At 43.5% G+C, this 144,179-nt stretch overlaps 1 protein-coding gene across 1 annotated transcript; it reads left to right on the top strand.

Moving 5' to 3' along the window:
- Positions 1–36,957: 36,957 nt before the first annotated feature.
- EDNRA (endothelin receptor type A) lies at positions 36,958–116,122 on the top strand. Its single transcript, XM_056562837.1, has 8 exons — positions 36,958–37,110; positions 46,068–46,509; positions 83,196–83,323; positions 89,022–89,220; positions 96,666–96,818; positions 99,654–99,787; positions 102,442–102,550; positions 108,973–116,122. Exons 2-8 carry the CDS (start codon positions 46,126–46,128, stop codon positions 109,108–109,110), a joined length of 1,245 nt encoding a protein of 414 aa, XP_056418812.1. The 5' UTR covers positions 36,958–37,110; positions 46,068–46,125; the 3' UTR covers positions 109,111–116,122.
- Positions 116,123–144,179: the final 28,057 nt, after the last annotated feature.

Genomic DNA, 144,179 nt, shown 5'->3' with positions numbered 1-144,179 from the left:
GTGACAGAGTACAGAGTGCAATTTAGGGTTTAATCCCTTAATTTTTTTTGGGTGGTGCTGCACTGTTGGGTCCTGTTGCTGTTCAGAAATACGTGATTGTTCAGTGGACTGTAGTGCATTTGCACCATTTTGTACTTGTTAATCTGTCAAGTTTTTTCTGCTAATAGGCATATTACTGCCCTCATCAGTGCATTCCGCATACGTACATCATAGTATTGTACCATTTAGTACCTGTTAAGCTGTCAAGGTGCTCCATACCGTCAAAGTCCAAACAATAGTATCCACCGGCTGGTGTTTTACAAAAATACAGAGTTTTTTCTGCTAATAGGCCCTCATCAGTGCATACCGCATACGTACATCCAAGTATTGTACCATTTAGTACCTGTTAAGCTGTCAAGGTGCTCCATAGAGTCAAAGTCCAAACAATAGTATACACCGGCTGGTGTTACAAAAATACAGAGTTTTTTCTGCTAATAGGCATATTACTGCCCTCATCAGTGCATACCTTATACGTACATCATAGTATTGTACCATTTAGTACCTGTTAAGCTGTCAAGGTGCTCCATACCATCAAAGTCCAAACAATAGTATCCACAAGCTGGTGTTTTACAAAAATACAGAGTTTTTTCTGCTAATAGGCCCTCATCAGTGCATGCCGCATACGTACATCCAAGTATTGTACTATTTAGTACCTATTAAGCTGTCAAGGTGCTCCATACCGTCAAAGTCCAAACAATAGTATCCACCGGCTGGTGTATTACAAAAATACAGAGTTTTTTCTGCTAATAGTTAGGCATATTACTGCCCTCATCAGTGCATACCGCATAGGTACATCCAAGTATTGTACCATTTAGTAGCTGTCAAGGTTCTCCAAACCGTCAAAGTCCAAACAATAGTATCCACCAGCTGGTGTTTTACAAAAATACAGAGTTTTTTCTGCTAATAGTTAGGCATATTACTGCCCTAATCAGTGCATACCGCATAGGTACATCCAAGTATTGTACCATTTAGTACCTGTTAAGCTGTCAAGGTGCTCCATACCGTCAAAGTCCAAACAATAGTATCCACCGGCTGGTGTTTTACAAAAATACTGAGTTTTTTCTGCTAATAGGCATATTACTGCCCTCATCAGTGCATACCGCATATGTACATCCAAGTATTGTAACATTTAGTACCTGTTAAGCTGTCAAGGTGCTCCATACCTTCAAAGTCCAAACAATAGTATCCACCGGTTAGTGTTTTACAAAAATACAGAGTTTTTTCTGCGAATAGTTAGTTATATAGTTAGTTAGTTAATAGTGTTGCTCGCGAATATTCGCAATTCGAATATTATTCGCGAATATCGCATATTCGCGAATTCACGAATTTCGCGAATATAGAGCTATATATTCGTAATTACGAATATTCGTTTATTTATTGTTTTTTTTTTTCACAGTACACATCACAGTGATCACCCCTCTCTGCTTCCAGCTTGTGTGGTGTAAAGAAGGCTGTAATACTACTGTGTGAGACTGGCGCGCGAAAATTCGCATATGTGCTAATTTTGTATATGCTAATATTCACATATGCGAAAATAAAACGAGAATATAACGAATATGCGAATATATAACTATTAGTTAATAGTTTGTTATTACTGCCCTCATCAGTGCATACCGCATAGGTACATCCAAGTATTGTACCATCTAGTACCTGTTAATCTGTCAAGGGCCTACATACTGTTCAAGGACAGCCGTAAGTAATCACCTGCTGCTGTTCTAGACAAATACTGTTTAAAGAGTAGTGTAGCATATTGTAATACCCTCATAAACGCACTAAGTATGTCAGGCAGAGAAGTGCCAGGACGTGCACAGAGGAGTGGCAGAAGCCTAAATACTTCAGACAGAGTTGGCAGCAGACTTGGGGCGAGTGGCAGCAGGAGTCGCAGCGAGAGGCCTGAGCTCCCGTTATCAGCCAGCAGTCGTGTCTCCACCAGCAACCAATCTGCCGTCGTCGATTGGTTAACATGTTAATCCACATCATCACAAGTGACATCTGACACCCCCAGTCAACAGTCGGTGGGTTCCTCAGACACAACCCTCAGTTGGCATGGCCCGGGAGCAGTCCGTATCCTCCCATTGCCTTTGTCCTATGCTGTTCCCTCTCCTAAAGAAGTATCTTATGCTGTGGGTTCAGCTCCACTATTTACTGAGGACGATCCAATAGAGGACAGTCAGCAGCTACTGGACAGCTAAGAAGGGGAGGAGACATGCGCCGCTTGCTCCTCTAGGTGGCCAAGTAGTGATGCGTAGATTGATGTGGGAGGCGGTGTTGCAAGTGTTCAGGGTCCTGAAGCAGACACTGTTGGGGAACCTGTGGAGGACATCAATGACGTGCACACAACTGTTGATGATGATGAAGCCGATCGCAATTGGGAGCCGGGTGCAGTAGGGGCTTCATCATCATCAGGAGAAGAGAGTTGCAGGTTGCCCTTGAGGCAGCAAGGCGGTAGCACGGTTGGCAGTCAGCGTGGTGGCAGAAGTGGAAATTCAGGAGCCAAACGTGCCCGGGGGAGACCACCTGCTTCGCGGCAGCCTACCTTTCCGGGAAGTAGTGGAACAGGGGTTCCTTGAGACGGCGCCAGTAGCAGTCAATTAGTGCGGACTGCGGGTGGGAAAATCATCTACTCGGCGGTGTGGAAATTTTTCATAAGGCATGCGGAGGAGATTCACGTAGCCACATGCAAGATCTGTCGGCAGAAGGTGAAGTGTGGCCAGCGTCCCAATGTCGGCACCACGGCCCTGCGTCAACACATGCTTCGCCACCATAAAGCGGCCTGGGAGAACCGTGGCTCCGATGTAGTGGTCCAGCCTGCTGCATCACCCAGTGGCATGCCGCTCCCTCCTTCATCCAGCCAAGCCTCCACCACCTCAGCCGAAGGGAGCTGTGTGTCAAACCCTCCTTCTGTCGCTCCTGCTTCTCCTGCTTTTAGTCAGCCATTCTGCCAACAATCCACCGGCGAAGCCATGTCTAAGAGACAACAATATGCACCCACTCATCCAACGGCGCAGAAGTTGAATGTGCTCCTGTCCAAGTTGCTGGTGTTGCAGTCCCTCCCTTTTCAAGAGGTGGACTCTGCACTTTTCAGAGAATTGATGGCTTGTGCCGAGCCGAGGTGGAGAGTCCCAAGCCGTCATTTCTTTGCGAAGAAGGCAGTACCAGCCCTGCATAAGTTTGTACAAGAGAAGGTGGGCCAGTCCTTGAGCCTGTGTTCAAAAGTGCACGGCAGCGCCGACGTGTGGAGCTGTAACTACGGGCAGGGACAATACTTGTCTTTTACGGCTTACTGGGTAAATGTGGTTCCTGCACAGCCACAACAGCAACTTGGACAGGTTACACCGCTTCCTCCTCCACACTCTCGCTCCCAGGCAGTTGGTCCTGTTACAGTGTGCGACGCCGCCTCCTCATGCTCCACCGTGTCCTCGGCCTCCACTGCACGTCCAAATCTCGGTGGCCATTCATCGTACCATGTGTGTAGGGCACGGCGGTGTCAAGCTGTTCTTCACATGGTTTGTCTTGGCGAACGGAGTCACACAGGGGAGGAACTGCTAAAGTTCATTCGTAAAGAAATCCGAGTTTGGCTTACTCCACAAAATCTGGAAATGGGAACCATGGTGACAGACAACGGGAAGAACATCGTGTCCGCGCTGCGACAAGGAAGTGTGAACTCGTCTGTCCACCAAAAATGTGGAGAGACTGACGTTTGTCAAGATGAATCAGGGATGGATCAGCCAAGATTTCCAGCCACCAATGCCAGATGCCTCAGATAAATTGACTGTAGTAGATTGGTTATGAAAACTTCTTGAGTTATCAATTAGGGTTATGGAACCCTCTTTGGAACTGCGACTGCCTGCTCCTGACTCATCCTGTGTCTTTCAGGAACTACTTGCCTCACTGATGCTTCTGGCCTTGGGCCTTTAATTTTTGGATGTTTAGCAGTAGCTAAATACATGCTTAATGCAAATTTCAACATTCATCTTTAAATGTAAGGGGTTGGTTAGGAAACCCACTTGGGTACTGCGATTGCCTGCTCCTGGCTCATCCTGTGTCTTTCAGAAACTACTTGCCTCACTGTTGCTTCTGACCTTGGGCCTTTCATTTTTGGATGTTTAGCAGTAGCTAAATATATGCTTAATGCAAATGTCAACATTGATCTTTAAATGTAAGAGGTTGGTTATGAAACCCTCTTGGGTACTGCGAATGCCTGCTCCATACTCATTCTGTGTCTTTCAGGAACTACTTTGCCTCCCTGCCCTCAGGCCTTGGGCCTTCAATTTTTGGATGTTTAGCAGTAGCTAAATACATGCTTAATGCAAATTTCAACATTGACTTTTAAATGTAAGAGGTTGGTTATGAAACCCTCTTGGGTACTGCGAATGACTGCTCCTGACTCATTCTGTGTCTTTCAGGAAATAATTGCCTCCCTGATGCCTCAGGCCCAATCAGGGAGGCAATTATTTCCTGAAAGACACAGAATGAGTAAATTTTTGGAAGTTTAGCAGTATGAGTACGTCTTGGCGTTTTCCAGTCCCTGCCGCGTGCCGGTCAGAGATCGGAAGCGGATGCTTGCTGAAATGCTTCAGCAGGCATCCAGGGCAAACGCCGAGGGGGGCAATGTAGGCCCCCCATGTAGGCGATCATCGCAAATCGATCTGCAGCGATACCGGGCTGATCGGGTCTCTGGGACCCGACCGCCCGGTAATTTAGCATGATCCCAGTTGTCACAGACAGCCAGGACCATGCTGAAGTATAGGAGCGAGATGGTAAGCCTGCCACCTCCTCCTATCCCCTGCGATCCGTCGGTTAGCTAACCGACCAATCGCAGGGTGGGGGCGGTTACTTCCTCCCGCCCTGCCCGGCCCCTGGAAGTCCGGAGAGAACGGGAGGAAGACCGGAGGATGCGGCGGGGAACGGGGGAGTGCTGGGGCCCGGCCCCGATACTTATCTCGTCCCTGAAGACCCGGATCCTGGCGGCGGTGGCGACAGGTGAGTGGATCTTCGGCGGCGGCACGGGACATTTGCAGCAGTTCAGACCGCCGTAAAGCGATCTGGACTGCTCCATCTAGTCCCCTTACACTACAAATCCCAGCATGCCCAGACAGCCCTTGGCGTCTGGGCATGCTGGGAGTTGCAGTTTTGCAACATCTGGAGGTCCGCAGTTTTGGGACCACTGTGCCCTTCCAGATGTTGCAAAACTACACATCCTCAGCATGCCATTACTGTCCAGGCATACTGCGAGTTGTAGTTCTGTAACATCTGGCCCTTCAGATGTTGCAGAACTACAACTCCCAGCATGCCTGGACAGTTTTGGCATACTGGGAGTTGTAGTTTTGCAACATCTGGAAGGGCACAGATTGGGAACCACTGTATTAGTGGATGGGAAACATTGTCTGTTTCCTAACTCAGTGTTTCCCAACCCGTGTGCCTCCAGCTGTTGCAAAACTATAACTACCAGCATGCACTGATAGACTGTGCATGCTGGGAGTTGTAGTTTTGCAACAGCTGGCGGTACCCCCTGTGAATGTACAGGGTACATTCACATGGGCAGGGGGCTTACAGTGAGTATCAGGCTGCAAGTTTGCGATGCAGCAAATTTTGCGCGGCAGCTCAAACTGGCACCGGGAAACTTTCTGTAATCCCCCGCCCATGTGACTGTACCCTAAAAACACTACACTAACACAAAATAAAATCAAAAGTAAAAAACACTACATATACACATACCCCTACACAGCCCCCCTCCCCTCCCCAATAAAAATGAAAAAAGTCTGGTACGCCACTGTTTCCAAAATGGAGCCTCCAGCTGTTGCAAAACAAAAACTCCCAGTATTGCCGGACAGCCGTTGACTGTCCAACCATGCTGGGAGTTTTGCGACAGCTGGAGGCACCCTGTTTGGGAATCACTGGCGTAGAGTACCCCTATGTCCACCCCTATGCAAATCCCTAATTCAGGCCTCAAATGCGCATGGCGCTCTCACTTTGGAGCCCTGTCGTATTTCAAGGCAACAGTTTAGGGCCACATATGGGGTATCGCCGTACTCGGGAGAAATTGCCTAACAAATTTTGGGGGGCTTTTTCTCCTTCCACCCCTTATTAAAAGGTAAAGTGTGGGTCTACACCAGCATGTTAGTGTAAAACAATTAATTTTTTATACCAAAATGCTGGTGTTGCCCTATACTTTTCATTTTGACAAGAGGTAAACGGGAAAAAAGCCCCCCAAAATGTGTAATGCAATTTCTCCCGACAAACGAAAGAAAAAAAAAAACACATGTGACCCCATTTTGGAAACTACACCCCTCACGGAATGTAATGAGGGGTGCAGTGAGAATTTACACCCCACTGGTGTCTGACAGATCTTTGGAACAGTAGGCTGTGCAAATAAAAAATTTTGTACAGCCCACTGTTCCAAAGATCTGAAAGACACCAGTGGGGGGTAAATGCTCACTGTACCCCTTGTTACGTTCCTCAAGGGGTCTAGATTCCAAAATGGTATGCCATGTGGCGGTTATTTTGCTGTCCTGGCACCATAGGGGCTTCCTAAATGTGACTTGCCCCCCGAGCAAAAAGCCAAATATGACTCCTTCTCTTCTGAGCATTGTAGTTCGCCCGTAGTGCACTTCAGGTCAACTTATGGGGTACCTCCATACTCAGAAGAGATGGGGTTAAAAATTTCTGGGGGTGAACACTAGTTTCAAAAATGGTTTGCCATGTGTTTTTTTTTTGCTGTTCTGGCACCATAGGGGCTTCCTAAATGCAACATGCCCCCCAAAAACCATTTCAGAAAAACGTATTCTCCAAAATCCCCTTGTCGCTCCTTCCCTTCTGAGCCCTCTACTGCGCTCGCTGAACACTTTACATAGACATATGAGGTATGTGCTTACTCGAGAGAAATTGGGCTACAAATATAAGTATAAATTTTCTCCTTTTACCCCTGGTAAAAATTCAAAAATTGGGTCTACAAGAACATGCGAGTGTAAAAAATGAAGATTGGGAATTTTCTCCTTCCCTTTGCTGCTATTCCTGTCAAACACCTAAAGGGTTAAAACGCTGACTGAATGTAATTTTGAATACTTTGGGGGGTGCAGTTTTTATAATGGGGTCATTTGTGGGGTATTTCTAAGATGAAGACCCTTCAAATCCACTTCAAACCTGAACTGGTCCCTGAAAAATTGTGAGTTTGGAAATTTTGTGAAAAATTGGAAAATTGCTGCTGAACTTTGAAGCCCTCTGGTGTCTTCCAAAAGTAAAAACACGTCAATTTTATGATGCAAACATAAAGTAGACAAATTGTATATGTAAATTAAAAAAATTATTTGGAATATCCATTTTCCTTACAAGCAGAAAGCTTCAAAGTTAGAAAAATGCTAAATTTTCAAATTTTTCATCAAATTTGGGGGTTTTTCACCAACAAATGCAAGTTACCACAAAATTTTACCACTACGCTAAAGTAGAATATGTCACAAAAAAACAATCTCGGAATCAGAATGATAGCTAAAAGCATTCCAGAGTTATTAATGTTTAAAGTGACAGTGGTTAGATCTGCAAAAAATGGCCGGGTCCTAAGGTGTAAAATGGCTGGGTCCTTAAGGGGTTAAACAAAGGTACAAAAAACAAAAAATGGCCAGTCAGGGCTATGGAGACGTTGTGCCTACATCTTACGGCCACATGAGCCCTGTGGTTGCTTGGGAGATTAGGTCCTTTGTACCCACACGGCTTGGTTCGGGACACAAATTTTGACTTAAATTTCAAATAAAAAAATCACACATTTCAATGGTCTCCTCATGCTGCAGCCAACTCCAGGCTGCGTCATTCTGGTAATATATAGAGAGCACTCAATGTCCTAAATTTTCGTTAAAATTTTTCGTCAAAAATGTTTGTCTTTTTTATTAGGGATTGTGAAGCTTTGGTGCGTACTCATGCATCAGCCAACTCCAGCCTGTGTCATTCAGGCAATATATGGTTTACTGATGGCGCTGCTGGGCCTGGGTCTGGGAATTTCAAATTTTCTCATAGGTAGCACCCGCTATCCATAAGTCTTCTTCATAAATTTCTACAATTGTTGTGTTTTTTTTGAGGGAGTGTGAAGCCCTAGTGTGTACTCATGCATCAGCCAACTCCAGGGTGTGTCATTCATGCAACATATAGGTAACACCCGCTGTCCTAAATATTCTTAAAATTATTTTAAAAATAGTTGTTTTTTCTTTGGGATTCTGAAGCCCTGGTGTGTACTCAATGCTGCTTCCTGCTACACTCTGTCAGCCCGTTGGTCCTGCGACAGTGTGCTACTCCGCCTCCACATCCTCCTCTGTGTCTTAAGCCTCCACTGCCCGGACAAGTCTCAGTGGCCCTTCCATGTGTGCAGGTCACGGCAGTGTCACGCTGTTCTTCACATGGTTTGCCTTGGTGAGAAGTCTTGGAAACAATCTCACGGCCACATGAGCCCTGTCGGGGCTTGTTGGATTTGGTCCTTCGTACCCACACGCTGGGGTCTGGGACACGCAAAGGTTGTTTTAAATTTCAAATAAAAAAATGCTGTCGCTGCTGGGCCTGGGTCTGTTAATTTCAAATTTTCTCATGGGTAGCACCCGCTATCCAAAATCTTTTTCAAAGATTTATAAAATTGTGGTGTTTTTTTGGAGGGATTGTGAAGCCCTGGTGTGTACTCGTGCATCAGCCAACTCCAGGCTGTGTCATTCAGGCAATATATGGGTTACTGATGCCGCTGTGGGGCCTGGGTCTGGTAATTTCAAATTTTCTCATAGGTAGCACCCGCTATCCAAAATCTTCGGTTTACATTTCTTAATTCATCTTTTAATCTTAGGGATTGTGAAGGCCTAGTGCCTACTCATGCTGCTGGCAACTCCGGGCTGTGCCATTCATCCACTATATGGTCTCCTCATGCTGCCATCACCTCCATGCTGTGTCATTCAGCCACTATATGGTGTCCTCATGCTTCAGCCTCATCCAAGCTGTGTCATTCAGCCACTATATGGTGTCCTCATGCTGACAACATGTCCATGCTGCGTCATTCAGCCACTATATGGTGTCCTCATGCTGCCAACATGTCTATGCTGTGTCATTAAGCCACTATATGGTCTCCTCATACTGACAACACCTCCATGCTGTGTCATTCAGTCACTATATGGTGTCCTCATGCTCCACCTTCATCCAAGCTGTGTCATTCAGCCACTATATGGTGTCTTCATGCTGCCAACACCTCCACACTGTGCCATTCAGCCACTATATGGTGTCCTCATGCTGCCAACACCTCCATTCTGTGTCATTGAGCCACTATATGATGTCCTCAAGCTTCAGCCTCATCCAAACTGTGTCATTCAGCCACTATACGGTGTCCTCATGCTGCCAACACCTTCACACTGTGCCATTCAGCCACTATATGGTGTCCTCATGCTGCCAACACATCCATTCTGTGTCATTGAGCCACTATATGGTGTCCTCATGCTGCCAACACCTCAATGCTGTGCCATTTAGCCACTAAATGGTCTCCTCATGCTGCCAACACCTCCACGCTGTCATTCAGTCACTATATGGTCTCCTGACACTGATGCCACCACCAGGCTCTGTCATTGTGCTGCTGTGCGGCAGTGATTCTAAAAGCGATGCCGGTAATCTGCATGTTATTCTGAATAACAGTATTATTTCATTAACCCAGCACACTCCATATGCGTTTTAGAACACAGCAAAGTGTTCTATACCCCTATAGAGGCTGTATGTAGGCTAGAAATAGCCTTTTTTAATATAGATTCGCCGCAAAAAAATTCGGATCGAAACAAACTTTTCCGGAAAATTCGGCGAATCGGCCGAATCTAATTTTTGAAAAGTTTGCTCATCTCTACTTGTAAGCACGGGAGCAGAGGCAAACGCAAACATTAAATGGGAGTAGGCCTCTTCAGCCTCTTGAGGCCAAAATTTAGAATTAGATGCCTTCTTAGTGAGAGCCACCATAGGAGCAACCAAGGATGAAAAATGTGGGATAAACTAACGACAATAGTTAGCGAATCCCAGAAAGCATTGAATAGCACGTAGGCCCGAAGGACGAGGCCAATACAATACTGTAGACAACTTATCTCGATCCATCTTCAGGCCTTGATGAGAGACAATGTAGCCAAGAAACGGAAGACTAGATTTCTCGAAAAGGCTTTTTTCCAGTGTGGCATAGAGATGATTCTTCCGTAGTCGCTGAAGAACTAGACGAACATGAGTACGATGCTCCTCTAGTTTGGAAGAGAAGATCAGGATGTCATCTAGGTATACAACAACACAGGTGTAGAGAAGATTACGGAAGATGTCATTGACAAACTCTTGAAAACGCCTGGAGCATTGCAGAGACCAAAAGGCATTACAAGATACTCAAAATGTCTGTCAAGAGTATTAAAGGCCGTTTTCCATTCATCTCCCTTGCGGATACGAATGAGGTTATACGCAACTTGGAGAAGTCCAACTTGGGGAAGACCTTGGCACCAAGTAGATGGTCAAAAAGTTCTCAGATAAGTGGTAGAGGGTAACGGTTCTTGACCGTGATTTTGTTAAGTCCCCTGTAGTCAATGCATGGATGGAGTGAGCCATCCTTCTTCCCTACAAAGAAACCTGCTCCAGCAGGAGAAGAGGACTTATGGATAAAATCCTTTTGGAGATTCTCCAGGATATCCTCAGCCATGGCTTTGGTCTCAGGAACTGATAGAGGGAATATCCTCCCACGAGGAGGAGGGGTACCAGGTAGAAGATCAATAGGGCAGTCGTAAGGACGATGTGGAGGCAGAGACTCAGCATGTTTCTTGCAGAAAACATCAGAGAAATCTTGGTAAGGTGGCAGCAGGCCAGGTAAAGGAGGAAGACGAGAAACAACTTTACGCAGAACAGGTTGGAGGCAAAAATTTTGACAGGATTGTCCCCAGCGAATTATTTCTCCAGTTCTCCAATCCAGTTGTGGGGAATGGTGTTGCAGCCAAGGAAGACCAAGAAGAATCTCAGAAGTACAGTGTGGCAGAACATAGAATTCAATCTTTTCTTTATGCGATACTCCCACATGCATGACGAGAGATTCAGTACAGAAGTGAAGCTTACAGTCCAGATTTTGTCCATTAACAGAGGAGATAAACAAGGGCTTGGCAAGCCGAGTAAGGGGACTAAAACCGCATCAATAAAGTCACCTTCTGATCCAGAATCCAAAAATGCTGTAGCGCTGAAGGAAGACTTGGCTGAAGCAAAGACTTGTACAGGAATAGTTAAGCAAGGAGAGGTAGTATTCACACCCAGGGACGCCTCTCCCACGTACCCTAGGTGCGGGCGAACTGTAAAGTCCTTGAGAAAGTGCTCCGGGCTAGCACAATTCAAGCACAAATTCTCATTGCGTCGTCATGATCTCTCCTGTTGCTTTAGAGGAGAACGATCTCCTTGTATAACCTCTTCGGTAAAAGGCGCAGGAAACTGAAGAGGTGGACGTTGAAACACGGGTGTCAGGCGGGCAGGTTGCCTCTCTAAGCGCAATTCCTCCTGTCACTCAGCAAAACGCACATCAATGCGTGTGGCCAAGTGGATAAGTTCTGTCAAAGAAGATGGGGGATTACGTGCTGCAAGGACATCTTTAATCCTGCTTGACAGTCCTTTTTTGAATGTGGCACACAAGGCCTCATCATTCCAGGCAAGTTCAGAGGCTAGAATGCGGAATTGAACTGCGTAGTCACCAACGGTAGTATTCCCTTGACAGAGGTTCAGTAACGCCGTCTCTGCTGAAGAGGCGGGTTCCTCTAAGACACTGCGAAATTCTGCCAAGAAAGCTGACAAATTGGAGGATACTGGATCACCACGGTCCCAAAGGGGTGTAGCCCAGGCCAGGACTTTTCCGGACAGTAGACTAATGACAAAGGCCACCTTACTACGTTCTGTCGGAAACAGTTCAGACATGAGCTCCAAGTGCATGGAGCACTGTGTAACAAAGCCTCTGCACAACTTGGAATCCCCATCATACTTGGAAGGCAAAGGCAGGCGCAGCTGGGATCAAGAAGACACTGCAGAATCTGGAGGTGGGAGTGGGCTAGGATGTGTTCCTGCTGCTGTTGCAAGGCCAAAAGCTGCTGCATCATGGCTGAAAGTTGAGAACATTGCTGCGCCTGTCGGGCCAACTGCTGCGACTGATGTACCACAACAGAGGGAAGATCCGCGACTTCAGGCAGGGGTACCTAAGGGGGATCCATGGCCGGATCTTAGTGTAACACTCACGTTTCTGAAGACAGGAACCCCGGTGGATGTGGATCTGCTGGACCTGTGTGGCAGATGACTCGGACCGTACCAGGAAGCGGAGTCTAAGGTGCCGCTGGTTTTCACCAGAGCCCGCCGCAAAGCGGGATGGACTTGCTGCTGCAGGCGACACACAGGTTGCTACCCCTGGCACGGCTCGACCACACAGGCAGCTGAGGAGATGCGAGTAACAGAAGGGATAAGGCAGCTCGTAGTCTGGTTAGCAGAAGGTTAGGGCAGGCGGCACAGTAGCGTAGTCTAGACGTAGCAGTAGGTCAGTAGGCAGGTGGCAGAGGAGCAAGGTCGAGTCACAAAGCAAGAGATCAGATACACGGCAAGGCAATAACAGGAATGCTTTCTCTCAGGCTCAAGGCAACAAAGATTCAGCAGGAAACTGAGGAGGGTGGAGGAATTTATCAATGAGCCACAGGTGGATTACACTAATGAGCATACTGGCCCTTTAAATCTTAAAGCTCCGGCACACACGCGCGCCCTAGGGAATGGGGACACGTGCGCCGAAGCAGAGAAGAAGAGGCGGAGGCAGGAGAAACAGCCGGAGAGTGATGGATTGGGTCTACAGCAGGTAAAGGGACCATGCGCTCACGGCCAGAGTGTGCGGCCGGAGCGCATAGGGTATCAGTATCCAGAGGCTGGCCATGCACGTGTTGAACACTTGAGCTGAACTCCTTCTTCTCCTACTTCAGATTTGTAAGTTACTTCTATTAAAAAAAAACTTAACCCTTCCAGCACTTATCAGCTGCTGTATGCTCCAGAAGAATTTCTTTTCTTTTGGAATTTATTTTCTGTCTGACCACAGTGCTCTCCGCTAACACCTCTGTTCATTTGTCTATTGTAGGAGGAAATACCCATAGCAAAGCTCTGGGCAGTTCCTGACATGGCCAGAGGTGCCAGGAGAGAGCCCTGTGGTCAGACAGAAAGGAAATTCAAAAAGAAAAGAATTTCCTCTGTAGCATACAGCAGCTGATAAGTACTGGAAGGGTTAAGATTTTTAAATAGAAGTAATTTACAAATCTGTTTAACTTTCTGGCACCAGTTGATTTAAAAAAAATTTTTCCAGTGGAGTACCTCTTTAAGGAATTTTGAGTTCAAGGGTTATTCTATCCATTTACATATTTATAACATAAACACAGGTTATTTAGTAGGTGTATGTCCCACCCCTGGGAATTCTACCTTTCTTCGGAACTGGAATCCCCAAACTCCTGTCGTCCTGGCGGGGTGGCTGCTGGATACTAAATCCGAGTGAGGACTGAAAAAAGAGCTGTATTCTGTATTTTACCTGTTCTGTAACTCCCTCTAACTTCTAAGGTAGATACGGAAACAGCATAGCTCACAACAGAAAATAGCAAGCTCAGCTGGTCACCACTAGTCTAGTCTCCGCTTGAGTGCAATGACCAGTGGGACACCATGCTGGAAACAGATGTAGGTCTCAAAGTTGAGACATGTGACATTTATGTCATATTATGTGGATATACTAACAGTGTCCTAAAAGGGAAGAACCTTTAAATAGATAATACAATCTTCTGTAGGGATATTGGCCAATTGATCGTAACTTACTGTGACTGAACATTGTGGTACCATATGAATATACCTTTAATGGGGAGCCAGGTTTACATTACTCTTTGGAAAGGGCACTCTAGTCAGTACTGTAGGGGGCATTATGGTTGACATTATGGCCACTATGGTTGGTATTGATGGGGCATTTTGGCATGGTACTAATAAGGTAAAGTGATGCATTATTACTGGTACAGTATATGTCAGGGGCAATATTAGTTGGCATTCACTTAAGTATATTATTATGTAATTATTTTACCCATTTACAGTTGACATCCTAACCACAAAAGACATTGAACATGCATAAAGCCTATATGTCTAGTTGCTATTTCTTAAGTTGAAGGAGTAGTCCAGTCCTGAAAAACGTATCCCCTATCCTAAGGATAGGGGATAAGTTTCAGATCGCGGGTGGTCCGACCACTGGGGCCCCCGGCGATCTGTATGGGGCCCCAGCAGGTGGTCAACACGCCCCCTTCCCATGGACTTCTGGGGCCCCATACAGGAGATCGCAGGGGGCCACAGCGGTCGGACCCCCGTGATCTGAAACTAATGCTATATTCTTAGGATAGTGGATAAGTTTTTCAGGACTGGTCTACTCCTTTAACCCTTTTATACATAAAAGCCAGTCTATAAGAAATTGCATATTTTATACCTAACTACCTAACTGAAATATCATCTCTGCCTACATGATTGTTTGGACATTATTTTTAATATGTTCCAGAAAATGTTACATTATAATCTGTGCCATGGCATGACAGCCGTACATTTCACATACTTAGCACCTACAGTCAACTCATAGATTAAGGGATTCAGGCTCATTTATTCTCTTACCTTTATCAGTCTAGTGCAGTGAGATAAGCCTTTCGTTTGGTTGATAGCAAGAATCAAATTGTAAATTTGGCTCCAGTTCAAGCCTTTACATTGATAATATTTGCTATAAATAAAGCCACGGTGACAGATTAGCAAAGGCCTCCTCATTTTTTATATACATGGAACAAGTACTTTGTTATGGGACATCGTAGAGCAAACCTTTTTACTTGCAATGCGAGTGTGACAAATTGTTGCATTTTCTTTTAGCTTTTTAGTCTAGTTGTTGAATTTAATTCAAAGTACTAAGGGATTGTTAAGGTCTCAATACACACAATAAACTTTGACAGAACACACTGTCCATCTGAGTTGTATGAGGATGTCCCAACTTTCCCCTGATGTTAGATGTCATGGAAAAGAAGAGTCGGGCATGTTGGATTTCACCCAACCCTTTGCTCTCACTGGAGATAAGCAGTCCCCAGAGGAGGCTGACGGTAGCTTATTCCCCTATCCTAGTTGTAAACACATGTGCGTTTGCCTGAGAATGTATAGCCATCCTTAGAATATATTTAACAGTAGAAACAAGGCAGACTGTTGTTATTTGTCAGGGCAGCCACATTTGCTTAAATTATGACTCAAAGAGGGTGTGCTTTGCGGTGTTCGAGTGGCTGAAGTGCATGCAAAGTTTTCTTCCCATTGTCAGGATGTCTTGCAGATGGGGGGAACACTTCAGGAACCGCTTGACAACCAGATTGAACATGTGTGCCATGCAGGGCGCATGGCTCAGGCTTCCTTGAAGCAGCGCAGACAAGATGTTCTTCCCCTTGTCTGTCACCATGGTTCCCATTTCCAGTTTTCGTGGAGTAGCCATGATTCGATTTCTTGATAAATGACTTTCAGCAATTCCTCCACTGTGTGACTCCGTTTGCCAAGGCAAACCATGTGAAGAACAGCGTGACACTGCCGTGCCCTGCACACATGGGGTGCTGGAGGGGCATTTTTATTACAATTATTAATGAAAATGTATTAAAATTTAAATTAATTTATTAAAATTAATTCAAATTTTTATATTTTAAAATGTTTACGTAATCTGCCAGCAGCAAGCAGGAGCATAAGGAAACCCTATAGTGTCAGAATGACCAAGCCTGGAGGTGGCGGCAGCATGAGGAGACCATAGGGCCTCACAATTCCAAAGATTAAAAGATACATTTTCAAATTTAAATTGTGCTAGTGCTACCATAAAATTTTTTAGCTTATGTCTCAGCAGCATGATGAGACCATAGGGCTTCACAATTCCTAAGATTAATTCCTAAGACTTGATGAAAAACTGCCACACCGACGAGTAGCTGATTTTCTCCCCAACAGTCCGCAATGACTGACTTCTACTGCCGCCGACTCCAGAGATGCCTGTTCCACTACCTCCGGGGGCAGGTGGTATACCCCAGGCACGTTTGGCTCCAGACTTCCCACTGCTGCCACCATGCTGACTCCCAACCATGCTATCACCTTGCTTGCTCAATTGCTGCCTCACGGGCAATCTGCCCCTTCTGCACCTGACTCCCAAGTGCGATTGGCTTCATCATCATAGATTGTGTCAGCACATCACTGATGTCCTCCTCAGGTTCCTCAAGAGTGTGTGCACCCAACACCACCTACTACACCACTCTCCTCATCACTACTTGCCCGCCTAGCGAAGGAAGCGGGGGATGTCTCCTCCACTTCTTGGCTGGGCTGCTGACTGTCCTCTAGTAGATCGTCCTGACTAAATATTGGAGCTGAACCCACAGCATAGAATACTTCTAAGGGTTGGGAACAGCATAGGATAGAGGCAATTGCGCGACAGGCAATGCTCCCGGGCCATGCCAACTGATGGTTGTACCAGATGTCACTTGTGATGAAGTGGATGACCAAGTTAACCAGTCAATGACAGAAGATGGGTTGCTGGTCGAGACACGATTGCTAGCCGATACCAGGAACTCAGGCCTCTCGCTGCGACTCCTGCTGCTACTTGCCCCTAGTCTTCTAAGACCTCTGCCTGCGCCTGATAAAGTTAGGCTTCTGTCACTCCTCTGTGCACGTCCTGGCACTTCTCTGCCTGGCATACTTAGTGCATGTATGAAGGAAGTACAATACGCTTCAGTACGCTTAAACAGTATTTGTCTAGAACAGCAGCAGGTGTGTACTATTGGCTGGCCTTTCACAGCAATTAAGTCCCTTAAAACTTTAACAGGAACAAAATGGTACAACACTTAGATGTATGTATGGGGTATGCACTTATGAGGGGAGAACAATGCGCTCCAGTACGCTTAAAAAAGTATTTGTTTACAACACCAGCCGGTGTGTACTTTTGCCTGGCGATTCACAGTATCTAGGCCCTTGAGACTTTAACAGGAACAAAATACACTTAGATGTACGTATGTGGTATGCACTTGTGAGGGAAGGACAATGCGCTCCAGTATGCTTAAAAAAGTATTTGTGCACAACACCAGCCGGTGTGTACTTTTGCCTCGCCTTTCACAGTATCTAGGCCCATGAGACTTTAACAGGAACAAAATAGTAAAAATTTAGATGTTGGTATGTGGTATGCACTTATGAGGGGAGGACAATGCGCTTCAGTACTGTCACGTCTGGGCAGGGAAGGAGTGCACACTATTCTCGCCCACTCCCCCTGTTCCTGCCTACTTGCCTACCTGTCCTAAATAAGAGGTCCACAACCATGGCGACAGTCCCTTCCTAAATAAGTGAGGGACAGTCAAAAAGTAAAAACAATAAACTACAATATTGCAGACTCAGGTCAGGGTACAGTAGGCTACAGACAGACTAACAAAGCAAGACTAACACACTCACACAATAAGTCCAATGTCCACTATCCATGTCAAAAGCCAGTAGTTGTCAAAGGGTCAAAATGCCAGATAATACAGATACAGTAGAAAGCTAGCTAGAGTACAAACTGAGCTCTTTAGCAGGCACAGACTGGGAGGAGACTGCCAGCTTATATGGAGCCAGAACAGGTGCTCCAATCAAGGTCAGCTGACCAGTCCAGACCAGTCCAGACAGCCGGGCTCATCTGTATCCTCATCCTCCAAATCACACCATTTATTGGTGTCCTCACAGTCATCCTCTAGAATCTCACTACTTCCCTCTGACTGCAAGTCAACCGGAGTAGACTCCACCCTCTTATTACTCAAGGTGTCAAATGACGCCAGTTCAGCCAGAGACTGCTGCATATCAGGCTTTACAATACTCTTAGATGTTAAATCAGATTGTACATTAGATGGAAAAATGCCCCCCAGAAGAACTCTGCAAGGCATAGCTCTCTGAGAGGCATGACATACCTGTCTGCCCAAGTGGCCTCCACGATTGTGGATGCGGACGCTTGACACAGGAGGCGATGAAGTGTGTATTCTCCCCACAGTAAAAACAAAATCCGTTGACTTGACGAAATCTCCTGCACTGTTCTGGGGTTCGGATGGACCCTATCTGCATAGGTTCATCCTCAAGCACAGGTTGAAGAAGAGAGGCAGGAGAGGAGTCAGGAAAAGAAGAAGTATAGGAAGAAGAACATTCCCATTTGCGTTCTTGAAGACGTCTGTCCAAGCGCACTGCTAACATCATAGCTTGGTCAAGGGTATCAGGAGAGGGATATGTAACAAGCATGTCCTTTAGTGTATCTAATAATCCCAGTCTGAACTGACAAATTAACGCTGGGGTGTTCCACTTAGAGGCTATGCACCATTTTCTAAAGTCTGCATAGTATTCGTCCACAGGTCTGCGTCCCTGTCTTAACATGCGCAACTGGGACTCAGCATATACAGCTCTGTCAGGTTCTGAATACAAAAGTTCCAAACCAGCAAATAAAGAATCCACACAGGACAACTCAGGGGCATCAGGATTTAGGGAAAAAACCCACTCTTGAGGGCCTCTTGCAAAAGGGACATTATAATCCCCACTCTTTGGGCCTCAGAGTAGGGTCTTAAAGGGGTACTCCATCCCTAGACATCTTATCCCCTATCCAAAGGATAGGGGATAAGATATCTGATTGCGGGGGTCCCGCCGCTGGGGACCCCCGCAATATAGAATGCGGCACCCACCTGTTTCTGCTCTGGAAGTGCTGGAAGGTCTGGGTCCCGACCATGGGAACGGAAGTTCGTGACGTCATGACTCCGCCACCGTGTGACGTCCCGCCCCGCCCCCTCAATGCAAGTCTATGGGTGGAGTAGCCCTTTAAGCGAAAGTACAGTTTGCAACTTTCACAAAAAGTCTTGAACGCCTTCCGGTTACCGGAAAAACTATCCGGGAGGTTAACTTGTGGCTCCACAGGAGCTGAAACATAAACAGATGACACCTGGGTACGGGCAGACTCAAGCTCCAGGATTCTGGCCTGTAAGCCCTGGATAGCTGCTCCTGGTCTTGCAGCCTCTGAGTCAAGGTCTGGATTAAACCTGATTGAGACTGAGATGACTCGTGCTGCTGAAGTCTCTTAGCAAAGTCCTGAACCAGCTGAGAAAGACTCTACATTTGCTCCACCAGAGCAGACCTAGCTTCCATGACAGCAAATGCAGATAATTGGCCTGCTAAAATGTCACGTCTGAGCAGGGAAGGAGTGCACAATATTCTCGCCCACTCCCCCTGTCCCTGCCTACTTGCTTACCTGTCCTAAATAACAGGTACACAACCATGGAGACAGTACCTTCCTAAATAAGTGAAGGACAGTCAAAACAATAAACTACAATAATACAGACTCAGGTCAGGGTACAGTAGGATACACACAGACTAACAAAGCAAGACTAACACACTCACACAATAAGTCCAATGTCCACTATCTGTGTCAAAAGCCAGGAGGAGTTGTCAAAGTACAAAATCGCTAATACCAGAGAGAATAGTCAGACAGAGGAGTCAAAGGGTCAAAATGCCAGATAATACAGATACAGTAGAAAGCTAGCTTGAGTACAAACTGAGCTCTTTATCAGGCACAGACTGGGAGTAGAATGTTAGCTTACATGGAGCCAGAACAGGTGCTCCAATCAAGGTCAGCTGACCAGTCCAGACAGCTGGGCGTAACCCAGCAACAAAAAGCAACAAAGAACCTGTCAGGACCTTTTAACCCTATAGGTTATGACAAGTACGCTTAAAAAATTATTTGTGTACAACACCAGTGGGTGTGTACTTTTGCCTGGCCTTTCACAGTATCTAGGCCCTTGAGACTTTAACAAGAACTAAATAGTACACCACTTAGATGTACGTATGTAGAATTAACTTATGAGGGGAGGACAATGCGCTCCAGTACACTTAATAATGTTTTTGTGTACAACACCAGCAGTACACACCAGTGCTGCAGCACACAGTCGCTGTGTACTACACCCCAAATTGAATTTTCTCTCTCAATCTCACTCCCTTCCCTATCAGTGCTTTTAGGCAGGATTTGGGCTTGAGCTGAATCGCAGCTGTTCTGTGCAACACACAATGCTCTCTGTCCCTCTCTGTAATAGAATGCTGTAGTGACTGGGAGGTGAATCGCTGCTGTAAGAATGCTTTTCTGTGCAACACACACTGCTGTCTGTCCATCTCTCTGTGTAACAGAATGCTGATGTGATTAGGAGGTTAATCGCTGCTGGAAAAATGCTTTTCTGGCCAACACACAGCACTTTCTGTCCCTATCTATCTCTCTGCAATGAAAGGCTGAAGTGACTGGCCGCAATATGGCGATAGATTATAAAGGGCTGTGACATCACAGGGTGGATGGCTGCTGATAGGCTGCATGCTGCATGTGATTCAGGGTCATCCTGCCTACCCTTGTTCCCGCCTTCCAAGGATTCCTTGCCCCATGTCCTCACATGTGGAACTGCCATTTTAGATGCCCTGGAGCCTGGACCGCACTAAATGGAGTTTAATGAAGCGATTTGTGCAATTGAATCGTGGTGATATTTGTTTTCATTGCTAAACAAATTTTTCCTGAAATTCGTAACAAATTCGAATTTGTCAGATTCAATTCACTCATCCCTAATGACTGTATCTACTGTATACAGTAGGCAGACATCTAATTACCAACCTGGCTCCTGTCCTGGCCTAGTCCGGTGTAGACTTCATAATGCAAACAGACCCTTCCTGTCAGTGTCTTCCTAAAAATCATCTCAGGTGTTGAAAGCCTTTGGCTGTCTGGGAATGATAGGGGTGTAGTTTAGCAACAACTTAAGGCTTCCTCTTTGTAAAACATTGCATTATGGGTGCTCTCATTCAGGAGAGAGCACCACAAATGTAGTAACCTATTTTTCGTGTTTTTTTCTTCAAATTTCCGTTACATGTATGGGGTGGACTAGGTCGGATTCAGTGGACTACTTGGATGACCTGCTTTTTTTTCCCTTTCAATAAAATCATTAATGAAGGGAGTGTTTTTTGGAATAAAATATATTTTCCATTGTGTCATGTATTTCTTATTTAATTTTCCAGCATAGTGGTGAAAGCTCTCTTCTGTTACATTTCTCTCCATGCCCTCGTTAGACATAGTAACTTCTCCATATGCAACCTTCTGTTGCACAGACAAGTCCCCATGCCCCTCTCTCACAGACTGCTCTTCAGACCCCCACTCTCACACAGACTGCTCCCCATGCCCTTTTTGCTTTCCCCACTTAAAGGTAATCTGATAGTGGGGAAAGCATACATACAATCTTCCCTGAGCTCTCTGTAATAAGAGCCTCTCTGGGCCTGCCTCTCATCAATGATTGACAGCTCTAGTGTCCAGTCAGAAAATCAATAGAGCTGTCAATCATTAATGAGAGGCAGGACCAGGGAGGTTACCATTACAGGGAGCATGAGGAAAGATCCGCCTCTCCGACTCTCCACGGCTGGTGGTCATTAAAAAGCCACAAGTAGAGGTCCCAGTACTTCTTAAGAGCTGTCACACAACTGCTGATAGATTTCTGTTATCACCAGCCCTAGCCACATATAAACAACACAAAACAATACAATCAAGCATGGTAAAATTGGAACGGTTAGCAAAAAAGTAAATGAAAATCTAGTATGTGCCCAAATGAATCAGATCAGGAGGGGTATATCTGTTGTGATTCAGGGTATAATAATTGACTTAGATATAGCAGCCTAGCATCTACAAAGCATTTATAAAAAAAAAAAAAACATCTTTCGTGTAAAGAAAATATTTTGAGGAGTTCACTGTAATTCATATGAGCTTGTAAACATGTTTAATTGTCTTATGTAAAATTAATAAGGTTACAATATTGATCCCTCATCTAGCTAATGCATGTTAAGTGTACGCCTGGACTGCCCTTACTCTTGGCTGCTTTTACCTAATGTCATTCATTATAAGTGATTGTCATAAGAAGACATTCCCTTGTCAAGAACAAGGAATTCGTTTTTTATATGTTTGCTTCCAAATGTCCCCTATTGTTTCATAATTGTAACACTGAATGGTTACTGGAGCAAAATGTAAAATTAGACAATCCTGAATAAACGTATAACAAGGTGGTTACGTAAGTACAAAAAAATGCATCATCCATGTTAAAATATACCTACCATTTAATTACAGGTATTCTCCTGTGCTAGGGTTTTAGACCATGTCAATATCTACAATACTTGTCATAAAACATTGCATGGTGCACCTTTGACCACAAAAAAAATCTAATAAGTTAGTGATCAGATAGGCACGTTTTGTTCCTGTCTACTTGTGGGAAGCATCTAGATCATAGATGGCCATTCTTCATTGAAATTAATAGGAGTTATAGATACTGCTGTTTCCATAATTCACAGCCATTTCAATGGCTTGGGATCACTCAAATAATAGGACCTTTGCACATCCCTTTCATAAAACTTTTTCCACTCTTATTTCTTGTATATTAAAAAAAAGGTTAGATTTAGTCACAAAGAACAGAGAAAATATTCCCTAAGGATAAGGAGCAGAATATTAACCCTATGAGAGGATGGTAAGTTAAACAATGTTTACCAAATTTTACACCAAATAAGAGATAAAAGTGCACAGCAACAAAATTTTGCCAAAATATAAAAGGTATATCTTTATTTCATTATACAATAAAAACACATAAAAATTACATATACAAAAGGAAAAGACAGCACCAGATATACACACTTATAGGTAGGACGGCTCATCCCTTGGAACATGCACAGGAGATGGAGCAGATCAAATCAATATATAAATACAATATAGTAAACAAGATGACAAGTATAAAGTGCAGACATACATGCAGTACAGACGTTGGTATAGGTATGGTTTGGCACCCCTATATTATGTTAGGCTTCTTTCTTTTGGTCCCCGGTCTGGAATAGCATTGCATGTCTGCACTTTATACTTGTCATCTTGTTTACTATATTGTATTTATATATTGATTTGATCTGTTCCATCTCCTGTGCATGTTCCAAGGGATGAGCCTTCCTACCTATAAATGTGTATATTTGGTGTTGTCTTTTCCATTTGTATATGTAATTTGTATGTGTTTTTATTGTGTAATGAAATAAATATACCTTTTATATTTTGCAATAATTTTGTTGTGGGGTACTTTTTTCTCGTATTTGGTGTAAGATTATATTGATGCACCAGGTTTTCTATATCGGTGTATAATATTGTTTACCAAATACTGAGACAGAGGTGCAGAATGAGAATCAAAGCTTCATGAAATCTTCATCAATGTGTGTGTGTGGGGGGGGCACAATAGAGGACACAAGAACACAGATGCTTTTCATATCCTGTATACAAACATGAAGAAACAATCAAAACATCTAAGAAAGCTGTAATCCTTTAAAGAAGTTTAAAACTGTGTTAAACTGTTTTTATTTTATTTTGATCAAAGAAGTACTCCAGGTTTAAATTTTTTACTTTATTTTTTTTTTTTTTTTTTGCCCATATCATGCACACTCACCATCATTAGTTCTACAGCGCCATCTGTTTTGTTCCAGTACAGCTGCATCTATGTGTTTCATTATTGTAACTGGGTCATGTGATCACCAGCTTGACTGACAGAAAATCACAGTGTAAAATGTGTCAGAGAAAGGGGTCTGTCCTGGGTCAGCTGATTTTTTTTACAGACCCGTCCCCTATCCACCCGGCTCTGTTTGTATACTGATGCTGCTGCTATCTCTATGGAATCAGTATAAATTGTAGATATAACCCTCCCCTGAGGCTGTGTTTACATGTTGCAGTTTTGATGCTTTTTCTCTGCATTTTTTATGTGATTTGAAAAATGGCGCAATTTTTCTGTGATCGCACAATTGTGGTTAAAGGGCATTATCTTTGGCAAATGTAGTAAAAACACTTAAAAAATGCAGTACAAAATGGAACAGGTCAACAAAGCCTGAAGACTTCAAATCTTCATAAAGCATCTCAATTGTGAATATAGGTCAAATCCCTTTCATCTCCTATTCACGCCTATATTCACGCCTATCTTTCTGTAAAAACATACTTTCAATAAGTAAAGGTATCAAAACTGCACGTATTGCTAAGTAACTCCAATCCACTTAGGAGTCTCAACAGTTTAGGCTTCTGGAGTCTAGCCAGGTATTTCAATCACCAAATGCAGTGATGAGACTTGCCTCCCTCTTTCTGCAAAGCCAGAAGATTCATGGGAACATGTAGGCAGCATTAGGAAATAATTTCAGTGATGAAACTGCAATCAATATGACTGAAGACCCACGCATGCCACATCACTTAAAACAGGTAAGCATAAGGCATACAGGAGAACCTCTGGATTATTCTCTAATAAAAGCCTATGCTGCACAATATAAGCAAAAACAAACATAAAAATATGCTGGAATGCTTCTTTAAAGGCATAGGGATTTAAAGGCTATAATGTTGCAGCGATAAATGAGTGGTCTACTAAATTGCTTTAGACAACAACAATATAGTTATGCTTTAAATATATATGTTTATGAGTAGAGAAAACTCATGTTTGTAATTTCGTCGATATATTATCAGTCCAAGAAAAGTTTTTATATTACCTTGTAGCCTTCTTATAGTCTGGTTGACAATGTGTAGTTTTCATTAAATTGTAAAATGGGCTGGAACTTGATGGCAAAAAGAAATGTTGATGCTAGGATCAGGGGTGTGAGTAGAAGGTGAATATTAAGCTCAGAATCATCCCCTATGATCCTCCTGGTATTCACACTACATTTTGCAATAAAGTTTTGCAATTAAGAACAGACAGTCAACCAAATAATGATATATTGGGAATAGTGTGGTTTACCAAGAAAGTAAAAACACTACAGGATAGACAAAACTACAAAATTATTTAAAACAATATTTTTTTTTGACTGACCACAGGTGCTCTTTAACTTCTTAAAGGGGTACTCCGGTGGAATCCTTAAACAGATTTGTAAATTACTTCTCTTAAAAAATCTTAATCCTTCCAGTACTTATTAGCAGCTGTAGACTACAGAGGAAATTCTTTTCTTTTTGGATTTCTTTTCTGTCATGATCACAGTGCTCTCTGCTGACACCTTTGTCCATGTCAGGAACTGTCCAGAGGAGGAAAAAATCCCCATAGCAAACATGCTCTGGACATTTCCTGAAAGGGACAGAGGTGTCAGCAGAGAGCACTGTGGTTGTGACAGAAAATAAAATAAAAAGAAAAGAATTTCCTCTGTAGTATAAAGCCACTAATAAGTACTGGAAGGTCTAAGAATTTTTAAAAGAAGTAACTTACACATCTGATTAACGTTTGGCACCAGTTGATTTAAATAAAAATATTTCCACCGGAGTACCCCTTTAACCCCTTAACCTCTTAAGGACCCAGGGCGTATGGATACGCCCTCACACCCTGGGCCTTAAGGACCCAGGGCGTATCCATACGCCCTGGCGTTTTCAGGTCTCTGCCGCGCGCCGGGCAGAGATCGGAACTGGATGCCTGCTGAAATGCTTCAGCAGGCATCCAGGGCAAACGCCGAGGGGGGCCATGTAGGCCCCCCATGTCGTCGATCGCCGCAAATCGCAAGGGAAATTGCCCTTGCGATCTGCGGCGATACCGGGCTGATCGGGTCTCTGGGACCCGACCGCCCGGTAATTTCGCATGATCCCGGCTGTCACAGACAGCCAGGAAAATGCTAATGTATAGGAGCGAGGTGGCAAGCCTGCCACCTCCTCCTATACCCTGCGATCTGTCGGTTAGTTAACCGACCAATCGCAGGAGGGGGGGGCGGTTACTTCCTCCCGTCCTGCCCGGCCCCTGAAAGTCCGGAGAGGACGGGAGGAAGACCGGAGGACGCGGCGGGGGACGGGGGAGTGCTGGGGACCGGCCCCGGTACTTACCTCGTCCCTGAAGACCCGGATCCCGGTGAGGAAGATGGCGGCGGCGGCGACAGGTGAGTAGATCTTCAGCCGCGGTCGGGCCCTTTACAGCAATGCACGTCGCCGTAAAGCGACATGCATTGCTGTAATGGGACCTTGTAAACTACAACTCCCAGCATGCCCAGACAGCCCATGGCGTCTGGGCATGCTGGGAGTTGCAGTTTTGCAACATCTGGAGGTCCACAGTTTGGAGACCACTGTGCCCTTCCAGATGTTGCAAAACTACACATCCTCAGCATGCCCTTACTGTCCAGGCATACTGGGAGTTGTAGTTCTGTAACATCTGGCCCTTCAGATGTTGCAGAACTACAACTCCCAGCATGCCTGGACAGTTTTGGCATACTGGGAGTTGTAGTTTTGCAACATCTGGAAGGGCACAGATTGGGAACCACTGTATTAGTGGTCTGCAAACTGTAGTCCTCCAGATGTTGCAAAACTACAACTCCAAGCATGCTGGGAGTTGTAGTTCGGCAACATCTGGCTCTAAAGATGTTGCCGAACTACTACTCCCAGCATGCCTGAGAATGCTGGGAGTTGTGGTTTTGCAACAACTGGAGGCACACTGGTTGGGAAACATTGTCTGTTTCCTAACTCAGTGTTTCCCAACCCGTGTGCCTCCAGCTGTTGCAAAACTATAACTACCAGCATGCACTGATAGACTGTGCATGCTGGGATTTGTAGTTTTGCAACAGCTGAAGGTCCCCCCTGTGAATGTACAGGGTACATTCACATGGGCAGGGGCTTACAGTGAGTATCAGGCTGCAAGTTTGCGATGCAGCAAATTTTGCGCTGAAGCTCAAACTCGCTGTAACCCCCCGCCCGTGTTACTGTACCCTAAAAACACTACACTAACACAAAATAAAATAAAAAGTAAAAAACACTACATATACACATACCCCTACACAGCCCCCCTCCCCAATAAAAATGAAAAACGTCTGGTACGCCACTGTTTCCAAAATGGAGCCTCCAGCTGTTGCAAAACAACTCCCAGTATTGCCGGACAGCCATTGACTGTCCCGGCATGCTGGGAGTTTTGCAACAGCTGGAGGCACCCTGTTTGGGAATCACTGGCGTAGAATACCCCTATGTCCACCCCTATGCAAATCCCTAATTCAGGCCTCAAATGCGCATGGAGCTCTCTCACTTCGGAGCCCTGTCGTATTTCAAGGCAACAGTTTAGGGCCGCATATGGGGTATCTCCGTACTCGGGAGAAATTGCCTAACAAATTTTGGGGGGCTTTTTTTCTTTTCACCCCTTATGAAAATGTGAAGTTGGGGTCTACACCAGCATGTTAGTGTAAAAAAATACATTTTTTACACTAACATGCTGGTGTTGCCCTATACTTTTCATTTTCACAAGAGGTAAAAGGGAAAAAAGCCCCCCAAAATTTGTAATGCAATTTCTCCCGACTACGGCGATACCCCATATGTGGGCGTAAAGTGCTCTGGGGGCGCACAATAAGGCTCAGAAGGGAGAGTGCGCCATGTACATTTTTAGGTGATTTGCACAGGGGTGGCTGATTGTTACAGCGGTTTTGACAAACGCAAAAAAAAAACAACATGTGACCCCATTTCGGAAACTACACCCCTCACGGAATGTAATGAGGGGTGCAGTGAGAATTTACACCCCTCTGGTGTCTGACAGATCTTTGGAACAGTGGGCTGTGCAAATTAAAAATGTTGTACAGACCACTGTTCCAAAGTTCTGACAGACACCAGTGGGGGGTAAATGCTCACTGTACCCCTTGTTACGTTCCTCAAGGGGTCTAGTTTCCAAAATGGTATGCCATGTGGGGTTTATTTTGCTGTCCTGGCACCATAGGGGCTTCCTAAATGCGACATCCCCCCTGAGCAAAATTTTCTCTCAAAAAGCCAAATATGACTCCTTCTCTTCTGAGCATTGTAGTTCGCTCGTAGTGCACTTCAGGTCAACTTATGGGGTACCTCCATACTCAGAAGAGATGGGGTTTCAAATTTTGGGGGGTATTTTTTGCTATTAACCCTTGCAAAAATGTGAAATTTGGGGGGAAACACCCATTTTAATGAAATGTTTTTTTTTTTTTTTTTTACGTATGCAAAAGTCGTGTGGGGTATTAAGGCTCACTTTATTCCTTGTTAGGTTCCTCAAGGGGTCTAGTTTCCAAAATGGTATGCTATGTGGGTATTTTTTGCTGTCCTGGCACCATAGGGGCTTCCTATATGGGACATGCCCCCAAGCAAAATTTGCTCTCAAAAAGCCAAATATGACTCCTTCTCTTCTGAGCATTGTAGTTTGCCCGTAGTGCACTTCAGGTCAACTTATGGGGTACCTCAATACTCAGAAGAGATGGGGTTACAAATTCTGGGGGGTATTTTCTGCTATTAACCCTTGCAAAAATCTGAAATTTGGGGGGAAACACACATTTTAGTGAAATTTTATTTTATTTTTTTACATATCCAAAAGTCGTGAAACACATGTGGGGTATTAAGGCTCACTTAATTCCTTGTTACATTCCTCAAGGGGTCTTGTTTCCAAAATGGTATGTCATGTGTTTTTTTTTTTTGCTGTTCTGGCACCATAGGGGCTTCCTAAATGCAACATGCCCCCTAAAAACCATTTCAGAAAAACGTACTCTCCAAAATCCCCTTGTCACTCCTTCGGTTCTGAGCCCTCTACTGCGCCCACCGAACACTTTACATAGACATATGAGGTATGTGCTTACTCGAGAGAAATTGGGCTACAAATATAAGTATACATTTTCTCCTTTTACCCCTTGTAAAAATTCAAAAATTGGGTCTACAAGAACATGCAAGTGTAAAAAAATGAAGATTGTGAATTTTCTCCTTCACTTTCCTGCTATTCCTGTGAAACACCTAAAGGGTTAAAAGGCTGACCGAATATCATTTTGTATACTTTGGGGGGTGCAGTTTTTATAAGGGGGTCATTTTTGGGGTATTTCCAAGATGAAGACCCTTCAAATCCACTTCAAACCTGAACTGGTCCCTGAAAAATAGTGAGTTTGGAAATTTTGTGAAAAATTGGAAAATTGCTGCTGAACTTTGAAGCCCTCTGGAGTCTTCCAAAAGTAAAAACACGTAAATTTTATGATGCAAACATAAAGTAGACATATTGTATATGTGAAAAAAAAATTAAATATTTTGAATATCCATTTTCCTTACAAACAGAGAGCTTCAAAGTTAGAAAAATGCAAAATTTTCAAATTTTTCATAAAATTTTCAAATTTTTCACCAAGAAAGGATGCAAGTTACAATTTTTTTTAACCACTATGTTAAAGTAGCATATGTCACGAAAAAACAATCTCGGAATCAGAATGATAACTAAAAGTATTCCAGAGTTATTAATGTTTAAAGTGACAGTGGTCAGATGTTCAAAAAATGGCCGGGTCCTAAGGTGTAAAATGGCTGGGTCCTTAAGAGGTTAAGGACCAGGGGTTTTTCCGTTTTTGCACTTTAATTTTTTACACCTAGCCTTTAAAAAATCATAACTCTTTCAATTTTGCACCTAAAAATCCATATGATGGCTTATTGTTTGCACCACCAATTCAACTTTTTAATGACATCAGTCATTTTACCCAAATATCTACGGCGAAATGGAAAAAAAATCATTGTGAGACAAAATTGGAAAAAAAAACACAATTTTGTAAACTTTGGGGGCTTTTGTTTCTACGCTATACATTTTTTGGTAAAAATTAAGCATTCACTTTATTCTGTAGGTCCATATGATTGAAATGATACCTAACTTATATAGATTTGATTTTGTTGTACTTCTGAAAAAAATCATAACTACATGCAGGAAAATTTATATTGTCACGGATCGGCAGGCTGGAGGTGGATCCTCTGTGTCAGAGAGGGTTAGGCGTGGACCGTGTTGGTGGACCAGTTCTAAGTAGCTACTGGTTTTCACCAGAGCCCGCCGCAAAGCGGGATGGTCTTGCAGCGGCGGTAGCAACCAGGTCGTATCCACCGGCAACGGCTCAACCTCTCTGACTGCTGAGATAGGCATGGTACAAGGGATAAGGCAGGAGCAAGGTCGGACGTAGCAGAAGGTCAGGGCAGGCAGCAAGGATCGTAGTCAGGGGCAACGGCAGGAGGTCTGGAACACAGGCTAGGAACACACAAGGGAACGCTTTCACTAGGCACAAGGGCAACAAGATCCGGCAAGGGAGTGCAGGGGAAGTGAGGTATAAGTAGGGAGTGCACAGGTGGAAACTAAACAAGCTAATTGGGAAGATTGGGCCAGGCACCATCATTGGTGCACTGGCCCTTTAAATCTAGAGAGCTGGCGCGCGCGCGCCCTAGAGAGCGGAGCCGCGCGCGCCAGAGCATGACAGCCGGGGACCGGGACAGGTAAGTGACTTGGGACGCGATTCGCAAGCGGGCGCGTCCCGCTGTGCGAATCGCATCCCCGACGGCCATGACAGTGCAGCGCTCCCGGTCAGCGGGACCGACCGGGGCGCTGCAGGGAGAGAGACGCCGTGAGCGCTCCGGGGAGGAGCGGGGACCCGGAGCGCTCGGCGTAACAGTACCCCCCCCCCTTGGGTCTCCCCCTCATCTTGGAGCCTGAGAACCTGAGGATAAGACTTTTGTCCAGGATGTTGTCCTCAGGTTCCCAAGATCTCTCCTCTGAGCACTCGACTACAAAGGGTCCAAGATAACGTGGTCCGAGATAAAAACTGGGGACACGGAAGCCGAAATACTTGGCGGAGAGCCACACAAAAATAGGAGGAGCTCTTCTCTTTTTTCCGGCAAGCCTCTTCACCCGGGATGAGGCCAGCATGAAGAATTTCAGAGTCTTTCTCCAGATGGTGGCGAAGCCCCGGGAAACCACATCAACAGCGGGCACACAAGAAGGCGTGGGCGTGGGGAGGGAGGGAAGAGGGTCAAGCCCGGCACGGGGCAGAGTGTCAACAGGACGGGAGCCGTGAGGAGGAGACACAGCATAGTCCAGACAGGCCTTGGGGAGGCCAGGTAAAGGGGGAGACACAGAGGCTTGACTGACGGGACTGGGAGCAGACGTGAGGCACTTTCTGTAGCAAGAAGCACCCCAGCTCCCGATCTCCCCGGTGGTCCAGACAAGGGCAGAGGATGGGGGTTGGAGCCATGGCAGACCGAGGAGGACTTCAGAGGAGCATTTGGGCAAAACAAAAAGTTCCATGCTCAAGAGAAGGGGTTCTGTGCGGTAACGCACAGTGCAGTATAGAAGTAAATCTTCTTTCTTCTTGCGGCGAGTCCTCTCTTCAGGGGTCAGGCAGGATAGATCCACTTGCATAGCCTCCTCGGCGGGAGGCACAGGGGTGGATTGCAAAGGATACTGTGAGAGAGGTGCTCCGGGCGGTGTGGCACATGGCAGGGCCTTCCCAGGCAGGAGACCACGGCCGAGTCTAGAGTCCCCATCAAATTTGTCCGGCAGGGACAAGCAGGGGTTAGGAGCGGCCGGTCGCTGCGGAGGAGTTGCAGGAGCCGGCGGAGGAGATGGTTGTTGCAGTTGCAGCTGCTGTATCTGTGACTGAAGTTGTTGTGTCACGGTGGTCAAGTATGCCAGCTGGTGATTTCGTTGGGTGATCATTAAGGATTGCTGGGCAATCACCGTGGAAATGTCGGCAAGACTTGACAGCGGCACCTCAGCGGAATCCATGGCCGGATCTACTGTCACGGATCGGCAGGCTGGAGGTGGATCCTCTGTGTCAGAGAGGGTTAGGCGTGGACCGTGTTGGTGGACCAGTTCTAAGTAGCTACTGGTTTTCACCAGAGCCCGCCGCAAAGCGGGATGGTCTTGCAGCGGCGGTAGCAACCAGGTCGTATCCACCGGCAACGGCTCAACCTCTCTGACTGCTGAGATAGGCATGGTACAAGGGATAAGGCAGGAGCAAGGTCGGACGTAGCAGAAGGTCAGGGCAGGCAGCAAGGATCGTAGTCAGGGGCAACGGCAGGAGGTCTGGAACACAGGCTAGGAACACACAAGGGAACGCTTTCACTAGGCACAAGGGCAACAAGATCCGGCAAGGGAGTGCAGGGGAAGTGAGGTATAAGTAGGGAGTGCACAGGTGGAAACTAAACAAGCTAATTGGGAAGATTGGGCCAGGCACCATCATTGGTGCACTGGCCCTTTAAATCTAGAGAGCTGGCGCGCGCGCGCCCTAGAGAGCGGAGCCGCGCGCGCCAGAGCATGACAGCCGGGGACCGGGACAGGTAAGTGACTTGGGACGCGATTCGCAAGCGGGCGCGTCCCGCTGTGCGAATCGCATCCCCGACGGCCATGACAGTGCAGCGCTCCCGGTCAGCGGGACCGACCGGGGCGCTGCAGGGAGAGACGCCGTGAGCGCTCCGGGGAGGAGCGGGGACCCGGAGCGCTCGGCGTAACATATATGTTTAAAATCATCATCTTCTGACCCCTATAACTTTTTTATTTTTCTGCTTATGGGGCGGTATGAGGGCTAATTTTTTGCGCCGTGATCTGAAGTTTTTAACGGTACCATTTTTGTATTGATCGGACTTATTGATCTCTTTTTATTCATTTTTTCATGATATAACAAGTGACCAAAAATACGCTATTTTGGACTTTGGAATTTTTTTGCACGTACGCCATTGACCGTGCGGTTTAATTAATTATATATTTTTAAAATTCGACATATGTTTATTTTCGACATTTTTGTTTACACCTTTTTTTTCTTTAAATGGGAAAAGGGGGGTGATTCAAACTTTTATTAGGGGAGGGGTTAAATGATCTTTTTTCACTCTTTTTTTTGCAGTATTATAGCTCCCATAGGGTTTCTCATAAGAACCAACTGATCGATGATTCTGCCGCTTGACTGCTCATGCCTGGATCTCATGCACTGAGCAGTCATTCGGCGATCGGACAGCATGGAGGCAGGTAGGGATCCTCCGGCTGTCTTGTAAGCTGTTCAGGATGCCACAATTTTACCGTGGCTCTCCCGAACAACTCCCTGAGCTAACCGGCATGGTTTTACTTTCACTTTAGACACGGTGTTCAACTTTGAACGCCACGTCTAAAGGGTTAATAGCGCGTGGCACCGCGATCAGTGCTGCGCACTATTAGCCACGGGTCCTGGCCGTTGTTAGAGGCCGGGCCCGACCCGCTATGATGTGGCCCCGCGTTATAGAAAGGGAAAGGACTCAGGACGTACCGGTACATCCTTGGTCCCTAAGATGTTAAGGACGCAGGGCATACCTGTACGCCCTGTGCCTGCTTCCCTTCTATGACACGGGCTCAGGAGCTGAGCCTGCATCATAGAGGGGTGGTCCCGGCCGCTATGAGCCCTTTAAGCAGCCGGGACTGGTATCTAATGCCGGACATGTCGAACATGTCGAAAATAGAAAAAAAAATCATTCCTCGGTAGCTAAACCGCAGTGTCCCGATCAGTTGAGAGGACGGCGGGAGGGCCCTCACCTGCCTCCCGCTTTCTGATTGTTGACTCAATGCTCCAGTAAGCTCCAGCAGCCTGGAGAAATCCAAAGCATTGAACAGTGGCATAGACTTGAACAGTGTATGCAATCCAAGGATTGCATGTAATAGTCCTTATGGGTACTAAAAAATAGTGTAAAAAAAATTCCCTAATAAAAATTTTAATCACTCCCCTTTTCCCATTAAAAATAAATATATATGTAAACAAAAATAAACATAAAAGTATGTGGTATCAACACGTGCGTAAATGTCCAAATTATAAAAATATAACATTCATTAAATCGCACGGTCAATGGCGTATATATATGTAAAAAAAAAAAAATACCAAAGTACACAATTGCACATTTTTGGTCAATTTGTATACCCTAAAAAAATTATAAAAAGCAATCAAAAAGTCACATCAAAACAATAATGGTACCAATAAAAACTACAGAGATCACGTCGCAAAAAAATTTGTCCTCATACAGCCCCATATATGGAAAAATAAAAAGTTATAGGAGTCAGAAGAGGTCAATTTCAAGCATAAAGTTATAATTTTTTAACAGAAAAACTAAATTAAAATTTTTTTTTTAATCAAACCTATAGAAGTTGGGTATCATTTTAATTGTATGAATCTACAGAATAAAGGTCAGTTGTCATTCTTTACCAAAAAGTGCACTGGGTAGAAACGGAAGTGTTTTTTTTACAATTTTGTCCCCCAAATAATTTTTGTTTGGTTTTGCCTTAAATTTTGTGGTGAAATGACTTATGTCATTACAAAGTTAAATTGGTATCGCATAAAACATGCCCTCATATAGGTCTGTTGGTGGAAAACTGAAAGCATAAGACTGCATAAGGGTTTCCTCCTTACATTCTCCCAGCCCTTTGATAGGAAGCACATGCTAAGTGTTCACACTGGTGTGGTTCTCTGTGGTGGCCATTGTTTCTGTGATGCTTTGTCTGTGGGGTGGAGTGGCCCAAAGCCAGGGACTTGGTCGGGCAGCAGTGGGGCTGCCTGGCCACTGGGTTGTTCCCCCTCTGGGCTTGGTGTCTCGGAGGCAGTGGTCGCCACCGGGCGCTACGCCTGTGTTAGGTTAGGGACCCACTCTGACTAGGTGGCCTTGACGTGGCGAGTGGGCTTGTACCTTTTGATCAAAATGTATACTAACAACCTGTTAGTTTTTAAAATTATGCTGAGAAGCAAGTAGATCAAAATACAAATGGTGGATGTGCGGAGGAAAAAACGAAAGTGCAAAAATGGGAAAATCCTGAGTTCTTAAGGGGTTAAGGTGATAAATTGCAATAGACACTTGTGTATGAAGAATTTTTTTTGTAGACTGTTTTTCTTCCAAAAATATGCAGGCATATGGACAGTGTTGTATTATGGTATCAAAAACCCATTGAATGATTCCAACTATTAAACTATGCAAAAACAGGTCATGTCCACTTTAACCTGCAGTTATTTCACAGACCATAGTTGTTATTTGTTTTGGGTTTTTATTTTTATACAAAAAAAAAATATGATACACTCTGCCAACACGTGTTGGATTTTTCTGCTGTTGGACATCATAGACAGTTTTTTGACCAGGCTCAAAACCTCAATTTACTAGAGCATCCTCTGCTGGACGAGTCCATTTATTAATATGGTGAACATCTACATTTTAGTTCTGGGTCCTGTTCGGGAAAACATGATGAAATTTTAAAGGGGTACTAAGCCCCTAGACATCTTATCCCCTATCCAAAGGATAGGGGATAAGATGTCAGATCGCCGGGGTCCCGCCGCTAGGGACCCCCGCAATAGAGCAAACAGCACCCACCTGTAACTGCTTCTGGAAGCGTTGGAGGATCTCAGGCTAATTCCTCCCAACCACGGGAACGGAAGATCGTGACGTCACGCCCCGCCCCGCCCCCTCAATGCAAGTCTATGGGAGGGGGCGTGACAGCATACAGCTTGATCTGGTTTGTCAGTGGCAGTCACAGATGCCAAATGATGTGGGCTCACAAATTGTGCAGAGAGGGACCACAATGTAAAATATGTAATGGGCCCCGCAACTACCAGATGCAATTTATAATACTGGCATCTCCTTATGTATCAGGGGGTCTGTTGGGTCCCCCTAGACTGCAGTTACAGCATAAGAGTTCTGTTAACCTCCTGTGGCTAGGACTACTAGACCAGCACATGGTGCACAAATGGGAGCTACATGTAGCAGCTCTGGATAGGCTATAATGGACCCAGGTTAGCACCATTAAAAACAGTTTGACAAAGGCACTGGCAGTTGAAAATACTAATTATGTACATGTTGCATATTCTCTGATGTAAATAGGTTAACACATTGAAATACCCTTTGATGCCTCTTATTGCTTTGTAGACCATTAGGTGGGAGGTACTGGTTGTCTATGTTGAGTACAATGGACCTTTATGCAGGGCTCTAAACAGTCTTAGTCTATGAAGACCTTTTGTGGGTGAATGGCATAAATGAGTAGTGCTGCTCGCGAACATTCGCAATGCAAATTTTATTCGCGAATATCGCATATGCGCGAATTCACGAATATTCGCGAATATTGCAATATATATTTGTAATTACGAATATTCATTTTTTTTTTCCACAGTACACATCACAGTGATCATCCCTCTCTGCTTCCAGCTTGTGTGGTGTAAAGAAGGCTCTAATACTACTGTGTGAGACTGGCGTGCGAACTTTCGCATATTTTTGCTAATTTTTGTATATGCTAATTTTCGCATATGTAAATTTTCGCATATGCAAAAATAAAACGAGAATATTATGAATATGCGAATATTCGCGAATATATGACGAATATTCGGCCATATAATCGCGAATATTCGCAAATTCGAATATGGCCTATGCCGCTCAACACTATAAATGAGCAGGGCCCTACTATTACCTTGGATGAGAGCCAAACAAATGTTCCCAACAAAACATTACTAATGTTTTTGTTTGCTTTGCACTATTTTTTTTTATACAGTCCTTTTATTGTAGACGTAAAACATTCCACATATTATTAGCAAGCATTTTCTGCAAACCATATGCCAGATTTTAACAGTCAGTAAATCTCTGTTTCATCCAGGAAAGCTCGCAGCGACTGTGGTCTTCATAGATTTCTTCCCTGCAGAATCTACATCACCCTTTCATGTCAGGAAATGGACACTTTTTTTTAATGAAAATAGTCTGGAACAGTTGTTCGGTACCTACGTCGTTCTTATTTAAAGCCCACATCTGGATCAAGGTTCTTCTTGTACCTGTCTTACACTTAAACAAACACAGTTCAAACATATTTCTTCCAGCCTAAATCCTGCTTCTTATCCCCGTCCGGAATGAATCCAGTTCTCTATATGGGAGAAGGGAGAGGCTGTCAGGACTTGGGAGAATGCACTCTCTATAGCTGGAGAGAGGAAATGGTTAAGTAGCTCAGTCCTTCCTTTGCCCCCAAGGCAGAGTCTTTTTGATGTATGTGCTTGAGGTTGGCAGTGGATCAGCTTGCTCTGTGTTTTATGTTTCTCTGTTCTGCCTCTTTTGTCTTCAGCAGGAGGTGGAGATTATCCATCCCACCCAGCCAAGGTCTGTGACAGGATAGCACAGATGAAGTTGTGATCTCAGCCTGAAAGTTCATTGCTTGGAGGTGCAGTGGAGACGTTTAGTTGCTGCAGTTCTCAAGCTCACTCTTCCTGATGATCTGGGATCTCTGCACAGACCTCCATCAGCTGCTATACCTGGTAATGAGGGATTCTTCTATTCTTACTGGATATGATCCTTTTCTATCGCCTTTTATACCTCCCATATACAGTGCTGAAGAGGTTAATATTGAGCAATAACGCACTTTGGAATACGTTGTTGTCTGGGGTTTAATCTGATGAGGAAGTTGTTATTATTATGATCTATCTTTCATTATTTTCTTAAGTAAAAAGGAAGTAATCTCATAATTGCGGTCATTAAGTCATTCTCAGGAAAGTAGATGTGGTTTTGGAATTTGTCTGTTCTGAGGTGTGTGCAGAATAGGGAAGGGGGGGGGGCAAAAATGTACTGTACATTCTTTAGGCTCCGACTGTAAACCATTTACACTCTTTAGTAAGTTCTGTGAAGGAATTCTTCTGAATGAACCTGGACTCATCATTATGTATGTGTTTATAAAGGGATTTCGGTGTGATACTGTATTTATACAAAGCGTAAAAGTAACCATCAGTTATGCCCCCCAACCATTATGGGGACATTTATGAATTAAGATCAATAGTTGCCTAAAATGTTCTTTTGTAATGCTTCTATTGAAAAGTGTATGCAAATGATATTAACCGGTATTTTCCCATTGGAATCAATGAAAAAATGAATACCATATAAGATTTTATATTTCAATTGCCACACAGAAAACATTTGTCCCTATTTGTCAAAATTTATTTCAAAAAGATTGAAAAAAAGATTGAAAAAAAATAAATACATTTTTTTAAAAAACTAAACGTGCCCAACAGTTCCCTGGAATCTTGGAAATAGCTTTGTATCATTAGCATTTATGCCTTGTTTTTGAACTATTCTCTGTTTGTTTCCTTTCCACATTAAAAGTTCCAAAGCTATACAAAGTGGTATACAGCATTGTCTGCGGCTCACATGTCGGGTTCAGAGGCAGTAGATGAATCCAGATGCTTTATACCGCTGTTTAAGTCTTGCCTGAGGGATTTGGCACTGGCAGCCCGCTAGTTAAAATAGAGTATGTTTCTCCCTATTCTTTAGGTTTATTAGTATCTGTGACCATACAAAATGTGTTTGAGAAACCTGTTATCTATCATTGTGATATGCAGATGCAGCAGAGATTGGTTTGTCATGTACAGCACTGTCCAATCAATCATTTGCAATTAATATTGATCATAAATTTGTAATTTTACATGGGACTGCAGTATTTTCATTTATCTAAATCCCTATGTACTTAAAGTGATGCCATAAATAATGAAATAAAAACTTTAGATCCACATATCTGTATCTATTTACCCCATAATTGTAAGCGCTGCGGAATCTGTAGGCGCTATATAAATAAATAAATAAAAGTAAATAAATCTATAGTATAAAATGTACATATTTATTATGTGCCATATGATGTTTTGTACACTCTACATCAGTGGTCTCCAACCTGCGGACCTCCAGATGTTGCAAAACTACAGCTCCCAGCATGCCCGGACAGCCGTTGGCTGTCCGGGCATGCTGGGAGTTGTAGTTTTGCCACATCTGGAGGTCCGCAGGTTGGAGACCACTGCTCTACCTAGTCTTAAAAGCATATGTTTTATTATTTATTTATGATCAGTCATGTTAGAATTGTAGCTTTACAAACATATAGTACGGTGCATAGTATTAATATACTTTTATTCTATATTTCTTGTGATATTCTGTGCAAATACAGAGAGTGCTGAATAGTATCATTGAGATATAGAAAGAGCTTTATTCGCCATTCAGTTGTCATTACAAATCATACAATAAATTACAATCGCACAAAGCATGACAGTACAATATACAGCACAGGTTCCCTAAGCCATACACCATACCACATGCTACACAAGCATAACAGTACAATATACAGCACAGGTTCCCTAAGCCATACACCGTACCACATGCTACACAAGCATGACAGTACAATATACAGCACAGGTTCCCTAAGCCATACACCATACCACATGCTACACAAGCATGACAGTACAATATACAGCACAGGTTCCCTAAGCCATACACCGTACCACATGCTACACAAGCATGACAGTACAATATACAGCACAGGTTCCCTAAGCCATACACCATACCACATGCTACACAAGCATGACAGTACAATATACAGCACAGGTTCCCAAAGCCATACACCGTACCACTTGCTACACTAACACTCCACTCCATCTCTCGATATCGGAAAAACAAAGTCGAAAAACAACAACATATTACAGTCTGTGATCGGGGAGGGGGGTGGGAACAATAGGGGTGTGGGCAGATCACAAGGTCAAACTACTGGGTCAAGATATAGAATCAGTATCAAAGTGGCAGCCCATAACACAATAGGAGCTTTGTTAATAGTGTTTTTTGGGAGTGAGAGATTTCCTGGTAGTATAGTGTGTTAGTGAGAGAGAGAATGTGTACCTGATTGTACCACATTCCATTTGTGTTCCAGACATACTCATCCCGTGGGGAGCTGCTTTCTCATACAACTTTGCTCTGGAGTGCTGCATATAAATAGCCATGTGAATACGGCTTAACCCGAAATGAACGTGTTTCCCAGAGTCACAATCCAAATATTTAGTTTGTGTTTTATAATGCAGTCTTCAGGAGAGGGCAAAGGAGAGCAATAAAATAGCCTCAACGTGTTCCTTGTGGGATTGTGGATACTACAGTACCCTTGGTCTATCCTCTTGTGGGATTTGGTTTAGCTGTGACAAATTCATAGCACCAAACTGGCTATATGTACTGTAGAAATGTGTGATTTACAACTGGACTCCTTGTGGAATAGAAATATTTACATCAATCTAAATAGCTTTACGTATAAACAGTAGTTTGCTGAAACAGAAATATTGAAAAGAATTATTGAGTGGTAGCATTATGGTTCCCATAATTTTGTAACAAACTATTGCCACATGACACCCATAAAATAATACTGTTGTTCAGGAAAATGAATACTTAAGGTTTTCTAACCTATTATAGAGATCCGAAATGAAATATATAGTAATGATATATTACACAGTACAAATGATATATTTTCTCTAGTTGGGGTCACAATCTGAGTTAATCTGAAGTAGTGATGCTGACTTTTAGTGTTGGGCGCGAATATTCGCATTTTTTATTTTTATCGCAAATTTGCGAATATTGTGAATATTCGCTATATATTCGAAATTGCCAATATTCGTTTTTTCGCATATTCGCATATGCGTATATTCGCATATGTGAATATTCGCATATGCCTTCTTTCCACTTGTGGGCCAATTAGAATGATGCAAATTCACTTGTCAGTAAAGTTTCCCACCCCCTCACTGTTTTCTTCCTTGAATACGCGAATATGCAAATATTCACATATGCGAATATAACGAATACGCGAAATTCACGAATATAGGCTGAATATTCGTCTATATATTTGCGAAATATCGCGAATTCGAATATGGCCAATGCCGCTCATCACTACTGACTTTGTCACTCAGACCATCAGGGGTCCAGAAGAATAATGGCATCTGGTATAGTACTAGAATTTAGAAACACGTGTACCTGTATAGGGACATTATAAAAACTAGTTTCTGAAGTGGTACTGTAGGTACATAACAGGATCATATATTCACTGTAAGAACCTGACTAAGGCTGCATTCACACCTCGTTTTTACGTTATGGGTGCCGAATCCGGCTGGGGGAGGGGCAAACCGGGCTCTCACGTACCCCAGCCGGACCAGCACTGAAATCCATTTACTTTAATGAGCCGACCGGAGTCAAACGGTGACTCTGGTTGGCTCATTTTTGACCGTTTTGTGACCGGACCTAAAACCGTAGTATAGCCTCCATAGAGCGTTGTCTTCTAGATCTTGACTTGGGATGTTAATTGTAATGAGATGTATTTTATACAATGTCAATGCTTCCCGGGCTGACACTGCTTAAAACTATTTTGGAGTGCTAGATAATCCCTTTGAATAGCTTATATTATACACTGCATCCAGTACATTTCCTTACCCCCATAGTTCCAGAAGCAGTGAGGTAAGACCAAACAACAACAGGGAACATGTTTTACAAAGTAGAAGGTGTGTAGTTAAAATAAGAACAACTATGCAACAATGTTGTCACAGCCCCCGAGCTGATCCTTTCATCAGTTTGTGTAATGCTCATGAAATATGGCAGCGGTGATTTATTATACCCCCTAAATGGTGATCTTCTATGTATATTAATTGTTGTCCATAGGCAGCTCCTTGCTGTAAAACACGTATCCTTGCATAGAGTTCAGTGTCCGGTTGATGTACCTGATGTGCCCCATCATTATTGATCTCTAAGTGCTCCCTATCTGAGATATGCCTAATGCTAAGATAACACTTTAGAGATGAGTATATGCTACCATCATCTTTTCCCAAACTCAGATTTGTAATATGGAGATAGTGTGTGTGTGTGTATATATATATATATATGTGTCATTGTTAATTCGACAGTTTCAGGTAGTAATATTGCACTTCATAGCTATTTGTGGACAAATATGTCAGACATAAGTACCGTATTTTTTGCTGTATAAGACGCACTTTTTCTTCCCCAAAACTGGGCAGGGGGGAAAGTTGGTTTGTCTTATACGGCGAATACCTGCGGCCATCAACGGCTGGGACCCGCGGCTAATACAGGACATCACCGATCGCGATGATGCCCTGTATTAACCCTTCAGACGCAGCGATTAAAGCTGACCACCACGTCTGAAGCGAAAATAACACTAACCCGGCTGCTCAGTCGGGCTGTTCGGGACCGCCGCGGCGTCCCGAACAGCTTACAGGACACCGGGAGGAACCTTACCTGCCTCCTCTGTGTCTACTCCGTGCCGGGATCCCCTGCATGGCCAACACTCTCCTTCGACGTCATCACATCGTCGCGCACGCTGTCCCGTCATCCAATAGGAGCGGCGTGCATAGCGACATGATGACGACGACGGAGAGCGTGGATCCCGGGGAAGAAGACGTCTGGAGCATCTGGGACACCACGGGGACGCGGTGACAGAGATGGAGCGACATCCAGGGCAGCGGTGACGGGTCCTGAGCGGCGGTAACACGTGAGTATTACCTCCTATACCAGTGGTCTTCAACCTGCGGACCTCCAGATGTTGCAAAACTACAACTCCCAGCATGCTGGGAGTTGTAGTTTTGCAACATATGGAGGTTCGCAGGTTGAAGATCACTGTTGGGTTCAGAATCTTTTTTTTTCTCTAGATTTTGGACCTTTAAAATAGGGTGCGTCTTATATGCCGGTGCGTCCTATAGGGCGAAAAATACGGTAGTTGGAGAGGTTTGGATGCAATGGTCACAATGTCCAAAAATGCCAAATTCAGGCAAATCCATAAAAGTAGAAAGTAAAAGACCGCATCTCTGCCGGCAAAAAAACTAAAATCAAAACTAAAGTTGTTTTAGTGCATATTCATTGGTCATGATAATACTGGTAGGATGTTAAATAGCTGACCTTCACGCATTATATTTAAGCCTCCTGCATAGATCTAATTTTCACATTATTGGTGTTTATGGACGCTGTCACACCATTTTTACATTTTTTACCATATGTCCAATATAAGACAGGGATAATGGAGCCAAAGCAGAAGGCTTTCATATCATGGGCAACAATCAATCTGGAAGACACAGACCTTTCCCACAATCCACTCTGTGTTTGTAAGATTATTTAGAGAAAATGTTAGGTAGATGTTCCTTTAAGTCCTCATTACCTATAAGAATAACTGGCACAAGGTCTAAATAGTGAGCACAGAAAAGCTATCGCAGCAATAAACTGTAAACAGATGTCAGGGAAACCATATGTGATTGATTGCAGTTAATCCAGTAAAGTGGTTTGGAGCAGAACTAGGGCAAAGCAGGGTAAGTGCAGGAATGTTACATTTCTTAAATGTTTTTACTATTATTATAGTATAAATAGGATGTCTCAACCATGTGTCCTATTGGAACCTATAGATGTCATCAAGAGGGATTTCCACACTTAGGATCCCTCTGTGTCAGCCAGAGAAGATAGTAGATAGCAGTAAACATAGAGCAGTTCCCCTGGGCCTGGACATTGAAATGGACAGAATTTAAAGGGGTAGTCCAGTGGTGAAAAATGTATCCCATTATCCTAAGGATAGGGGATAAGTTTGAGATCGCGGGGGGTCCGACCGCTGGGGCCCCCTGCGATCTCTCTGTACAGGGCCCCGGCTCTCCGGCCAGATAGCGGGTGTCGACCCCCGCACGAAGCGGCGGCCAACACGCCCAGTCAATACATCTCAATGGCAGACCCGGAGATTGCCGAAGGCAGCGCTTCGGCTCTGCCTTAGAGTTGTATTGAGGGGGCGTGTCGGCCGCCGCTTCGTGCGGAGGTCGACACGCCCCCTTCCCGCGGGCTGTCGGGGCTCCATACAGGAGATCGCAGGGGGCCCCAGCAGTCGGACCCCCCGTGATCTGCAACTTATCCCCTATCCTTAAGATGGGGATAAGTTGTTCACCACTTAGTCACCACTGGACTACTCCTTTAATATACCATCACATAACATCGCATTAATGCAGTTATATACGGTGTATTTACGTAACTTTGTATAAAAGTTTACACAATTAACATTTTTGCATGGAGAGAGGTAGATAAATAAAGGCTGTGTAAGATTATGGAAACTTAGACTAGACAGTGTAAATAAAAATGCACCAGATGTATCTTGGGGCTCGAACTGTTTGAAAACATATACAAAATGTGGTATGCCAGTTTTTTAGTGCAAAATGTGTCAGATTTTTATTTCCCCAAATGAATCTGCAACTTTATAAGGCCTCATGCAATTGCACCTACCTACCCTTCATATTAAAGGGGTACTCCTGCCCTACGACATCTTATCCCCTATCCAAAGGATAGGGGATAAGATGTCTGACCGCTGGGGACCCCCGCAATCTTGCAATCGGCACCCACCTCTTTGAGCTGAACACGGCGCTGCCAGCTCACAAACTGCCGGGTGCAGCCGGGAGTTTCGTGACGTCACAACTCCGCCCCCATGTGATGTCACACCCTGCTCCCGCTATGCAAGTCTATGGGTGGGAGTGTGACTCCGCCCCCTGTGTGACATCATGCCCCGCCACCGCTATGCAGGTATATGGGTTGGGGCGTGACGACCGTCACGCCCCCTCCCATAGACTTGCACAGCGGGGGCAGAGCGTGACGTCACACAGGGGCGGATTCTTGATGTCACGATACTCCGGCCCGGAGGTCGGCACCTGACAGTTTGTGAGCTGGCAGCGCGGTGTGCAGCTCAAAGAGGTGGGTGCTGAATGCAAGATTGCGGGGGTCCCCAGCGGCGGGACCCCCGCGATCAGACATCTTATCCCCTATCCTTTGGATAGGGGATAAGATGTCTTAGGGCCGGAGTACCCCTTTAAGCATAGGTTGTCTTTACTATGTTCCCCTCTAGAAAGATTGCTGTATATTACATCATGCCAATGTAATACAATCTTTTTCTCAATAACTGTCATGTAGTCTTTATGAGAGAAATTCAATGTGCCTGTGATATCACAGCATAGGCCATGGGCACCATATTACAGATCCACACAACATGGACATGCAGGATGACAGGATTATATATTGTATAAAGGTGTCCATACACCATGGATCCCAAGGACAGCAGCCTGGTTAGATGGTTGAATTGATTACATACACTATATTGCATATTGGGATATGTTCCTCCAGACACAATCCAAGCTAGAGGGGCAACTATGGCATGTATTGGCATGCTTTATTCATGTAGGAAGAGTAAATAGATCGGTGGGAAATGTATGTCCCGTCTATGTACTAATGTATAAAATCATGCAACGCTCTCCCCTGATCTTTGCAGGTTCAGGCATTAGAGCGAATTCGTCATCACTGTCACGCTGCATGAACTACAAGTCATCGGGGCCTTCCTTGGTGATTTCTGCCGGCCTTGATTAATAGATTTCTCCCTTTACCTAAATAAGAAAAGATATGTCAGTCAAGGCTGGGGGGATGGGAAATATCTACCATGGACCACGCCAATTACTTGTGGTTTAGGCAGCATGAAAGCGGTGACAGGTTTCCTTTAAGACAGTGATGTCCAAACTGTGGCCCTCCAGATGTTGCAAAACAAAAACTCCCAGCATGCCTCCAGCATACCTAGACAGCCGCGTGCTGTCCGGGAATGTTGGGAGTTGTAGTTTTGCAACATCTGGAGGGCCACAGTTTGGACATCACTGCTGTAAGATAACAGGTTGTGCCAAAGAAACAATGTACTTATTAGAGGTTTACAGTAGCACATGTTTTATCAGAAGTCTTCAAAAAGTTAGATATAATTTTGCTTTTTTTATATGTATCATTTAAAGCATACCTGTCATATCACAGAAAAAAAATCTGCTTATGTATGTTACTTACTAGGTCATGCAGATTCTTTACATGTCTTTTTCTTGTGCCTAGCTTCTGTGTTTGGCTTACAAATCTTTCTGTTCTGCTGCTCACTCACATTTGGAAATCCACTGCTCAGGAAGGGGCGTGTCTGAGGCAAACACTGAGCCCACCCTCACTCATTATGCATTCACTTCTGCCCTGAGTCTGCTGTGCCTCTTTATCTAATCACTACAGGCTGCTCTGTCGCCCCCTCCTCTCTGCTTTCAGACAGGAGTCTAACAGGACAGGAGTGAGCATATACAGGATTATGTTCTGGATGGTATGGGGACCCCTGGTCTTTTTTATAAGCCATGATTTCTATAAAAAATGTGATCATTTTTTTAATGAAGAATATTAGAAAGGTTGACATTTTGCCAAGATATACAACATATAAAAAGTTCTTGGTTCTGGCATTGTCCATTAAGGTATTCTATAACAAGTTTTCAGTAAGGTTACCAAAACATAAATTATATGAAAAGGTTGAGGGTATAGAAAGTCTTGGTTTAGTAAAATATATTTGGGCTGCACTTTGGCTTGTAACCATGTAGTCTTCATAACATCACTTTGTTTACTGTTTCAGGAAAGCAGTGAGACGTTCCGAAAGTGATTCTCTGTGGGATTGTGGATAATAAAGCGACATGGGTTCTGTTATCCTAAGAGTTATTGTGTTGCTGGCTTTAACTGGACTTGGTATTAGTAAAAATGCAGGAAATTCCTTCCAGAATGAGACGGACAGCACTGCTGACTTCAGCATGAACAGGACCTTTCCTCCACGTCCACTGAGACCAAACAGTACCATGATCTGGTGCCCAGAGAGGACTAAAATCAGCCATGTCTTCAAGTACATAAACACTATATTATCTTGTGCTATTTTCATCATTGGGATGGTTGGGAATGCAACTCTTCTCAGAATAATCTACCAGAACAAGTGCATGAGGAATGGACCAAACGCTCTGATAGCCAGTCTGGCACTTGGGGACCTTATCTACATTGCCATTGACATTCCTATTGTTGTGTTTAAGGTAAGAAAGACATTTTTAATCTTCTCTGATGCATGGCTGACAGTGGGAGCCCCTTTGCTTGTTCATACAGAGTTGGGAATTTAACCAAGCAAGCCAACCCTGCGGTTCCATACTAAAGTATTCTTTAAAGGGGTACTCCAGTGGAAAACATTTTATTTTTTTATTTTTTCAAATCAACTGGTGCCAGAGAGTTAAACAGATTTGTAAATTACTTCTATTTAAAAATCTTAATCCTTCCAGTACTTATCACCTGCTGTATACTACAGGGGAAGCTCTTTTTTTCTTTTTGAATTTCTTTCCAGTCTGACCACAGTGCTCTCTGCTGACACCTCTGTCCATGTCAGGAACTATCCAGAGCAGGATAGGTTTGCTATGGAGATTTGCTCCCACCCTGGACAGTTCCTGACATGGACAGAGGTGTCAGCAGAGAGCACTGTGGTCAGACTGGAAAGAACAACTCAACTTCCTGTGGAACATAGAGCCACAGATAACTACAGGAAGGATTAAGATTTTTTTATAGAAGCAATTTACAAATCTGTTTAACTTTCTGGAACCAGTTGATTTAAAAAAAAAAATGTTTTCCACTGGAGTACCCCTTTAAGGGTATGTTCACATAATCCGCTGTGGATTTGAAGTTACAGATTTCATGAAGCAGATTTTATGTTTCAAATTTTATGCTTCGGATTTTAATGGAGTTGTCCAGTGGGAATAATGTTTCACCTATTGGCAGAGGCTTGCTATTAAAATAATAAAAAAAACCTTGTACATAACTCTACAGATTTTCAGTTTCAGTTCCGCAGGCCGATGTCTCTTCTCCCGCAGCTGCAGAGCGCAGCATCTGCAGTGACCTAGCTCCAGCGCTGCTCCCCCTATCACTGACTGAGGTAGGACACAGCTGTGGGCAGTGATTGGTGGAATGGCGCTGTGACGTCACATCTGCTGCACTGAGAAGAAGAGTTTCTGCCGAGATTTGGCAGACTGCGGATGAGGCGTCCTGACACCAGAGACCTAGAAGGTATCTATAAGCTGCTTTAATTTTAATAACAAGTCTCTGCTCATAGGTGACATTTTATTCCCACTGGACAACCCCTTTAAGTTGTGTTGCACACCAAAAAAAATCAGCGGCATGAAATCCACATCATAAAATCTGCAGGGGATTATGCACATGAGAATGTAACCTAAATAACAGTACCCTCAGAGATATTTTCTAGGAATGTCCAACGCAGAGACTGTTCTCATAGCTTCTGTTTCCAGGGATGAATTGTATGTCATATTAGCATGAAGATAACATAGAGATAACCTATCTAAACTGGAAGCCATTCCATCTAACCCGTCATACATGGGAGCATTACATTGCATCCATTCAAATAAATGGTTGTCTATGTCAGTGTTTCCCAACCAGGGTGCCTCCAGATGTTGCAAAACTACAACTCCCAGCATGCCTGGACAGCCTTTGGCTGTCCAGGCATGCTGGGAGTTGTAGTTTTGCAACGTCTGGAGGCACCCTGGTTGGGAAACACTGGTCTATATAATGCAGCTTACACTGCAGCTCTTCATTCTGGTTCATTGAGGGGTTCTGAAGAGATGCCCTCTATTAAAGGGGTACTCCGGTGAAAACCTTTTTTCTTTTAAATCAACTGGTGGCAGAAAGTTAAACATGTTTGTAAATTACTTCTATTAAAAAATCTTAATCCTTCCTGGACTTATTAGCTGCTGAATACTACAGAGGAAATTCTTTTCTTTTTGGAATGCTCTCTGATGACATCACGAGCACAGTCCTCTCTGCTGATGTTATTATAATAATAACAATAACTCGTTATTTATTTATTGTTGTCCTTAGTGGGATTTGAACCCAAGTCCCCAGCACTGCAAGGCAGCAGTGCTAACCACTGAGCCACCATGCTGCCCTTATCATACATCTGCCATGCATGGTTGCTAAAATGGACAGAGATGTCAGCAGAGAGCACTGTGCTCGTGATGTCATCAGTGTTGCAAAAAGAAAGGAATTTCCTCTGTAGCATTCAGCAGCTAATAAGTACTGGAAGGATTAAGATTTTTTAATAGAAGTAATTTACAAATATGTTTAACTTTCTGCCACCAGTTGATTTAAAAGAAAAAAGGTTTTCACCGGAGTACCCCTTTTAAATGTCCATATGCCTAATAGATCATGTTGTTGTCCTTTAGCTGTAATAGACCATACTTCAATGCTGAACTAAATTGCTGCTACATGTGAACACAGCCTAAATATTTACATATAGTCATAAAAGACCTCAATTGGGATTATGGGTCTAATAACTTTCACCTCGTGGCAACATTTCTCAAAAAATTCACTTTGAATAAGAAAACACATCAAAACTGCATGTAGTGCAGACTGACACCAACTCACTTATGAGTCTCAGCTGTTTAGGCTTCTGGTTGCTGGATTTTAGCCAATGATTATGTTGGTCTCATTAGGTGAAGTGAACCTCCAAAGTCAGAGAATTCATGGAATATGAGTCCAGCATGACACATTCATTTCCGCTCTGAATCTGAAACAAACCCATGCCTGCCACTTCAGCAAAAATAGGTAAACACAAGGCATACACAGGAATATTTACTTTATTCCCTTATAACAGCCTAGGATACACTCTGTAAAGGGAAAACAATCCCTGATTGTTTCTTCAAGCTTATGGCAGAACATTTCTTCATCTATTTTTCTCATCGTCTTCATACCGTCTTGCTGTTAAACGTCATGTGTGTCTTCCATGAGGGCAAAACGTAGTGCAGATATTATCTACTGTGGCTGTTAAAAGTAGACGATATCTGTGGATCTCAAAGAAATAAAAGTGCTGTATTTGTTTTGTCTCAGAAAGTGGCGAGATCTTTTAGATTGTCTAAAGAAGAGGTGAGGGGTCAGCCATCTGTGGATGGAACAACTTACACAGGAATGGAGGATTCCATTATTTAGTATGGACGCTGTTATTCCTCCGGAGCAGAGAAATGTGTTCAAAATGTCTCTCATCTGTAATAAAGGAAAGGCCTTATCCAAGGAAATCTTTGAGTTTCTGAACATTCCCTATATATATATATATATATATATATATATAATATATATATATATATATATATATATATATATATATATATATATATATATATAGGCCATGTAGTAGTGATATGGTCTCCTATGAGACATAAATTCATAGGTACACCTTTCAGTTTTAATTATAAGTAAACTTAGCACTGCAATACTAATAGAGGCTATAAGTGAAAGACATAGCTTAAAGGGGTTATCCAGGAAAAAACTTTATATATATCTCAACTGGCTCCAGAAAGTTAAACAGATTTGTAAATTACTTCTATTTAAAAAAATCTTAATCCTTTCAGTACTTATGAGCTGCTGAAGTTGAGTTGTTCTTTTCTGTCTAAGTGCTCTCTGATGACACGTGTCTCGGGAACAGCCCAGTTTAGAAGCAAATCCCCATAGCAAACCTCTTCTACTCTGTGCAGTTCCCGAGACAAGCAGAGATGTCAGCAGAGAGCACTGTTGCCAGACAGAAAACAACAACTCAACTTCAGTAGCTGATAATTAGTGAAAGGATTAAGATTTTTTAATAGAAGTAATTTACAAATCTGTTTAACTTTCTGGAGCCAGTTGATATAGATTATATATATATATATATATATATATATATATATATATATATATCAACTGGCTCCAGAAAGTTAAACAGATTTGTAAATTACTTCTATTTAAAAAAAATCTTAATCCTTTCAGTACTTATGAGCTGCTGAAGTTGAGTTGTTCTTTTCTGTCTAAGTGCTCTCTGTTGACACGTGTCTCGGGAACAGCCCAGTTTAGAAGCAAATCCCCATAGCAAACCTCTTCTACTCTGTGCAGTTCCCGAGACAAGCAGAGATGTCAGCAGAGAGCACTGTTGCCAGACAGAAAACAACAACTCAACTTCAGTAGCTGATAATTAGTGAAAGGATTAAGATTTTTTAATAGAAGTAATTTACAAATCTGTTTAACTTTCTGGAGCCAGTTGATATAGATATATATATATATATATATATATATATATATATATATATATATATATATATATATATATTATTATTATTTTTTTTTTTTTTTTTAAGTTTTTTCCTGGAATACCCCTTTAAAGGGGTATTCAGGCCATAGACATCATATCCCCTATCCAAAGGATAGGGGATAAGATGTCTTATTGCATGTGGCCCACCACTGGGACCCTCCTCGATCTCTGTGCAGCACCCGCATTCTATGCCGGACTGCTGCTCTCCATAGACATGAATGGAGGGGGGTGACGTGATGTCACGAGGGGGCGTGAAGTGACATGATGTCTCCAGTCTCGGAAACATATGAAGATGCAGAGATTGCGGGGGGGGGGGGGGTGTTGTCCCAGCAGCACCCCCCCCCCCCCCCAATTAGACATCTTATCCCCTATCCCTATTGGTTAGGCAAAAAGGGTGCATTCACACCACTTTTTGGAGGGGCAAACCGGGTGCTCCCGTACCCCAGCCGGATCAGCTCGTGACTCCATTTACTTTAATCACCTGACCGGAGTCAAACTGTAACTCTGGTCAGCTCAGTTTTGACCCGTATGCGGTTTCCTGACCGGACCTAAAACCGGTCGGGTCATTAAAGTAAATGGAGTCACGAGCTGATCTGGCCGGGGTACGGGAGTGCCTGGTTTGCCCCTCCCCCGCCGGATCCGGCACCCGTATGTACAAAACGTGGTGTGAATGCAGCCTATGATGTCTGTGGCCAGAATTCCCCCTAAAGGGTCTTTTCACATGTACAGTATTTTGCGCATGTTTGATGCGCAGGATTTCAAGCTGTGTTCAGTCAATCAGTTTACATTGGATTCTACAGCAGAAATTCCTGCGCATCAAATCTGCGCAGAATACTGTACGTGTGAATAGACTCTAAGTCTGGACTGGAGCACAGTGGAAGCAGCAGTGTGGCTGGATGTGTCATTTGTTTTGGTTGCAAGGTCTCATCTCTATTTCTGTAATCAGAATGTTTATAGCAATCACGATCTTGGCCATTCCAGCCTCACTTCACATCTGAGTGTACTACAAAACATCATGTCAGTATCAGAGGTCCCGGAGGTCACATCTGGATTGGGTTAACATTCACCCAACATATGGAGATCATTTTCACAGGGCATCAGCTGAAATATCAGATTTATTACAATCTCTCATCTTCACCGATGTTCTCTCTTTTATTTATTTTTTTTGTTATTTTAGCAGTGCATATTATATTTATGATCATTTCTGATAACCATCGTTGTGCCAATATTAAATTAATGGCTTGCCCCGGTGACTTCATGTGTTTCCATATGTTGACACAAGGGCTTTGAAAGGAAAGCGTTGTTTACTAAATATTTAAATATATATATATATATATATATATATATATATATATCCAGTTACAATCCAAAGATCCCAAACAGCATATGTTTACCACAACAAAAAGCAAGAATAATTAAAAAAAAAACTTACTTTATTAGACCATGAGGATGATTCAATGCAATGTTTTAGATAAAAGTTGCATGAGAGTATTACAAGGCAAATGAACAAAGATGACTGAATATTAAGAAGTCAATGGGGGAGATTTATCAAAGGATTTAGACTGGTTTTTCCTGTCTAAATTTGTCGCACAGAAAGTCGAAGTCTAAATATGTGCGACTTTTCTGCGACTTTTGCTTTAGAGGATTTTTAGAACATGATGCATTCTAGTCTATTTTAGACAGAAAAATACATTGGTGCTGAATTTATCAAAAGCGACTTTTCAGCGACAAGTCGCATCGGCTCAAAGTACGCCGAAATGTCAGACCATGCTGAAGCAGGTTTAAATACAGTCTAAAGCATAGATCACGAAGTCCGCTGCCAAAATTTATCAAGAGCCGTGCGACTTTTGATAAATTAGGCGCACAATAGACCAGCCTAACCCTCTGTAGTTTGGTCTATATTGATGCGGGACATAGACAACTATGATAAATCTCCCCCAATATATTTTGCAGTTCCATCATTTCTTTTGTAAGTTATCCATATCCAAGGCAATACAATCATGCAGTAGCGCCATGCCAAGTGAAACAATGCACTGCACTATCTGATCTAACTGGTGCCCCCACATAATTCTGCTTTATAATGCACACACTCTACTGTTTGCTTCATGTACAATGAGGGTTTCAGTCACAAATTGTTTCATGACTAATTCCCTAGAAAGATCTGTGCGATAAAATGAGGATTTCCCATAAGTTCCCAATGTTAATTTATAGCTGCAGGAATTGTTTTCATTAGTTTCCAGCTCTAGTCATTGACAAAGGGATCATTTAACTGAGGAAGTTCTATTGAACTTTCTACAAGTGGTAGGTCACATATCATTACTAGCAAGCTTGAAACCCATTGTAAAGGCATCTTGCGTACAATGCAAGACCTGTTTAATTTTCAGGAGGACGAAACTATTTTTTTACCCAGTTACCCAAGTTATCGAATGTTACCCTTGTTCCAGGAATTAAAAGTAAAGAGTTCACCGATGATGTAGATACAATGCGGGACATATAAAATGATAGAAAGAAGAAAACACTGGTGAAATGGTTTACCAAAGTGTTAAACATCAGTTTAAAGCGAGCAGTGAGAAACTGTAGGTTTCGATCATTTATTTCATCAGTAGTGTTGGCGCGAATATCGCATATTCACGAATTCGCAAATATTGCAAATATAGCGCTAAATATTCACAATTACGAAAATTCACATTTTTTTTCACAGTACACATCACAGTGATCATCCCGCCCTGTTTCCAGCTTGTGGTGTAAACAAGGCTCCAATACTAGTTGCCATGTCAGACAGGCGAGCTCCCGAAAATACGCATATGCGAATTTTCACGCATAATGATCCCTCCCTTCTTTTAGCTCTTTTATCACGCGATGCACATGTGAATTTTATGGCGCAAAGTAAAAAAAGGCCACGAATATTGCGAATATGCAAATTTTGCAAATATATGACGAATATTTGTCCATATATTTGCGAAATATCGCAAATTCGAATATGGCCTATGCCACTCAACACTATTCATCAGTGAGGTGACTACTTTGCTGGTGAAAATGGGGAATTGTTTGTTGTTAATATATGGGAAGGGTCCTTACTGCTGGGTATCAAGGATGGGACTTTTATTTATCATAAATGGCATTTTTACATAGCCCATATATTTAATTTTGAATGGGCAGTACTATCTAAATAAAGTACATAGGCATAGGGAAGGGTAGAATGTACAATAGAACATTATCTATTCTGTATGAAAGAAGTGGATAGACTAATTTTTCTTGGAAATTTTCATCTTGTAATTTAAGGTGTAATTTAAGGTTCCTGGCCCCAGGCACATTTAACCAAGAAGCCTACACATGTCTACATGTCCTCATGGTGCCTCTTTGACTACCAGCTTCTGATATACTGTAAAATAGCATGGTGTTATTTTGTGTAAGTGCCAAGCTTGCAAGGGTAAACTTTCAAATAACGTCTGTGGGCAGAGGGAGGTCAGACTTAGGCAATATTGATATAGTGTTTCTCTTTTGTCTTAAGCGTATTCACTAAGAAAGTTCCCAGATTTTTATTCACCCCTTCTAAATACTAGCCATTGCCTAGGCTATAAGGCTCCCTATGCCAGCTTGGCAGTCTCTGCAAGAAAACTCATTATCACCTCAGACCCACGTCAGAGGTTTTTTTACCCAGCCAACCAGCCCCCTTCTCTGAACGGACCAGTGGCAAGAGCCTACAACAACTGTCTACAGATGGGTACTTTTTATAATACTCCCTAGTTCCTGTTTCAATGAGGATCGGTAAGGCTTCAATCAGAACGCTGGCTCCACGAGGCATAGGATAAACTCAAAGATAGACCAAGTAAAATCCAATAGGTGGTTTATTCCCAGAATGCAACTCGTTTCACTGCAATTCCGCCTTAGGCGGAATTGCAGTGAAACTCATTGCATTCTGGGAATAAACCACCTATTGGATTTTACTTGGTCTATCCTTGAGTTTATCCTGCGCCTCGTGTAGCCATCGTCCTGATTGAAGCCTTACCGATCCTCATTGTTATTACAGCCGGAGGGCAGCAGATATCTCGATTTCTCTTATGTGTTTGCCATTGTTGTGTATGTTGTTACACAACTCGTTGGGGTGAACGGCTTTCATGCCTTCCCTTTATATTGTGTTTTATCTCTTTTTAATACACCATGAAGCTCTCTTACATTTACTTTCAGATAGTCATGTTTCAAGGCTGTTTTAGGGGTTAGCATTGACTTACATGATAACTACCCTCAATAGTCGGTACTTATGGGCCAGCATTCTGTGAAATATGGGTTACAAATGTTGCTGTATGGCTATACAAAGGCATACATTGGAGCATTCCATTGGAGGTATATATATATATATATCAGTGAAGAAAACTCTTGATGTAAATTACTTACACCTTGGATTTGATATGAACAGAAACAACTGTAGCATTTCATCAGTCCCGGTTCTTGCCTCTGGATTTAAAAAATATGTCCTCATTCCCTGATACCAAACAGAAATCTTGAATAGATTAGAATAGAGCATCTATGGAAGTTAAAGGGGTTATCCACCATAAGGTGATTTTAGTACGTACCTGGCAGACAGTAATGGACATGCTTAGGAAGGACCTGCGCTTGTCTTAGGGCTAAATGTTGTGAGATTACCTAACACTGTGGCTAGCTTTTTGTGAACTGGTATTTCCTGTTTGACTTTTTTTTTTCTTTTTTTTACTACAAATCCCACAATTCCATTTTCCTCCCTCCCACACATCAGTCACCCCACCCATTGAAACATAAATGAGCTGCATCCTTTCAAAAGACCTGTGGTTTTCAATCAGGGTGCCTACAGCTGTTACATTAGTTGCAGATTGATCTCTCTCCCACAAATAGGGTTGGGCGCAAAAATTCACATTTCAAATTTTTATCGTGAATATCACAAATTTGTGAATATTGCGAATATATTCGCTATACATTCGAAATTGCGAATATTAGCTTTTTTCCGCATATGTGAATATTCGCATGTGCGAATATTCACATATGTGAATATTTGCATATTCCTTCTTTTCACGTGTGGGCCAATTAAAATGATGCAAATACACTTGTCAGAGGTTATCAACAACATCCCTAGCAACCAATAGTAAGGTTGCCCACCCCCTCACTGTTTTCTTCCTCCAATACGTGAATATTCGCATAGCGGATATAAAGAATAAGCAAAATTTGCGAATGTAGGATGAATATTCGTCTATATATTCGCAAATTCGAATATGGGCAAAGGCCACTCATCACTACCCACCAAGTGATCCCTCGACACATTGAAGCAGACAGGCGCCCTGTCATCAGCTGACTAGTGATGTCAGGTCTTGGCTGCATTGCAACCTGGGTAAAATCGGAGACAACAGTCATTTTGTATGCTGGTAAAAATAAATATTGGGGTGAAAATCACATTGTGAGAAAACCGTCACACACAGGTACAGACACTATATTATGAACAACACTATCTTTACAGCCCCTGTAGCATAGTCAAATAAAAAAAAATCCTGGAATACCCCTTTAAGTAAACTGGACAACTACTATTGATATAAATGTTCTCTGGTAAGACGCTGATAGTAAAGGTTCCCACTGCTATCCCACTGTGGTCAGATATTAGTGCAGAGTGAAGTAGGTGACCACAAACCTCCTCCAGAAACAGAAACTTTTTGTAGTGTCTCTCCATTTTAGTTTATACTGGGGGTTCTGGAGTGAGAGCCCCACATCTATTGCATGTAAAACAACTTACAGAACATACAATGTGATTGCAAGGATAGGCAATATTTTTAACCCCACATGCATAAATGAAGCTGGAAAAACTGATGATGTAAGCAGCATTGTTACCCTACATGTCTTGCTTATATTTCTTTGAATGACTATGGTTAACTCCTTTTTTTTTTTTTTTTCTTTAAATGTTGCATGAATATAAGGAAACAAACATTCCAGTTTTGCAAATTTTAGAAACATGGTCTCTGGAAAATCTGAAACTGAGCAATAAACATCATTTTATGAGTTTCTTGTTTTTTATTTCCGGATTAAACAGAACATGAGAATATGTCAAAATGATCTCCACAACTGAAAAACTATTGTTTGGACTGATAGTGAGTGGATATAACTAACATTGTGCAAAAGATAAGACAACTTTACTGAAGTCACCATGCATTATAATTGTCTGTTAGATAGTTGACGTTCTAGAGTTTATCGTCATGACCTAAGTTCTCATGTTTGATCTGTAAAAGCTTCTTTTGTATCATTTATGACCATTAAAATGTTCACAGAACTGATAGACCAGGCCCATGACAAAGAGGTATTCTATCACTAAAGACACTTTGTTCTGACTATACTAGGCCCCAATGGCAGCACTTTTTTATTTGTATAAATCAGAATATGTCAAATTATTTAAGGATAGTCGACCAATAAAACATATACTAATGTAAAATAAACCAAAAAACACCACAAATAGACTATTTTGGTCTGTTAAAGCCAATGGGAAGAACACAGTATATGTCTGAATACTTTTTTGATGGTATCATAAAATGCAATGCAAATGGAGCCTTAAAGGGGTACTAGGTTGGAAAAAAAATTTTTTAAATCAACTGGTGCCAGAAAGTTAAACAGATTTGTAAATTACTGAAAATCTTAATCCTTCCAGTACTTATCAGCTGCTGTATGCTCCACAGGAAGTTCTTTTCTTTTTTAATTTCTTTTTTGTCTGACATCTCTGTCTGTGTCAGGAACTGTCCAGAGCAGGATAGTTTTGCTATGGGGATTTTCTCCTGCTCTGGACAGTTCTTGGCAAGGTTCTAAAAACAGGAGAGAAGGCGCTCCATAAGGTAATACCACCGGAGATGGGGGAGGGGAGAGTAAAAGCTAATTTTAAACTGCTCACCCTGGGTGGTTGTGTAGCCTCATACACAACAATGGAAATCGCTTGGATACAATGGTCCGTCTGCGGCCCTCCTGGTGTGGATTCCACAACGTATAGGTACAAGAAAAGCTTTATCTTGTACCTATGCCTGATGAATCTGCGCTTGTGCAGGGAAACGCGTTGCATCAAATAAATTGGATTTTACCTTCTTACCTGCTGTGTCCTGGGTCCGTTCAGCGCCGATGTACTCCTGCACCCTATACTGAAGCCTTTTCTAGTTCCTGGCAAGGACAGAGGTGTCAGCAGAGAGCACTGTGGTCAGACTGAAAAACTTTCAGAAAGAAATACAACTTCCTGTGGAGTATACAGCAGCTGCTAAGTACTGGAAGGATTAAGATTTTTATATAGAAGTAATTTACAAATCTGTTTAACTTTCTGGACCAGTTGATTTAAAAAAAAAATATTTTCCACCGAAGTACCCCTTTAAACTGACTTCTTTATTTGCAAAAGAGCAGTGAATAGTGCAACCTATTACGATGGCTCCAAGGGAAAGATGTAATTGCTACAAGTGTACAGGGCATACACTTAAAGATGGCCATTTACTCCCTTTGCTGAATTAGGATAACAATAACAGGCGCTTCTTTGGTTATGTTACGATATGTGTACTAGAAAGTGATGATGTACTCAGATAACCTAAAAGGTTAGCTTAATAAATCTGTGGTCACCTGTTATAGCCTGATGTAATGGTGCTTTTAGCTTCTTTCTTACCAGACCTTTACATATAGATATAGTAGACATAAACTTCCTCCCATTACCCAAAAAGTCACACTGGGTAATGGGCTTTCCACTACATTAATCATGCATAGGTAATGTTTGTGTCCATGGGAATAAAAATATTACACTTGGGGTAATAAGTAATGAGTTATTCATAAACCACCACATTGGTTATTAGTATAATGGATGGATAGTAGGTTTTTTTGATAGATAGATTCGGTGGCTAGAAATGATTAGCACTGGTGACTTTTAGTTCTGGAGGCTTGGGTTCAAATCCAACCAATGAACCATCTGCATGTTTTATATATCTTCCATGTTTGCATAAGTTTTACTTAGGATGGATTGTAAGCCCAAGTGGAGACAGGTCCAATGTCCAAGGTTTCTTTCCAGGGCTGCAGAATATGTTAGAATATTAAATAGATAGATAGATATGCGGTGTCCCACTGGGATCCCTGCAAGGCCTGTTGGTTAGGTGACGTTCTTTGTGCTTTATATTCTGTACTTGTCTACTTTTGTATTTAATATGTGTATAGTATTTTTTACATTTATATGATTTAAAATGCTTCCTGACTTTCAGTAAGGGGGTTATCTCACATGTTTTTCTGAGGTCAATATACTTCACATAAGCTGTACACTTAGTGTATGGAACATTCTAGAAGAGGATGGAGTAAGTTACAAGACAACTTCCTTTACTATGTGCGGAGAGACGATAACTGAGTCTAGAGCAACTTCTCTTAGTGAGAGGATGTGGTAACATCCAACCTAGCCAGTGGATGCTTTGGTGCAACACTACAGCACCAAGATGTTCCCTCATAGACATGGCTCCTAGGACAATTATATTGTACCTCAGGAAAGTACACTAAGTGAAAATGGCTAACAGGAATAGCATTACTAATGATAAATTACGGGTAAGCATGGCTGCCAGACGCAGTGGTCCGTAGTCCTCTATGGGCACAAGCTCACAGGGAACCAGGACCCATGAACAGAAGAATATAAACTATTACACTATTAACATTGTTAACGCATTGGAACAGTATATATATATATATATATATATATATATATATATATATATATATGTAGTTCTAAGGGATACGTTTCCTACTTGTGGAGACATCACTGCTGGTGTGTGGAGCTTCAAAGGCCATTAGCACTTCACTGGGCATTCTGGGAAGAGGGAATATGCAATTATATGATTAAGCAGCTCACTCACATTACCTTTTCAGGTACCATTCCCTAAACATCAGTTTTTCACTCCATTTACAGGGTTTTGGAAACTGATTGGAATGTAATGCTAGAATATGGGTCTCCTTTCCTTCTGAAGAGAATCAAGAATTCTGACTTGGCACCACTTGGTGGTGTCGCCCCACTTGGGGATGTCACCCTGTGCGGTCCGCCCTCCCCTAGCAATGCCACTGGAAATCACTACTATCATTTTCCTTTCCTTAAGGTCACCAGGGCTTCCACAGGCTGTAACATATTGGCTCTTTGCTCCCATGTTTTGAGGTACATATTGGTGAAGGTAGTCTAATCCTGCCCATGACACCTAATTGTAATAAAGCAGGGGTAGGGGGGCTGTTCCATCTTAGAAACATTTTGCAGACCTGACTGTGGAGTACAAATAAGAACGTGTTATTCATTATGTCTCATGAAGAGAGGCACATATGTTTGGCAGACATACAATTAACAAGTAATAGTTTATTATAAAACAACCTTAACACACAGCATTGTAAAATGGTTCCTTATCAGAAGAGGGTTATTTTATTGACAACTGGCTCCAGGAGAAACTTATGCCAGATCAGCACTAAATTTAAAGTTTACAGTTCTTGCAAGAAAACTGCCTGGGCAAGGTTTCCACACAGGTTATTTTTTTCTTTTGGAGAACTACCACTGCAGTTTTTCAGCCAAACTCAGAAGTAAATCCAGTAGAGATGAGAAGTATAAGTCCTTCCTTCAAATCTCCCATTTCTTTTGAATACACTTCTGACTTCGGCTCAGTAACTGCAGTGGCATTTTAAATAAAAAAAACACCAGAAAAAACTTGTGTGGAAACCTAGCATTTTGCAGATTCCTACCCCACTGGTGGTACTTGTGCCCAGAGGTCTCAGTACAATCAGTGCTGTATGAGAGGGGGACCATTCTCACATATTTGTCTGAGTTCCTGAGATTAGGACTCTCATGGAGATCTCCCTGTAGATTACTTGACTGGACCTCAACTATCTACTTTGTAGGACCTAGATCTATCAGATTTTTTTGCAATATCTTGTAGATATGCCATAAATGTCCCAGATGGGAATATCCCTTTAAAAATATCTTCTTCAGAAAATACTCTTCCTAGTTCAGTGCAGCCTCACATATATAAAAAAAAAAAAAAAGCTCCAAAGCCTCTGGCTTTGATTGTGGGGGGTCCGAACGCTGGGACCTCCGCGATCTCCTGCACGGGGCCACAGCACTTCCATGGCTCTCCTGTGCAGGAGGCGTGCTGGCTGCAGCATGACACCGGGGCCAACACGCCTCCTCCATGTAGTTCTATGGGAGAGGCGGGGAGGAAGCGTTCATGCCTACCCGCCTCTCCCATAGAACTGTATGGATGGGGGCGGGGAGGGGGCTTAACCGTCGACCTCTCTAGGGCGACGCTACGCTCATTAGTGCTTTAACTGAGCGCTAATGCCCTTTTGAGGAGATTGCGGGGGGTCCCAGCGGTCGGACCCCCGCGATCAAACACTTATGCCCCCTGTTGATAGGTGATAAGCGTAACAATGCTGCAGTTGTCCTTTCATTTTTAACACAAAGTTCTATTTTGAGATAAAGCTTAAAAAAGTTTTATAAGTATCTGGAAATGACATTATTAAGTGATATTGGCATATTACAGGCCAAAGCAGAGAGATGAGGAGTTGGAATTCATAGTTTACTGACGCATTTGACCGTACTACTAGGAATGGGAAAGGTCTTATTTACTCATTATTTATAAATAGAGCATTCATCCATGTGCGTCTTGTGTGAGTAGACTTTTTTCTAGGGAAAGTCTTGGTATGGTCGTTCATCTGGGCTGAGACTTCATGTATATGTATACTACAGTGCTTAAAATGTCTACTCTTCTCCATTCTTCTTTCATCATGTCAGTGGCCAAGGATATTATGACTTCAGATTTCCTTTTTGTCGCTATTAGCTCTGACATGACTTGCACGAAACCCAGAGAAGCAGTGGAAACATTTTAACTTAGGAATACAGCAGTCGGCTCTGTAAGGGTTTTCTGTACCACAGTTCATAGCGCAAACTTCTACTTTTCATCTGGCTGTATACAAATATTATCATTTTTCTGAGTGGTTTCAACATGTATAGCAGTGTGTGTATATATATATATATATATATATATATATATATATATATATATATATGTATGCTTTCATCCTGATTGTCATTGTTGACTAATCTTTTAGTATTTACTTAACAAACTGCTAGTCCCAGACATCAGCTCGGGGCACGCCAGAGTTTTGTGCAATAACAGGATCATGTAACACGTCAGTTTACAACAACAAGGATCATTCTAGTGTGATATCTATAGCCAACTGACAATACTGTATTAAGCACAAAAACTATTACCTTTTGAGCTGACGACATATTTGGCAGAACAGATTACCTCATGTCTAGTGCTAGGTAAGAAATAGTTGTGATATGTAGACAAGTGCTCTTGTCATAAATTCCTAAGTAGGATAGTCGCAAGAATTGAACTTTGACGAATCCCAGCCATTGCCTTTCAACAATGGCTTACAACATATTCTTAAAACAATATGATATTACCAGCTCTACACTGTATACTTTAGAGCAGAAGTAGACAACCTTTGGCACTGCAGATGTTCCATGATGTTCTCTCAGCCATAATGCGGCACAATTTGACCCAAACCCAAACTGTAAATGTATTAAGACTGGGTAGGAAAACTCATTCTGCGATACAGATGAAATGTGATAGTGTGAGTTAGAAACGTATACTAATGTGAATGATGTGAATCACATATTGTACAATATCAGGACACCGATAAAGGGAAACTGACAGATGGATCAACCCCACTAAGTTCACCGGGGAAGATTTATCATTGCTTCTAGAGCATTTTTTTTATCTATGTTTAGGCGCAGTTCCGGCGCAAGCAGCATCTTTAGCGACTTTTATGTGTCTTTTGATATAGACAGTTTCCCTCTTTTTTCCTACCAGTAGAACTTTATCTTTTTGACCATGCAGTGGTCACGTATTTATCATTTGCGACTTTAGTCAAAAGTCGCTATTTTGTGTGCAAAGGTACTTTTTTAGGCGCTACACCCCCTACCAGTAGGCGTGAGAATCACTTCTACCTTCCACAATTCAACCTTTAACCTCTTGTGGACGACAGCGTCCCACTCCCCTTCTATGAAATGTGCTCAGGAGCTGAGCTATCTGCCACCAGGACCATCTCTAATGCCAGACATCAATGATCACGGTGATGCCCAGCTTTAACCCCTTCTAAAATGCAAGTAAAAATGTCCCGCCAGCTCTGTGAAAGTAAGTAAAAACACCTAACCTGCCAAATTCAGGACCCAGGAAAGTGTCTACTTCTCTCCCTCACAAGTGTCTAGAAAAAGTGTATGTGGTGGAGCTTTTCCCACCACAGCAGAGCTGCGCAAAATTCATCATCCTGCTGCACCTTCTTGATACATAAGATGCACGCTAGTCACACCCACCACCCAAATAAACGTGGGAAAATAGCTCTACCGTAGACATTCTTTGATAAATCTGGGCCAATATACAGGTGGTTAGTGTGGGTGAACCTGAGTAAAATAATGTATTCTGTATCCTAGTTCGTTCACCTGTTCCTGAGATATAGCACAATCTTGCAATATGCAAAGTAATTCTTAACCTCAGGGGGCGGGTTTGAAGTCTATCTGCACCTCTGGTGTCAAGCCCTTGGCCCCGTTTGTACCTTCCCGCTTATCACAGAGAATAAGATGAATATTGATGAGTGGGCAGCGCGAATGGGTCCCAGGGGACAGCGTCAAAGGTGCAGATAGTCTTCTAACCTGCCTCCAGTTGAAGTGATTCATGTGCATATTGCAAGATTGTGCTATATCTCAGGAATGGCTGAACAGATTGGGGTACATAATACATAGTTTCACTCAGAGTCACTCACACTAGCTATATGAATATTCAGGTTAATGGGGTTGATCTATCTGGTAGTTTCCCTTTAATCTACAATGAGTGCTGTTCCAAAATGAAGGTAAAAATCCTGTTCTATAGATCACAACTTAAATACCTGTTTTGTTTTTTCTTTTTTCTGGACAACTTATCCAAAAATCATAGACAGACAACACTTTTTGGACCCACTGAAAAGTCACAATACATGATGATAAATCTTACAGAAGTTTGTAGTTCTGAATACTGATGTGAACACTTATCATTTAGTAGAATTTACTGTGACCATTGAAATGATAGCTACAATCACAATAACACAATAACCAACTTTTTAAAACTGGAAAAAAGTCCCCAATTTTTACAGACTGTCAAGGGATTTACAGATGGTTGGCAACCCTGTCATAACAATAGAGTTATAAGGAATAACCTCTTAATGGTGTCCTGATACTTAAAGAGGTCCTCCGCTGCTCAGTGTTTAGAACAAAATGTTCCGAATGCTTAGAGCTGGCGTCGGGGGCTTGTGATGTCATAGCCCCACCCCCTCATGCAGTCATGTCCCACCTCTCAATACAAGTCTATGGGAGGGGGCATGGCAGCTGCCACGCCCCCTCCCATAGACTTGCATTGAGGGGGCGGGGCACAACATCATGAGGGGCGGGGCTATGGCGTCACAAGCACCCGGCAGCAGCTCTAAGTGTTCTGAACATTTTGTTCCAAACGCTGAGCAGCGGAGTACCCCTTTAATGCTCCACAATGTACATTTATGTCCTAAACGACATTATGACTATGAAAAAGCCCCTCTCCAAATAAAAATGTAAATTACTCACCCCCTTTTCCCATTTTACAAAAAGAAAATTAAGCATACTTAATTTGTTAAAAAGGTTTGACTGATTTTAAAAATAGTACATTAATAGAAAAGCATGTTATTAGTTTTTAGTTTTACCATAAAGTGCACCACATAAAAACGAAACTCCCAAAAGTTGCTAAATTGGGGGTTTATTTTCCATTCCCCGCCCACATATAAAAACTTTTGGGTTGGGCCATACATTTTATGGTAAATGCAAAGGTGTCATTACAAAGTACAACTGGATGCATAAAAACAAGCCCTCATATGGATGTGGATTAAAAATAAGAGGAGAAAACGAAAGCGCAAAATGGGCTGCGTCCTTAAGGGGTTAAATCATTTTTGCTTTGGATGTCATTCTATAAAAATTTACCTTCGGGTAGCTGCCATGGACAGCAAATTGTTAACCCCTTAAGGACCCGGGTTTTTCCGTTTTTGCATTTTCGTTTTTTCCTCCTTACCTTTTTTTGCGCCACCAATTCTACTTTGTAATGACATCAGTCATTTTACCCAAAAATCTATGGTGAAATGGAAAAAAAAATCATTGTGAGACAAAATTGAAAAAAAATGCCATTTTGTAAATTTTGGGGGCTTCCGTTTCTATGCAGTAAATTTTTCGGTAAAAATGACACCTTATCTCTATTCTGTAGGTCCATACGATTAAAATTATATCCTACTTATATAGGTTTGATTTTGTCGCACTTCTGGAAAAAATCATAACTACATGCAGGAAAATGTATACGTTTAAAATTATCATCTTCTGACTCCTATAACTTTTTTTTATTTTTCCGCATATGGAGCTGTATAAGGGCTCATTTTTTGCAACGTGATCTGAAGTTTTTAGTGGTACCATTTTTGTATTCATAGGTCTTATTGATTTGGGGAATTTATTTGCGCGTACGTCATTGACCGTGCGGTTTAATTAATGATATATTTTTATAATTCGGACATTTCCGCACGCGGCAATATCATATGTTTATTTTTATTTACACAGTTTTTTTTTATGGGAAAAGGGAGGTGATTCAAACTTTTATTAGGGAAGGGGTTAAATGATCTTTATTCACTTTTTTTTTTTTGCAATGTTATTACTCCCATAGGGGACTATAACACTGCTCTCATTGATCTTTTATATTGATCAATGTTTTGTCATAGGAAACCATTGATCAATAACTTGCCGCTTGACTGCTCATGCCTGGATCTCAAGCACTGAGCAGTCATTGGCGATCTGACACAGGAGGCAAGGTAGGGGACCCTCCTGCTGTGTCACAGATGTTCGGGATGCCGCGATTTCGCCACGGACATCCCGAACAGCCCCCTGAGCTGACCGGCAACGATTTACTTTCACTTTAGATGCATCTAAAGGGTTAATAGCGTACGGCACTGCGTTATAGAACGGGAGCAGATTCATGACATACCGGTACGTCATGGGTCCTGTAGGGGTTAAAGGGGTACTCCACTGGAAAACATTAATTTTTTTTAAATCAACTGGTGCCAGAAAGTTAAACATATTTGTAAATTACTTTTATTAAAGAATCTTCATCCTTCCAGTACTTATCAGTTGATGTATGCTCCACAGGAAGTTCTTTACTTTTTGAATTTCCTTTCTGTCTGACCACAGTGCTCTCTGCTGACACCTCTGCCCATGTCAGGAACTGTCCACAGCAGGAGAGGTTTGCTATGGGGATTTTCTCCTACTATGGACAGTTACTCAAATGGACAGAGGTGTCTGCAGAGAGGACTGCAGTCAGACAGAAAGAAAATTCAAAAAGTAAAGAACTTCCTGTGGAGCAAATAGCAGCTAATAAGTACTGGAAGGATTAAGATTTCTTAATAGAAGTAATTTACAAATATCAAACATGCAGGTAGAGAAAGGAAATAGTCGGCGACTCACCACTCTTCTGTTCAGCAAAGTTCTTTATTGCACATATTCACAACAGTGTTGCCCAGGGAGAAGACGGAAATGGACACGCAGGGGGGTACCACAGAGAGGCGACAACGCTGTTTCGCACTACATAGTGCTTCAACTGGCCTGCACTATGTAGTGCGAAACAGCGTTGTCGCCTCTCTGGTGTACCCCCCTGCGTGTCCATCTCCGTCTTCTCCCTGGGCAACACTGTTGTGAATATGTGCAATAAAGAACTTTGCTGAACAGAAGAGGGGTGAGTCGCCGACTATTTCCTTTCTCTACCTGCATGTTTGATGGACTTGTTCTTTGTTAGTCTGAGCATCACCAGCTTCCTATATTTAACCGCTACAGAGCTACAGCAGTCCCGAGGATCAGAAGTAAGCTGTGCCGATTGTTCTCTTGTTTCTTTGCTAATTTACAAATATGTTTAACTTTCTGGCACCAGTTGATTAAAAAAAAGTTTTCCAGTGGAGTACAATCCACCAAAGTCTGAAAAGTACTCAGAACCCACCAATATTTATGGGATTAGATGCTGATCTAAAGTGTATGAGACCTCCTGACTGTCCTAACATGGCAGATATTGGAGGATAGAAGCAGCAGGTTGGATTTAAACATGTCTAACATGTTGGAGAAAAGCCCCATTAAAAAAAATGGCCACTTATCTAAGCAAGAATCTTTATGGAGGAATGTGCAGAAATAGTTGTTACTCCAACATGGAATCACACCCCAACTATTTCATGTCTATGGGTGGCTCATGTTAGATATATATTCCAACATGTAGGGACCATGTAGGGTTTTTATAAAAAGTAAATATAGTTTTTGTACAAATGGTGCATGAATAATGATTACACAATGCATAAGACTAAAGGCCATAAAAGGCGAAAGTACAAGCAAGCCATGCATACATAAATCAAAATAAAGACTATTCAACATTAAAAAGGGAACATAGCTTTTAATACTGGGTATGTCTGAACCATCTTCACTGTTTCCCAATACGCTGGAAATATTAGGTAAATCCTTTATGCTGCGTTAACATGACACATTCTAACATGGCAGGAAATGGGTGTCTAAAGTATTTAATCATAATGATATTAGAAATGAGAAGATACTTCTCGGAAGACTCCTACCTACTAAAAGATCAGAAACGATTCATGAAAAAAATAAATTGTGATAAATGTAGAAAGCAGAATTCCATTATCTGTGGTCTTTAAGTAACAAAATGAGAAATAACTCAGCTATGTGCTGCTTGCGTAAATTCTGTGTAATAATAAATCCAATCTGATGATTCCCTTTTACTTTATTCTTATTTCGGTATGTTGGGCATTTTGCTACAATAAAATAAAACTCAACCCCCCCCCCCATCATTCGGCACTCAATGACCCTTAATGACAAAGTGAAAAGGATAAAGTTTAATATTACATTGACTTAAGTATTCATACCCTTTACTAGTTAACCTCTTAAGGACCACAGTGTTTTTCATTTTTGCACTTAAATTTTTTCCTCCTCAACTTCTAAATATCATAACACTTTCAACCTCATATGTTTTATTTTTATTATGTTTTTATATTTTTTTATATGGAATTTGGGAAAAGGGGGGTGTTTTAAACTTTTAATAAGGAAGAGGTAAATGTGTGTGTTTTTTTTTTTTGTTTACACTTTATTAGTCCCCTTAGGGGACTTTTAGGAGGAATCATTAGATTCCTCATACAGATCAATGTAATTCCAAAGAATTACATTGATCTGTGTGCTCTGCACTCGATTGATAAAGCCTGGTCCTGCCAAACTTTATGAATCTCATAGCCGGGACCAGCGCGGCAGTACCTCAGCAGTAGATCGCCCCCTTGTGATGGCGCTGCGGGGGCGGGGGGGCGATCCACCCCATTGGACCACAAGGGAGTGTTTTCAGCTTCCTTTAGATGCCGTTGTCAAATCTAAAGTGTTAAAAGTAGGCCGCGGCGATCGCCACATGTCTGCCATTAACGCCAGCCCTCAGCAACAAGAATAAGCTGAGGGCTGGCCGATATGGTGCGGGCTTGCAGTTAATCGCACCGTTAATGGCAAAAGGACGTGTATCCAGGTCCTTGGTCGTTAAGGGGTTAAAGCACCTCCAGTCTTCCTAGGTAAGATACCACAAGGTTTGCACAACTTGATTTCAGGATTTTCTGTCATTCTTCTCTCCAGGTCCTCTCAAGCTCTGTCAGGATTGATAGAGGCTGGGCCACTCAAGGACATTCACAGCATTGTCCTTAAGTGACTCCTGTCTTGTCTTTGCTGTGTGCTTATGGTCATTTTGTATTTTCCTCCTGACCTTCTAAAAATCATAACACTTTCCATTTTCCACCTAAAATCCATATGAAAGCCTGTTCTTTGCGCCAATAATTTTACTTTGTAATACCATTAATAATTTCACTAGAAATTCTACAGCGAAACCAGAAAAAAATTATTTGTGGGGCAAAATAAAATAAAAAAGCCATTTTGTAATTTTTAGTGGCTTCCGTTTCTACGCTGTTCAGTTTTTGGTAAAAATTGCACCTTATATTTATTCTGTAGGTCCATACAGTTGCAAGGATACCCAATTTATATAGGTTTAATTTTATTTTACTACTAAAAAGATATTATAACTACAGTACATGTACCAAACTTAATATGTTGAAAAATGTCCTCATCTGACCCCTATAACTTTTTTATTTTTCCACACACAGGGATGTATGAGGGCTCATTTTTTGCACCGTGATCTAAAATTTTAATTGGTACCATTTTTGTTTTGATTGGACTTTTTGATCACTTTTTATTCATTTTTATGGCATAAAAAGTGACCAAAAAACGCTATTTTGGAATTTTTTTACGTGTACGCCATTGACTGTGCAGTTTAATTAATTATATATTTTGATAGTTCAGACATTTATGCATGCTGCAATACCAGATATATTTATTTTTATTTTTATTTACACAGTTTTTTTTTTTTGGGGGGGGGGGGGGTTATGGGAAAAGGAGCGTGTTTCAAACTTTTATTAGGGAAGGGGTTAAATCATTTATTAACACTTTATTTTCAATGTTCTAGCACCCATAGGGGACTATCACATTGCACACACTGATTTGCATGGCATTGATCAGTGCAATTGCCACTAGATTGCTCCTGCCTGGATCTCAGGCATGGAGCAGTCATTCGGCAATCGGACAGCGAGGAGGCAAGTAAAGATCCTCCTCGCATTCTGCAAGTTGTTCGGGACACCGCAATTTCACCATGGCGGTCCCAAACAGCACCACTGAGCTAACCGGCAATGATTACTTTCGTTTTCGACGTGGCGATCAAGTTTGATTGCCGCGTCTAAAGGGTAAAGGCCGGACATCAGCCCGATCGTCGATGTCTGGCATTACCCGGGGGTCCTGGTTACCTATAGCAACCGTGACCCACCGGGTATGATGCGCGCTCACCTGCTTGGGAGCCGCAGATGGATGTTAATGAACGTCCATTTGTGGCAAAGGGTTAATGGGGGAGACTTGTCAAAACCTGTCCAGAGGAAAAGTTGCTGAGTTGCCCATAGCAACCAATCAGATTGCTTCTTTCACTTTTCAGAGGCCTTTTCAGGAATGAAAGAAGCAATCTGATTGGTCAATATGTACAACTCAGCAACTTTTCCTCTGTACAGGTTTTGATAAATCTCCCCATTGTCCGGTTAAAGGTGAACTTTTGCCCCAGTCTGAGGTCCAGAACACTCTGGTTCAGGTTTTTATTAAGAATATCTCTATATTTTGGTCAAATCAGCTTTCCCTTGATCATGACCAGTCAACCTTTTTCAGCTGCTGAAAATATCCCCAAATTATGATGCTGCCACCACCATGCTTCACTGTAGAGATGGTATTGGACAGGTGATGAGCAGTGTCTGGTTTCCTCCATACATGAAGCTTAGAACTGAGGCCAAAAACTTCAATCTTGGTGTCATCAGACATCAGAGTATCTTGTTTCTCACAGTCTCAGAGTGGTTTAAGTGTTATTTATTTATATTTGCAAACTCAAGCCTGGCTTTCATGTGCCTTTTCCCATGAAGCCCAGATTGGTGGAGTAATGCAGTAATAGGTGTCCTTCTGGAAGTTTCTGCACCTTCTATTGCACACAGGATCTTTGGAGCTCAACCAAAGTGACAATTGGGTTCTTGGTCAACTCGCTTACCCATGCCATTCCACCTTAGCCTAAATACTTGAAATTTCTAGAATTCCCTTTTAACAATTTAAACAATAGGAGTGAGGGTCCTGCTCACAAAAACTTATAATGGACTCATAACCTTTACATGTATGTATATGAGGTCGAGAAGATGCAGTTTCTCACATCCTTTTTTATAACTTTAGTCTGAGTAATAGTAGTTTTAGGATATCTTCCAAGTATTTCCTCAAATGATGACACTGTCTGGTTACAGTAAATCACACACAAACCACTGAGGATACATGAAGGGAACTACATTTCTTAACACTACAGTCTCACGATTTCGAGTTAAAGACACACATGCATGAGATGATCATATTATTTATTGTCGGGTGCAGTTCAGTAGGCAACACAGTGATGGTGACCGTATTGTCACGGTTTAGGAAGGTCACTGGAACATTAGGTTTGAATAATGCCAACATTGTACTCATCACAGACAAAGATAAAGTAACCATTTATAGGGTTTTGAAGAAACTCACTCTACAGAACTACCAAATCTACATAACTGTAGTAGTAACCTAAATAAATAGTAAAGTACAGCTCTTTTAGGAAACATAGACAAAACATGTTAAAACTTGACTTTCTCATAATGTATTGCATAAATCTAAGACCGGGGTGACACTCTGCGAGAATAGTACATGTGTCCCAGCTCTACAATAGCTCATCATGGATCACTTCCTTGTTTATCAAATTTATGAGCAATGAAATGCATGCAATATAACAGTCAGGAATTAGTTTTGGGGTGACAGTGGGCCCCTCTATCTACTTCCCCCTGGGCATTTGCTTAGGTTAGACCTACGGTATGTCCACCTCTGTATAAAACATGTTTCCCTTAGACAACATTGTCAAATCTATACAAGCAGTGTGCTTTTCTACCTTTTCTTTAGCATGGGAAAGTATAGTAACCACAGGCTACTTGCTATATCATTATTGCCATTGTGTTTTGGAATACACCATAATAAAGCATTGGCTTATTACACTCCAGTATCTGAAAGTATTTCTCATGGTGTTTCATTAAAAAAAGAGCAATGAAAGAAAGAAACGGTTCTGTATTCACAAAGGGGGTTTCCAGCGTTTTGCTAAAATTCATATCCTGCTGGGGGCAGAAAAAAAAAACTACACTTACCTAGCCCAAATCCCCTGCAGCTCCTGTTTGGCTCCTTCTAATCCGTTGATCTATTGTCTTCTTCCTGCTTCTGAGATAGGCACTTGGTGCAAGTCCTTCCTGCTTAGCTCATCACTAGATTGCCTAGGTGGGACACCACTGTGGCCAGGGATTGGCTAAACGGCTAACTCCTGAAAATAAGGGAAGCAGACAGAGTCAGATGAGAGCTGTTGGGAACCAAGGCTAGGCATGTATGGGTTTCCTTTCTAATTTTTCCTGCCCCAGGATATGAATGTATGTGAGTGCTGTCATATTTATACAACATAGCACAATATATATTCAGCACAGCGCAATATGTTGATGGTATACATAACAAACGGAAAAAAAATACATACTTATATTCATATAGTCAGTCTCCATGCATAGAATAGGGCTGTCTGAGGAACAGAAAAGGCATTAGCATTTCTGCTCCCAGGCAGCCCGCTTTTGCCTTGCGCTCGTGATTTTTTCTGCACCCAACAATTGCAATATTGTAACCATCCCCTCTCGTTTCTGAAGGTATACAGAGCACAGGACAGAAACGGATTCCTAGGAAAGAAACAAAGAACTCTGTACATAAGGGTGATATTTGAGATATCTTTGCAAGACAATGGCCCTTATTTACTAAGATTGAAGGGTTTTTGTCTGTCGGGTTTATTTATTTACTTTTTTTTTTTTTTTGTCCTCTTCTTTTTTTGTGTGTTATTTACTAAGATGTCCTTTTTTTTGGGTGCACTAGGGTTTTATTAGTCCACACTGGAAGGTTAAAAAAAAATGTGGGAATAAACAACAGTGGCTCTTCAGGTCTGTGAAAATCTGGGACAAGAGACACCACCCCAACAAGCAGCCATGCAAAAGCATGAAATTTCCAAAGCATTTGCCGAATTCCTGAGAAATTGAGTTGGGTGTAAAATCTGCTCTGTGAACCATAGCGATTTTATTTAAGAAATAACACACTTTCACAATATGGGAATACCATTCGAACATGCATTTTCACACTAAGGATGCGAACCATAGCGAAAATATTCTACAAATAAAGTTGCGCAATAAATATTTCATAATTCACAGATAAAGTTAGAAAGTACTACCATGTAACAATGCAAACATCAAAGTAAACAGTAAAATTTACATACATTTAAGATATAAAAATGTAATATTTGTCCATATACTGTATCCTGTCAAGTCAGGAATAAAAGTTCCAAAGAAATTAGAGTCAAGTGAACCAGTCTTTTTAATTTTGGTTTATCTAGTTTATGCATATTGCCCATAAGAACCATGCTGGGGGAAAAATTGACCATTTTACCTGTTTGTGCACCAGCCTCTGGCAGTCGGGTTTTCAAAATTCACTCTTGTCCGCTTTTTATATTGGGTTTTAGACAAAAAAAGGAGTGGATTTTTGAAAAATTTCAGGTTACGCACATTTTTTTTTATAAGCCACCCCCTTTGTAGGGTTTTCTCAAACTCTCCGAGTGATTTGTGAGAATGTAGACTATTTTTTGTCCAAAGATGTCGCAAAAAGTGTTGCACAGGTGAGCACCTAGATTTTGTCCACAAAACCTGATAAAAACTGTCAGGTTTGGCTTAGTAAGTGAGGCCCAATAAGTAGTGCATTATATTGCTACTGCCCAATCCATGATGAAGTCAATTCTTCATCAATCAGCAGTCACAAATACTTAAAGGGGTTATCCACCATAAGGTGATTTTAGTACGTACTTGGCAGACAGTAATGGACATGCTTAGGAAGGATCTGTGCTTGTCTTGGGGCTAAATGGCTATGTCATGAGATTACCATAACACTGTGGCTAGCTTTTAGTGAACTTGTATTTCCTGTTTGACTCATGTTTTTTTTTTACTACAAATCCCACAATGCCATTTCCCTCCCTCTCACTCATCAGCCACCTCACCCATTGAAACAAAAGACCTGTGGTTTTCAATCAGGGTGCCTACAGCTGTTGCATTAGTTCAGATTGATCCCTCCACCCACTGATGCAGACAGGCTCCCTGTCATCAGCTGACTAGTGAGTCAGGTCTTGGTCGCATTGCAACCTGGGTAAAATCTGAGACAACAGTCATTTTGTATGCTGTTAAAAATAAATAGTGGGATGAAAGTCACATAAGAATTGTGAGAAAACCGTCACACACAGGTACAGACACTATATTATGAACAACACTAACTTTACAGCCCCTGTAGCATAGTCAAATAAAAAAAAATCCTGGAATACCCCTTTAATGGATATCCTAGAAGCTGACACGTAGAAGCAAAATGCCCCCTTTACTGTCACACACTAACTTTTAAATAATGGCAGTCAATGTTATCCAATGTTGTGACAATCTTGAGAAAACTGTCATGGTTTATTGTGCTTGTTTGTAAAGTGTGCATGGAATACATTTTTATTCTTTCTAGACTGGGATATACGATTCCAGTGGGATTTACAAAGTAGTCTTTTGTGTACTCTACAAGAGGGGCAGGATTTGATGATGAAGTGAGTGCTTTAGGGCATAGGTGAAGACCTTCAGTTAAGTAGGTTAAAAGGTTGATGGGAGAGAGCTTTATATTCCGACCTCATAAATATCTTCCAACTATACAGAGCATTCATGGGAACCATGTCTACAATGACCTAAACCAAAGAAATATATCATAAAACATTACAAACATGGTTATGAATGGGTCCCTATAAAGTGTCATGTAGTTCCTAAAAGAATAAATATTAATAGTGTGCATTCCACAGGTTTTGAAAGTCTTTTCCAAAGTATAATCATTTTATGCATTTGTAAATCTTCCCGGAAATGTTTAGTAAAGAAGCTATTTGTGTATGTGGCTCTTATCATGTTTTCCAATGTCACTGAACTGACTTAGTGGTTTCCCTGTAATTTGGTTTCCGCTTTGTTGATTTCCACAAACAAGTCTTATTTATACTTGAATAATAATTCTCAGGACACTCGTCTCCCCTGCTATGGCTCTGCTCTGTGTTATAGATGTATGTGTCTACCTTGGAGCATTTCATGGGGCTGGAAATGTAGTCCAGATGTCTATATTATGTCTGCACAGAGAAACTATTTTCTATCATGAAAGTATCCTGCATATATTTTATGGGCAGGATTTGAAGCTGAAGATTCTATGCTGCAGATTTCAATGTAAACTAATTGACTCATCACAGCATCAAATTTGCAACCTAATATCTTGCGCATCAAATATGCGCAGGATGAGTAGTCCTGAAATATGATTAATTTCCTGATTTTATATAGAGAAATATGAATCAGCATTGTTTATAGATTGCATTTACATCAGTCCCTGTTGAAATCTACCGTATTTTTCGCCATATAAGACGCACTTTTTCTTCACCAAAACTGGGGGGGGGGGAAGTCGGTGCGTCTTATACGGCGAATACACACCTATTGCGGCGGTCCCTGCGGCCATCAACGGCCGGGACCCGCGGCTAATACAGGACATCACCGATCGCAGTGATGTCCTGTATTAACCCTTCAGACGCGGTGGTCAGCTTTGATCTGAAGTGAAAATAACACAAACCCGGCTGTTCGGGATTGTGGTGAAATCTCAGCGTCCTAAACAGCTTACAGGACACCGGGAGGAACCTTACCTGCCTCCTTGGTGTCTGCTCCGTGCCGGGATCCCCTCCATGGTCGGCGCTCTCCTTTGTCGTCATCACGTCGTCACGCACGCCGTCCCATCATCCAAAAGGAGCTGCGTGCATAGCGACCTCATGGCGGCGATGGAGAGCGGGGATACCGGGCAGCAGAGACGTTCCGGAGCGACGGGGACACCCCGGGGATGCGGCGACAGCGATGAAGCGACATCCAGGGCAGCGGTGACGAGCGGTGACGGGTCTGGAGCGGCGGGGACACATGAGTACTACCTCCTATACCAGTGGTCGTCAACCTGCGGACCTCCAGATGTTGCAATACTACAACTCACAGCATGCCCGGACAGCCAATGGCTGTCCGGGAATGCTGGGAGTTGTAGTTTTGCAACATCTGAAGGTCCGCAGGTTGAAGATCACTGTCCTATACTTTATATTGTATTTGGTTCAGGATCTTTATTTTTGGGATTTTTTGCCTATAAAATTATGTGCCTCTTATATGCCGGAGCGTCTTATATGACGAAAAATATGGTAACTTCCCCCTCACTGGTATTATGATAAGTCAATTGACGTTTATATGTTATTGGCTTTTGGGAGGCATATTGAAGATATATTGCTTTGTTTAGGTTCTTGTCCACAGCCCTGGGAGATACAAGGCAGAAGTTCTAACCACTGGCATAAAATGAAAAAATTTGATTTGCAGGCAACACAGTATATAACAGGATTGCTGCCTTGCAGCGTTGTGTTTTTGGTTTTAACTTTGACCGAGGGCCACTTCTTCGTGTAGTTTGTATGTTCTCCCAATGTTTATATGGGTTTCCTCTGGTTTCCTCCCATACACCAATAACATACAGTACTTATAGGTCATTTGGTTTTGTGTGAGAAAGGAAATGACAGGGGTGATGTGACTTATGACAATCTCTGTACAGCACTACAGAGCCTGTTAGCTTTATATAAGTGACAGGAAATACGTTGATTTATTTTATGTCTGCAATAACACAAACATCCCAAACAGTGAGGATTTCTTACAGGTTGAGTCAATACATTACGAAACAGGTAATTCAGATCTAATGGAAAATGCTAAAGGATCCAGTTTTGTAACATGCTGAATAGGCTCTTAAGAGTACGTGCATAATAAATGGCAGAAGTACCTTGAGGAAGCATTAGAAACATTTTTTACCATTTGCATCTCCATTATTAAGGTTCTTTACTTCCTGAGACATTAGCAATTCTGAATACCTGCTGATGAGACAACATAAAACATACACTGGATTCTCAATGTTGTACTGTATGGCATTTTACATATGGTAGTTATTATACTGTACTATGTACTGTACTTTAAGTAGATAATATGGAAATGTGGCTTAAGACAATACTAAATATAGGAAACTTTTGTTAAGCATAGTGTAAAATAGTATATACCGTATATACTCAAGTATAAGCCGAGTTTTTCAGCACAATTTTTCGTGCTGAAAACGCCCCCCTCGGCTTATACTCAACTGAACTCTCCGCCTGTCAATCCCTTCTCAGTGGTCTTCAACCTGCAGACCTCCAGATGTTGCAAAACTACAACTCCCAGCATGCCCGGACAGCCGATGGCTGTCCGGGCATGCTGGGAGTTGTAGTTTTGCAACATCTGGAGGTCCGCAGGTCGAAGACCACTGATGAAGGGATTGACAGGCGGTGATGATGAAGAGGGGGCATGGTGACGGGGGTCTGGATGATGACATGGGGGGATGATGTATTTACCACCCTAGGCTTATATTCGAGTCAATAACTTTTCCTGGGTTTTTGGGGTGAAATTAGGGGCCTCGGCTTATATTCAGGTCGGCTTATACTCGAGTTTATACGGTAGTGAATATACAGTGCACTTTTTCACATTTTGTTATAGTGTAAAATAGTACAAAGTGAATATACAGTGCACTTTTTCACATTTTGTTATAGTGTAAAATAGTACATAGTGAATATACAGTGCACTTTTTCACATTTTGTTATAGTGTAAAATAGTACATAGTGAATATACAGTGCACTTAAAAAAAAATTTTCACAAGACGCTGCAGCACTCATATCTCATCTAACTTCCTTTATTGAATGCAGATATAACACTCTGGCAACAACCCACATAATTAAAAAAAAAAACGTCATAGAAATACCTAAAAAACAGTTAGAGATATAGGGGGAGATTTATCAAAACCTGTGGAGAGGCAAAGCTGCCCAGTTGCCCATAGCAACCAATCAGATCGCTTCTTTCATTTTCCAGAGGCCTTGTTAAGAATGTAAGAAGCCAGCTGATTGGTTGCTATGGGCAACTGGGCAACTTTTCCTCTCCACAGGTTTTGATAAATCTTCCCCATAGAATATAGCACAATACAGAAAAAGGAAATGTCCAAGAACCGAAATCCCAATACAGTAGTAATATCACTCATTTAGATTAAACCAAGAGGTCGCAACGCTTGTGTTCTACAGATAATCTCTGTCTCTCTATAAAATAATTCAAGATTGCGATCTTTCCTTGGATTAATACCCAAATTTTGAACTCACCGAGATTAATAAAACATGTGAAGCTCAAGTAGGCGACTCCCTCTATCTTGAATTATTACATAGAAAGGTGGTAATTAGCATTAGGACAGAAGTGTTGGGATCTCTTGGTTTAAATAAAAGGAGTGGTATTAATATTGTATTGTGATTTTGGTACTTTGCACCATTTATGGACATTGCATTTTTCGTCACTGTCTCATCTATAGTGTTACATCTGCATTCAATAAAGGAATTTGGACGAGATATGAGTGCTACAGCGTCTTTTTATCTCTATTGGGTACTACTTTGGATTGTGTGTATACTATTGTTACGCCTAGCGCTCCGGGTCCCCGCTCCTCCCCGGAGCGCGTACGGCGTCTCTCTCTCCGCAGCGCCCCGGTCGGTCCCGCTGACCGGGAGCGCTGCACTGTCATGGCCGTCGGGGATGCGATTCGCACAGCGGGACGCGCCCGCTCGCGAATCGCATCCCAGGTCACTTACCCGTTCCCGTCCCCTGCTGTCATGTGCTGGCGCGCGCGGCTCCGCTCTCTAGGGCGCGCGCGCGCCAGCTCCCTGAGACTTAAAGGGCCAGTGCACCAATGATTGGTGCCTGGCCCAATTAGCTTAATTGGCTTCCACCTGGTCCCTGACTATATCTGACCTCCTCCCATGCACTCCCTTGCCGGATCTTGTTGCCATTGTGCCAGTGAAAGCGTTTCCTTGTGTGTTCCTAGCCTGTGTTCCAGACCTCCTGCCGTTGCCCCTGACTACGATCCTTGCTGCCTGCCCCGACCTTCTGCTACGTCCGACCTTGCTTCTGTCTACTCCCTTGTACTGCGCCTATCTTCAGCAGCCAGAGAGGTTGAGCCGTTGCTAGTGGATACGACCTGGTCACTACCGCCGCAGCAAGACCATCCCGCTTTGCGGCGGGCTCTGGTGAAAACCAGTAGTGACTTAGAACCGGTCCACTAGCACGGTCCACGCCAATCCCTCTCTGGCACAGAGGATCCACCTCCTGCCAGCCGGCATCATGTCAGTAGATCCGGCCATGGATCCCGCTGACGTCCCTCTGCCTTATATCTCTGATATCACCACGGTGGTCGCCCAGCAATCCCGACAGATCGCCCATCTAACCCACCAGCTGTCGGAAGTATTCACCATTGTGCAGCAACTTCAGTCGCAACTTCAGCAGCAATCATCTCCTCCGCCAGCTCCTGCACCCCTTCCGCAGCGAGTGGCCACTCCTAGCCTCCGCCTGTCCTTGCCGGACAAATTTAATGGGGACTCTAAGTTTTGCCGTGGCTTTCTTTCGCAATGTTCCCTGCACTTGGAGATGATGTCGGACCAGTTTCCTACTGAAAGGTCTAAGGTGGCTTTCGTAGTCAGCCTTCTGTCTGGAAAAGCCCTGTCATGGGCCACACCGCTCTGGGACCGCAATGACCCCGTCACTGCCTCTGTACACTCCTTCTTCTCGGAAATTCGAAGTGTCTTTGAGGAACCTGCCCGAGCCTCTTCTGCTGAGACTGCCCTGCTGAACCTGGTCCAGGGTAATTCTTCCGTTGGCGAGTACGCCATACAATTCCGTACTCTTGCTTCTGAACTTTCCTGGAATAATGAGGCCCTCTGCGCGACCTTTAAAAAAGGCCTATCCAGCAACATTAAAGATGTTCTGGCCGCACGAGATACTCCTGCTAATCTGCATGAACTCATTCATCTAGCCACTCGCATTGACATGCGTTTTTCTGAGAGGCATCAAGAGCTCCGCCAGGAAAAAGACTTAGATCTCTGGACACCTCTCCCACAGTCTCCATTGCAATCTGCGCCTAGGCCTCCCGCCGAGGAGGCCATGCAAGTGGATCGGTCTCGCCTGACCCTGGAAGAGAGGAATCGCCGTAAGGAAGAGAATCTGTGTCTGTACTGTGCCAGTACCGAACATTTTTTGGTGGATTGCCCTATCCGTCCTCCACGTCTGGGAAACGCACGCTCGCACCCAGCTCTCGTGGGTGTGGCGTCTCTTGATGCTAAGTCGGCTTCTCCACGTCTCACGGTGCCTGTACGGATTTCTTCTTCAGCCAGCTCTTCCCTCTCAGCCGTGGCCTGCCTGGACTCTGGTGCCTCTGGGAATTTTATTCGGGAGTCCTTGGTGAATAAATTCCGCATCCCGGTGACCCGTCTTGTCAAGCCACTCCACATTTCCGCGGTCAACGGAGCCAGGTTGGATTGCACCGTGCGTTTCCGCACGGAGCCCCTCCTAATGTGCATCGGACCTCATCATGAGAAAATTGAGTTTTTGGTCCTCTCCAATTGCACTTCTGAAATTCTCCTTGGACTACCCTGGCTTCAACACCATTCCCCAACCCTGGATTGGTCCTCAGGGGAGATCAAGAGCTGGGGTACCTCTTGCTTCAAGGACTGCCTTAAACCGGTTCCCAGTACTCCCTGCAGTGACCCTGTGGTTCCTCCTGTATCCGGTCTCCCTAAGGTCGTTATGGACTCTGCCCGCCTTAAGAAGTGCCTCTCCCCCCCTCCCAGTCCAGTCAGTCAAGCCTCGGTGCCTCCTCGTGGCCCTCGTCCTGGTGTCACACTGCCCCGTGCCAGGCCTCGCCCTCTGCCCTCCCTCCCCATTCCCACTCCTGCTGTACTGCCTGCCGTTGAGGAATCCCTCCATCCTTTCCCGGTGTCCTCATCCCAGGGGGGGCAGTTACCGGACAAAGAGAAGGGGAGACCTAAGGGGGGGGGTACTGTTACGCCTAGCGCTCCGGGTCCCCGCTCCTCCCCGGAGCGCGTACGGCGTCTCTCTCTCCGCAGCGCCCCGGTCGGTCCCGCTGACCGGGAGCGCTGCACTGTCATGGCCGTCGGGGATGCGATTCGCACAGCGGGACGCGCCCGCTCGCGAATCGCATCCCAGGTCACTTACCCGTTCCCGTCCCCTGCTGTCATGTGCTGGCGCGCGCGGCTCCGCTCTCTAGGGCGTGCGCGCGCCAGCTCCCTGAGACTTAAAGGGCCAGTGCACCAATGATTGGTGCCTGGCCCAATTAGCTTAATTGGCTTCCACCTGGTCCCTGACTATATCTGACCTCCTCCCATGCACTCCCTTGCCAGATCTTGTTGCCATTGTGCCAGTGAAAGCGTTTCCTTGTGTGTTCCTAGCCTGTGTTCCAGACCTCCTGCCGTTGCCCCTGACTACGATCCTTGCTGCCTGCCCCGACCTTCTGCTACGTCCGACCTTGCTTCTGTCTACTCCCTTGTACCGCGCCTATCTTCAGCAGCCAGAGAGGTTGAGCCGTTGCTAGTGGATACGACCTGGTCACTACCGCCGCAGCAAGACCATCCCGCTTTGCGGCGGGCTCTGGTGAAAACCAGTAGTGACTTAGAACCGGTCCACTAGCACGGTCCACGCCAATCCCTCTCTGGCACAGAGGATCCACCTCCTGCCAGCCGGCATCGTGACAACTATCAAGCTGATATGTGCATTGGATACGTCCTGTTGCTGCATAACATGGGTTGGGTGCATGTGAATCTCTCTACATGTGGGTGAATCAGGCAATGCAAGCAGTACTTCTTTACTTCTTTACATCTGTACTCATTAGTTGAAGCACCTTTGGCAGCTATTACAACCTTTAGTCTTCTTGGGTATGATGTGGTAGGATTTGCACACCTGGATTTGGGGATTTTCTGCCATTCTTCTTTGCAGATCCTCTCAAGTTCTGTCAGGTGGGTACTGTTGGTGGAAGCTATTTTTAGGTAACTCCAGAGATGTTAGATTGGGTTCAAATCAGGGCTCTGGCTGGGCCACTCAAGGACATTCATAGAGTTGTCTCTAAGGCACTCCTGTATTGTCTTGGGTGAGTGTTTATAGTCATTGTCTTGTTGAAAGACAAATCTTTTGTCCAGTCTGAGGTCTAGGGCACTTTGGATCAGGTTTTCATTAAAAGGGTTATCTGAACAAACTTAAAAAAATAAAAACTTATTCAACCTTCAAATTTCCTTAGTGGTGCCCCCTTTGCACCTGTTCTGGCCCATAATTTTTCATGTGATGCACCCAATGCTTCTATATGCCCGTTCCGTTTACTTTGCCAATCTTCCTGAAGTGCACCTGGCAGCTCCCTTCTAACTCTCATTGGCCACCAAATCCATGCCCTAACGTACTTAAAGGGGTTATCCAGGAAAAAACTTTTTTATATATATCAACTGGCTCCAGAAAGTTAAACAGATTTGTAAATTACTTCTATTAAAAAATCTTAATTCTTTCAGTACTTATGAGCTTCTGAAGTTAAGGTTGTTCTTTTCTGTCTAAGTGCTCTCTGATGACACGTGTCTCGGGAACCACCCAGTTTAGAAGAGCTTTTCTATGGGGATTTGCTTCTAAACTGGGGGGTTCACGAGACACGTGTCATCAGAGAGCACTTGGACAGAAAAAAACAGCCTTAACTTCAGAAGCTCATAAGTACTGAAAGGATTACGATTTTTTAATAGAAGTAATTTACAAATCCGTTTAACTTTCTGGAGCCAGTTGATATATAAAAAAAAGTTTTTTTCTGGATAACCCCTTTTAACATTTTTGGTCACCTCTCTTACCAAGGCCCTTTTCCCCTGGATTTGTTTTGTGGGGTAGCCAATTCGATGAACATTCCTGCTTGTAATAAAAAAATTTCATTTAATAATTATTGAGGCCACTGTGCTCTTGGGAACTTTCAGAGCAGCAGAAATTTCTATGTACCTTTCTGTGGATCTACACAATTCTGTCTAAGGGTGCGTTCACACTACGGAATCTCCGCTTGCTGAATTCCGCGAGCGGAGATTCCGCCATGGCGGCCGCAGCTGAAGATGCTTCGGCGCTAGGGCCGCGGGGCACTGAGCCGTCACCATTGACGGCTAAACAGTGCTCGAGGAATCCGCGCAAAGAATGAACATGTTCTTTCTTTGAGCGGAACAATTTCAGCGGTGGAATTATCTGCGGAGACATATTCACACTAATGTTAAGTTCACACCGTGGAATTCCGCGAGAATTTCGTAGTGTGAACGCACCCTTAGCATGATTTGTTTTTTGCCCTGATATACATTGTCAGCTGTGAGACCTTATATAGACAGGGATGTGTCTTTCCAAATCCTGTCCAATTTACTGAATTTACCTTAAGTGACTACAATCAAGGTGCAGAAATATTCCAAAGGTGATCAAGAGAAATGGGAGGACCGGAGCTGGATTTCTAGTGTCATAGCAAAGGGTCTGAATACTCTTTGTTTATCCTTTTTATATATATTTTTAAAAATTTCTAAAATTCTTTTTAACTCTGTCATTATGGAGTATTGAGTGCAGAATATTAGGGGATTTTTTTTATAATTTGATTTGAGCACAAGGCCACATCATGACAAAATGTGAAAAAAGTGAAAGGGTCTGAAAACTTTCCAAATGCATTGTAACAGAAGAATAGTAGATACTTTACACTGTTCCAACACACTGTTAAAACACACAGTTTGTAATCTCCTGATCGTAGTCTGTAAATTTATCAGGAATATATATATATATGTGCATATCTACAGTATATTTGGAATAAAAAAAAAAACCTTATGTTTGTGTTGTGTCCTTCAGCTTCTTGCAGAACGATGGCCCTTTGATCAGTCACCGGTTGGAGCATGTCTTTGCAAGCTGGTCCCATTCATACAGAAGGCTTCTGTTGGAATCACAGTGCTCAACTTGTGCGCTCTGAGTGTCGACAGGTACGTTTAGCACTTTTATTTATAACTTGGCAATACCATCCATCAATCAGACTATTTTCCTTAGAAAATTGACTAAAAGTAATGGGAAAGTTTTCTCTGCCTTCAAATAATTCTAGAGAGAAAGGTGAGAGAGTTTTACAGTCTAAAGACCATAATGATGGTAAAATTGGTCAAGATTAAAAACGATTGATAGTCCGGAATGTGATCACAAGCAACCAGTACCCTGATCATAGTCAAAGCAAGTGATGGAAAATATGGCTGCTCAAAGGCATGCTGTAGCTTCACTGCAAAAGTGAAAAAGCAAGAAGGTTGTCCTATGCAGGTATACTATACCGTCATCAGTCTTTGGTTCTGAATGCTGTATAGAGAATGACCTGAACACCAAGTAGTTTAACCTGATATTGAAAGGGCTTGCATACTACAGCAGTGGCACTTTAAGTTTCTGCACCTAGGAATCGTAATTTCTAGTCATGGCAATAACTTCAATGGGTAGGTCTCCCTCAAGAGCAGCATTGGCAGAGCACCGACTAGGATGTCCCCATTTCTTTTCCGTGTCTCATGACATGGGTAATTGTCCACAAACTCCAGACAGATGTCTACGTACTCCAAAGATGATAACAGCATGATGCTTTACTTACCATAATGTGTTATTCTTTATTACTTCTTCTGAAGAGGATTCATGATGGGTTTTTACAGAGGTTTCAATAGAACAAGTTTTTACCAGAACATTTCCGACCATCTGTTAGCACTCAGACAGCAACTTTAACATGACTTTCAAGAGTGAATAAACATGAGTAGGGATGATTTGGCAGGGAGACGTGCATAATGGCAATGAGCAGAAATAACTGGTGCCAATCTTTTAGATATTTTTTGTCTGTTGGATTTAAGTTAATGAAATGACATTTACAGCAATCAATCTGAGCATATTATAATAGGAAATGAAAATATAATCCTCTCCTAAAATCTCTGCACCCCTTAAAGGGGTACTCCGCCCCGGGATATCTTAATGCCTATCCAAAGGTCCTGCCGCTGGGGCCCCCCGCGATTTCAGCTGCAGCATCCCAGACATCCGATGCATCGAGCGAACTTCGCTCCGTGCTAGATGACTGGCAATGCGGAGCGGAGGCTCGTGATGTACCGGGCCCACCCACTCATGATGTCACAGCCACGCCCCCTCAATGCAAGTCTATGGAAGGGGGCAACACTCCTGAGGGGTCTAGGGGGCCACCTGCCTGGTCCATTCTCCATCTGCCGTCCGTAGCCTTGCTTTCCCCAGCACCACATTAAGTACTCACATACAGGTTGTATGATTGTTATTTGTCCTGAGGGAAGTGTTCATATCATATTGTATTGTTCATCGGTTTATACAATAGGCTACTGTGACTGGCATATTAGTATTTTGAGATAAAGCAGGTGCCCTGGGAGGGGTCTTGTTAATTTTCTGTATTTTGAAATAAACTATTTTTTGGTACATATACACACTGGGTGTGCACTGCATTGCGTATTTCTTCTTCTTTGTTGGAGTGTATGAGAGGGGGCGTGATGTCCGTCATGCCCTCTCCCATAGACTTGCATTGAGGGGGCGTGGCCATGACATCACCAGCCTCCGACGCTCTAAACAAATGCTGGGTGCAGCAGGGAGATGGGGAGGGGGCCTGCCATTGGGGACCCCTGCAATCAGACGTCTTGTCCCCTATCCTTTGGATAGGGGATAAGATGTCTAGGGGCGGCTTACCCCTCTAAGCTGTACTCACTATCATTTTAGATTACATTTTGTCAATTCCATACTATACAAGTTTATAGAACATGAACAATTTCAGCGCCTAAACAAACAGACTTTATCTGTGTGAACGATGGAAAAAAGTGACAGTACCCTTTGGAGCTTGGTAGGTGATATTAATAGGGTGGTCTAGTCCCTCTTATTGTGTACATATCTTATTGGATTTGTATTTAACATTATACATTACCAAAACATTCAGGTTTTTGATATCTGGCATTAGTCAGATCTTAGATCTCCCTAATACTGTATTGCAGGTACTGTTACTGTATGCAGAAGTAGCAGGTCCCTGTTGCTGTATGGAAATAATACTAGACACTGAGCTCTCTTGGCAACATATCACTTCCCAGTAGCTAAAGTGTTTGATTTTAGCAAAAACATAAGTTCACAAAAGTCTTTCAAAAATTTTTCTTTAAGCAAGGAATGGAGTGAAAATTAAAAAAAAAAAAAAAACTGTACTGAACCATCATCTCCAGAGCCATTACCATTTCAGTTTTCTCTGCAGTACTCTACCATCACTGAGTTTCCCCTGATGTGGTAGAATGATGTCCTTGTACATGGTACATGTGAAGCTTCAACCAATCACTGGCCTCAGCAGTCACATACAGTGCATACAGGAAGAGATCACTAAGGCCAGTGATTGGCTGCAGCATCACATACACAATGTTTTGGTGTTGGTGTTGGAGCAGTGGGAAACTGAGGGGGTGAGTACAGTTTTTTTTACATTTTTCACCACACCACATCAAGTATATAAATGGCCTATAAAAAAAATATGGGGAAAAACTGTTCCTGGTTAAACCCCCTCAAAAGACAAGGGGGCACTGCCTCTGTCTGGGGAAGAAAAGGTTTAGTCTCAAGGGGCGACACGCCTTCTTTACCATAAGAACTGTGAATTTATGGAACAGACTACCTCAGGAACTGGTCACGGCAAGAACAGTTGAAAGCTTCAAAACAGGGTCAGATACATGCCTAGAACAAAATAACATTAATGCTTATTCAGAAGTGTAAAATCACATCCCTTCCCCTTCATTCAACCATAGCCCTTCCCTTCAATTCCTTGGTTGAACATGATAGATGTATGTATTTTTTCAACCTTACTAACGATATGTTACATTCCCTTTTAAAACTTTTTTTAATGCATCTAAAATGAATGAAAAACACAATTTCAAAATAATTATAGGTAAAAAATCACCTATATTTTTTTGTATAGAGCTCCTATGGAGACCTATGTGTCTTCATAGTAACAGACTACAAACAACCTATGTGCCATCTAATCCTGCAGTAATTTTGTCATCATCTCTCCCCTACTACCTATTCAATGGGTATTCTGGGGGGAGTACCTTTTTTTAGTTGTGCTCAGACATGGACTTACTATAGAAAAATTGCTATATATACTGTATATATATATATATATATATATATATATATATATATATATATACCATCCCCTATACCTCACCATTGTTCGCATCATGGACCTCTGGTCCCACTGCGCAGAACTTCCAAGGTCAGGGTCAACAAGCTCAGCCAATCAGTGAACACATTGGTGTCCCACCTCAGCCACTGATTGACTGTGCAGGCAATTTCATGCAGCAACTCCAAACCCAGAAGTGCTGCACAGTACATGATAATGGACTTCACCTATAAAAACTTGAAATATTTACATGAGATATAGTAATCATGTATATTAGGCACTGAACACAATGGCACATTTGTTATTATCATTCATTGTGTCATTTTTCATAAATCTTGCTTACTGTAGACATGCAAATTAGCATCCTTGGCACACTGAGGGTCTTACGTAGGCCCCAAGTGCACCACTATGCCCACCTGCCACCTTCTATAACAGCTCCTCTTTATTACTATTCATATTCTTTCCTGCTGTGATGTAACACCAACGAGCATAAAAGTTTCATGCATGCACAACATCTCCAGAATGGGGGTCTTGAATTGCAGTTGCACATTCACAAGATTTCCATGTGGTATGCTTGTGCCAAATCACTGAAAGAATATAAATATTAATGAAGAGCTGTTGTTACAGTAGGTGGCAAGCGAGTGTAGCAGTGCACTTGTGGCCTAGGTAATGCCCACAGTGCCCCAAGGATGCTCATCTATAGTAAAGAGTCATTATGAAAAATGGTGCAGCAGATATTAATAACAAAGGTACCATTGTGCTTAACCCCACAAGCACTATTACCCAATACAAGCAGGTTAATATAGGCTAACCTGATGAGAGTTTCCCTTTACGACACGCCATACATTAGTACAGTTGGCACCGACTTCCCTATTCTGCAATGTCCATAGCATATTATTGTTTGGTAAATGTAAATAATATAAATGTTCCCATTTGTGAAGAATTTTGCTAGTTTAAGGCCCTTAATGAAACCGGTAACCACAGTCCTGGGACTATAATTAAAACCAGACAGCAAGAAACACGAATCCAACAACACTTTTGTGATCTTCTTCCGCTTACACTGCAACACAGACAACATCTGCATGGAGAATACGTATGACTGCTCTGTTAATAAAAACAGCCAGATGTGGATCAGCACCAGACAGAACATCCTACATGGCTACTAGTGACCTCACTTCTCAGAAGAATCAAATAGTAAATTACCATCAAAGCCAGTGGTATAATCCTCAGTAATCTCCAGTAATGCAAAGCAGCAGTTCCGCAGCTACAAGATGCAGGCTGAAAAGTTAACTAAAGATAAATTCAAGAGACTGGAACTAGGTGTTTGGCAATGTTTTAACTATATTTAAGTCAGTCTGTCAGCAGCTTTGATCCCTCAAAACTGCTGGTAGCTATATATTCAGGATAAAGAGAAGTATTGCCATACCTTGAGTTCAACATGTATGATCAAGAAAAATATATTATAATGTCCTGGCTATGGTGAGAGCTGTTTTTCAACTGCTCCTCTTGGCTATAGCAATATCTCAGTTGGGTATATAGAGGTAAAGCTGAGAGGAGAGACCAGAGAAACTCGGGGTATGTTCACACTGCGGAATACCTGCGGAATAGAATTCCGCGCTGTGAACATTATCATCAGTGTGAATGGGTCTTCCGCGAAATTCATTAACACTCCAGAATTTCAAAATTCCAGCGCTTAAATTGTTCCTGGCAAAGAAAGAACATGTTCATTCCTTGAGTGGAATTCCGTGAGTACTGCATAGCCGTCAATGGTGATGGCGCAGTGCCCCGCTTGTCCTATCGCCGAAGTATTTTCCACGACCGGAGATTCCTCAGTGTGAACATACCCTCATTGTAGAGAGCTCCAGCCCTTAACATGAAGTGCCCATCTCCTGAGCACTTGCTATAGTGGTAGAGAATATTAAAGGGGTTATCCCCATCTGTCCCCAGGTAATCTGTGGCATTACACCTTGACTCCGTTCACTTTAAAAGAATGGAGCTCAGAACCACATCCAAGCTGGAGACAGATGGGAGCGTTTAAAAAAAAATTAGCTCTGTTTTTCTGTTTCTGGATAACCCCTTTAAAACACACTTTTTCTGGACAATCGGGTTGCATGCCAATATCCAAGGTATGAATACAGTATATTGCTCTCCCTGACCTCTGTTATAGTGCTATCAGAAGTTTGAAGGCTAACAGATCCTTGTTTACCCTGTTTATTAAAAATAAATTTCTAATATAGATATGATGTCTGATTAGACTTTCGACTTTATTAGTCAAGGCTTAAAATAATTGAATTCACTTTGTACGATTTGTAGCGTTTACTTGCAACATAAAAAAAAGTCTCAAACAAAACATGTAAAGTGGTATTCCTATAGAGGAAAACGGGTTAATTTATTCTCAAGGGGCTTCCGAGAAAGTGATAGTTTAGATTAAAAAACATAATAAGTTTTGTGCTGTTAAACTATTTATAAATTTTAATATATAAATATATATTTATTTATTTGTTTAGGTACAGGGCAGTTGCAACCTGGAGCAGGGTTCAAGGCAATGGAATCCCTCTTATCACAGCAATTGAAATTATCTCCATTTGGGTTATTTCATTTGTTCTCGCGATCCCTGAGGCTATTGGATTTGTCATGATACCATTTGAATATCGAGGAGAACAGTTTCGTACATGCATGTTCGCAGCTACATCACCATTTATGGAGGTATGTGTGTGTGTACAATATTTTATGTTGTTGTTTCTATGCATTTTTATTAATCATGTTTTACCTAGATTTCCATTGTTGCATATAGTATTTGTCACCATTGAGGGTCATGTGCATAGAACCTGCACAAAGGCATAAGGCATAGCTATGAACCCAGATTAGATGAGACAAAATGCATGCTGCATTTTTATCAACTTGCATTGAATGATTGGGAAAAAAAATGTTTGCTTTTGCATAAAATTTGAGGAAAACATAAGTTTAGTATGAACCCCTAGCAAGTTACAGATGTATATACCTACCGTATGTACTTGAGTATAAGCCAACCCGAATATAAGCTGAGGCCCTTAATTTCACCCCAAAAACCCTGGAAAAGTTATTGACTCGTCTATAAGCCTAGGGTGGGAAATACCCCCCTGTCATCATCCACCACCCTGTCATCATCCACCCCCCGTCATTGACATCCCCTGTCATCACCCCCGACCCCCCCCCCCACCCCTGTCATCATCATCGCCTGTCAATCCCTTCAGTGGTCTTCAACCTGCGGACCTCCAGATCGGCTGTCCGGGCATGCTGGGAGTTATAGTTTTGAAACATCTGGAGGTCCGCAGGTTGAAGACCACTGCCGGACCTTCGTCATCATCCAAACCCCCCTTTTGTTTTCTGCTCACCTCCCCAGTTTCTCGGTGGGAAGGAAGAGTGAGCTGGTCTGGGCCGTCCATATTCGACCACCTATGCTGCAGGGATCGTCCGGTGGGGAGGGTTAGTTGTTCTGGGCTGTCCATCTTCACCGGGAGGCCCTCTTCTCTGCTCAAGGCCGGCCCCGGACTAGTGACGTTGCCTTGACGACGACGCACTGTGATGCATGAACGTTCCTGCGCATCGTCGTCAAGGCAATGTCACTAGTCCAGGGCCGGCCCGAAGCAGAGAAGAGGGTCTCCCGGTGAAGATGGACAGCCCAGAACAACTAACCCTCCCCACCGGACGATCCCTGCAGCATAGGTGGTCGAATATGGATGGCCCGGACCAGCTCACCCTTCCTTCCCACCGAGGGGAGGTCAGTAGAAAACAAAAGGGGGGTCTGGATGATGATGAAGGCCCGATGGCTGTCCGGGCATGCTGGGAGTTGTAGTTTGGAGGTCCACAGGTTGAAGATCACTGAGAAGGGATTGACAGGCGGAGATGGACGGCCAGGACCATCCCCTCACAGCTAAAGCCAGAAACGTTTTTTTGTTCATTCTAGTATAAGCCGAGGGGAGCATCGTGCTGAAAAACTCAGCTTATACTCGAGTATATATGGTAGCTGCCTTTTGTCAAACACGCAATAACATTTTTCTGTTGTCTGGAATTCTGTGCAGTAATATGGGATATGTGTCCTGGGTGAATACACAGCTGTATGTACATGTAGGTTTTGTGAGATCACACATTTTAATCTTGGATGTAAAAGTAAGTTATTGTTTCATATAGGTGATCCATTCATTGGTAATCTTTTAGATCCAGATGATCTCTGAAGGTTGAAGATGTAGCTCTCCAGAGATCACAGAAAAACTAAATTCTTATAGTCTATATAGTATGAACTACAGTATATTTATTTAACATTTTAGGTGCAGTATTCTAGTGTATATTAATACAAGGGACAACACACAGTACTCAAACCAATGAATATCACACAATCTGATGTGTACACCTATAGCCTAAACTCTGTGCAGTGGTCATCATCGGTTATGTCAGTCACTCTATTATGTCAATGTAACACACATCTAAGATGGTGTGGGAAAAGGGAACAAGAGACATTCCCAGAGAAATGTTTTTTTATATAAAATTGCATAATACAGACTCATGTACTGTGTACTGTAAACGTGAGGCACTTCCTTAAACATATCCAGTGATGTTCCACTGTTTAGATTTATGTAGCTAAAAATGTCACTCACACAATGGTCTTTTAAGTTCAACCATAAAAAGATGTATAGGTTTATGAAGCTTCTGGAAAATAGGACAGTGCAGTTCACACAATGTGGACAACAATGGTTCTAATTTGTAATGATTTATTAGGGACATGAAAGGCAATTTACATTCCTTTGTACTGTTTAATAGTATGAAAGGAAAAATAAGTAACTCAACAAAGTTTACTTTGCGAATTTTATAACAAGCCTTATTGTTATGTTTACTACACTGCAACACCCATTGTAAAAGATGACTAATACTTCATTCTATATTACATTACGTGCAATGTATACATCTCAAAGAAAGTCAAAGGAGAACTCCGGAATAGGAAAATTATTGTCCATACTGCCTGCAGAAAAAAAAATAAACAGGTACATACCTTTCCTCGCTCCCCCGGTGCATCCGGCAACCGGCTCCGGCCTCCGCCACGATCCTCTTCCTGGTTGTGGGTGGTCGGCGAGTCATACTGCCAATCACCGGCCGCAGCAAAGTCCCGACTCGACCGGCGATAGGCTGAGCGGCAGTGTGAGAACGCTTCAAGACACACAATTCTTCACTACACCGGCACTTGCTGTCGGGGCCAAAAAACGTCACACTGCCACTCAGCCTATCGCCGGCCGTGTCGGGACTTCACTGCGGTCGCTGATTGGCTGAGTGCAGTATGATTCGCCGACCACTGGCAACCAGGAAGAAAGAGGATCGCGGCGGAGGCCGGCGCCAGTTACCGGAGGCCCCGGGGGAGCGAAGGAAGTTATGTACATCTTTATTTTTTTACTGCCGGCATTATGGATGATAATTTTCCTATTCCGGAGTTCTCCTTTAATTCGTAATATGTATAGCAAACAGCATGCTGCTTGAGAATTGAAGTTTTGCTATGTGTTTGATGCACTGTAATGGATTAAAGCTTATTAAACCAATACTTTATGGCTATCCTTGAGGAGTCTTGCTGTTTTTCTGCGATGGATGTATGGATGGATGAAAGGGTGGATAGATAGATAGACAGATAGATAGATATTAGGGCTCTTTTATCTCATAAGAATACAGCGATTCCATAATTGTGATTGTTGGTGGTTGGCAGGAGTTTTAAGCTAAACATGTTTAAGCCATTACATTATGTGACAATGAAGCATGTATGAACTCCTATTAAACCATCACACTTGTATCCTGAAATATACTTCGGCTGTGACAATTTTCAACATTACTGTGACATGTGAAATCCATGATTAATGTCCATAAAAATTGGTCATGATTGAAACTGCTCACTGCTTAACAAGATCCTAGTCATAGTGTGACTAATAACTTTCCAGGCTTAAAATCTGTCAAGATTTTTGGATTTTAGTTCCTTCATGCTTTTTGCTTTTGAAAAGGCAAAAGGAGCAGTGTGTGGGTAAAGAGAGAGGGTGCAGTCTTTGTAAATTCTGTGTGAATGGGGTACTGTCTGTGGGAGTGAGGGGACATTGGGTACAGTCAGTGTGGAGAGGGCATCTAAAGCAGTCTGTGAGAGATGGTGGCATAAGAAGTAGTCTGTGTTAAAAGGAAATAATAGGAAGCTTGTGTGAGAAGGGCATAGGAACAGTGTGTAAAAGGCATGAGCAATCCTTAAGAGGAGACACCCTAGGGATCAGGCTGTGTTAAAAAGGAGCAGCCTATGATAGAGAGGTAGGGCTATGGGGAGCTGTCTGTGTAATAGAGGGGACATGGGGTGTAGTCTGTGTGGGAAGGAGAGTGGCATCTCAGAAAGCAGTCTGTGTGGAAAAAAAAGGGCAAGATGTATGTAATTGTGTGGAGCAGTCTATGCGAAAAAAAGGGCATAAAGAGTAATGGGAGAGAGGGGGATGGGGACCCTTCTGTGCAACAAAGGGTGGCATGTGGAGCAGTCTGTGTATATAATGTAATGTATAATTATAGGGTCATCAATGAGTTGTGTACTCCAGCATTTTGAGTGCTGGTCGGCATAAAAGAAAAGCTATCATGCACAGATTTGAATACATATCCCATATCAAAGTAATGATATAAGTATTTATTATAACCACCAATAGAATACACATAAAACAAAACAGTATAAAACAAGACATGAGACTTCTTAGTCCCACAAGCAGTTTAAGAACAGTATGGTTAGGTGAGAAAAAAAAAACTAACATCTAAAAACATTTAAATCTCAATAAACTCTACAAATCTATACAAACCATAAGGTCAGACTGTGCGGGCCATGACCTTCAACCTCTAGTCAAAAATCCTCTTAAGCAAATAAGCAAAAGTGCATACTACCACTAATCACAATACAATAGAATAGATATAAAAAAATTTTTTTAAAAACAACGCAATTTTGTACAAAACATCACCAGGGGGAATGTTAAGAGGCAAAAATGAGGGGTCAAACCCCACAACGCACATGGTTTCATCAGTAGTGATGATTCTGCTACAAATGTCCAATATATACCCACCTCCCTGTGCATAATTGAATAATAGTCACAGGTGAAGGAATTCTAGAGCTAAACTGCACCTGCTAGTTCAATCAGACATTTGCCGATAACAACATCGTCCATAGAGGTCAGGCAGTGTAGAGATGATCAACATATGCAGAGGCCATGACAAGCACATAAACTGCAATATATTGAGATTTTAAATGTTTTTAAATGTATTTTTCTAAACTGCTTGTGCATTTAGGTAGCCACTTTCGTCTTGGGTCATAGTGGTTTGTTTTCGATGTATTCTATTGTTGGTATTAATCAATATTTCTATATTTACTTGGATGTTGTGTTAGGAAACCGCATTGGAATTAGACAGATAACACAGGTATTGGTAGTATTTATGGTCATACATTTTACTAGCTTTTGCCTCAGATGCTTGAAGGGTCATATTGTTAGTGCTTCATATTAGAGTCAATACTCCTTTAACAAGGACTGTTGTTGAACAACTAGATATCTTTGAAATCGGCATGCTAGGCCTCCAGGAGTATCGTGGTACACAAGGAAGCCTGCTTTAAATGCACTCTTCCTGTTGGAAATTGTTAACATCTGGACCTGCAGGGAAAACAAAAGCACTTTTATTCTTCTCTGTCGAGCCCTGATGTAAGATGAGAGGGACGCCCTGTTCAGTACCCATATTTAATCAGTCACAGGCCCCACAGAAATGTATTCTTTCTGTTATAAGGCCAGGCAAGTAAAACACATTATTTTTTTTACCTTTGTTTTTTACCTTTGTATTCATATTCTTTATTTTCTTTACTGCCTACATTGTTTCATGTGTATAACTAGGAATGTTTTTTGTGAAACAATTAATAAGTACGACGTTAAAGGGGTATTCCAGGAAAAAACTTTTTTTTATCTATCAACCGGCTCCAGAAAGTTAAACAGATTTGTAAATTACTTCTATTAAAAAATCGTAATCCTTTCAGTACCTATGAGCTTCTGAAGTTAAGGTTGTTCTTTTCAGTCTAAGTGCTCTCTGATGTCTCGGGAACCACCCAGTTTAGAAGCAAATCCCCATAGCAAACTTCTTCTAAACTGGGCGGTTCCCGAGACATGTGTCATCAGAGAGCACTTAGACAGAAAAGAACAATCTTAACTTCAGAAGCTCATAAGTACTGAAAGGATTAAGATTTTTTAATAGAAGTAATTTACAAATCTGTTTAACTTTCTGGAGCCAGTTGATATATAAAAAAAAGTTTATTCCTGGATAACCCCTTTAACAAACACTAAAGATAGTATAGGAAGTATTTGTTGCCTTCCTTTAGAACTGACCTCTCATTTTTCTGCCAATAGCACAAGATCAGACTCATCATATGTACAGAATAAAGTAAGACATCATATCATTCCGTCCTGTGTGAATTTAATAATGACTCCGACGCCAAGTTACGGAACAACGGCACCTTTACTGAGTCAGACAGATGTAACAGTCTATACAGCTTGGTTAGGCCCATGGAGGTGACCAGTGACTTCAGAGATCTTAGGACTTGCTGGGACTTATAGTGGACTTTGATAATTTGGATGCAGGCCACGCTGATTTTAGACAGGATGACTTGGACTGACTTGACTATGACAGACGATGACTGACTTCACCTTCTGTAGCTTACCAGGCTTTGACTTGACTTGTGAGGTACTGAACTTTAGGATCCGTGGCTGCTTGACTGACTTTAGGTTCCCTCTGGGCTCCAGACACACACATAGGACTTGACCTTACTGCACTCAGCTAAGCAGGAACTAAGAGAGAGAGCTAGCTCCACCCAGGGCTTGGTGTTATCCGGGAATAGAAAAACAGAGCTACTTTCTTCCAAAAACAGTTCCCTGTCTGTCTCCAGGTTGGGTGTGGTTCTGCAGCTCAGTTCCTTTGAAATGAATGGAGCCAAGTTGTAAAACCTCACCCAACCTGGAGACAGTCTGGAAGCTGTTTTTGAAAGAAATTAGCTGTGTTTTTCTATTCCTTGATAACCCCTTTAAGTAGCATTTTCTGGGCCTAATATGTCCATAACCTATCATGTAAATGTATAAAGTTTTTGTTTTGTTTGCATTTTATTAACAAGCAATGCTGATGCACTGTTTAATACAAAGAAGAAAAAAAATCCCACATACAGTGTATGCGTTTTACTGTGCAAGTGTTACGTTATGCGCTCCGGCCGCACAGGCTGGCCGTGAGCGCATGGTCCCGTTACCTGCTGCTGCCGGCGGGGCTGGGATTCGCATTGCGGAACGTGCCCGCATGCGAATCCCAGCCCGTCACTCACCTGGTGCTTCTCCTGCCTCCGCCTCTGCCTCTCTGCTCCGGCGCGCGTGTCCATGTCCCCTAGGGCACGCACGTGCGCCAGAGTTTTAAGATTTAAAGGGCCAGTGTGCCCATTAGTGAAGTAACACCTGTGGCTCATTGATGAATTCCTCCACCTCCCACACTTCTCTGCTGGATCTTTGTTGCCCTAGTGCCTGAGAGGAAGCGTTCCTGAGAGTTGCCTTGCCGTGTATCATACCCTTTGCTCCGTGACCTGACCTTGCTCCTTTGCCACCTGCCTACTGACCACTTACTACATTCCTGACTACGCTACTGTGCCACCAGCCCTGACCTTCTGCTATCCTGACCAAAAGTTGCATTATCCTACCTGTGCCTCGAATCTCCTCACCTGCCTGTGTGGTCGAACCGTGCCAGGGGTAGCATCCTGGGTGCCGCCTGCCGCAGCGAGTCCATCCTGCTTTGTGGCAGGCCCTGGTGAAAACCAGCGACACCTTAGACTCTGCTACCTGGTATGGTCCAAGTCATCTACAACACAGGTCCAGAGGATCCACTATTATCAGTGTTCCAGTCTACTGAAAAGTGAGTGTTACAGCAAGTCATGAGTGGCATATGCAACTATTGGCCTTTACTCCTGGAAGTACACATGTAGGGTATCAGGGAAGAATATTCCTGGATTATTAGGTTGGCTACCACTAGCTCATATAGTACATGAGCTGGCGCACATGTGTTGTTTGAGAAAGTATTGTAAAGAATTGCATAATAATACTTCTTTTTCTTTATAGTTCTACAAAAACGCAAAGCATTGGTGGCTGCTTGGCTTTTACTTCATTGTACCCCTAGCATGTACCGGAGTATTTTATACATTAATGACATGTAAGATGCTGCACCAACGGAAAGGAAGTCTGAGGATAGCCTTGAGTGAGCATCTTAAGCAGGTAAAATAACATTAACTTATACCCATTTATATGAATATTTAGTTAATGTGTAGTTATTATGTATAAACAAAGCAAAATTTTAAAATATGAATGAAAAAGCTACAGTCCATACAATACAATAATGTCACAAAAAATTATAACACATCAGAATAGAGTTGTTGGAATGGAATAAGAACTTAAAGGGGTATTCCAGGAAAAACTTTTTTTTTTATATATATATCAACTGGCTCCAGAAAGTTAAACAGATTTGTAAATTACTTCTATTAAAAAATCTTAATCCTTTCAATAATTATCAGCTGCTGAAGTTGAGTTGTTGTTTTCTGTCTGGCAACAGTGCTCTCTGCTGACATCTCTGCTTGTCTCGGGAACTGCACAGAGTAGAAGAGGTTTGCTATGGGGATTTGCTTCTAAACTGGGCAGTTCCCGAGACAGGTGTCATCAGAGAGCACTTAGACAGAAAAGAACAACTCAACTTCAGCAGCTCATAAGTACTGAAAGGATTAAGATTTTTTAATAGAAGTCATTTGCAAATCTGTTTAAATTTGTTTAATATATATATATATATATATATATATATATATATATATATATATATAAAAAGTTTTTTCCTGGATAACCCCTTTAATTTCCCATCAATTTGCATGCGAAAAATGTATCTGCTTTGCCCAGTATCTAGTCAGACCACACCTGTAATCATTTACATATCTGCCCGAGACATAACTGCATACCGAGATTTGCAGCAATCCAACATTTCTATCTTTTTGCATTATTTTTTCTTTTTTGTCAATGGGTGTACCAATGTCTGATATTTTATGGTAAACTATATAGAAACAGTGCAGCTGTGTTAATACACTTATAAAAATGTTATACAGGAACATGAAAAGCATTTCTATATTATATAGTTTACTAGCTTAATACCCGGCGTTGCCTGTTTTTTCCTTCCTCAGCCTTGTTGTGGAGGAAAATCAACAAAGGAGGAAGCTTTTGACTTCATATCCCTTCCTCATATATTGTTGTCATATCCCAACCTCATATCCCGTCCTCATACCCCAACCTCCTATCCCTACCTCCTTTCTCGTCCTCCTATCCGGTGCTCCTATCCCGTCCTTCTATCCCGACCTCCTATCCTGACCTCCTATCCCGACCTCCTATCCTGTCCTCCTATCCCATCCTCCTTTCTCGTCCTCCTATCCCATCCTCCTATCCCGTGCTCCTTTCTCGTCCTCCTATCCCGACCTCCTATCCCTTCCTCCTATCCCTTCCTCCTATCCCGTCCTCCTATCCAGTCCTCCTTTCCCGTCCTCATATCCCGACCTCCTATCCCGACCTCCTATCCCGTCCTCCTTTCTCGTCCTCATATCCCAACCTCCTATCCCGACCTCCTATCCCGTCCTCCTATCCCATCCTCCTTTCTCGTCCTCATATCCCAACCTACTATCCTGACCTCCTATCCCTTCCTCCTATCCCTTCCTTCTATCCTGTCCTCCTATGCCATCCTCCTATCCCAACCTCCTATCCCAACCTCCTATCCCGTCCTCCTATCCCGTCCTCCTATCCCGTCCTCCTATCCCGTCCTCCTATCCCGTCCTCCTATCCCGTCCTCCTATCTCATCCTCCTATCTCGACCTCCTATCCCGACCATCCCGTCCTCCTATCTAGACCTCCTATCTCGACCTCCCATTGCATCCTCATATCCTGACCTGTAATATGTGCACCAGGTATTGAAATATCTCCAGCCGTATGGATATTATGTGAGAACATACATTTCCCATTGATTTGCATGGGACGTTAAACAAAATCCCTGACCCTCACAAATGGTGGTAGTTAAGGGTTAAATTAACTATCCTATATTTTAAGTGGACATATAAGTAACATGTGACCAAGTATTATCGAAATATCTACAGCCGTTATGGAAGTTATGCAGTAACATATATTTCTCATAGACTTGTATGGGACTTTAAACATAAACCCCGCCCCTGGAAAATGGGGGTGAATAAGGGTTAAATCATCTATCCTATGTTTGTTGTTGACATATAAGTAACATGTGTGCCAAGTTTCATGTTAATATCTTTAGCCGTTTGGAAGTTTTTGTGGAACATACATACACACACACACACATGTTGAGTTTTATATATATAGATTGATCATTATTCTCTGAAAAATAGCGCTAGATATCACTATGTATCTTTAGTACAATATTGGGTTCAATATTCTTATCATGATGAGATATCTGCTACAGTCCAACCTAAGTGGAAAACATCTGTAAACAATACAAAAATGTTATCTATTGTTTGTCATGTCTATATTCAATGTCAGTAACTAATCTGTATTAAAGGGGTATTCCGGGCAAAAATATTTCATCCCCTATCCAAAGGATAGGGGATAAGATGTCTGATCGCGGGGAGCCCACTGCTGAGACCCCCCCGCAATCTCCCTGCAGCACCCGCATTCTATGTGGGGACTGCATCTCTAGTTTCGGAAATCTCTGGGGTTTCCGTGACTGGGGATGTGACGTCACGCCACACCCCTCCATTCATGTCGATGGGAGGGGGCGTGACGGACATCACGCCCCCTCCCATGGACATGAATGGAGGGCGCGTGGCGTGACATCACATCCCCAGTCCCGGAAACCCCGGAGATCTCCGAAACTAGAGATGCAGTCCCCACATAGAATGCGGGTGCTGCAGGGAGATCGCGGGGGGTCTCAGCAGTGGGCTCCCCACGATCAGACACCTTATCCCCTATCCTTTGGATAGGGGATGAAATATTTTTGCCCAGAATACCCCTTTAAGCAATTGTTCCACATAAATAGGATGTAATATTCTCTTCACACAGCGCCGTGAGGTTGCAAAGACAGTATTCTGCTTGGTCGTGATATTTGCCCTGTGCTGGTTCCCCCTGCATCTGAGTAGAATAATTAAGAAGACAGTATACAATGAACGGGATTCTGGGAGATGTGAGCTTCTCAGGTAATATATACACATTGAATTTCTGGTTTTGATATTATGACATTCCCATGAACAGACACTTTTATCACTTCCCCCATTACTACATCAAAATGTCAACCTATAACTACAGTAAATGAAGGCCAATGTCTCTCATTTACTGAAATTTGTAGGTTTCTTGAAAAAATTTTAGTTTTTTGGGGGGAGATACTCCTCTTTTTCCTGATGGCCACACCCCTTTGTAGGGTTTTCTAAGTAAAGTGGAGAGTTAGTAGTGGTATTTTGTATTTTTGTTTGCGCACAACACATGTGACACAAAAAAAAACTACAAAATCTATTCAGAAAAGCCTCAGTAAATGAGGCCCATTGGCTCTTATTAACTAAAAGTGGAGTGTAGGTCTCTTTGTGGGTTTTAATTCCCTACAATTTATTTACAGTATTTACTAAGGTTTCCCTACTTTTTCCACTTTCCCTACATTTAGATTTTTTTACACATGCTCTGACCTGTAGGGTTTTCCTCAGCTGAAATCCACCACATTTTCTGTGGAAACCTTAGTAAATATGTTGGGTTTTTGTGAAAATGTCAGGAACACACCCCTTTTTGGTGCCCTCCCCCCTTTACCCGACGGCAGCACCCCTTTTTCGGGTCTTCTTAGCAAAATGGAGAGTTAATCTGTTTTTTTTTTTCAATTCTGGCAAAAATTCTGGCGCAGACAGAATTTCTGGCACAATGCTCCAGAATCTAGAGCACAACCCGACAAAACATGTCGGGTATGCAATGGTAAATGAGGGCCATTGTGTATTATATTTAATTTTAGACTACTAAATGTAAAGCTTGTAGAAATAATGAATGGTGGAAATAATACATGTAGTGATGATTCAGATTTTGTAGCTGTTTCTGTTATCTTTACAACTTACCTAGGGGTAATCAATGATATTGGAGACATACAATTCCTTCTAATAGTGTCTATATAAACAATATAGCAGGTTGTAAGGACTTTGTGGCAGCTATAATGATTGAGAGTGTCTACAGACTATTGCAGTGCAGTAGTACAACAGAGCTAACTCCTGTCATAAAATATCATGGCCTGTCATAATAATTAGATGACTCCGTTGATTCTTCCCCAGTCTACACAGCAAATCTAAAAAATGTGCAGTAGAAAGCCTGATGCACTACCGTTAACAATGTCCTGTAGGCTAGAATGCTTTTTATAAAATTTTCTGCTGCCAAGCAAAAGTTTTATTAAAATCTTTTATGTCTAAGGCTATGTTCACAGTGTTTTTTCTGGCATTTTTAATTTGTAAAAATTCATCCGTAAAATTGCGTCCACATTTTTAAACATTATGGGGGAGATTTATCAAAACCTGTCCAGAGGAAAAGTTGCTGCGTTGCCCATAGCAACCAATCAGATTGCTTCTTTCATTTTTAACAAGGCCTCTGCAAAATAACAGAAGCGATCTGATTGGTTGCTATGGGCAACTCAGCAACTTTTCCTCTGGACAGGTTTTGATAACTCTCCCTCTATGTGCTCTATGTATAAATCCAGACACATGTTTTTTTTTACATATTATGTGCACGGACAACCACTTTCCCGTGCACATAATATGTAAAATGTAAAATGCAGACACAGTTTCATAAATTAAATATACCTGAAAAAACACTGTGTGTACATAGCCTAAGGGAAATGACATTATTTTAAAATAAACTGTTATTTATACACATACCTTATATATTATTTAACTTCTTCCAGATCAGGTTTCTTACTTGTAACTCCTTTCTGACGAGAGGCATTTGTAGATCTTTTTGAACTTGCAGATTTGTTTGGTATAATTTTATGCTATTTTTTCCATGACCCATCAGGCTTAATTTTTATCTTAGTAAATTAAATTTTTTTGTGATAGTTTGGGTAATTTAGATTTTATTGTTATTTATTATTGTTTTTTATTTTACAAAATGTGTTCCCCATAAGGTCAAAAAAGACCTTTTGAGGAGCATTTTATTATTGCTGATATCCCCTGTATCGGGGGCTGACAGTGATACATTATCCCTACCTTGTCTTTGGAAAGAACGATTGTCTGTGACACCCAGTTCTCCAGTATCACACACGCTCTGTACTGTTATATTTTGGAAAAGGCCCTGCAGAGGGCTTCTTTCATACTGCTGTTGTGACCCGGCAGTCAACAGACGTTAAAAAAAGTGGGGAGAATAGCTGGAGAAAAATTACTGCATGCGCCATCTTTTTCTCCCATTACTCCCGGTAAAAAACAATGGCGCCCGACGAACCCCATTATGGTCCAACGCCCAACGGCCGTTTTTGGGGTTGGCGCACAATGGCATTGTGAAGGAAGTTTAAAATGCCTTCTCACACTCATCCCCCCCCCCCTGAACGTGTTAAGTCTACGGGCAATAGGCAAATGCTTAAAGTGGCACCAAACTGAGGTTCTACTTTAACTAACTTTATTTCGGGAACCTTGTCAGATAGAGATAGGATGCTTAAGTGAATGATGCAGCTTATTCTAGTCTCAGAATTGCTTTTCTTGTATTGCGGTGCATGGTTTCCATCAATATCTGTCTCAATTCATAGTGGGATATCTTAGTCCAAATGATATTTTTGTACCTCTGTAAATACATTTAGATGCACAAGATATTGATGTGTTCATGTCCTTTTCATGTGTAGTTTTTTGTTGGTGATGGATTTCATCAGTATTAACTTGGCAGCCCTCAACTCGTGCATAAATCCAATAGCGCTCTACTTTGTCAGCAAGAAGTTTAAAAACTGTTTTCAGGTAAGAACATCTGTTCTTAAAACGTATTTCACATTTTTCTACATGTTGCACTTTGTCTTTACCTAGAAATACAGCTGAGAAAAGGATCCTCATCTACAGCTCAAGTACCAGTATATAGTACCAGGCCTTTACTATTTTATCTAGACACCATATACTATAAATTACCTATCATAATAGAAGACCTATAAAAATGTACAGTAGAATAGATAGAATATATAATTCGATAACTTCATCAGAAAGATTTGTACTTTGATAGTATTCAAAATAGCTTCATTGTTGTCTGCACTTGTGCTGTAGAATCTCTTGGGGAAAGGTCTTTATCTTTATTATAAAATAATACTATAAAAATATAACTATCAAATAAACTTGGCCAAACTGGATTAGTAGAACCTTTTGCCATATCAAATAGACAAGAGAGTTTTAAAATGGAGGCACCCATATGGCTCTAGGAATCACTACTTCAAATGGTTGCAGTTTTGTAGACTAGCAGGAGAAAATTCCTACATTATGGGGGAGATTTATCAAAACCTGTCCAGAGGAAAAGTTATTGAGCTGCCTATAGCAACCAATCAGATTGCTTCTTTCATTTTTGAAAAGGCCTCTGAAAAATGAAAGAAGTGATCTGATTGGTTGCTATGGGCAACTCAGCAATTTTTCCTCTGGACAGGTTTTGATGAACCTACTCCTATACGGCTGCCTCAACAACATTACATTCCAATCTGCTGTCTCTCTGTCCAGTTCTCAGTTTAAACCTTTGGCAGGGAATTTTCTATACTGAGGATAGGGGATGAGAAGTACCGGAGTTCCCCTTTTATATATAAGTAGAGGTATAATGTAATCCCCTACTACACTGAGTTGTAAGTTTATTGAATTCAGGAACCATCATACCATTCAGTTTTTCTAAAGAAGTTCTTCCAATGGAGATGTAAATAATATATCCAAATCCCAAATTGTCCCCTTTTTATTGTAGATTTTCTTTAGACTTTGACCTCACTTGATATCGTTTATAATTGTATGTAGACTGTATTTTTCCTCTAAACGTATTGCAGCGACTCTCTTGCAACTTTTGAAATATATCATTTTCTCATGATTGTGTAAGTATGCCAAATTCAAGTTGTTTTTCAGCAGTGGTCATGAATTTATCATGTTCATCTTTTGGTGTTAAAGGGGTACTCCGGTGGAAAACCTTTTCTTTAAAATCAACTGGTGCCAGAATGTTACAGATTTGTAAATTACTTCTATTAATAAATCGTAATCCTTCCAGTACCTGTCATCTGCTGTATAATACAGAGAAAGTTCTTTTCTTTTTGAATTTCTTTTCTCTCTGTCCACAGTGCTCTCTGCTGACACCTCTGTCCATGTCGGGAACTGTCCAGAGCAGGAGAGGTTTTTCTATAGGGAATTGTTCCTGCTCTGGACAGTTCCACAGAGGTGTCAGCAGAGAGCACCGTGGACAGACAGAAAAGAAATTAAAAAAGAAAAGAACTTCCTCTGTATTATACAGCAACTGATGAGTACTGGAAGGATTAAGATTGTTTAATAGAAGTAATTTACAAATCTGTTTAACTTTTTGCCACCAGTTGATTAAAAAAAATGTTTTCCACCGGAGTACCCCTTTATGCCCTCAATTTGTTGAAATTCTATACCAGCCCTGCCTTGGCTTACAAAACTGACTGTGGATAGCATTTTAAAAAGTTGGGTCCTGAAGTGCTATAAAAAAAATGTTTACTACATGTCATGGGACCACTTAATACATTGTACACATACACATTGCCAGCACACAAAAAAAAGACAGCTTAACCCCTTCCCAACCCAGGACGTACTGGGTCCTTTCCCTTTCTATAACACGGGCCACGGCTATAACGCGGGACCCGTGCCTAAAAGCGCTATTAACCTTTAGACGCAGCGTTCAAAGATGATCACCATGTCTAAAGTGAAAACTAATAAGTGCTGGTCAGCTTAGTGGGCTGTTGGGGACCTTACCGAACAGCTGGAGGACACAAGGAGGGTGCCTTTCCTTCCTCTTCTGTTACCGATCGCCAAATGACTGCTCAGTGCCTGAGATCCAGGCATGAGCAGTCAAGGGGCAGAAACACTGATCACTGCTATGCTATGGCATAGCATTGAACAGTATGGGAGATCAATGTACTGCATGTTATAGTTCCCTTTTGGGGGCTATAGCATTGCAAAAAAAAAAAAAAATTGTTAATAAAGATCATTTAACCCCTTCCCTAATAAAAGTAAGAATCACCCCCCTTTTCCCATAAAAAAAAAAAAAAGTGTAAATAAAAATAAAAATAAACATATGTGGTATTGCCGCGTATGGAAATGTCCGAATTATAAAAATATATAATTAATTCATATAATAAAAAATTCAAAATTCCCAAATAGCGTATTTTTGGTCACTTTCTATATCATGAAAACATTTATAAAAAGCGGTCAAAAAGTCCAATCAATACAAAAATGGTACCACTAAAAACCTCAGATCACAGCGCAAAAAATGAGCCCTCATACCGCCCCATACGCTGAAAAATAAAAAAGTTATAGGGGTCAGAAGAAGAATTTTAAACATATAAATTTTCCTGCATGTATTTATTTGTTTTTCCAGAAGTCCGACAAAATCAAACCTATATAAGTAGGGTATCATTTTAATCATATGCACCTACAGAATAAAGAGAAGGTGTAATTTTTACCAAAAAATCTACTGCGTAGAAATGGAAGCCCCCAAAATTTACAAAATTGTGTTTTTTCTTACATTTTCTCGCACAATTATTTTGTTTTCCATTTCGTCTTAGATTTTTGGGTGAAATGACTGATGTCATTACAAAGTAGAATTAGTGGCACAAAAAATAAGCCATCATATGGATTTGTAGGTGAAAAATTGAGAGTTATGATTTTTTAAAGGTTAAGAGGAAAAAATGAAAGTGCAAAAACTGAAAAACCCTGGGTCATGAAGGGGTTAAAAGAGTCCATCCTTACAAACACTAATATATTCTACCTCATCTATTGCAGATACATCCAAGAACTACCGTATTTATCGGGGTATACCACGCACCGGCCTATAACACGCACCCTCATTTTACCAAGGATATTTGGGCAAAAAAAGTTTTTTACCCAAATATCCTTGGTAAAATGAGGGTGCGTGTGTGCATGCGTATACCTCGATACACACCCAGGAAAGGCAGAGGGAGAGGGGCCGTCGCTGCCCGCTTCTCTCCCCCTGCCTTTCCTGGGGTCTAGAGCCCTGCTGCCGCCGCTTCTCTCCCGCTGGCTATCTGCGCCGCTGCCCGTTCTCTCCCCCTGACTATCGGTGCCGGCGCCCCATTGCCGGTGCCGATAGCCAGGGGGAGAGAAGCAGCGCCGGCAATGGGGCAACAGCGCCGATAGCCAGGGGGAGAGAAAGGGCACCGCTGCCCCGTTGCCTCCCCCATCCCCGGTTGTATAATTACCTGTTGCTGGGGTCGGGTCCACGCTGCTTCAGGCCTCCGGTGTGTGTCCCATGCGTCGTTGCTATGCACTGCACGGCGCAATGACGAGTGACGTCATTGCGTCTCGCAGCGCATAGCAACGACGCAGGGGACGCACACCGGAGGCCTGAAGCAGCATGGACCCGACCCCGGCAACAGGTAATTATACAACCGGGGATGGGGGAGCGGCGCCGGCAACGAGGCAGGTAACGAGGCAGCGGCGCCGGCAATGGGTGCCGCTGCCCCTTCTCTCCCCCTGTCTGTCGGCGCCGCTGCCCCATTGCCGGCACCGCCTCTCTCTCCCTAGCCATCGCCGCCGGCAATGGGGCGCCGGCACCGATAGTCAGGGGGAGAGAACGGGCAGCGGCACCGATAGCCAGGGGGAGAGAAGGACTGGCAGCAGGGCTCTAGACCCCAGGACAGGCAGGGGCAGAGAAGCCGGCAGCGGTGGCGGTCTCTGCACCTGCAAAGCCGCTGCAGTTCATTGATTTAAAGCATCCGCTTTAAATCATTGAACTGCAGCGGCTTATCGGCGTATAACAGCCAGGTAGACACGCGGCATATTCGCAGTGGGCTAATTGAATTTAAAGGGGTATTCAAAGGATAGGGGATAAGATGTATGATCGCAGGGGTCCCGCCCCATCCCATAGACATGAATGGAGGGGGCGAATGAATGCCGTCACGCCCCCTCTCATGGACATGAATGTCACGCCCCCTCTCATAGTCACAGAATGCCGGGCTACGCCAAGATTGCACCAAGATCGTTTGGATAGGGGATAAGATGTATAAAGATGGAATACCCCTTTAACCCCTTAACGACGCCTTACGTATATTTACGTCCTGCGCCGCGATCCCGCATCATATCGCGTGGGTCCCGGCGCTAATCAACGGCCGGGACCCGCGGCTAATACCACACATCGCCGATCGCGGCGATGTGCGGTATTAACCCTTTAGAAGCGGCGGTCAAAGCTGACCGCCGCTTCTAAAGTGAAACTGAAAGTATCCCGGCTGCTCAGTCGGGCTGTTCGGGACCGCCGCGGTGAAATCGCGGCGTCCCGAACAGCTGATCGGACACCGGGAGGGCCCTTACCTGCCTCCTCAGTGTCCGATCGACGAATGACTGCTCCGTGCCTGAGATCCAGGCAGGAGCAGTCAAGCGCCGATAATGCTGATCACAGGCGTGTTAATACACGCCTGTGATCAGGATGAGAGATCAGTGTGTGCAGTGTTATAGGTCCCTATGGGACCTATAACACTGCAAAAAAAAAGTTAAAAAAAAGTGTTAATAAAGGTCATTTAACCCCTTCCCTAATAAAAGTTTGAATCACCCCCCTTTTCCCATAAAAAAAATAAAACAGTGTAAAAAAAAAAAAAATAAACATATGTGGTATCGCCGCGTGCGTAAATGTCTGAACTATAAAAATATATCATTAATTAAGCCGTACGGTCAATGGCGTACGCGCAAAAAAATTCCAAATTCCAAAAAAGCGTATTTTGGTAACTTTTTATAACATTAAAAAATGAATAAAAAGTGATCAAAAAGTCAGATCAAAACAAAAATCATACCGATAAAAACTTCAGATCACGGCGCAAAAAATGAGTCCTCATACCGCCCCGTACGTGGAAAAATAAAAAAGTTATAGGGGTCAGAAGGTGACATTTTTAAACGTATAAATTTTCCTGCATGTAGTTATGATTTTTTCCAGAAGTGCGACAAAATCAAACCTATATAAGTAGGGTATCATTTTAACCGTATGGACCTACAGAATAATAATAAGGTGTAATTTTTACCGAAATATGCACTGCGTAGAAACGGAAGCCCCCAAAAGTCACAAAATGGCGTTTTTTTTCCGATTTTGTCGCACAATGATTTTTTTTTCAGTTTCGCCGTGCATTTTTGGGTAAAATGACTAATGTCACTGCAAAGTAGAATTGGCGACGCAAAAAATAAGCCATAATATGGATTTTTAGGTGGAAAATTGAAAGGGTTATGATTTTTAAAAGGTAAGGAGGAAAAAACGAAAGTGCAAAAACGGAAAAACCCTGAGTCCTTAAGGGGTTAATAGACCAAATATAGTTTACTAATGATGGTCCATTTTCTTAACATATTCTTTTTTTTTTACAGGACTTAAGTGGAATCTGTCATAATATTTTACCATATATAACATATGGCAAGGCGTTATATGTGGTAAAACCTTCTTCCTAACCCTGCCCAGGAGACATTCCTGTCAGCAGCGATGGACAAGGTATGAAGTTTTAAGGTTTACCCCACCGGCCTATAAGCATTCCCCTGGGCAAAAGCCATTTCCTGCTAGTCACATCGGCTCAGTCTGTAATTACGTTCCCTCAGTGTGATTGACAGTCCAGATACGGCCTCTGTCATCACTTATGGAGCAGAGCGGTGACACGAGCTGTCAATCATGCTGAGGGGCGTGAATACAGCCCAAGCAGATGGTACTAAAAGAAGAAGGCTTCGACCCAGGGAACTACTTATGGGCTGGTGGGTGACACTTTTCAAACTTAATATCTTCGCCATCGCTGCTCGCAGGAATGCCTGCCAGGTGTTATACATGGTAAAATCTGATGACCGGTTCCCTTTAAAAGCATAATACACCATGTTTGTTGGAAGTATATTTTGGAAAATAAACTTATCTTAGTCACTAGCAGACTACATTCGGTCTATTAAACTCAATGGGCCTATTAGGAGCATGCCAAAGTACACAGTGGCATACCTTTTTTTGCCAACAGTCTAACATGTACCATAGATTATAAAATGTGATGTGAATGTGGCCTTACAGTCTATTGTTGCACTTGATCCTGTTTCCCATGAAGAATTAGCAAACTGATTGAGATTCCTTTAATACTGTCAACAGTCTTTCTCTATGTAACACCATTATGGTTAGTCATTTAGCGTGCCATTTATTCATGAACATGTATATGTATTTTTTATTCTAGTCATGTCTGTGTTGCTGTTGCCAATCAAAGACTGTCACAAGTACATCTCCAATGAACGTCACCAGTATTCAATGGAAAAACCATGACCAGAATTACTACATTGCAGACAGGAGCATCCACAAGGACAGCATCAACTAACCATATCCCCTAACTCCAATGACCTCAGAAAACATGATCATAATGAATGGCTTTCCTCAAAGCTAGGCTCTATTTTTTATTTTTTTTTACAAAGAAAGATAAAATTATTTGGACAGACATTGAGGAATCTACCATTCGATTTCAAAGACTAACTGGAGCACTGCTGAGTCCGAGCTATAAGCACATGGTTTTTATTGACTGTAATACAGTCTTCCTGTTTTTCTTTTTTCTTGGTATACTGTAGATGCGGCCAATGTTGTCCTATATATGGACCAGAGAAAAATCAGATAAAGGCATGGCTGTATTAAGACTGACATGATGAAATTGTAAAAAAAAATTGTATAAGCAGCAGATGTTACAGTCATTTCTGCTATAGTCCACTCTATTCTATTGAATGTAATAATGTCCTACAGTGTGTAAAGCCACATTCATACAACATTGGGGCAGTGTGACAGCACGCAATCTGAATGGGACTTATTGTGCTGCCATACAGAGCTCTGTGGGGGGTGTCATATGAATGGAATTATTTTTCCCTAGAAGTATCGTATTTTTCGCCCTATAGGACGCACCGGCATATAAGACGCACCCAATTTTAAAGGTGCAAAATCTAGAAAAAAAAGATTCTGAACCCAACAGTGATCTTCAACCTGCGGACCTCCAGATGTTGCAAAACTACAACTCCGAGCATGCCCGGACAGCCGTTGGCTGTCCGGGCATGCTGGGAGTTGTAGGTTTGCAACTTCTGGAGATCCGCAGCTTGAAGACCACTGGTATAGGAGGTAATACTCACGTGTCCCTGCCTCTCCGGACCCGTCACCGCTCGTCACCGCTGCCCTGGATGTCCCCGTGGTGTCCCCGACGCTCCAGACGTCTTCTTCCCCAGGATCCACGGTCTCCGTCATCACGTCGCTACGCACGCCGCTCCTATTGGATGACGGGACGGCGTGCGCGACGATGTTATGACGTCGAAGGAGAGCGCCGGCCATGCAGGGGAGCAGACACCGAGGAGGCAGGTAAGGTCCCTCCCGATGTCCTGTAAGCTGTTCGGGATGCCGCGATTTCACCGCGGCGGTCCCGAACAGCCCGACTGAGCAGCCGGGTTAGTGTCACTTTCGCTGCAGACGTGGCAGTCAGCTTTGATCGCCGTGTCTGAAGGGTTAATACATGGCAACACCGCAAGCCGTTGATGGCCGCAGGGACCGCCGCGATAGGTGTGTATTCGCCATATAAGACACACCAACTTTCCCCCCCAGTTTTGGGGAAGAAAAAGTGCGTCTTATACGGCGAAAAATACGGTAACTCTTCATGAGGTGAAAAGCTGTGTACATGTCAAACAATAGAGGATGGCACAGCCACAATTATTTTGTTGTTGCATTCATATAGAATTCAACAGAAAAAACTGTGTATACCTCCATATGGTATGTGAGGCACACTGAGGTACATAAAGGCCTCATGCACTTCTATAGGTACCCTATTACAACTAAGTGCAAAATGAAGCCAAAATATGACCTTGTGTGTGAGGCTTAAAAGAGTAAATCAACCAACAGTATTTCTATTGTTATTATATATAAATATAACTATAATTACTTTGTATATAACAATTTTTATTTAACATTGTATCTTGAAAAGTATATTTTTTAATCTGAAAGTATAGAGGATTGTGAAATATTGTATTATAGCATGAGTTGTACTTGCTTTTATTTCAGGGAAGGAACATCATAGGGAGGAGACACACATTTTGTAGCACTTCATTGTACGAACCCTTACCATATGAGTATAGATAGCAGCATTTTTAAGTGCATGACAAAACGCATTAAAGTGTGTTTATGAATGAAATAATTCTATCTGAATATATTTGCTAGTTGTCAATTAAAGGTGTTTTCGGGGTATCTACTTAAATCTGAGCACAAAGAAGGATTCTTTTATAACATTTATGAAATGCCCCCATGTCAGGAATCAAAAATGTGTTGCCCTGGGCTGTCCTTAAGTTAAATGGTGGTTTTATCAGTGTTAGGGTCACGGCAGATGGTTGATCTTTTGGGCCTGTGTGGATGATGACGTGAGTCGTGCCAGGGAGCGGAGGCTAAGGTGCTGCTGGTTTTCACCAGAGCCCGCCCAAAGTGGGATGGTCTTGCTGTGGCAGGTGGCACCCAGGTCACTACCCCTGGCACGACTCATCCACACAGGTTGCTGGGAGGTGGCGTGGCACAAAAGGAAACTGTCAAGATGGGGTCAAGGTAGCAGTAGGTCAGGGCAGGTGGCACAGGTGCAGGGTCAGGTAACGGAACAAGGATAAGGAACACGGATACCAGAAACACAGTATGCTTTCACTAGGGCACAATGCAACAAAGATCTGGCAGAGAGCAAAGGGTGGAGCTGATACTTAAAGACAGGGTGCAGGTGTAGAAACTTAATTAAATGAGTACTGGCCCTTTAAATGTAAGAGCTTCTCTGCGCGTCGGGGCTGCTAGAACATGAAGACCAAGGAGGTTAGTGACAGGCTGGGATTCACATGCAGGTGCATCCCGTGATGCGAATCCCAGCCCCGCCAGCAGCGGGACATGACAATTGAGCACTCACGTCTATCGTGTCTGGCTGAAGCGCAGATGTTACAATCCGGCACTCAGATTTGGACATGTTGAGTCTATTTCTATAGGGAGATAAGCGACTGGTAAGAGAAATCTGGCATACCTCCTCTCTCTCTATTCAGAACACATGCAGGCTTGGCCAAGAATCCAACAGTTACGTCTTTTATATAGTCACTAGCAGCCACAATAGCTAAGAGAAGACTGATGTCCAGTCTTGGAGCTGTTTTGTAGTAAGTAAATGACTTCTCGTGTGTTTTTTATTATATTTAGGATATACAGTAAGTAAGCTATACATATAAACCAAGACTTTGTAGAGGGCATTTTGCAGTTGTGTCATCAATGTTGAATGTTCTTTTAAAGTATTCTTCAAACTTCACTTCAAAGTGAAAAAGTCCAAAAGTCCAAACATACTTTGAATATTGAATTATGACTGTTTACAATGCTGGTACATTTAGCCATATAACACACCCTTTAGAAAAATCTGCAAGATTGTTTCCATACACAACTACTTAGCTGAAAGAAATGCTAACAATATTGTATAACCATGGGACAGCATTCTCTTGTATGATTTATTGGAATATGTTCCTCAGCGTCTAATGAACTTAAAGTGTACCTGTTGTTTCAGGTAAATTTCCAGAATAAGTTGTCCTTTATATGCATGTGAGCACTATTTCTAGCCATTATTTCACCTGTCTATTGCATTTTTCCCTTGGTTACCTCACTACGGGCTCTATCCCTGTGTCAGCTTTCTATGAGCTAAGATGCAGAGTGGATAAAGACTATCCTCTATGATGGCTTCCATACACTACATACACACAAAAAATAGGGGCTCCTGATTCCCTACCTCTCTGTAGATAGCTCTCAGACGTTGTAGCAGCAAGTAGTGCAGTAAAGAGCAGTCAAACATGTGAAACCAGCACTTTCTGTCAGACAGTAAGCTTTCAGAGTCTGTGTCTCTTTCTGCACTTCCCTTCATTTTCACTCATCCACTTGATCATCCCCTCTCTTCATAGACTTGTATGGACAGTGTAATCTGATCTCTGAGAAGCCAAAGCCTACCCTCTGCTGAAGATATGTTTTTCTTAGTGATAAGCAGATATGAAGTGAGGGGTAAAGGAGGAAGATAGCTGTGTAAGTGGAAAAGGAAGCACTTTTGTCCAATATTCACTTGAATTATCCTCTTGTATCATTGGATTTCTGAAAAGATGTTTGAAATGACGGTTACACTTTGAATAATTTCTGTGTACCTTACACTGTGTCTTATATGACTATTACATAGCAAAAAGGGTGACATCTACATAGCGTAAATTTCATTATCAGGGATGGTAGCCTTATAAGTCACAAATGAGCCATTTTCAGGGGGACAGACAGACTCTGAATATTCTGTAGGCTAAAGAAAATCTGCAGTGTTTCTACAGGAAAATCTCCAGTTGCAAATCTGCACCAAATCTTGACAACTTTAGTGATTTTTTGCAGTGAGCTTTTCTGGTGAATCTAAAAATATATATATATATAAATTGTAAAAAATATGCAGTTATGATTACACAATAATGCTGCAAATAAAATGAAGTCACAATACAAAAATGTTTGGTGTATCTACAACATGCATGACGTGCTAAAGGTATAAAATGTGCACTGCAGCACAGTTTTTACAGTATGTGGATAACAATGTAGCCGACATGCCCCCTCCATGTAGCTCTATGGGCGAGACGGGGAAACCCGAGTGCAGTGCTCTGGCTTTCCCATAGAGATGCATGGAAGGGGCGTGTCGGCAACAGCTTTATGCGGTGGTCAAAACACCCTATTCATGCAGAGAGCAGGGTGCCGTGTGGGAGATCTCAGGGGGCCCCAGTGGTCAGACCCCCCGTGATCTGACACTTATCCCCTATCCTTAGGATGGAGGATAAATATTTCTATCCCGAAGTACTCCTTTAATATCATCTACTTTTCTGGCTCTGTAATACTGTCCCATGTGAATAAACTTAGGTACCATTTTGGAAATGAATTTCTTAATGTATAAGATGTACCTAATAAGGCTCCAATGTATATACAGGCACCCTGACACAGATGGATTCAATCTGCACGAAAGCAATATCCCTTCTAAATAATTATCTTAATGTCATTCAATGTACTTCTGTATATACACATTCAATTCCAAACAATCCTCAAATGGTGACCTGTTATAGTCATCAGGGACATATAGTGTATTTATTAGAGTGTTTCTGAGCCATTTCTACCATGTACTTACTATTCTTCATCTGTAAATACTATGTATAAACTGAAATACTGTCTGTTTTTGTCTTGTTTTGTTTTAAAATTGCCACAAACCAGATTCACACAGGTAAGGAACTAAACGCATTAGCTATTCATACTCTTATCCAAAACAATTGCATCATTTTTTTTTTTTTTTTTTATAACTGGGGACTGTATTATGTAAAACCATATGTCACACATAGACTTCTATGGGGGTGCTACTTTACCTCTGTAATTCTCTGATTTAATATGTAGGCAGACTGAGGGGTTTTTCAGATTCCTTATACATTTGGGAGTCTTAGCAGGCTCTATTGGATCCTATATTATAGAGCTATGCTGCCTTAGTTGCAAGTTTATAGAGTAGACACAGAGAGGCAATTGGTCCATAGTTAGGAGCCATTGGGATTCTGGGCCTCTGTCTGACCTCTGTCATGTTTATTAGGGCTTTAGTGTAGCTGTAGTCTGCAGCGAGATAGCAATAGCTATTTTATGTGACATTAATTGTCCATTTCCAATACTGACAAAATGGCTTAATATTTGTTTCTATGACATTGAATGTTCAGTGTTCAGTTTGCATTATATTTAGGGATGTCCCGATACCATTTTTTAAGACTGAGTAAGAGTACCGATACTTTTTTTTAAGTACTCGCCGATACCAATTACTGATACTTTTTCTGTCATGTGACAGGGTTTTTTTTTTTTTGTTTTTAATGGGAAAAGGGGGTGGGTTTTTTTCTCATTTTTATTAGAGGAAGGGCTTTTTTTATATAAAAAAATATTTTATTTAAAAGGGGGATTTAAACTTTTATTAGGGAAGGGGTTAATTCACATTTATTATTTATTTATTTATTTTACAAATTTTTTTACACTTTTTTTAGTCCCCATAGGGGACTATTACATGCAATCTGTAGATAGCATAACAGTGATCAGTGTTATTCGTGCTCCTTTACTACTGCCTGCCATGGATGGAAGCCGTAAAGGAGCGATTGGAAAGCAAAGAGCACGGTATGGGACCTCCGGCCGTCCTCTCAGCTCATCAGGACACCGCAATCAGTATTCCTGAGCTAACCAGCAGTTAATTTCATGACATTTAGATGCCATGATCATCTTTGATCGCGCCGTCTATGGGGTTAATGCCGGACATCACCGCGATCGGTTATGTTCGTCATTTGCCACAGATCCCGGCTATGATGCGCGCTCAGCTGCTGGGCGCGCTACATAGTTCGGCACCTTTGTGATACCTGCTGGCAGGGGACATATCGGATTAGGTATCGGGGACATTTGCACGAGTACACGTACTCGTGCAAATGTTCAGTATCGGTACCGATACCAGTATCGAGACATTCCTTATTATATTAAACTACAAAAAGAGATCAGCCATCTCATAGTATACATGGCAAAAGTAAAACACAAGAGTGGGATGGGCACTGCAAACACCTATATACTGAAATTAGCAAAATAAGCCAGGCAAGGCTATTGATAATTTCTGGGTGTAGTAGAAATATTGGGGTGCTAGACAATGATAGCAAGCAAGTATATAGATATCTTTATGCAAGAAGAAAACATTGCACTCACCAATATGCTTCAAAGGAAAATCAGACTTTATTCAGCATTGCAGCAATGTCCATAGGAAAAAAAAATACGTACACGCAGGTGAGCAGGGAGGGGGAGCAGCTAGCGGCTCTGCGGCCAAAGTGTTAAGGAACTACAGCACCGTTTCTCGTCTGTGACGCTTCTTCCGGTTCTATATTTTTCTATGGACATTGCTGCAATGCTGAATAAAGTCCGATTTTCCTTTGAAGCATATTGGTGAGTGCAGACATGGTTTTCTTCTTGCAGAAAGACATCTCATAGTACAACTGACAAAGTCCCAACAATTTTTTAGAAGTCTCATGTATACAAACCAGTGAGTTATGCCATTCCAAGTATTCTGAACTACGTAAAACACCTCCTTAGGAGGACAAGCTGGTTAGCAGGCTAATGTTCTATTCCAGTAAAATTCTATTTTGCCACTTCCTTTGTTTGTTTGTGATACATGTCTCCTAACAGCATAGTATGTCCTCTAAAGCAATCTACTTTTAAATATTTGGTCATTGTCCCATGAACAGAGTTCTGCACATTTCCAGTGGATTAGCTAAAATATGTGAGATCTATTCTCTAAATGAAAAACAGTGCATGAGCAGTTTGATAAACGATTGTGTATGTTTCCATGGATCTGTGGTCTTCTACACAGTATTTTGCTTCAATAATAAAAAGAAACTATAGCCTGTGGTATGTTATTTTTTAGTTCTATGTGTTATAGTAATGTGATTGTTTTTCAAACAGGATTCCAAGGTCTGCTTTGGATTAAAAAATTATGTTTGGTCTGCTTAGCAATGCATAGTCTGCCATTCGATAGCTCCTTAAAGACTCACATTCTTCAAGGAAAAGAGGACATACTCAAGGAAAGCAGTGCCCAAAAATCTAGTGGTCTTATATTTTGAGGTTAGTATTTACAAAGTATACTCATTGACAAAAAAAAAAATGTATACACCAAGAAGAATCTGCTGCAATTGAATAAAACTTTATAGGTGTGAATGCTCTAGTACTCTGTTGAGCTGCCTCTTGCCTGGATACAAGATGAGATATGGTTGGGCATTGAGGATTACAGGATCTGTATAGCATCATTTTGCACATTTGCACTGATGTTGCAGTTGGCCCCATAAATGCTTTATTGGCAATAAATTTGGTGGCCAGGCAGGCCAAGGCAGTGGTGCAATCTGGCGGAGACATTCCTAGGAAGCCCTTGTGTGTGTGGGCTGGCATTATCATGCTGTAAATGCCAGTAAGAAGCCCTGCCATGAGAGGCAACATATGTTGCTACAGGATGTCCTAAACATATTGCTGAGCTGTTAGGGTCCCTCATATCACTACTAGTGGTGACAGGTTGTTGTATTCGATGGCCCCCAGATCATCAAAACTGCACAATTGGGGCTGTGTACTGTGCCCATCATGAGGCCTCCACATAAAATAAAGAGGCTGGTGGCTGGCTGTCAATGCCAAGAGATGTAATGGGCATCATGACACCAACTTTTCTTCTGTTAAGCACCTGGAAATGGTTCCAAAAAGGGTGCCACCTGTGTCTGGATGGTGGACAAGGAAACTGGGGGAGCTGCTGATGCAGATCAAAGGATTCTTTTTACTGGTGGCCTGTCTGGGCTTTCTCCAGAGCATGTTTGCTGTGTGTGCATTCCTTCACTATTCCCAACACCTCCTAACAGAACAGTCTCCTCTCAAAGTCTGTCAACTGGGCAAATGTCTTTGAGTGCATCGTAGAGACATGTCTAGCTGTCAACGATCTCTCACAAAGAGGTACACTACTCAAAAGTAGCCTCTGAAAGCCTTTCATAGGGCAGTGGGGAAATCACTACTTTTACCACCCCTTGTGGCAAAACCCAGTGTCTAATCAACCATAACTGCATTAAAAGTTTTCTACTTTTCTATTTGGTCACATTATTCTTTTTATCAGTGAGTGTATATAGTGAGTAAAAAATGGTGTAATACATGTTTATCTGCCCAAACAATAGAGCAAAGGCAGCAACCTTTACTGCACAATTGCATATGTATGTAATCCAACGTAACCTGCAGAGCTTTAGTCTTCAAAGCTTAGAAATCCTGCTACCAGGACACAATTCCTCCAGACTGGTAAATCCTCTTATTTTGCATGATGATTCATAGTCAGACTTTGATCAAACATATGGCCTTTCCAATGTGGTGTCAACATTAAAAGCTGGGTGTAGTTATGATACCAATGAATTTCTGTTACTCTTTAACTTCCTTTATATCAGTTTACCAGCACAGGATCCTAAACATTGATATTTAACATTTTCAGCCATTGATGGGCCTTGTTAATTCAACTGTATAGCCTTAGATCTTACAGGTCTAAGATGTACAGAACCATCATGATGGAATAGTAGAGCATCCCTGCTTTAAAATTAAAGGGTACCTCTCATCCAAAAAACTTTTGATATATTATAGATTAATGTATGCAAAATAACTTTACAATTGCATGTTATTAAAAAATATGCTTCTTTCTATTTAATTTCCCACTTTGAAGAAATTACCACTAGGGGTCTCCCTACCAGTCCTGGCAGCAAGCATTTCAGACTCATGCTGGAGTCCTAAACACTACGAGCTGCCAGTCTGCTTTGTTCACAAAGGAGAACACTCAGAGCTGCCAGCCTGCTTTGTTCACAGCCTGTTTGGCGGTGAACAAAGCAGGCTGGCAGCTCTGAGTGTTTAGGACTCCAACATGAGTCAGAAATGCTTGCTGACAGGACTGATCGGGAAAAATACAATAGAAAGAAGCATATTTTTCATTAACATGCTATTGGAAAGTTATTCAACATTCATTAATCTAAAATATATCAAAAGTTTATTTGATGAGAGGTACCCTTTAAGAAATCTTGCACAAGCCATTACACATTGCAGCTATTCTGGTGGTAGAAGGGGGTTTAGCTCACATTACACTAGTATAGCAGCACACATTGCAAGAACATTTGTAACCCACAGCCATAATACTATACAGACATGCCTTGGGATTAAAAACAAGAAACATGCATTTTATTTTTTACCTTTCAATAATTATATTTTTATTTTTTGACAATGAAGAGAAAAGTGGTCAAACTACCGTATTTATCGGCGTATAACACGCACTTTTTAGGCAAAATTTTTTACCCTAAAGTCTATGTGCGTGTTATACGCCGATACACCCCCAGGAAAGGCAGGGGGAGAGAGGCCGTCGCTGCCCGCTTCTCTCCCCCTGCCTTTCCTGGGGTCTAGAGCCCTGCTGCCGGCCCTTCTCTCCCCCTAGCTATAGGCGCCGCTGCCCGTTCTGTCCCCCTGACTATCGGTGTCGGCGCCCCACTGTCGGCGCCGATAGCCAGGGGGAGAGAAGCGGCGCCGACAGCCAGGGGGAGAGAAGGGGCAGCGGCACCCATTGCCGGCGCCGCTGCCCCGTTGCCTCCCCCCATCCCCGGTGGCATAATTACCTGGGTCGGGTCCGCGCTGCTGCAGGCCTCCGGCGCGCGTCCCCTGCGTCGTTGCTATGCGCTGCACGGCGCATTACGTCAGTGCGCCGCGCCGTGCATAGCAACAGGGCAGCGGCGCCGGCAATGGGTGCCGCTGCCCCTTCTCTCCCCCTGGCTGTCGGCGGGGGAGAGAAGGGCCGGCAGCAGGGCTCTAGACCCCCCGGAAAGGCAGGGGGAGAGAAGCGGGCAGCGAAGGCCTCTCTCCCCCTGCCTTTCCTGGGGGTATATCGGGGTATACACACGCACACACACACCCTCATTTTACCCAAATATCCTTGGTAAAATGAGGGTGCGTGTTATAGGCCGGTGCGTGGTATACCCCGATAAATACGGTAATAGCTTACTGTCAGTATAATGTATTGAGAGGCCAGCAGATCTGCCAATCAGATCCTAGACACAACATTTTAAGAGTTTCAATGTTGGCAGTTATCCAGGCAGCTGTGCTTCAGTGCGGTAAAGCACAGGCCATCTGAATCACTGCCAGGATATCCAATCATACGTCAGGAAGGGAAACACCCAAAAATCAGACGTGCATCTCTTTAATTAACAGTAAACACGATACACGATACTTTCATGTAGCTACTACCACTACTCATAGCTTAATGTCATTACATTACCTACATGTTTTCAGATTACCGTACTAATATATGACAACATTTTTCTGCTTTTTCTCTAATTTAGTTTTACAATTAGTTTATGGCTAAATATCTATGTAAAACATGGCACTGAATTTAGAGCATTGTTTATGCTTAAAGACGCTGCCCTGATTTTAGTTTCTAAATGTATTTATTTGTCAAATTGAAAATCATACCATTTTCTAATGTACATATATTGCAAATTCCACTAATATACTTAGGTTATGCTAGTGCAGTATCCTCTGTCTCTTGTACACTGCTCAAAAAATAAAGGGAACACTTAAACAACACAATGTAACTCCAAGTCAATCACACTTCTGTGATATAACACTGTCCACTCGGGAAGCAACACTGATTGACAATCAATTTCACATGCTGTTGTGCAAATGGAACAGACAACAGGTGGAAATTATAGGAAATTAGAAAGACACCCCCAATAAAGGATTGGTTCTGAAGGTGGTGACCAGGGCTGGCATTAAGGCGGGGCATTCTAGGCAATTGCCTAGGGCCCCCATCCAAAAGGGGGCCTCTGAAAAGCTTTAAGGCAGTATTAACAATACTCCATTTTGCGCAAAATTGCGGTAAAATCGCTGCATTTTTGCCGCGATTTTACTGCAAATGTGTGTAAAATGCAGTGTTCAGTGCATAAAGCACTAACACTCCTCCCCCTGTCCTGAGCATTCTGGAGGAGCGCTGCTTGCGCTCCACTTATCAGATGTCATCACGCTCGGAGGAACGTGGCAGGCAGCTCTCCACTAGTAAATCCCCCTCACATCCTGCTTGCACTCCACTGCTCAGGGGCCCGGGCCAGCACTTTTTTTTTTTACTTCTACTATGCGCGGCCCTGCAGGGCTGAGGAGGCCAGGGGCTGCTGGGAGCCCCTGCTGACGTGACCCTGGCGCAGAAGCAAGGCAGCCTCAGCCAACCCGGGTAAGGAGAGGCTTTGGGGATGTGTATTGTATATATGTATGTGTATGATTTTGTATGATGTGTGAATGATTTTGTATGATTTGTGCATGATAGATTTATGTGTATGTTTGATGTGTGTTAGATGAGTATCTATGATGTATGTATGTATGTATCAAGCACCACTTAGTATAAACACCATTCGAGTTAGGTTAAAACATAACTGTTACTGATATTAGTAGAAGGTAATAACAAAGGGTACACACATAAATTGGGGGCATAAGGAAAAAAGGGGTACAGGTGAAGCCCTATTCTTAAAGTCCCTAATAAACTCTTACTATACGTGTGGAAATAGAAAGCAAAACAATAAATGGGGGGGTAATACAATGCAATCTTAAAATTGTGGTAGGTCTCTTTTTCCTACGCGTTTCAACCTCCTTAGTAGTGGGGGGACTCATCAGGGATAAGAGAACCACAAAAAACACATGATATAAATAGGTGTACCTAATAGAACATACACAATAAAGTAACCGATAATATGATAAAGGATAACAATAGTAAGCAGGCATTTCAAAGAGGAAGTCTGTGTCAGTCTTAGTCAGAAATCTGTCTTAGACATGTGGCAACATTTACATAATCAGCAATACAGATACAGTGATGATACACATCCACTATAGAAATTGATGGCTTCAGAGGGTATTATACAAATAATAGCCTGTATTGTGCATATATAAGATGACAGCCGCACTGTTGGTAAAAGTAGAGAAAAGAGGAAAATCCACTTAGAATTAGATATTCATAAACCGAAGTGAATGATATTGCTCATACGAAATTTAGAGGGCTTACCCAAGATTAGATATTGCACAACAGGCTGACAGATATATTATTCAAGTATCCACATATTTGATCACAGATTCCTACAAAACAATAGTGGATAGAAAGAAAAAATAATTGAGAAGAAATAGAAGGTGTTACAAAATGACCCCCATTAGATATTGATGGTAACCATGTGTTTGGCAGATTTTAATATGGCTCACCTGGACAATAGGCCGGGATGAGATAAGAAAATTAAATATGTGGCACATCCAGTGGAGGCAGATAAATATTTATCTAGGGCTCTAGATCAAAACAAGATCACGACATAACTACAATGCATAGTAGACTTTTATATTCAAAAGAAATGAACCTGTTAAATACAACTGAGCAACAATCCAAGAAGTCCTACCTGAAATATATATGGTAGGGAAAACTACCTGGTGATGGTGATACAGTTGTCCTTTGGCGGTATGATATCCCACACTAAAATGTAAGATCCAACATAGATTTAGAAAATAAGGTATGAATACTAGCTATTAGAGAGAGCCCCAAAAAGAAAGAAATTCGCAAACCTGATGATGTTGCCGTGTAAGGAACCTGGATGTGCCACGAGGACGCCGCATAATGCCTTGGTAAGTGCTGGAGTTTAAATACCCTGCCCGGATATTGATAGGCAGTGTTGTTTCCGGTCTCGTGGAACGCAAACTGCGCTCCACAGACACGAACGAGGCGCATGTAGCCAAACCGGAAGTTGGCGAATATCGTCACTTCCGGGACGTGGAACGCATACTGCGCTCCACGAAAAGGCGCAAGCATCAAGACCGGAAGCTGACGAAAATGTCTATGCAGCTACGATAGGCAGTATTTGGAACGCGATGCGTTCCACAGTGACAGATAGAAAAGAGTATTCTATATAGATACAAGAAGTAATTGGCTTAGATGGAGCCATCATAGGCATACAGTACTATATGATTAGTTTAAGGCCATATTACCGGGCGTGCAAACACTGGTAGGGGGTAGGAGATGTAAAAAGAAACATATAATGAAAAATAATAAAAAACAAAAATATGCAAAAAGATGAAAAATAATAAATCGAATAAACCAAGCAAGGGCCTGCATTACTATCAGATAAACCAGATATGTTAAAGCAAGAAAGTCTCTTCACATACAGTGTCATAATAGACCTAGAATCTGCCGGCCAATAAAATAAGGCTGTTCAAATGAATGAGGTAAATGATAGACAGTCATTAAGTCCAGAAGGCGTAACCGTACGGAGGCGGTAGATCCATCTGGCCTCCATTTGTAAAAGTAATTTGTCCACATCACCTCCTCTAGCATCCAATTTGACAGTTTCAATCATCTGAAATTGAATTTGGAGGGGAGCATTGGCATGGAACCTGTGCATATGATTCGCCAAAGTTTTATCGCGTTTGTTTTTAATATCCCCCACTTGCTCAAGAATACGCCTCCTAAATTCCCTATGCGTCTTGCCCACATACCCTTTGGGGCAGTTGCAGGTGGCTAAATAAACCACATTTGTGGTCTTGCAATTAGCGTAATGGAAGTTTTTAAAGATTGTGTTGTCAGTATATCGATTGAAGGTTTTCGCTACCTTCACAAAATTGCAAGCCTTGCAGGACCCACATTTATAGGTACCTACAGTTTTTGCATCCAACCAACACCCTATTTTTTGTGGTGTGGTCAGGTGACTATGTACTAGAATATCCCCGATATTTTTGGTTCTCCTGTAGGTAATCGAGGCATGATCTTCTACCATTGAGTCCACAAGTGTATCTGATTTCAATATTGGCCAATATTTTCTAATCACCTGGCTGATTTCACCTGCTGCTGCATCGAAGGTTGCAATAATGCGAGAAGAATTTTTCTCTACCGATGTAGAGTGTTCTCTTGGTTGTAGCAACTGTGTCCTCATCTGTTGTTTGGCATTTACATAGGCTTCTTTTAGTACCTTATCTGTGTTCCCCCGTTGTTTGAATCTATCTCTCATTTGATTGGCCTCAGTTCTGAAAGATGCCTCATTTGAGCAGTTCCTGCGTGCTCTGAGGTATTGACCTTTCGGAATCCCTTTCTTTAATGGGATGGGGTGATCCCTGGATACAAAAATTTTCCGGAAACCCACTGCTGGAAATAACATTTTGAGATGGGATAGTCATCACCCCATCCCATTAAAGAAAGGGATTCCGAAAGGTCAATACCTCAGAGCACGCAGGAACTGCTCAAATGAGGCATCTTTCAGAACTGAGGCCAATCAAATGAGAGATAGATTCAAACAACGGGGGAACCCAGATAAGGTACTAAAAGAAGCCTATGTAAATGCCAAACAACAGATGAGGACACAGTTGCTACAACCAAGAGAACACTCTACATCGGTAGAGAAAAATTCTTCTCACATTATTGCAACCTTCGATGCAGCAGCAGGTGAAATCAGCCAGGTGATTAGAAAATATTGGCCAATATTGAAATCAGATACACTTGTGGACTCAATGGTAGAAGATCATGCCTCGATTACCTACAGGAGATCCAAAAATATCGGGGATATTCTAGTACATAGTCACCTGACCACACCACAAAAAATAGGGTGTTGGTTGGATGCAAAAACTGTAGGTACCTATAAATGTGGGTCCTGCAAGGCTTGCAATTTTGTGAAGGTAGCGAAAACCTTCAATCGATATACTGACAACACAATCTTTAAAAACTTCCATTACGCTAATTGCAAGACCACAAATGTGGTTTATTTAGCCACCTGCAACTGCCCCAAAGGGTATGTGGGCAAGACGCATAGGGAATTTAGGAGGCGTATTCTTGAGCACGTGGGGGATATTAAAAACAAACGCGATAAAACTTTGGCGAATCATATGCACAGGTTCCATGCCAATGCTCCCCTCCAAATTCAATTTCAGATGATTGAAACTGTCAAATTGGATGCTAGAGGAGGTGATGTGGACAAATTACTTTTACAAATGGAGGCCAGATGGATCTACCGCCTCCGTACGATTACGCCTTCTGGACTTAATGACTGTCTATCATTTACCTCATTCATTTGAACAGCCTTATTTTATTGGCCAGCAGATTCTAGGTCTATTATGACCCTGTATGTGAAGAGACTTTCTCGCTTTAACATATCTGGTTTATCTGATAGTAATGCAGGCCCTTGCTTGGTTTATTCGATTTATTATTTTTCATCTTTTTGCATATTTTTGTTTTTTATTATTTTTCATTATATGTTTCTTTTTACATCTCCTACCCCCTACCAGTGTTTGCACGCCCGGTAATATGGCCTTAAACTAATCATATAGTACTGTATGCCTATGATGGCTCCATCTAAGCCAAATACTCCTTGTATCTATATAGAATACTCTTTTCTATCTGTCACTGTGGAACGCATCGCGTTCCAAATACTGCCTATTGTAGCTGCATAGACATTTTCGTCAGCTTCCGGTCTGGATACTTGCGCCTTTTTGTGGAGCGCAGTATGCGTTCCACGTCCCGGAAGTGACGATATTCGCCAACTTCCGGTTTGGCTACATGCGCCTCGTTCGTGTCTGTGGAGCGCAGTTTGCGTTCCACGAGACCGGAAACAACACTGCCTATCAATATCCGGGCAGGGTATTTAAACTCCAGCACTTACCAAGGCATTATGCGGCGTCCTCGTGGCACATCCAGGTTCCTTACACGGCAACATCATCAGGTTTGCGAATTTCTTTCTTTTTGGGGCTCTCTCTAATAGCTAGTATTCATACCTTATTTTCTAAATCTATGTTGGATCTTACATTTTAGTGCGGGATATCATATTGCCAAAGGACAACTGTATCACCATCACCAGGTAGTTTTCCCTACCATATATATTTCAGGTAGGACTTCTTGGATTGTTGCTCAGTTGTATTTAACAGGTTCATTTCTTTTGAATATAAAAGTCTACTATGCATTGTAGTTATGTCGTGATTTTGTTATGATCTAGAACCCTAGACAAATATTTATCTGCCTCCACTGGATGTGCCACATATTTAATTTTCTTATCTCATCCCGGCCTATTGTCCAGGTGAGCCATATTAAAATCTGCCAAACACATGGTTAACATCAATATCTAATGGGGGTCATTTTGTAACACCTTCTATTTCTTCTCAATTATTTTTTCTTTCTATCCACTATTGTTTTGTAGGAATCTGTGATCAAATATGTGGATACTTGAATAATATATCTGTCAGCCTGTTGTGCAATATCTAATCTTGGGTAAGCCCTCTAAATTTCGTATGAGCAATATCATTCACTTTGGTTTATGAATATCTAATTCTAAGTGGATTTTCCTCTTTTCTCTACTTTTACCAACAGTGCGGCTGTCATCTTATATATGCACAATACAGGCTATTATTTGTATAATACCCTCTGAAGCCATCAATTTCTATAGTGGATGTGTATCATCACTGTATCTGTATTGCTGATTATGTAAATGTTGCCACATGTCTAAGACAGATTTCTGACTAAGACTGACACAGACTTCCTCTTTGAGATGCCTGCTTACTATTGTTACCCTTTATCATATTATCGGTTACTTTATTGTGTATGTTCTATTAGGTACACCTATTTATATCATGTGTTTTTTGTGGTTCTCTTATCCCTGATGAGTCCCCCCACTACTAAGGAGGGCAAAACGCGTAGGCAAAAGATTTTAATATTGCATTGTATTACCCCCCCCCCATTTATTGTTTTTCTTTCTATCTCCACACGTATAGTAAGAATTTATTAGGGACTTTAAGAATAGGGCTTCACCTGTATCCCTTTTTTCCTTATGCCCCCAATTTATGTGTGTACCCTTTGTTATTACCTTCTACTAATATCAGTAAAAGTTATGTTTTAACCTAACTCGAATGGTGTTTATATTAAGTGGTGCTTGAAATTTAATTCTTATCAACAAGAGTTGTATATCGTTGTAAGGTTGTGGTACCTATTATCTATACCATAAGTTTGTTTTTTGTTTTTTGTTTTTTTCATGTATGTATGATGTGTGTATGAAATTTGTTACAGTGGGTCACCCCAGTACTAAGGTGATTACATGAGGAGGAGGTTTGCTACAGTGTGTCACCCCAGTAGTAAGGAGATTATATGAGGAGGAGGTTTGTTACAGTGTGTCACCCCAGTAGTAAGGTGATTACATGAGGAGGAGGTTTGCTACAGTGTGTCACCCCAGTAGTAAGGAGATTATATGAGGAGGAGGTTTGTTACAGTGTGTCACCCCAGTAGTGAGGTGATTACATGAGGAGGAGGTTTGTTACAGTGTGTCACCCCAGTAGTAAGGAGATTATATGAGGAGGAGGTTTGTTACAGTGTGTTACCCCAGTAGTAAGGAGATTACATGAGGAGGTGGTTTGTTACAGTGTGTCACTCCAGTAGTAAGGAGATTACATGAGGAGGAGGTTTGTTACAGTGTGTCACCAAAGTAGTAAGGTGATTACATGAGGAGGAGGTTTGTTACAGTGTGTCACCCCAGTAGTAAGGAGATTACATGAGGAGGAGGTTTGTTACAGTGTGTCACCCCAGTAGTAAGGAGATTACACGAGGAGGGGGTTTGTTACAGAGTGTCACTCCAGTAGTAAGGAGATTACATGAGGAGGAGGTTTGTTACAGTGTGTCACCCCAGTAGTAAGGAGATTACATGAGGAGGAGGTTTGTTACAGTGTGTCACTCCAGTAGTAAGGAGATTACATGAGGAGGAGGTTGGTTACAGTGTGTCACCCCAGTAGTAAGGAGATTACATGAGGTGGGGGTTTGTTACAGTGTGTCACCCCAGTAGTAAGGAGATTACATAAGGAGGATGTTTGTTACAGTGTGTCACCCCAGTAGTAAGATTACATGAGAAGGAGGTTTGTTACAATGTGTCACCCCAGTAGTAAGGAGATTACATGAGGAGGGGGTTTGTTACAGTGTGTCACCCCAGTAGTAAGGAGATGACATGAGGAGGAGGTTTGTTACAGTGTGTCCCCCCCCCCCAGTAGTAAGGAGATTACATAAGGAGGATGCTTGTTACAGTGTGTCACCACAGTAGTAAGGAGATTACATGAGGAGGAGGTTTGTTACAGAGTGTCACCCTAGTAGTAAGGTGATTACTTGAGGAAGAGGTATGTTACAGTGTGTCACCCCAGTAGTAAGGTGATTACATGGGGAGGAGGTTTGTTACAGTGTGTCACCCCAGTAGTTAGGAAGTTACATGAGGAGGAGGTTTGTTACAGTGTGTCACCCCAGTAGTAAGGAGATTACATGAGGAGGAGGTTTGTTACAGTGTGTCACCCCAGTAGTTAGGAAATTACATGAGGAGGAGATTTGTTACAGTGTGTCACCCCAGTAGTAAGGAGATTACATGAGGAGGAGGTTTGTTACAGTTTGTCACCCCAGTAGTAAGGAGATTACATGAGGAGGAGGTTTGTTACAGTGTGTCATCCCAGTAGTAAGAAGATTACATGAGGAGGAGGTTTGTTACAGTGTGTCACTCCAGTAGTAAGGTGATTACTTGAGGATGAGGTATGTTACAGTGTGTCACCCCAGTAGTAAGGGAAGTGAAGGGTGGAGTGGAGGGGCGGCAAAATTAGCTTTTGCCTAGGGTTACAAAAATGGGGGGGGAGTGGGGCAAAAAAAATAGCTTTCCCAGGGTCCAATCAAAATTAAAGATGGCCCTGGCAGTATTGGTAGTGTTAGTATGAGTGGCAGATCCGGGGGGGGGGGGGGGGGGGGATTGGCAACGGGGATATTGCCCCCCCCCCCCAGGTTAATTTCCTCCATCACTTTTAAGGACATCCCTATGTTCTGAAAGATCTTTTCGGGACACAAGCTTGCCCCTACTGCTATGGTCTATAAGCCAGCACTGAAGCAGGGCAATACATAGACATACAGCTTCCAGCCATACACTATATATGGTTGTAGGCTGTATGTCTGTGGGGGAATATACTGCCAACCTAATGTGGGGGGAATAAACTGCCAGCCTAATGTGGGGGAACTATACTGCCAGCCTAATGTGGGGGAACATACTTCCAGCCTAATGTGGGGGGGAACTATACTGCCAACTTAATGTGGACGAATATACTGCCAACCTAATTTGGGGGAACTATACTGCCAGCCTAATGTGGGAAAACATACTGCCAACCTAATGTAGGGAAACTATACTGCCAGCCTAATGTGGGGGAACATACTGCCAGCCTAATGTGGGGGAACTATACTGCCAGCCTAATGTGGGGGAACTATTCTGCCAACCTAATGTGGGGAAACATACTGCCAACCTAATGTGGGGGAACATACTGCCAGCCTAATGTGGGGGAACTATTCTGCCAACCTAATGTTGGGGAACATACTGCACCTAAAGTGGGGGAACTATACTGCACCTAATGTGGGAGAAGTATACTGCCAGCCTAATGTGGGGGAACATACTGCCAGCCTAATGTTGGGGAACTATACTGCCAACCTAATGTGGGGGTAACTATACTGCACCTAATGTGGGGGGAACTATACTGCCAACCTAACATGGGGGAACATACTGCCAGCCTAATGTGGGGAAACTATACTGCCAACCTAATGTGGGGGGAACTATACTGCACCTAATGTGGGAGAACTATACTGCACCTAATGTGGGGGGAACTATACTGCCAAACTAATGTGGGGGAACTATACTGCCAACCTAATGTGGGGGAAATATGCTGCCAACCTAATGTGGGGGAACTATACTGCCAACCTAATGTGGGGGGGGGAACTATGCTGCGTACTTAAAGGGGTAGTCCACTGCCCCAGCCTTCGGAACATTTTCAGCAGGCCACCTGGAAGGGGGGGTGGCAACAGCTGGAGACACAAAATGGGTCGGGTCACCGGCGGATCCACAGATGTTTCTGGCACGGAAATTCAATTTTCTGTGTCCGCACAGAATGCATGGCTGTCTATGAGACGGCGCATTCTTGTGCAGTCCTAGTGCCGGCATATTATTTTGTTGTCCTGCAGTTTGAGGAATATCTGCACGGAGATTCTCCAAGTGGACATTCCGTCATGTGAACATAGCCTTATAGTATATGTGGGCGCTATTACTGAGATCACTGTTTATCTGTGTGCGGTGACTATTACTGTATAAAGAACAAGGTTACAATATATGGTTAGGGCTACATGGCAAAAATGGGTCACACACTCAAAGATCGCCATGTTGTTCTCCTTGAATCGTGCTGAATCTCAACTAATGTAAGTAAATGTGGTCACACATAGAGAAATCCAGCACAAATCAGTTCTTGCTCTTTAGGTGGTTTAATAAACCCTTAAAACAGCATCATAGAATGTATGGCTTCCTTTGACCCTGTGGTTTTCTGTGACCATACATTTTGTGATGTTTTTTGCGCTGGATTTCCCTACGTGTCCTTACAAGTTGCTGTTGCTCCACAGGTGTCCGTGCACTTCGCTCTTGCAAAGGGGGGAGCTGAGCTGATCTGCATTAAATGGGGTTACATTGCGACCCCAAATTACCGCAGCCACAAATTCATCCTGGATGGAATTATTACGTTTCTCATGTTGTAGTCACAGCCATTTGTGGTCTGCAGCGCAATCTCATTTACTCACATTAGCCGAGATGCAGCACAATTCATGGGGCGCAACATAGTGATCTTTGGCCACACAATCTGGGGGCCCCAATTTTCATTTTTGCCCAGGGCCACACTCAGTCTAAAACCGGCCCTGGTGGTGACCACAGACCACTTCTCAGGTCCTGTGCTTCCTGGCTGATGTTTTGGTCACTTTTGAATGTTGGCGGTGCTTTCACTCTAATGGTAGCATGAGATGGAGTCTATAACCCACATAAGTGGCTCAGGTAGTGCAGCTCATCCAGGATGGCACATCAATGTGAACTGTGGCAAGAAGGTTTGCTGTGTCTGTCAGCGTAGGGTCCAGAGCATGGAGGCACCAACAGGAGACTGGCCAGTACATCAGGAGACATGGAGGAGGCCGTAGGAGGGCAACAACCCAGCTGCAGGACCGCTACCTCTGCCTTTGTGCAAGGAGGAGCAGGAGGAGCACTGACCTCCAGCAGGCCACAAATGTGCATGTGTCCACTCAAATGGTCAGAAACAGACTCCATGAGGGTGGTATGAGGGCCCGACATCCACAGGTGGGGGTTGCGCATACAGCCCAACACCGTGCAGGATGCTTGGCATTTGCCAGAGAACACCAAGATTGGCAAATTTGCCACTGGTGCTCTGAGCTCTTCACAGATGAAAGCAGGTTCACACTGAGCACATGTGACAGATGTGATAGAGTCTGGAGAAGCCGTGGAGAATGTTCTGCTGCCTGCAAGATCCTCCAGGATGACCGGTCTGGCGGTAGGTCAGTAATGGTGTGGGGTTGCATTTCTTTGGGGGGCCGCACAGCCCTCCATGTGCTTGCCAGAGGTAGCCTGACTGCCATTAGGTACCGAGATGAGATCCTCAGACCCCTTGTTAGACCATATGCTGGTGCGGTTGGCCCTGGGTTCCACACTGGTGCGGTTGGCCCTGTGTTCACTCCTCATGTGGCTGGAATGTGTCAGCAGTTCCTACAAGAGGAAGGCATTGATGCTATGGACTGGCCCGCCCATTACCCAGACCTGAATCCGATTGAGCACATCTGGGACATCATGTCTTGCTCCATCCACCAATGCCACATTGCACCACAGACTGTCCAGGAGTTGGCAGATGCTTTAGTCCAGGTCTGGGAGGACATCCCTCAGGGGACCATCAGGACCTCATCAGGAGCATGCCCAGGCGTTGTAGGGAGGTCATACGGGCACGTGGAGACCACCCACACTACTGAGCCTCATTTTGACTTGTTTTAAGGACATTACATCAAAGTTGGATCAGCCTGTAGTGTGGTTTTCCACTTTGATTTTGAGTGTGACTCCATATCCAGAGCTCCATGGGTTGATAAATTTAATTTCCATTGATAATTTTTGTGTGATTTAGTTGTCAGCACAATTCAACTATGTGAAGACGAAAGTATTTCATATGATTAGTTCAATCATTGAGATCTAGGATGTGTTATCTTAGTATTCCCTTTATTTTTTTTGAGCAGTGTATAATGTGTAAACATGTGAACACACACATATTATGAGTCCTGGCATTCAATTATCAACAGAATTAAATGAGGTAACTGAATAGGAATGATAATGGAAAAATATTATTAATAGTAATAATAATAATAATAATAATACAAACACTGTGCAACTTCTCTGCCTGGTATGATGCTCGGTTTGTAATATCGGCTGAGAGAAGATAAGATGTCTCCTTACCTCTCTATCCTTTCCCATCTCATAGCATGGAGTAATAAACAGGACAGAGTAAGAGACAGTCTGCAGCTGCAATCCCTGCATTATATATACATATATATATATATATATATATATATATATATATATATATATATACTTGGTGTACTCAACTACTTTTAGTTAAGGTCCACTTATTCAGGTCTGCTGTCAGGTGAAGGTCCAAACTGAATGCTACAGCCTGGTTTAAAACCTAGTGGCCAGAGGCGTAGCTTGCAGTTTCTGGGCCCCGCTGCAACATTTGCAACAGGGCCCCATATGCCAATTATAATACTGGTCTATTATAGGGAAAGATGTGCTTTGTGGCCCACTTAGGCTGCTACCTCTATAGCTAAGCCCCTGCTAGCCGCCATACTGCCATGCATGAAAGAGGCGCTGTCTGTTGCCGAAAAAGATTATTACCCTAATAATAAGTCAGAGGATAAATCGTGCTACTTAAGTGTGTAAATCTACAGTCCCCCTGAAGAACTGAGCCACTGTCCTCTAATGATTTGTGCCACTCAGGGCCGGTTTTAAGCTTAGTGTGGCCCTGGGCAAAATCAAAAGTGGGGCCCCAAAAGTCGTAATAGTGCACTAACCAGATTTGCACACTTTTTGGTCACTTCAAATACCATAAAAAAATCTAAAAAGCAATTGAAAAGTCCTATCAAAACAAAAATGGTACAGATAAAAACTACAAATCACAGCGCAAAAAATTAGCCCTTATACATCCCCATATACAGAAAAATAAAAGAGTTATAGGGATCAGAATAGCACAATTTTATATTTTTGTATAGTTTCCCCGCATTAGGTTGGCAGCATAGTTCCCCCACATTAGGTTGGCAGTATAGTTCCCCCACATTAGGTTGGTAGTATAGTCCCCCCGCATTAGGCTGGCAGTATAGGTCCCCCCACATTAGGTTGGCAGTATAGTTCCCCCCACATTAGGTTGGCAGTATAGTTCCCCTCACATTAGGTTGTCAGTATAGTTCCCCCACATTAGGCTGTAGTTCCCACACATTAGGTTGTAGTTCCCCCACATTAGGCTGGCAGTATAGTTCTCCCACATTAGGTTGTAGTTCTCCCACATTAGATTGGCAGCACAGTTCATCCACATTAGGCTGGCAGTATAAATCCCCCCAAATTAGGTTGCAGTTCCCCCACATTTGGTTGGCAGTATAGTTCCCCCACATTAGGTGCAGTATAGTTCCCCCACATTAGGTGCAGAATAGTTCCCCCACATTAGGTGCAGTATAGTTCCCCCACATTAGGTGCAGTATAGCTCCCCCAAAGACATACAGCCTTCAGCCATATACAGTGCATGGCTGGAGGCTGTATGCCTGTGTACTGCCCCACTTCAGTGCTCCGTCCACCGCTCCTCCGGTCAGGGGTCACAATCTACTGCTATGGCCCATAGGACATAGCAGTAGGTCCCGGAACCGGAGGAGCGGTGGTCGGAGCACTGAAGATGAGGTGCAGGTAACTTACCATGCGTGTGTCCTCCTCCTCAATGCTCCGATGCTCCGCTCCTCTGTTCCTATGGGCGCACGCACAGGACGTCAGTGACATCCCTGCGTGCGCTACCTCCCGGCGGCCCCTGCATTTTTTAAGTTAATGCGGGGCCACAGAAAGGTAAAATCTTTCGGGACACAGGGATGTCCCGAATGTGATGGGGCCCCCAGCAGGCTGCTCAGTGGCGGATCTCCCCCCCCCCCTGGATCCGCTATTGAGCAGCCTGCAGGGGGGGCTCCTGGGTGATGGGGGGCCCTGGGCAATTGCCCAGATTGCACCACCCTAATGCCAGCCCTGTTGTCACTGTCCCTAATTAACTGTCCATTGTAGAGGTTGGTTGCGTTCTATGAGCATTTGGATATTGTTTCATAAGTGGGGTTCCCACCATGCACAACTAGGTCAGGTGATTGTTGGAGGTCGATGCGGTTATTATCACGGTTCAAATCGCACAAGCTAAGGTATAAAGTTACTACACAATCTGCCAGGTACTCGGCAGCCCCTTTTTCATGCCACTTCACACTGATTCATAGGCAGTAGTTTACTGCCATTCTGGCTCGTTACTTCCAGGGGCGACTACTGCATGATTAATGTCACGATGCCGGCTGGCAGGAGGTGGATCCTCTGTGCCAGAGAGGGATTGGCGTGGACCGTGCTAGTGGACCGGTTCTAAGTCACTACTGGTTTTCACCAGAGCCCGCCGCAAAGCGGGATGGTCTTGCTGCGGCGGTAGTGACCAGGTCGTATCCACTAGCAACGGCTCAACCTCTCTGGCTGCTGAAGATAGGCGCGGTACAAGGGAGTAGACAGAAGCAAGGTCGGACGTAGCAGAAGGTCGGGGCAGGCAGCAAGGATCGTAGTCAGGGGCAACGGCAGGAGGTCTGGAACACAGGCTAGGAACACACAAGGAAACGCTTTCACTGGCACAATGGCAACAAGATCCGGCGAGGGAGTGAAGGGGAAGTGAGGTATAAATAGGGAGTGCACAGGTGAACACACTAATTGGAACCACTGCGCCAATCAGCGGCGCAGTGGCCCTTTAAATCGCAGAGACCCGGCGCGCGCGCGCCCTAGGGAGCGGGGCCGCGCGCGCCGGGACAGGACAGACGGAGAGCGAGTCAGGTACGGGAGCCGGGATGCGCATCGCGAGCGGGCGCCACCCGCATCGCGAATCGCATCCCGGCTGGAGACGGTATCGCAGCGCACCGGGTCAGTGGAGCTGCCCGGAGCGCTGCGGCAGCGAGAGTGAAGCGAGCGCTCCGGGGAGGAGCGGGGACCCGGAGCGCTCGGCGTAACAGTACCCCCCCCCCTTGGGTCTCCCCCTCTTCTTAGAGCCTGAGAACCTGAGGAGCAGACTTTTGTCTAGGATATTGTCCTCAGGTTCCCAGGATCTCTCTTCAGGACCACAACCCTCCCAATCGACCAGGAAAAAGGTTTTCCCTCTGACCTTCTTGGAGGCCAGTATCTCTTTAACGGAGAAGATGTCCGAGGAGCCGGAAACAGGAGTGGGAGAAACAAACTTAGGAGAAAAACGGTTGATGATAAGTGGTTTAAGAAGAGAAACGTGAAAGGCATTAGGAATTCGAAGAGAAGGAGGAAGAAGAAGTTTGTAAGAGACAGGATTAATCTGGCACAAGATTTTGAAAGGACCAAGATAGCGTGGTCCCAATTTGTAGCTAGGGACACGGAAGCGGACATATTTAGCGGAGAGCCATACCTTGTCTCCAGGAGAAAAAATGGGGGGAGCTCTTCTTTTTCTATCAGCAAACTTCTTCATGCGTGATGAGGCCTGTAAAAGAGAATTTTGGGTCTCTTTCCATATGGTGGAAAGATCACGAGATATTTCATCCACAGCGGGCAAACCAGAGGGCAAGGGAGTAGGGAGGGGGGGAAGAGGGTGACGGCCGTACACCACAAAAAATGGGGATTTGGAGGAGGATTCAGAGACTCTGAAGTTATATGAAAATTCGGCCCATGGTAGAAGATCTGCCCAGTCATCCTGGCGGGAGGAAACAAAATGGCGTAAATAATCACCCAGGACCTGGTTAATTCTTTCTACTTGCCCATTGGATTGAGGATGATATGCAGAGGAAAAGTTTAATTTAATCTTGAGTTGTTTACAGAGAGCCCTCCAGAATTTTGACACGAATTGGACGCCTCTATCCGAGACGATCTGCGTGGGCAACCCGTGAAGACGAAAAATGTGTACAAAAAATTGTTTTGCCAACTGAGGCGCTGAAGGAAGACCAGGAAGAGGGATGAAATGTGCCATCTTGGAGAATCGATCAACGACCACCCAAACAACAGTGTTGCCACGGGATGGGGGTAAGTCCGTAATAAAGTCCATACCAATCAGAGACCAAGGCTGTTCTGGGACAGGCAGAGGATGAAGAAGACCAGCGGGCTTCCGGCGAGGAGTCTTATCCCGGGCACAAACAGTGCAGGCTCGTACAAAATCCACAACATCCGTCTCCAGAGTCGGCCACCAATAGAAACGAGAGATGAGTTGCACGGATTTCTTGATACCCGCATGACCTGCGAGATGGGAGGAGTGACCCCATTTGAGGATTCCGAGGCGTTGGCGTGGAGAAACGAAGGTCTTCCCTGGAGGAGTTTGCCTGATGGAGGCTGGAGAAGTGGAGATCAGGCAGTCAGGGGGGATGATGTGTTGCGGAGAGAGCTCTACTTCCGAGGCATCCGAGGAACGAGAGAGAGCATCGGCCCTAATGTTCTTATCGGCAGGCCGAAAGTGAATTTCAAAATTAAATCGGGCAAAGAACAGAGACCACCTGGCCTGGCGAGGATTCAGCCGTTGGGCAGACTGGAGATAGGAGAGGTTCTTGTGATCGGTGTAAATAATAACTGGAAATCTTGATCCCTCCAACAGATGCCTCCATTCCTCAAGTGCTAATTTAATGGCTAGAAGCTCTCGGTCCCCGATGGAGTAGTTCCTCTCAGCTGGAGAGAAGGTCCTAGAAAAAAAACCACAAGTAACAGCATGCCCGGAAGAATTTTTCTGTAGAAGGACCGCTCCAGCTCCTACAGAGGAGGCATCAACCTCCAATAGGAAGGGTTTAGATGGGTCAGGTCTGGAGAGCACGGGAGCCGAAGAAAAGGCAGACTTGAGCTGTTTAAAGGCGTCTTCCGCTTGAGGAGGCCATGACTTAGGATTGGCATTCTTTTTGGTTAAAGCCACGATAGGAGCCACAATGGTGGAAAAATGTGGAATGAATTGTCTGTAATAATTGGCGAACCCCAAAAAACTTTGGATAGCACGAAGTCCGGAGGGGCGTGGCCAATCTAAGACGGCAGAGAGTTTGTCTGGATCCATTTGTAGTCCCTGGCCAGAGACCAAGTATCCTAGGAAAGGAAGAGATTGACATTCAAACAGACATTTCTCCATTTTGGCATACAGTTGATTGTCACGAAGTCTCTGAAGAACCATGCGGACATGCTGGCGGTGTTCTTCTAGGTTGGCAGAAAAAATCAGGATATCGTCCAGATATACAACAACACAGGAATATAAGAGATCACGAAAGATTTCATTAACAAAGTCTTGGAAGACGGCAGGGGCGTTGCACAGGCCAAAGGGCATGACCAGATACTCAAAGTGTCCATCTCTGGTGTTAAATGCCGTTTTCCATTCATCCCCCTCTCTGATGCGAATGAGATTATAGGCACCTCTTAAGTCCAGTTTGGTAAAGATGAATGAGTTCATGTAGGTTAGCAGGGATTTCTCGTGCGGCCAGAACATCTTTAATGTTGCTGGATAGGCCTTTTTTAAAGGTCGCGCAGAGGGCCTCATTATTCCAGGATAGTTCTGAAGCAAGAGTACGGAATTGTACGGCGTACTCGCCAACGGAAGAATTACCCTGGACCAGGTTCAACAGGGCAGTCTCAGCAGAAGAGGCTCGGGCAGGTTCCTCAAAGACACTTCGAATTTCCGAGAAGAAGGAGTGTACAGAGGCAGTGACGGGGTCATTGCGGTCCCAGAGCGGTGTAGCCCACGACAGAGCTTTTCCAGACAGAAGGCTGACTACGAAAGCCACCTTAGACCTTTCAGTGGGAAACTGGTCCGACATCATCTCCAAGTGCAGGGAACATTGAGAAAGGAAGCCACGGCAAAATTTAGAGTCCCCATCAAATTTATCCGGCAAGGATAGTCGTAGGCCTGAAGCGGCCACTCGCTGTGGAGGAGGTGCAGGAGCTGGCGGAGGAGATGATTGCTGAAGCTGTGGTAGTAGCTGCTGTAGCATCACGGTTAGTTGAGACAGCTGGTGGCCTTGTTGCGCTATCTGTTGTGACTGCTGGGCGATCACCGTGGTGAGGTCGGCGACAACTGGCAGAGGAACTTCAGCGGGATCCATGGCCGGATCTACTGTCACGATGCCGGCTGGCAGGAGGTGGATCCTCTGTGCCAGAGAGGGATTGGCGTGGACCGTGCTAGTGGACCGGTTCTAAGTCACTACTGGTTTTCACCAGAGCCCGCCGCAAAGCGGGATGGTCTTGCTGCGGCGGTAGTGACCAGGTCGTATCCACTAGCAACGGCTCAACCTCTCTGGCTGCTGAAGATAGGCGCGGTACAAGGGAGTAGACAGAAGCAAGGTCGGACGTAGCAGAAGGTCGGGGCAGGCAGCAAGGATCGTAGTCAGGGGCAACGGCAGGAGGTCTGGAACACAGGCTAGGAACACACAAGGAAACGCTTTCACTGGCACAATGGCAACAAGATCCGGCGAGGGAGTGAAGGGGAAGTGAGGTATAAATAGGGAGTGCACAGGTGAACACACTAATTGGAACCACTGCGCCAATCAGCGGCGCAGTGGCCCTTTAAATCGCAGAGACCCGGCGCGCGCGCGCCCTAGGGAGCGGGGCCGCGCGCGCTGGGACAGGACAGACGGAGAGCGAGTCAGGTACGGGAGCCGGGATGCGCATCGCGAGCGGGCGCCACCCGCATCGCGAATCGCATCCCGGCTGGAGACGGTATCGCAGCGCACCGGGTCAGTGGAGCTGCCCGGAGCGCTGCGGCAGCGAGAGTGAAGCGAGCGCTCCGGGGAGGAGCGGGGACCCGGAGCGCTCGGCGTAACAATTAATGTATACTGACACATTTTCAGAGCATCAACAGACCCTGCAAATTAAGGGTTACCCTTTTTAGTCCTGACTCATCTTCAGGGGTAACTATTGCCTATTGCTGTTGCTGACACGTCTTCAGAGCACTAATATCACACCCGTTATGACTTGCGTTACCAGGGTTTCTCATATATACCTTGTTACACATGGCATGGGCTTTACACATAGGCAGTTGGCTTTAACGCTACTCTGACACGTTTCTTCAGGGACAGGGGCCACTGCAACAGGGTCATCTTTCTGTCACAGGGCAGGTCATGCTTACACATAGGCCGTGGTTTTACCGCTAATCCTGACATGTCTTCAGGGGAGGCCACAGTACTGTTGTTGCTACCGCGCACCAGCCTCGTTTTTCATTCGGTTCCAGTATGTCATGTTTCTGCAAAAAAAAAAAAAATCTCACAGCAACTACACTATGGCTCCACGTGTCACTTGAGCCTACTTAACACACGACAATGTGCCCAAGCATTGGCAGACAGTCATCTCTCACGTTCGGGTCACACCTCCTATGTTAGTTTACTTTCTGCATTGAATCTCTGCCGAGAATAGTTATGTAGGAGTGTTTATGTATTTGTTGTCCTAGGTTTCGGGTTTGTGGATGCTTGTGTTTCGGCTAGGGGTTCTGCAGGTCAGTATTAGTGTAACAAGGCTCGTAGGAAAATTTTGCAGCTTCTTTATGGTTTCTGCTTCTCTTTCTCCGGCACCCGGGTCTGGATCGGACAGGTCGGAGTACGGCAACCATGTCTCACGGATCAGATATCGATGATCCCTTATCAGTACCAGAAACCAGAAGCTCCGAATGTGGAGCAGCATCCTCGGCATATCGGACCATAATAAAGTTAATGGAAGAACTTCGTAGGAGGGGTATTCCACTCCCAGCATTGTCCCGCAAAGCTGAACTTTTTAAGCTTTTGATGGCTGATCTGGGGGCAGGGAGTGGCGAGGAGATGGTCCCTGGACAGTCTTCGTCGACCACTCTCAATCCACTGCCTGCCATGATGTCCTCCGTGGTGGCATCTATGTCATCATTTAACTCAAGGTTGGAAATGCTGGAAAGGGGTAATGCTCGGGACCCAGTAGTCTCTGATACAGTAGCGACACCCTCAACCTCCCAGGCCACTGGGCTAGGTACGCATATGGGGGCTCCAAAAATTGCACCGCCGCATTTGATACCAGCATCCGTTTGCAAGGACATATTGGATGGGAAAGACATCAACCTAGCATCCTTGCTCATTTCATTAGAAGACCTCACCGAGACCAAGACAGTTGCTTGTGGCGAACTGTCAGTGGTGTTGAAAAGCAAGGACGTCAGGCTCAGTCGCAAGTTAACTTTTCAATAGTTCGTGTTAGCTTTCTGCATGTATAGGGATGTTGTATGCTCTGTGAAACCTGAATGTAGGGAGGAATTAGACCTCTACCTCTATCAAGTCACAGAATTTTCATGCAAGTATGGTGGTAGTCACTTTTATGACTACCACTAGTCGTTTTCCGCTAAGGCTGCAGCTCACAGTCAATTTGGTTATGTTACCGATTGGAGCGTTGTTGACACGGTACTTTTCTGCAAACATTTTGCGGGTCTGAAATCCCCAGCCTGCGCGATCTGCCAATCAATTTTCCACTCAACAGCTTGGTGTGGTTATAACATACAACCCGAGGCCAGCACAAGTAAAGGTGTCACATCTGGACCAGGCCCCACCCAGAAGTCTGTTCTAACAGTTGACAAGTTGGGGCACCCGGTCAGATTCCTGGGCCACAGCCAGATCTGTAACAACAACAATTTGTCAACTTGTAACTACAGCAATTGCAGGCTTCTCCACGTCTGCTTCCTGTACTACAGGGCTCATCCTAGCACATCGTGTTCGGCCAAAGGGCAGGCATGACTAGGCGGGGTCCAGGTACAGGCATTGGCGCGGGTATTGCACGATCATCCCGATCTGAGCTGGGTCGATTGGCTAATCAATGGATTCACGCACAGGTTCCATACTAGCCTAGTGGCAGTACCATAGGGCACCTTTGAATGTAGCAACCTATTGTCAGCTTGTAGGGAACCACAGGTGGTATCGGAACATCTACAGATTGAGCTCAACCGAGGCTATATGATCAGTCCATTCCCGCAACCCCCATTTGATTGTTGGCGCGTAAGCCCTGTTGGTATAATAACTGGCAAGTTTAATAAAAAAAAAATAAAAAAAGAGGATGATTTACGACTTGACAGCACCATACTCTTCTGTGATACCTAGTTTGAACTCATTAATCCCATCGAATGAGGTCACAATGAAATACACCTCCATCGACCAGGCCATTCAGCTCATAATTGTCACGATGCCGGCTGGCAGGAGATGGATCCTCTGTGCCAGAGAGGGATTGGGGTGGACCGTGCTAGTGGACCGGTTCTAAGTCACTACTGGTTTTCACCAGAGCCCGCCGCAAAGCGGGATGGACTTGCTGCGGCGGTAGTGACCAGGTCGTATCCACTAGCAACGGCTCAACCTCTCTGGCTGCTGAAGATAGGCGCGGTACAAGGGAGTAGACAGAAGCAAGGTCGGACGTAGCAGAAGGTCGGGGGCAGGCGGCAAGGTTCGTAGTCAGGGTGGATAGCAGTAGTACTGGTACACAGGCTTTGGACACACAAAACGCTTTCACTGGCACAAGGCAACAAGATCCGGCAAGGAAGTGCATGGGAGGAGGTCAAATAAAGGCAGGGAGCAGATGGAAGCCAATTAAGCTAATTGGGCCAGGCACCAATCATTGGTGCACTGGCCCTTTAAGTCTCAGGGAGCTGGCGCGCGCGCGCCCTAGAGAGCGGAGCCGCGCGCGCCAGCACATGACAGCAGGGGACGGGAACGGGTAAGTGACCTGGGATGCGATTCGCGAGCGGGCGCGTCCCGCTGTGCGAATCGCATCCCAGACGGCCATGACAGTGCAGCGCTCCCGGTCAGCGGGACCGACCGGGGCGCTGCGGAGAGAGAGACGCCGTACGCGCTCCGGGGAGGAGCGGGGACCCGGAGCGCTAGGCGTAACAGTACCCCCCCCCTTAGGTCTCCCCTTCTCTTTGTCCGGTAACTGCCTCCCCTGGGATGAGGACACCGGGAAAGGATGGAGGGATTCCTCAACGGCAGGCAGTACAGCAGGAGTGGGAATGGGGAGGGAGGGCAGAGGGCGAGGCCTGGCACGGGGCAGTGTGACACCAGGACGAGGGCCATGAGGAGGGACCGAGGCTTGCCTGACTGGACTGGGAGGGGGGGAGAGGCACTTCTTAAGGCGGGCAGAGTCCATAACGACCTTAGGGAGACCGGATACAGGAGGAACCACAGGGTCACGGCAGGGAGTACTGGTAACCGGTATAAGGCAGTCCTTGAAGCAAGAGGTACCCCAGCTCTTGATCTCCCCTGTGGACCAATCCAGGGTTGGGGAATGGTGTAGAAGCCAGGGTAGTCCAAGGAGAACTTCAGAAGTGCAATTGGGGAGGACCAAAAACTCAATTTTCTCATGATGAGGTCCGATGCACATTAGGAGGGGCTTCGTGCGGAAACGCACGGTGCAATCCAACCTGGCTCCGTTGACCGCGGAAATGTGGAGTGGCTTGACAAGACGGGTCACCGGGATGCGGAATTTATTCACCAAGGACTCCCGAATAAAATTCCCAGAGGCACCAGAGTCCAGGCAGGCCACGGCTGAGAGGGAAGAGCTGGCTGAAGAAGAAATCCGTACAGGCACCGTGAGACGTGGAGAAGCAGACTTAGAGCCAAGAGACGCCACACCCACGTGAGCTGGGTGCGTGCGTACGTTTCCCAGGCGTGGAGGACGGATGGGGCAATCCACCAAGAAATGCTCGGTACTGGCACAGTACAGACAAAGATTCTCTTCCTTACGGCGATTCCTCTCTTCCAGGGTCAGGCGAGACCGATCCACTTGCATGGCCTCCTCGGCGGGAGGCCTAGGCGCAGATTGCAATGGAGACTGTGGGAGAGGTGTCCAGAGATCTAAGTCTTTTTCTTGGCGGAGCTCTTGATGCCTCTCAGAAAAACGCATGTCAATGCGAGTGGCTAGATGAATGAGTTCATGCAGGTTGGTAGGAGTATCTCGTGCGGCCAGAACATCTTTAATGTTGCTGGATAGGCCTTTTTTAAAGGTCGCGCAGAGGGCCTCATTATTCCAGGAAAGTTCAGAAGCAAGAGTACGGAATTGTATGGCGTACTCGCCAACGGAAGAATTACCCTGGACCAGGTTCAACAGGGCAGTCTCAGCAGAAGAGGCTCGGGCAGGTTCCTCAAAGACACTTCGAATTTCCGAGAAGAAGGAGTGTACAGAGGCAGTGACGGGGTCATTGCGGTCCCAGAGCGGTGTGGCCCATGACAGGGCTTTTCCAGACAGAAGGCTGACTACGAAAGCCACCTTAGACCTTTCAGTAGGAAACTGATCCGACATCATCTCCAAATGCAGGGAACATTGCGAAAGAAAGCCACGGCAAAACTTAGAGTCCCCATTAAATTTGTCCGGCAAGGACAGGCGGAGGCTAGGAGTGGCCACTCGCTGCGGAAGAGGTGCAGGAGCTGGCGGAGGAGATGGTTGCTGCTGCTGTAGCTGAGACTGAATCTGCTGTAGCTGCGACTGGAGTTGCTGAGTCATGGTGGTCAAGTACGACAGCTGGTGATCTTGTTGGGCAATCTGTCGGGCTTGCTGGGCGACCAGTGTGGGGAGGTCGGCGACAACAGGCAGAGGAACTTCAGCGGGATCCATGGCCGGATCTACTGTCACGATGCCGGCTGGCAGGAGGTGGATCCTCTGTGCCAGAGAGGGATTGGCGTGGACCGTGCTAGTGGACCGGTTCTAAGTCACTACTGGTTTTCACCAGAGCCCGCCGCAAAGCGGGATGGACTTGCTGCGGCGGTAGTGACCAGGTCGTATCCACTAGCAACGGCTCAACCTCTCTGGCTGCTGAAGATAGGCGCGGTACAAGGGAGTAGACAGAAGCAAGGTCGGACGTAGCAGAAGGTCGGGGGCAGGCGGCAAGGTTCGTAGTCAGGGTGGATAGCAGTAGTACTGGTACACAGGCTTTGGACACACAAAACGCTTTCACTGGCACAAGGCAACAAGATCCGGCAAGGAAGTGCATGGGAGGAGGTCAGATAAAGGCAGGGAGCAGATGGAAGCCAATTAAGCTAATTGGGCCAGGCACCAATCATTGGTGCACTGGCCCTTTAAGTCTCAGGGAGCTGGCGCGCGCGCGCCCTAGAGAGCGGAGCCGCGCGCGCCAGCACATGACAGCAGGGGACGGGAACGGGTAAGTGACCTGGGATGCGATTCGCGAGCGGGCGCGTCCCGCTGTGCGAATCGCATCCCCGACGGCCATGACAGTGCAGCGCTCCCGGTCAGCGGGACCGACCGGGGCGCTGCGGAGAGAGAGATGCCGTACGCGCTCCGGGGAGGAGCGGGGACCCGGAGCGCTAGGCGTAACAATAATACACTTAGGTTCAGGTTCATGGCTGTCCAAGGCGGACATCACGGATGCCTTCAAGCTGAAAGTGGCATGGTATAAAATGGCAGAACACTTACTACTTCACCACAAAACTTACGTTCGGTTCAAAAAGTAGCCCATGGCTATTTTACCAACTTGCACAAGCACTTCACTGGGCACTGGTCAATAACAGGGACTGTTCACACGTCTTACACTACTTGATGACTGTCTGCTCATCAAACCACCCACTGTGCACTCTTTGGATCTGTCTAGTCTACTCCAGTTATTCAACCACCTTGGAGTTCCAGTTTCTCCCAGCAAGACAGAGGGCCCTACCACGAGGTTGACTTTCTTAGGTGTGGTCCTGGACTCGGTGGACATGCAGGCCAGTCTCCCCGT

This window comes from Hyla sarda, chromosome 1, assembly GCF_029499605.1.
Source record: "Hyla sarda isolate aHylSar1 chromosome 1, aHylSar1.hap1, whole genome shotgun sequence".
NCBI lineage: Eukaryota > Metazoa > Chordata > Amphibia > Anura > Hylidae > Hyla > Hyla sarda.
Note: the sequence above shows the minus strand (reverse complement) of the source record. Positions and strands in the feature narration are given on the sequence as shown.

Excerpts from the sequence above, each read along its gene's own strand:
- EDNRA (XM_056562837.1), top strand. The coding sequence starts at position 46,126 with ATGGGTTCTGTTATCCTAAGAGTTATTGTGTTGCTGGCTTTAACTGGA. Across the intron at positions 83,324-89,021 it reads TGCGCTCTGAGTGTCGACAG|GTACAGGGCAGTTGCAACCT; the intron begins GTACGTTTAGCA and ends TTATTTGTTTAG. Across the intron at positions 96,819-99,653 it reads TGAGTGAGCATCTTAAGCAG|CGCCGTGAGGTTGCAAAGAC; the intron begins GTAAAATAACAT and ends CTCTTCACACAG.